This window comes from Molothrus aeneus, chromosome 2 (genome assembly GCF_037042795.1).
Source record: "Molothrus aeneus isolate 106 chromosome 2, BPBGC_Maene_1.0, whole genome shotgun sequence".
Classification (NCBI taxonomy): Eukaryota; Metazoa; Chordata; class Aves; order Passeriformes; family Icteridae; genus Molothrus; species Molothrus aeneus.
This window is the reverse complement of record NC_089647.1, coordinates 85,387,294-85,509,189: the sequence shown is the minus strand read 5'-3', so window position 1 is coordinate 85,509,189 and position 121,896 is coordinate 85,387,294. Positions and strand designations below refer to the sequence as shown.

General features: G+C 40.5%; 2 protein-coding genes across 5 annotated transcripts; one reads left to right on the top strand and one right to left on the bottom strand.

Moving 5' to 3' along the window:
* Positions 1-2,783: 2,783 nt before the first annotated feature.
* Positions 2,784-33,041, top strand: CNGA3 (cyclic nucleotide gated channel subunit alpha 3). Of its 2 annotated transcripts, XM_066545205.1 has the most exons (8): positions 2,784-2,884; positions 11,881-12,012; positions 15,526-15,642; positions 17,103-17,282; positions 22,565-22,696; positions 24,808-24,915; positions 25,800-25,906; positions 29,126-33,041. In XM_066545205.1, the coding sequence occupies exons 2-8, from the start codon at positions 11,912-11,914 to the stop codon at positions 30,532-30,534; spliced, it is 2,154 nt and encodes a 717-aa protein (XP_066401302.1). In that variant the 5' UTR covers positions 2,784-2,884; positions 11,881-11,911; the 3' UTR covers positions 30,535-33,041. The 2 variants fall into 2 exon arrangements, with proteins under 2 accessions (XP_066401302.1, XP_066401301.1); XM_066545204.1 differs by lacking the exon at positions 22,565-22,696.
* Positions 33,042-41,209: 8,168 nt separating this feature from the next.
* Positions 41,210-94,154, bottom strand: UBE3A (ubiquitin protein ligase E3A). 3 transcript variants are annotated; one of them, XM_066545201.1, is made up of 15 exons: positions 94,080-94,154; positions 90,295-90,384; positions 84,781-84,848; positions 77,207-77,353; positions 76,482-76,600; positions 73,078-73,122; positions 63,085-63,395; positions 58,733-59,988; positions 50,446-50,590; positions 46,667-46,872; positions 44,374-44,538; positions 43,834-43,989; positions 43,667-43,740; positions 43,067-43,210; positions 41,210-42,855 (listed from the first exon to the last, which is right to left on the bottom strand). In XM_066545201.1, exons 5-15 carry the CDS (start codon positions 76,499-76,501, stop codon positions 42,735-42,737), a joined length of 2,643 nt encoding a protein of 880 aa, XP_066401298.1. In that variant the 5' UTR covers positions 76,502-76,600; positions 77,207-77,353; positions 84,781-84,848; positions 90,295-90,384; positions 94,080-94,154; the 3' UTR covers positions 41,210-42,734. The 3 variants fall into 3 exon arrangements, with proteins under 3 accessions (XP_066401298.1, XP_066401299.1, XP_066401300.1); XM_066545202.1 differs by lacking the exon at positions 77,207-77,353; XM_066545203.1 differs by lacking the exons at positions 77,207-77,353; positions 90,295-90,384 and having other exon boundaries at positions 94,080-94,134.
* Positions 94,155-121,896: the final 27,742 nt, after the last annotated feature.

Below are 121,896 nucleotides of genomic sequence, written 5' to 3'. Positions count from 1 at the left end.
TTCTAACACATTCCTCTATTTATTTATTTATTTGTTAAGCCTTGCTCTTTTGTCATGCATCCTGGCAGTGCTTCACTGCAGAGCACAGTGGTCTTGGGAGAACTATCAGAGTAATGTCAGAGCTCCTCAAAAGGGAGCTGTGTAGACAAAGCCAGGTACTGTAAATAAACTCAACTCCATTGATTACCTGGGACCTATATCAGTTTACAGCAACTGAGAACTGGCAGTTTACTGCAGTGAAAGGATGCTTTCTTCACTCCTTTCTATCATTATACAGAATCATAAAATATCCTAAGCTGGAAGGGACCCACAAGGATCACTGAAGTCCAACTGTGCTGGAACTCCTGATTTTCCTTTTCTTATTAATTATAATTTCCAGTCACAAACTATCATGGAGGGTTTGCTTAATTGCATACACCGTGGTACGAAATTAATCTTTAGTTTGCATATCAAACTGAAAAATGCTTTGTTGAAATTAGGCATGGTAATTCATGGTTGCGTTTTAAAGAGGTGTCTATCTAAGACCAATAACTTTAGGCCAGTGAGATAAATCATCAGTAGTCCCTTGATGAACATAATAATTTTGATGGATGATACCTTGCAGCTGTCAGCAGGCTGAACATACCTGTTGATGGCTCTCAGGGGACTGGCTTAATGATTGTACAAATGAAGCAAGAACTAAACTTGGAAAGAAAATTTCATGGAAATTATTAATATGTTGGAAAGAAGCAACATTTTCTCCCTGAATAAGCATGTTTTAATTTATACTTAACAATTCAGAAAATGGAAAAGGAGAACAGAATTTTTTGTTTTTGTCATCTTCAATTCCTAGGCAACTGGTTTAGAGGTACTGTGAAGATGTATTACAACTTTAACACAGTCCTTTCTCCAGAATTCCCTTGCAGCAGTACTACTGAATTCACCAATAGACTTTGGACAGTGATGCCATTCTGGATGTGGACATTCATTTTTGTTGGTTCAGCCTGGTCCCCTTAATGTCCATATCTGGGACCTTCTGGAAGTCTCCATAGCTTTTTCCTGTGTTCTATTCACAGGCTTCCTTCATGTAGCAACCAGAACATAAGAGCAAGATGTACAACCTTGTCTAAGGAGGAAGCCAGGCCCTGCAAGGATCTACATGGAACACCTGGGAAGTGCAACCAGTGCTTGAGCCTTTGGAGGGACAACAGCAGCCTGGCACTGGGTGCACACCTGGCTGGTTAGCTGTGGTCCCAGTGCTTCCAAAATGCTGCCTGGAGAACTCCTGAGGAGTCAGCCCAGCAGGATAGGACATGAAAAAGGATGCTCTTCAAATGCTTTCCTTCTTCTGCTTTTCTGCCTAGGGTTTATATTCTAATCCTTAAAAACCCTGTTACTCTGAAGACTGGTGTGACAGCTATAGGAGACAAACAACTCGAGCTTCTGATGGGGTTTTAACAGTTTTAGCCATCGTCTTTTCCTCTCCTCAGTCCTTTTTGTGTGATGTGGTTCATCCTTCTTGACAAGCACGATAATAACCCGAGCACTCAGAATGCTTTTCTAATGTCCCGTTGTGTTCAGTGTAGCTCAATTGACATGCAGCAAAGTGCGGCAGCCTTTCAGTTAGGAATGACATGGCTACTGCTGACATTTCCCAGCTGATGAACATTTTATGAATCATACGCACTCTTTGTTTCCAGCTCTTCTGAACCCTGTGAAAAGCAGAAACAGATGGAGTTTGGGGGAGTGTGAAAGCCTTGAGGAAACTCCAGCACAGGAAAATGAGGGTCAGCACCCTCAAGGAGGTCAGGGAGCGAGGGCCAGAGAGCTGAAGAAGAAACCTGTTCATCGGTACGGCGAGGAGAAGCGCCTCTCACGATGGAGAGGGTGTCGGCCCCAGCAGCAGCGCTGGGAGCGGCTGTGGGGTTCCATCCGTCCTCCCGCGGTTCCCCTCGGGCAGGACCCGCAGGGACGGCGGAGCCAGAGCCCCGGGAAATGCACTCCCCGACGGCTGCCGAGAGGGAAGCGCTTCGAGCGGCAGCGGCACGTCCCCACCGCCCTCCTGAGCATCCCCGCTGCCTCCGGCCCCTCCGCCGGCGGCAGATGAGGGAGCCGCGGGCGGTGTGTGCGACGGGAGGGCGGCGGGGAGCCCGGCTCTCCGTGCCGGCCCCGAGCTCTCCTGCCTCCCGCTCCGCACGGGCTCTCCCGGCAGCACGGCCCGCGGCGGCTGAGGCGCGGCAGGGGCGGACGGCGGCAGCCGAACCCTGCCCGGCCCAGGGGCGCTGGGGCCGCGGCCCCCGCCCCGGCGGGCAGGGGTGAGGGCCCGCCCGGCACGGCTCCGCCCCGCCGGGGCACAGCGGCTGCCGCGGGCAGAGGGGCGTGTGGCCGCCCCTCACGGCCCCGCCGCTCCTCGCCGCGCCGCCCGGGGCTGCGGATCCTCGCTCCGCCGGCGGCCCCGGGCCGGCCCTGCCCAGCCCGCGCCGCGCTCCCAACTTTCCTCGGCGTGGCACGAAATGTGCCCGGGGCGCCGCCGAGCCCCTTTGACGTCTTGATCCTCTCCGAGAACTTAACAGGATCGCAAAGCCCTTCGAGCGGCTTTTCCCGGTGAGCCGGGCTTAGGCGCTCGGGCTGCGGCCGTAATCCGCCCGCGCCGCGCAGAGGGGCGGCCCGGCGGGCCCTGCCCTGCCCCGCCGCCCCCGCCGGGCCGGGCGGGCTGCGCTGCCCTGCGCGGCTCCCGGCGCGGCCGGAGCGCGTCCGGGCCGGCCAGGGACAGCGCTGCCCGCAGCGACAACGCCCCGGGGCCCCGCATCCAGGCACGCGGACCGACAGACGGACGGACGGACGGACGGACGGACGGACGGACGGAGCTGCAGAGTTCGGATGCTGCGGAGGAGAGCGTGGGCAGGTGAGTGTGAAGCAGGAGGCAGTAAGCCTTCTGTCATGCCTGTGAGAGTGGCATCCTGCACCAGACTTCAAGCTTTAGCTCAAAAGCTTGAAATGGAAACGTAAACTTTGTTTATTTATTTAATTTTAAAGAAAAGTGTTAATTTGATTAATTGATGCAGTGATTTGTGCACTTACAATTAAATTGGATTCAGGGCACAAATCTGAACAGAAGTGGGGCTGAAGGGACTTATTCCACTCCTGCTGACTGACACTTAATTTTACTAGCTTGATCCATGTGTCTCTTCACTTCTCCAATGTCTGGTGCCTGTGGTTTAAGCATGAGGCTATCAAACCCTGTATAAAAAAATGCTAGCAAATACCACAAGCAGTGAAAGAGAATAATTTTCCAGTGATTCCTGGTGCTTCCTATAAATTGACCTTGGTTCTAGAAATATGACATCTCTTGCAAAAATCCTGTACTGTAATTCAGGCCATAGTCTGTCTAAGAATGTAGAAGATGCAGTAATAATCAGTGTCTTTCTGTAGTGCAAGGTCCCCTCACTTGCCAAGAGGAAAAGCCTAAAGAAGATAAGGGAAAATGACGTGGACATTACTTTAGATCTCTGAAGAAATGATGTTGGTACCTGTTGATCTACCTGTTGGAACTATATTTTGTTTTCCAGATTTGTAGTTGCTGCATTCAAAGCAAATTGTTGTATTTAAAATCTGTAATTTTCATTTTTACTACTGAGTAAAACTACATCTGCAGTTTTAGATGTTAGAAATTTTGGAATAGCGTAACTGTGTATCTTCAGTTAGCACAGTCTTTGGTTTTTTCCCTGTGGTATTTTTCATGTTGTTTTCTTTGAGTGTGTATTTTAAAACCATCTGATTAGAAAAATACATGTTGCAAATGAAAATGGGACTGTCGGGATGTTGAATCAGCAAGGGTAATCATGGTAAACAAGTAGTGAATGACTTGAGGGAAGAATATATCAGCTTTAAAAAATTATACCTCATCCTTCCATATCAGCATGTGTCAGCTTTGCCTTCTGTGTATCCCAGCCTTTGTCATCCAATTTGCACCCAAGCTCAGTCATTTCGGTTCAGCACGTTGTCCGGCAGCCTTCTCCAGTGTTGCCATCTCTTTTCATTAGCATCTCTTAAATCCTCTTCGGTAGGATGCCTCCTTACGGCTTGTGAAACGTGACACGATTTACCTACCCCTCGTGTTTCCCTTCCCCAGGCAAAAGGCATGGCTCCGATGGTTTGCATAAAGTGGGCAGGGAGTGAATTTAAATGGGTGACATTCACACGTATGCAAACATACATATTTATTTTATACATTCAGGACTGCAAACCTGCTGTGTTCACGCTGTATTCATGCCCCTGCTATGTTCACTTTTAAGAGCTACCTTGATATATGAATGCATTGACAGGAGACATTGGCAGAACCAGTGAATTTTAGGCAGTGGCTACAGAAGCTTTGCACAGAGCTTATTTGCTGTATAGAAACATGGACACCTGTGTTAACCATAGCGGCAGCAGAAACGACATGATGAGACTTGCTTGTGCTGTCAGCTGTAATTTTAAATATTTTTTGTTTTAATTTACAATATTAAATTCAATATCCACAGCTAGTTTCTCCTGAAAAGTTTCCAATCTAAAAAATAATTTGTCTGCAGAAAACTTTAGTAAATCTTAGGAAATTGAACTATATTGCTAATAGTTCATAATTACAGAAGGAAAACTCAGTCCCAATAATTCAGTTTGTTTGAATGATTATTTTGGTACTAAAAGGTGCCAGAGACTCAGCCATCAAATAGATCAAAGGTAATCATGTGCATTTCATTGTAAAACTATAAATTATACATACATGAATAATGCAATGCTTTATGAAGTGTATGCACATCTAAAGTACCTGTGAAAGGTAGAGTATTTGAAATCCTTGGTTGGTCCTGAGGCTGCTGGGCTATGCATATAAATTATGTGCCTAAATTCTCAGGACATTTCAGTGCTCATAGACTGTAGAAAATGCAATATGATGTAGCAGAGACTAATAAATTTTGAAAATTGTTGATTTAAAAGAGGCCGTAGAATTTAAGAATTGTTGATTTAAACTGTAATGAATTCATGAGGGTAAGTTGGTACTGCTGATTGTTTTTTTCAACTCCCTGAGTTTGATCTAATAGCCTTCATACAAAGCTGATTTCCAGATGAGTGTGCCAGAGTCCAGGTTAATTTGCAAACCTCCAAATCCTTGAAGAAAGGGTTGTACCTTGTCTTCAACACATGTCGTCATTTAGAAGTTCCAGTGTCCAGTGTTTGATGTCCATTTGTTGCTGTTAGTGGTTGCATCACTGGAGCTGCAGCCTGTCACACAGAACACACACAAGATACATAATGCACAGCTGAGCCACAACTATTAGCAAGTGATATAACAAGGATCATGTAGGTGGAGGTCAAATCCCAGAATAAATCCCAAAGACTTATCAGGGTTGAACCTGAGAGGCTGTGTGAGGATTTGGAACGTGTCTTAACTAAAATGATGTTAGTGATCCTATGCAGCTTATCACTGCTTCTACAGCAATAAAATGCTGAAAGCTTCAAGAACAACAGTGTTTTAACAACTACACGAACACACAGGATGCATTATAAAATCATATGTAAAGTCATCTTTTACTTTGTGGTGGTGATACATATTTCACCTTGAAAAGCTCTTTTTTGAATTCTGCCATATTTTCTTTCTGTAGTTCTTTTACTCTAAACAAATAAGCATTAAGAATACTAAGTGGTGGTATAAATAGCTTAATCTGTCATTATTACTTGATGAACAACTACATTTACTTTGTATCAGGTGTATTAATTCTTGGTTGGTTAACAATTTTGGATTAAGTTAGGTTGGGTTGACATATTCTACCCCAAAAGGGGACTGCTAGAGTAGCCCAAACATGAACTCTCAGTGCTCTTGAGAGGGAGACTACAGTGATTTAAAGATCCTTCACAGATATTTGACAATCTGCAGATCTCACTTTGATGGCTTAGTGGATAGCTATCAACTTCCTAAATTTGTTGTAATTTGTAATATTAAAGTGTGTGCCTGTGTGATGGGTTTTTTTTTTTCCTGCTGAGAGGGTGCAAAATGGTCTGAAACCCAGGCCACAAAGCTGCTCAGAGGCCTTGACTGTGTCCAGATTGCAGTGGGTGCTGAAAACAGATACTGCTGCTGCCATAGGTGTTCTAGAGTGCTGAAAACCCATAAGAAAGCTGTTTGGAGCCCATAAGCTACTGATAGCAGGCTCTGGAAAAGGGAGGAAAATTGGTTTTTCCTTTCTTATTTTGAAGCAGACTTGAAAAGGTTTCTCATTTTTGAGGTGCAGCTGCTCAGCACAATGCCATTTGCTGCAAACAGGTGAATTGACTTGAGAAAGAGGGGAGTTGTGGCTGTTAATTGGGTGCCACTGCTTTGGGCCTGGAGTTAGAAGCCCAGTTATTCTCCATATCCCAGTTTGGTTTCAGTCATTTCACATATGTAGCTTCCTTCTTAGTGCCATGTTCCTGCTCACCTGCATTTCTGCATTCCTACTTCAGGAAATTCACTGGATGGCAGAGCTCCTAAAATTTAGATACTGCAGCCTTCGTAGCTCTACTTCTAGGTCTTTAATGATGCAGCCCTAAAGAGACAAGTAGAACTTGATATTCAAAACTAGGAAATACTTAAGTGAATCCAAAATTTTCACGTTACTTGAACTCATACTTGTAAAAACAACTGTCTGCTTTGTTAAAAATGCTCCTTTTATACCAGAGGGTGTCTTTAAAATAGTTTTACACAAAACCTCAGTTGCTATTGAATCCAAAAGGAAGAGGATAGAAGAGCCTGACAATTTACATTTCAAGTAGGGAGTGCTATCATGTATGTAATAATTACACATATGTAAATTGTTACATTTTTAGGATAATACATCTGTCTTGTTTAGCTGTAGTTTCAGTCTCGGTGATTTAGGCACTGAAAAGCAATATTCTTGAGTGTGGGATTATTAATCTCTTTTAGTCCTACCCAATAGGTAGCAAGGAAGAAAAGACTAGGTGAGAAAGCATATTAAAATTCTGCTTAGGGCATTGGTAAAGATGCCAATCTTTCACAAGTTAGGAGAGATTCAAGTTTTATTTTGCTGGGTGACTAGACTGAGGCTCAGAGGACAATGTGTCTGTCTATCTATGTTTTTGTTAAATGACTTGTAAGCTAAATACCTGTTCTAAGTGCCTAACATGGATTTACAAGACTTGTCAGCCTTTAGGTAATCAAGTTTTACCCTCAGTGTAATTATTAGCATTAAATATTCAGAGCAGAGAGTGTAGTTCCCAGGTAGGAGCTGTTATTTATAAAAGGCAGGTACCAGGGTGGGTGCAGTGCCAGGGGCTGGCAGGGGCTGTGGGGCTGATGTGAGCAGCAGCCAGGGCTGCCTGTGCTGGACACAAGTGGCTCCAGCCAGCTCCAGCTCATCCCTCCTGTGGCCAAGAGGGTGGCACTTCAGGGAAAAAGCACTTAAAGAAGAGTGGGATGCCACAAGGGCAGTGTGTTGGGGACTGAGGGGAAAAGAAAGGGTGAAAACCATCTCTGCAGAAGGCAAGGTCAGAGAAGAAGGAGCAGAGGTGGTGTTGTGGGCACTGGATCAGGATTCCCTTGCAAGTCTTGGAGGGCTCCATGATGGAGCAGACATCCACTGTGGAGGAGCCTTTGGTGGAGCCGTTCCTGAAGCAGACTGCAGCCAGTGAAGAGGAGCCTGTGCAGGAGCAGGTTCTCCTGACAAGGACTGTGGTCCATGGAGGACCCACAGTGGAGCAGGTTTGTCCTGCAGGACTGCAGCCTGTGGAGCAGTTTGTGAAGGACTGCAGCCTGCAGTAAGGACCCAGACTGGCTCAGGGGCACGGTGTGAGGAGGAAGGAGTGGCAAGGAGGAAACAGGGACTGACTGCAGCGTCCCATTCCCAGCCCCTGTGCTGCTGGGTAGGGTAGAGGAGCTGGAGGAGTTGGGAATATTGGGGTAAAGTTGAATCTGGGGAAAATGAGTGGTAGAGTGTTTTGCCTTTGTTTCCTGCCATCCAGCTCCATTTTAATTTGCACTAAATTGAGTTTTCTCCAGTTTGAGCGCATTTTCCTGTGATGACAATTGTTCTTCCAATGTCCTTTTTCTTCCTGTTTTTTCCTCTTGACCCATGGTGAGCTTTCTCCCACTGGGCTGCTGAGGAGGGGAAGTGCAATAGCAGTTGTGTGGGCATCTGGCAGCTAGCCAAGGCCAACCCACCATTCTACCTGGTTTTAAATATGAAACTGAGCTCTATTCACTTCTTAAAACTGCCTTGTGAGAACCAGTGTTTAGTGGCAGTTTTGGGACTGCAGGTCCCAGATGGTTGGAGCTGTCTCTCTGTGTCCTTGCAGAAGGTGTTTGTGGAGCCTCCTGACTCTTCAGGACTTTCCTGCTGGCTGACTCCTGTTAAGCTGCTCCTTAGTTAATTACTTGCCATATTTTGGATCCAATGTTGAAATGTCAATCTCCTCCCTAGACTATTAAAAACACTTGTTATTAGGGTTCTTAGAGGCCTGTAAGGAACAAATATTTCTTCTTCATCAAATAGTTAGTAATTTGTCAGAACTTTATGGGCTTTATGCAGTGCCAAACCACATTGCTTCAGGAGGTCTCAGCACCTGCACTGTACCCAAATTACCTCAGTGTTTATTTGTATCTGTCCTGTGTTCAGTCTCTCTCTACCACAGCTGGGCACAGGTAACACACTTTCATCCACTCTTCCTACCTCCTTCCAAAAATATATTAATGTATTTTTTTGCTTAGTAGTAGAGTTGTATTTCTGTGAAAATTTTCCCCCCTCCTTTCCTCCAGTATAGGGCAGAATAAGAGTTCAGACCCCACTGTATATTAAACATGAATTTTACTGCTGAAATGATTGTAAGGGATCTGAAATGACCTGAAATTTTGCCTACATATTTTTATTTTGTAACTTTTTAGTCTTCACCTTTTAGGGTGAGCAGGCCCCATTTTCCCTTTTCCAGGTCTTTAATCATTCTTGCCATGCTGTTATTCTGCTTTATCTTTCTGATTAGGAGAAGGACTTGGAGTGCTCCAGATAAGTCTGCACTGTTGTTTCATGGGGCATTTTGGTGGGTTTTGTGTCATTAACATGTTCCATGTGTACATTGTCAGTTGTGTCAGCAAGGCTGCCCTGCAGTGAGCACGCTGTTTCACTGAGCTGTACCTGTGTCCTAAGCTCATAAATTGGTTTGTATTGGAAGGGACCATAAGGACCACATAGTACCAACTCCTCTTCCCCCAAACCAGTTTGCTCAAAGGCTCATCCAGCCTGGCCTTGGACACTTGCAGGGGTGGGGAATATACAGCTTCTCTGGGCAGCATGGTCCCATGTTTCAACACCATCATAATGAAGAATTTCTTCCTAATATTTAATCCAAAACTACCCTTTCAGGATCCCTTTCTGAGTGCATATGGTTCATTTGGAAGCATGTAGGGCAGTAGTTTGCATGCTTTTCACCTGTATTCATGGGTTCCATTTGCCTGTGTTGTACATCATTTATCAAATTGAGAAATTGCTGTAGTTGATGTTGGTCACCCTGAGGTTCCCTGCAGTCCTTTTTTTTCTCTTGCCTATATAATTTTTTGCCATCCTGAGATCTTACTGTATCACCACTTCATCTTTCCACCAGCATCATTAACAGCAGGTTTTCCTGTGGAGCCCTGAGGAATACTGTTATTAAACTTCTGTAGTGGTGAAGGTGACTATTTAGTCCAGTTTTTGCTTTCTGTCTTCTTGTTTTTTTAATTCAATATAGTGTTTGACTTCATATGCTATTATTTTTTTTCTTTTTTTAGTGGCATAGCTTTTGAAAGCCTAAATAAGGTTTCCTGTATTCAGTGCTCCGCTGGCATACTCAAGCCTTTCAGGAGGTTTGGAGTATCTAATTCCAATATCTGTTAAAAGTGTTTAATTCCAGATTAGTAATATCCAATTTCAGCCATTTCAGTTTTAAGTGTAAAGAAGTGCTGTACTTCATGTTTTTTAACAAAACTTTTGGGAACTGATGCACAAATGCATCTGGAAATCCATGTGTCACACCTACAGCATTTGAAACATACATAGGCATTGTTCACTCATCTCCAGTTTCATAAGCAATGTGTCTTATCAGTGAGGGAATCCCTGGTTTTAGCAGCAAATTATCTACATCACCCCAAGACTTCAGAAGAGTTTCGCTATCTCGTGCTTTTATTGTTTTAACAGTTTTACTTTTTTTAACAGAGTTGCTTACTTTATAACCTCCAACAAACCAGCAAGTTTATAAACCAGGTGACCCTTGTTTTTAAGAACTGCTGTAGGTGGACATCAATCTGATTGTGAATCACCAGAACTGATAAGTGGAACTGTTAAGTGTCAGAACTAGTCAAGAGCTTCACTCAGTGCTAAATTTACTTTGAAATTACAACTTTAGAAAAAAGGTTAATGCTTTGTTACTTATGAATAATTCTTCCCACTATCAAGCTTTTAAAACTGAGTTTTGTTTTTTAACATAAATTATCTACACTTTAGAAGTTAATTCTTCTGAGTGAACATTCCAATCTGAGAGTGGGTTGAAAGAATTGAATTTTTTCATATCAATGTGTAATAAAAATGCCATTTTTTTCCGCAGTTAAACTTCAGTTAATCAGCATGAACAAGGCTCAGTTTAAGGTGAGACACAGACAGTAGCTGATTTAAATTAAGGCAAAATTAGTGATGGGGAGTACTAATAAAATTTTTGAATATGAAGTGATGCCCAAGGCTGTTTCTAGAGTAATTTCATTATTTCTGGATTTAAAAAAAACACTTTAAAATACATTAAATAATTTCTAAAGTTGTGTATTACTTTCTTTAATTGTCTGGGAATTGAGTGGAGGGTAAGTCAGGTATGTTGTTTTCAAGAAAGTGGGTGCATAATGTTCTAACCATGGGTAATAACCTGAATGATTCAGGTCACAAAGTTTCTGAAAGATCTGTGTTTCATTTGGTGTTGAAGGTCGATCTTGTGTGGTCAGTGACACAGAGGATTACAGGCGAACAATGGACACGACCTAGTGTGAGGGAATTGATTGATCCTGAGGGAATTTCATTCTAGTCATATTTCAAACAAAAAAGGTTCCTGAATGGAGTTTCTAAACATTTTTTTTTTCTTGTTGAAAAATCAAAGCTTTCACTGAAATTCTTTCAGTCCTTCATTTGTAAGACACTTGTCTTGAGTCTTAAAACTCATTTTGTTAGTAGTTGATGTGATATGAATTTGGAAAGCCATTGAAGATCAAATCTGGAAAGAAATTCAGACAAACATTTTAAAACTTGTAGGATTTGAGCTGCTAAATATCTTAACAGAGACTCTTTTGAAGCATTGTAATAAAACCCCCTAGTGTGTGTTTACTGCAGAGTTTTAATAATATAGAATTATAGCATGGCCTGCATTAAACTAAGGGCTAAATGTCATTAATTATCTGCTTGGTTAATATGGATTTTTGGAATAAAAGTCTTAATCATAAAATAGATAAAATTAGCACAGGGAAATCAATGTAAAGTGGAATAGGTTGTCCTAGCACATGTATTACCAGGCTTTTTTTAGTTGACTTTTTTACTAACTGTGTTTTAATGAGGTTTTAAATGCAATTTCACTATGGATAATAGGTATGACAGTGTATGTACTCCATAAAGCCCAGAGACTAAAAGAATATGATGTCATGTAACCCTTTTTCTTTGGTCATGATGAACTTTTACTAACACTTTTTCTTCTGTCTACTGCAAATAAATCAAGAAACACGTGTCATATGTGTGTGTAAATATCACTGACCGTCCTTCAAATGGTTGAAATTGCTTTTTGCTGTTCCACTGTTTTAATAAAGAACTCTTTTTGAGTACTGAGCACATTCCTTTTGAAGCCTTCATAATTTTTTCTTCCCCATTTCAGCTGTCATTTAGATGTTGATATGTAAAGCAAAATGGCAAAAATCAACACCCGGCACTCCTACCCTGGTGTACACAGCCTGTCTGTCAGAACTGCTGATGAAGATATCGAAAGGATTGAAAATGGCTATATCAGGTAATATTTTCCTTTCATCACAGTCAAGAGAACAGGTTGCTGCATGGTTTGTGGAACTCCTGTAGCTCTGGGAATGGCAGCTAGAATTATGGGAATATTGTGTTGTGGTATTGTTGGCCCAGTGCACTTTACAGACTTGACAACATTTGTCCAAAAGTATAGAAGAGACAGACACAAGGAGGTTGCACTAACTCATTGAAGAGAAACCTCTTTCTCAAGTCACCACATAGGTAGCACACAGGGTCTATGTTTCCAACAAAGTATGTAGGATATGGTCAAGAAAAAGATCCTTTGAGCACCATGCAGTGAGAAGCCTTGGGAACATTTGGTTTTCTTAAAGCAGCCTCTGCAAATTGCCTATTCCTGTGATAGGGAAAATCTGTAGTGTATAAAGGGTATCAGCATTTTTGTGCTGGATTTTCAGAATGTCTCACTGTACAGAGGAAATGTAATAGTTTCTTTACATTCACCTTTCTCTAGTTTTGATAGTTTTAAAGTGGCTGTTTGAAACATGCCAGGGAGCTTGCACTTACCTATTGCACAGTAGCAGTCATTCCTCTAGACTGGGCAAAGCCTGCTGGGCCTGTGGAAAGATGCCTGATAATCCATAGCATCTCCATTAAGGCTGGAAAAAGTTTTCTGCTTTTGGCTTGTTATGGCCAACCACCTCCTCTATGTGGATCTTGCCAGGCTGTCTCTTGCTGTTCAAATGCACACCCAGACTAGAGCACCCAGAATCCTGATGGACTCCTTGCATTTTGGTGATTTTTGGATTGCATATCCCTAGCAGCTGCTATGGATGCTCTGTTTGAATTGGTCCTTTATTTCTTCTTGCTTTGCTTACATGATACCTTCTGTCACATGGATGTACCTACAGTAGTGAAAATGGATCTGATTTGTTCTGCACAGTAAGGCTTGCTTGCTGTTTTTGCACTACCCCATGGTCTCCTTAGGGAGATTTAAGAGCCCTGTCCCTTTCCCTCCATTAACAGTGATGTGTTAGAAAAAGTGAAAACACAGATTGAAATGAGCCTCTTCCTTTCCTTTTTTTTAATGCTCTATTTGTAGTGGATGTCAGTGATTGGCAGCTCACAGAATGGAATTACTGGCTGGGATGTGAGAGTGGGGTTTTAAGGATTTAAATGTAGAATTAAATCCCTACGGTCATCTGCAATTTCAGAGGCAATGACTTTGACAGATAGAGGGACTGAAATATGAATTGCACTTTATCATCATGGTGTTGGTCTTGAAGAGGCATTTTTTTAAAGGAAAGTTTGATATTATCAGCATTAATTGCAGGACTTCATAGATGGGCAAGGAGATATAGTCTTGCTCTGTAAAAAAAGATCTCATATTTAAGATTTCTGGATTTTTGAAATGAGTGCTGCTAAGTATATACAATATAATACCATTTTTTTTTCTAATTCAGATTTGCTTTAGAATATGTCTGTACCAAAAGATAGAAACCATCCAGGATTTTAGGTTTCTCTATCTTACATCAAAATATGCAACTACAGATGTTGGGAAGAAAAGAACATTTGCTAGAGTAGCAGCTTTTCTTCTTTGCCTTTGCTTTCCTCCAGCTCCTATTTGCTATAGTTCAACAGAGCAATTAAACACATTACTTAGTTCTTAATAAAGTCAGTGGGTGTTAAATTTATGCTTAATGCTAAGGATGTGCTTAAGCACTTTTCTGCTGTGAAATGAGGTGTCACCAAGAAAAAGCATTCACTGCAACAGTTTACAGAAAGTTGCTACTGATCTTTAAAATGCTGTGCTCGTTTATGATGCAGTGATTCATGTGCCCATATTCTTACTCTGTAGTGTGTTATAAAGTTGGTTCATTTTGTTAAAACAAAAATCAAAAAACCCCCAAAAAATAACAAATGAATCTCCATTTTTAAAACCCAGCCTCTGTATAGAAACAGCTCAAATAGGAGAGGCAGCACATCAGCTTATAGACACGGGTTTGCTATCTAAAGTTGAAAGTAGGATTCAGCTGTGCCCTGTAGACATCTGGATTTCAGTGTCTTTATGTGAGCAGATGCCTACATTCCTGCTGTCCAGAGTGGAGTTGTGGTCAGTACTGATGGTAGCAGCACCCAGGGAACTGCTCAACTTATCCTCAAACTCAGAAACTCTTCAGGCTCCTTTGGCTCTCTTGATTATGAGAGGTATTTAGTTGCCTGAAATAGGCATCTAATGCTATTTGAGATACTACAGAGTATTTGCAGCATTTAGCTGGCACTAGTGGATGTGAGGAGAGAGCTGTGTGCTCTGGAGATGTCCAATAAAGTATTCTGAGGTGTTACAGATTGTACCAGACTCTATTCTGAAGCAGCTGAATCAAGCCCTGAGATGGCCATTGGCTATGATAGGAACTTAGATACTTCTTAGGCACTGCCATTAACAATATTAGAATTTATTGCAAAGATCACATAAAATGTATATTACTCGGTAAATGGGAATAAAATACTTAAAAGCAGCCGTGGCAGTGCAGTCTAAAACACTAACTAGTCCAGTATCCTTTTTCCAGCAGGTCTGTAGGAAATTTCTCCAGGAAATACTAAAAAAGGTGGACAAACTCTATTATTCTCTCAGCATTCAGCTCAAGAGAGTTCTGGTAATCTGTGATGAATGCCTATTCCATGAGTTTGTTCATTGTCCCTTAGAAGGATATTAACTTTGGCAACCACAGTATTCTCAGCACTGGCAACATAAACTAGGTTATAAAAGTTTTTCAATACTAAATGGTGTTTTGTTAATGGAGGAGAAGTAGAAAACAGTTAACAAGCTGAGAATCCTGGGACTGTCAGTATCTATTTTAGCTTTGCTCTTTGGGTAGAAAAAATAAAGTTTTAATTCTTTATTTGTTAGTTTCTCAGCTGTGAGTGCACATAAAATTGAGATGTTGATTATCCTTTTGTGGGCATTCACAATGCTGCTGCTCTTATGAAGATACTGCAAGTATCATTTTTGTCAGCGTTTTCCTGGCAATACAGATTAACAGACCCATGTGAGAGTTCTTGTTTCCATTACAAAGGGGGAAGAAAGTGATTCTTAATTGACGTAAAAAAGTCTTGTAAAAGTGAATACTGAAGACTGAAAAACACAGAGAAAACCAAGAAGTACTATAAAAAAATCTGGAGTGAACCCTCATAAAGTCCAGCTTCCAGTGAAGTCAATTTCAAAACTCTGTTTCTGAAAGATGAGGCTAAAATTTAATCTTTTTTCCGCCAAATGCTAATTTTTTAAGTGCTAATAAGTCGTCTTTAGTTTCTGAGCTTGCTGGAATGTATGGCAGAGCCTCCTCTGACTTCAGTTCATATTGGATGGCTCCAGAAGAATAGGAGCACAGGAGCACAGGCTTAGCAATAAGGTTGTCAAATATATGCTGTATTACTACGGAGAGAACAGTGTGCTGGACTGTTTCCTGATGCAGTGGTGGAGAGAACCAGATGGGGGAAGGTCTGCATGGAATTCCTTAAAAAAAAAAAAAATTTGTTTTTGCAGAGCCCGTTCACTGCATGAGGATGCATCTGCAGAGCTGCAGGGAGTCATTTCTGTGGAGGGAGGACATGTGCCTGAGTCCCAGGCAAGCTCCTTCACTGGCAGGGGAGCAATGGCAAGGTAACATACTAACTAATAGAATGTTAACTAACTAATAGAATTTCAAATATTAAGTTAGATTTGCTGGAAGAGACTGGTCACAATTTGGAGTCAAAGAAAGAAGTAAGTACATCCAAAGAAAATGGATGGAGTCCAGCTGAAGAATGTCTGTAAGAAGTAACAGAAGTTGCATTTGACCTTGATTCATCACTTACTTATTGCTAATAAAAGTCTTAGAATCTGAGAGAGCCTGAATAAGCCCAAAGAAATTTTTCAACTATAAAAGAATACATTATTTTTACATAACTGTATCTGAAAATACATTGAATGCTGGGGAAATGCATTGAGTTGTGAGGCCAGACGTTAAAATAAATGTGTGTTTGGTTCTGATAGCTGATGCAGTGTTTGTTCCCTATCAAATGAAACATAATGGTTGTCTCCTTTTTGTAGATGGCTCTGGAAAGGGAGGAGACAGGGAGTCTTTGTGTTTTGAGCGCAAGAATTTCTCTCAGTTTTTAGAATCCAGTTATGTTTATAATGGATTTGGAGCCCTAGTCAGCAAGATTGAAGCTGACCATTGTCTTAAGTTGTTTGTATTACTGGGACTTAAATATAAACCTGAAGTGGAGCTTCAAAACTTTATTGTGTCTGCTTTGTGTCTGAGGCAGCAGGGCTCTGCCTTCAGATACCATTGTTCCACAAAACACAGACCACAGTCACTTTAAGCACAGTGTATTTCAAAGAGCAAAGAAAAAAATTACTGTAAATCTAGGGTAATTTAAAGAGTATTGTTCACACTTCATCATTTTGGATAGTGGAGAGTAAACTTAGAATTTCCTGCTTGGTTTTCAGATAATGACACCACCAGATGTAGATTACAAAGTCTGCAAGAAGTTGAGTTTAGATGAGAAAAGATTATAGTTGTTTGTTTTGTGTAAACATAATGCACATGAATATATGAATTCATACAGAGAGCTTCCTTTTTAATCTTTGTTTTTAATTTCTTTACCCTTTTTCAGGATAGATTGAATGACATGTGTGTGTAGCTACAGTTATGTATGCTCTGAATATACAGGGAAGTTTGTGATGTAATGTAAACATGAATGCCTAGCAATATAAATATTAGGGTAACACGACATGAGTCTTGAATGGAAATTCTCAAGGATCTAAGACAACTGCATCTGATGGACTTTACTGAGTATCTCACTTTGAGATGCAAAGGCCCTCACTCAGCAAGAATATTCTACTGCTCCTGTAGTGGGGATACAGTAGAATAAGAACTGATGTGTGAGGTATTTTCCTGATCCAGTGCAGAAGGTGATCTATGAAATTGTGGCAAGTTCATACAGTTACTCCATCAAGTTTAATTTCATCACAGGTGGAGATGTGGAGAAGAATCCTGGCTGGTGTTTGTGGGTATGTTTTAAGCCACCTCATGTTTCTGTGGGGTTCGGTCCATTTTGTGTGTGTGTTCCGTGCAGGCTGTCACGGTTTGTGTTATCCGTGAGGTCATGGGCCACAAGGCGCTCACACCACGAGGACCAAAGGCCTGACTCTTTCCTGGAGCGGATCCGGGGCCCAGAGCTCGTGGAGGTGTCCACCAGGCAGAGCAACATCCGCTCCTTCCTGGGTGCCCGGGAGCGGCCCGGGGGAGCCAACAGGTAAGAAGACATGTTTGTACTTGAAGACAGCTGAGGTTATCATGTTTTCTTGGTAATTAGGATGTAAGTTGTATTTTAAGAAGAGAGTAAGGAGCTTAGCATGGGAGATGAACAGAGTATCTAATGCTGACCAGGAATCTTCTGATAACTAAAGTATTGCACTTTCAACAGATTTTCTTCCTCAAACACACTGTGACCAAGATCTTGAAGTGAAGGATTTTGATCACGCAGAGTGATTTCTCAGAACTGGAATTTTATCATACGCAACTTGATGTTGCTAAACTGCTTTCTACTGAGGAAAATGCAATTTCTATCTCAAGAATCTAGGATGTTTCTACTTTTGGCTTTTCAGGATCTTAATGTGCATTATCTGCAAGTGTTAGGAAACTCTAAAGAAGCAGTTGTGCAAAATGTGTAATTGCTTTGTTATATCTATTCAGAAGTCCATCTGATAACATTACAGAAAGCTTCTGATGCAGAAATGACAGAATCGTTCGGATGCTGACTTTGCTTATTAGCACATGCATGGTCTTTGGTATGGAAGGCAGGTTCAGTCTTAATTTTTTTCCCAGTAAAACAAAAGAGAAACCTTTATGTGTTTACAGTTCTTTGACTTGATGACTTATTATTACTCTATAAGTGTACAATACAGTGTTCTAAATTTAACTCCAGCTAAAATGGGAAAATGAAATCCCAAGACAAAAGCTGACTTTCTGTTTGGCGTTAGGCTTTGAAACAGAGACTCCTATATTTTTTGCATAATTAAAGACTGGTAGGTAAGCAAGTTAGTGTCAAAAATCTCAGTAAGCAATTCAGGTTAAAGCAAAAACCTTTGAATATCTGTGCATTACACAGGTTACTTTGATTTGGTGTAGTCCAGCACAGCCTTATTATCTTCACTTGATCTGCTTCTTAGAAACTTATCTCAAGAGCACATTTTATTGAATTAGCCAGACTGTTGCCTGATTTCTCAGGTGTCTGGATCAGTAGCATCTGCAGATGGGAAGTAATTAGAGAGAACAACATTGATCATAGGCCAACAAACCTCTGCACAAGGCTATTGGAAATTAATTTGTAGGCACCCATCCTTGCCTTCTCAGTTTTATGCTGGTGGACAGTAACTCTCAGTTGTTGGATCATGAAGGCTTACTTCTGCAGCAATGGGTAGGTATGCTCATTACTTATCCACAAGCCTTGACACTGCATCTGTGAAGAGGACTTGAAAGGATTGAAGAAAGTTTAAAATAGTAGCCCAGTGAGTACAGGACTAAAAATAGTGCGGTGCATCTTGCCATGTACTAATACGCCTAAGAACAGGCTTCAGACATCAGATGTGGTCACAAATGTGTATGCCAGGCACATGACCGAAAGGAACTGGTGCCTTGAAGCAGTTATGCAAAGGGGCTTATCACAGCAGTCAAAATTGACCTTGCTAATCTTATCAGTGCCTATGTGAGAAGCTCGTGAGTCCGTCTGTTGTGTTGGCAAACACGTGCGCGAAACACCAGCAGCCTTTACTGACACTCTTTAATGTGTTTTATTTAACTTGCTTGCAGTCACTGGCCCTTGGCCAGGTTCAATGTCAACTTCAGCAACAACACTAATGAAGAGTAAGTACTGTTAACTCCAAAGACCTTTCTACTACCAGCACCTTCTCTTTTTCCCTATCCAGCCTAGTAACATTTGTAGTATAAACTCCTTAGTTCTTGCTAAGCCTTTCCTACGAGTATAGTTTTATTATCGAGAAAGGTCCAGTTTTCTTAGTATGAAAAGCATCCTTTGTGCTCCCTGTGAACTTCTTTTTGTCTGAAGTTACCCCTTGCTCTCGAGGAGTGAATTTGACTAAGCATTTAGTTCCTACCTTCTGTTGTTCAGCTGGCTGATTTTACTGCATTACCAATTGATGCATTCGTTTTTCAGTTTTTAAATGAGATTCATGTGTAAATTTTCTAATAGTGGTTTTCCTCTTTTAACACACTGGTACCTTTTTGCAAATCAAGTGTCCCAAAAATTTCAGGTTGTCAAATGAGAAGTGGATACTGATGAGGGCACCAAAATTGATTTATATGTCCATCTTTTAAAAGTGTGTGTTTCAGTTCAGCAGGTACTATTGTCTTAGAGAGAGTGACAGGCACCATAATAAGGCTGGTATTGCCACAGAGTGTCTGACAGAAGCTGTCCTTTTGAGTTTATTTCATATAATTGACAAGCTATTTCACAGTGTTACACCAAAGAGAAATTTATTAAACAATGTGAAGAGCTCCTGTAATTTAAAATTACCCAACATCAATGTTTGTTGCTTGTCTTAGACCACAGCAATCTGAAGACATATCTGCTCTTTAGTATCCAGCAGCAGATATGTTCTCATGCATAATGATAGTAGGTTTTTTTCATTGCTTTCTAGATGAAAACAAAAAATTTAGAACTAATTAGTACATCTTTTGATTGTGTCAGAAATACTTCTAGAAAACTCTTGGATTTTTTTTCTCCAAATAATTCTATCATAGGCAAGTGTAAACCATACATTTTAAATGATGCTGCAAAACCTTTGTGCACATAGCTGAACAAGAGGTCTTCCTGATGCAACTTTTTGGTTTGGTTTGCATAGTTTTTATTTAAAAGGAAAATCTGTGTGCAGTGAACAGTGACAGAAATATGCAGGGTTTTATTTAGACTGATACAAAAGAAGTGCTATAAGCTTGGAGCCAAGCCTGCTAGATGGAGCCCAAAGGACTGCTTAGGACAGAAACACTTCTGCCTTACTCTGTTTCTGACAGTGACTCAGGTACCTTGGGCAGAACTTTCATCCTTTCACTGTTTCATTATTTTTAAATGAAGACAAGACCTGTCTGTCTACCTGTCCAACGGTCTGAAACATACTTGATTTGCAAAGTACTTGACAGATGAGAAATGCAAACATTTGAGTCATTCAAAGACTATGACAGTGTTTTTAGAAGGGCTGATGAAGTAGATTTCTAAGTCTAAAGCTGCACACAGCTTAAAAAACAGCATGGATTCTGCTGTGTTGGGGTCAAAGAGGACAGACACAAACTCTTTTATTAGTTACTGGATTTCAGTTTACTCAGTGTTACTGGTAAAGTAAAAGAAATGTGGACTTTTCATTATATTAAAGAGCTTAGTGTGCCATGTCTTGGGGAACTGTACATGATGCTTTCAAGTCTTTGATTATGGCCAACCTTTTCCACTGAGCAATTTCCAGTCAGACTGCAAGTAGATGTGAGTATGATAAATTGGGAGTTACCACAACAGAAAACAACAGAGGCAACATTAATGGAAGAAACTAATTTACAAAAGGTACCTGTAGTTGATAGATGAGTTTGTAGGAGATCTCGGGCCAGGGAAAAATAAGTGTTGGCATTAGATGCTCTGTGAAATAAAGTTTTTTCACTTTTTAAAAAATAAAACACAAACATAGGAGGGAGTTGGAATTGTCAAAATACTCCCTCCAAAGTTTACCACCACTGGGACTTTTTGGCTGATTCTCAATCTCAGCCTACTTTTCCCTTTATAACAGGATCCGCAAATGTACAAGGCAGCCCTACCCTTTGAAAATTTGCTTTCTAGTAGTTCTTCCTTTCTGGTAAGAATGCCAGGCACTTGAAGTATTGAGGATCTACATTAATGCTAACAACAGCAACTGTGCATTTCCCTTTAGGTCAGACACCATACATGGTAATCTCAAGTGAATTCCTAACATGTTTTTTAAACAGGAAGGTTTAAAAAGGTTAAAAGGTAGATTGGAAAATGAAGAGGTAAAGTTCTGGACAGTCAGTCCAGAGAAATAAATTCTCCAGAAGCAGTTCCCACTGCTGTGTAGGAATCATCTTTGGTAAATGAAAAACTCTTTCTTTGATTTGAGATGCAAGTAGAAGTAGAAGATCAGTCAAGCCAAAGGTTCTTTTCCCCTCCAGTTCTGTTCCCTTTTACTGTGTAATTTTGAAGGTGTCAGTGATTTCCCTGGATGTGGCAGAGTGTGGGATCTTGGCATTTTTTTAGCAAATGAGTCTTGGCTTTTCCAAAGTACACTGTGGTGGTGCATCACTGTGGAAAATCTAAGTGTAAGGACTGGAACAGGTGCTCATTGCTGATTGGTGAAAGCTGCTACTATCTTAAAATTGGTGGCTGTCATCTCCTTTGGAGCACTTCTTTCTCCCTGTATCAAGCACTTTCCTAGATGTGACTGCCATTCACAGCACAGACCTTTCTGTCTGAGCAATATGAGCAGGTGTGCACAGAAAGCACAAGTCCCGTAAGCAGCACTGTTACATACTCTGTCCTTGCTGTGGGGTGTTGCTCTCATTAAAATAATTTGTCCTTTCTTGACACCCATGCAAAGGGAGACTCAGAACCAGCCTTGGCAGTTCAGAGGAGAAAACAGAGCTCCCATGGGAGCAGGAATCCATGGCTTTCATTCAAACCAGACATTATGTGTGGGGAGTTCTGTGATCCACATACACTGTAGTGAGGAGCACTCTTAGGCTTTTCTCTCTGGGGGGGGACATTTTCTGCTTCAAGGACTAGAAATGTTCAAATAAAAAAGAAGGAGATCTCGGATCATGGATTTTCTGCTTGTGCAAGTGAGCACCAATCTTCACAACACATTACATGATTGATGACCAAGGCATGTAGCAAATCTAGCTTTAAGTATTGTCAGAATCTTGTGAAAGATGTTAACTTCCTGTAGGTTTGAAAAGTATTTGTGGGCCTGTCTGCCTAAGTTAACATATTTCAGAACTCTTATGTTCAGACAAACCTAAGAATGGGACAATTCACATCCAGAGGCAGTTACTTAATAGAATTTTTTCTGGTTTTATAGAACCATGAGAGGAGATTCATCCTGATTTTTTATAATTACTACAAAAGCTTCAGACAGTCACGTTGAGGTTTTAGCTGTGCAAAGAATGCTGACAGTTTGTTAAGCCATTTCACATTCTGTCATCATTTGATAGGTTTCTTTTTAAGTGCCTGGGTTCTTAAGGGTCAATCAAACTGAAAGCATTTACTTAAAATCAGCCTGGTACACTGATGTCTGAAAAGGTCAAGAAGGTGTGGGTGACTAATGCAGAGAATCAGCCAGCTGGTTACCTGATGTGATGGTGTGGTAGTGTCAAGGGTGAGAGGTCTCAGCCTGAGAACCCTTTTTTCCAGTTGGATCCCTGTCCTATTCTGTCTGGAGTTTAGAATAGTTTCCCAAACCTCCACCCTCTCCCTTAACTGCTCAGTATTGGTAATACTGCTAAGCCTTGCATTATGTTGTACAGCAAAAAGGAAGAAAAGAAAGAGGTTAAAGAGGAGAAAAAAGAGGAAAAGAAAGAGGAGAAAAAAGAGGAGAAAAAAGAGGAAAAGAAAGATGACAAAAAAGATGACAAAAAAGATGATAAAAAAAAGGAAGAGTAAGTATAAAGAATGAATGTGTGATTGTAGCACGTCTCTTACATTACAAAACATGGTATAGCATTCATTATAATGTTACAACTGTTCTGTAGACTGCAGATTCTTAGCCTGTCAAATCTTTAATACATTTTCCCCTTTGGGAAGGTTTCAATTACTCAGCAAAGTTGTATCTTAAAGATCTCTGTTTAGGTCTTTTAGAAACAGCTGCCTATATCAGTAAAAGGGAATTGAGCTACCTGTGGTCACTTTGAGCTGAAGATCACTTTTCAATTATGACAACACTTTAGGACAGCAGCCTGCTTTGCAGAGCTGCAGACTTTTCATTGTTCCAGAATTTCCATAATGATTCAGAGAAGATGAACCAAAAGTCTGGTTCATCTTACCATGTAGAAATATCTTACATGAAGAAAATGAAAGATTTGCTAATAAGTTTACTTATTTCACTGACTAGTTATTTAATTACTTAATACAGTGCAGTTCATTGCTAGTAAGAACTAAAATTTGCTTCTGTTGGTTAGGAGATGGTGTATTTCTGCAACAAAATGAGATAAGTCGAATGCTTTTGACAGAAATGGATCCTGCTCTTGCTTTGTTCCCCTAAAGATGACCCAAATATACTTCAATTTACTATTACCAGGGATTAAAAGTAACGATGATGCCAGATAAAAAAAGAATGCATTTGAGTGCATTTGACAGTTAAGGAGTATGTTACAGCAATGTATTGTAGGTTTATATGTATGTATATGGTGGCACCTGCTACATAGACATGAGGGCGTTCCAAATGGAATCTGATTGATCCCAAGATCTTTATTAATCAAAGCTTTTAATTTTTTTTCCCAATTACAAAGCCTTTGTTCTAAACACTCTCTTTTGTCTTTAATTACTGTGCAGTGAAAGTGTGAGCTTTGCAGTAGGCAAGAGTGTTTTAAGACATTTTCTCAAAGCAAATTAATGTTTTAATGTCTACAAGGTAGTATACTCTGATGTATAAGGACCATATTTCATGGTCACATTTCAGTTTTGAGGTGGTGATCAGTTTCCTAGAAGAAATGGTTCAAAACCAGTAGTGAAGATAGTAAGGTAAATAAATACATTTTAGATTAAAGCTGCTTCCTTTACTCACATTGCCTGGGTATTCAGCTGACAGCAATGGCAATGCCAGAAATACACACAGATTTGAAATAAATTATCATTATATTTTAATATATTTGCATTCTTGGAGATTAGGAAAAGTCCCACAAATACATATTCAAGCATTGCCTTGCCACATATTCTGCACACTATTATACAGTCCACAGATCACAGTTCTGCTGCTGAATTAATTTTGCAGCTGTGGACCTCAAATCCACTGATTTCCTCTGATTACAAGCCTGATTGCTCTCTGTTCCATATCAACTTTTCTCATGCTGGAGGTGGGCACTTCTGAGCATACCCTGTGCTATTAGCCATGCTGTTCTTCAAATCTTTACATTCAAATCTTTACATTCCAGGCTTGTATGCTTCCTTTAGCATCACTTCCTTGTTGTGAGGCCTAAGGGGCCAGGACTGTGAATGTTTTAAATTTGCCTTAGACAAAGACATGTTTCAGCTCTAGTCACACACACTGTATGTGCATATGCACACAGAGTTTCTTACTTGTACAGACATTTATTTGAATACATACATGTTTTACTTGTTCAAATGCATGCTTATACAGTCATTTCCATAAGAGAATTTGTTGAAAATCAATAATCAACCTGCAAAAGAAGGCTCTTTCTCTAGCCATGAAATGTAACCTTCTAATCTGAGTGATAATAAGAGATATTTAACAATTAAGGGTTTTTTTTCAGTGTGGGGCTTAATACAGAAGGCTGTGGGTTTCATCCTGGGAGATACAAATGTCTGTGTTTTTCTTTCCACTCTTACTTACTTTTTCCAAAGCTGGTTCAAACAAAAAAAGTAGAGCTTGTCAGATGGGATGCCTGGTATCTCATCTGCACTGCCTGCAGGGATACTTTCTCTTCTTGGGCAGCTGTGAGTTCATGGTGAAATGAGCAGCCTCAAGAAGAGGGAAATCCAGCAGGTTGCTTGCTTACATTTCCAGTGTAAATCTGCATGTTTTACTTTCCAGGCAGAAAAAGGAGGTCTTTGTGATAGATCCTTCAAGCAATCTGTACTACAACTGGCTGACTGTAATTGCAGCGCCTGTATTCTATAACTGGTGTATGCTAGTGTGCAGGTATGGATTTAAGTTAATAACAATTTTACATTTCAATCATTATGTTTCCTATGTAAATCACCCTCTTATCTCCCTGCAGTATCTTTTGAGTGACTTAGCTAGAAGGTTTACAGTTCATACACCCTTAGGGATGTATGATATGCCTACCACTGGGAATAGATTGCCAGTGTTTCTTCTTTTTTTTCTCCTTTTTGTCTAAAAGCAGGTGGATGTGACTTGCACTGAGTGTCCTCATGAGTGCTGGTGTGGCCTTTGTGTGCCACCTGCCGGCTGAGCTGTGTCCTGGCCACTGCATCCCAGGGCACTGCCAGGGATGAGGGCTTCCCACCACCCAGGAGAGAACAGAAACGAGGGATGTGGGCAGTGGTGGACGGGGCCTCTTAAATTCATATCATACATCTTTTGGATGCTCGAAGAGCAGGAGGATATAACTCAAGTATTTCTTTTCCATGGTAGAATGTAGAAATCAGTTTCAGTGAAAGTGATGGAGAGCTGTAGAAATGGTTTCCTTACACTGTGTAAGATGGTAGGGAGAGATGAGGATTGCTTGCCACTGAGAAAAAAATCTTTTATTTGGGAATTATCTTCATGGAGATATGTATCCTGTGAAATCTGGTGCACTTTTAATTGGAGGGGCATGTGTAATCCTCCATAAGTGGGGCATTTATGTGTTTGAGTTTTATTCCTGTCCAGAACACCTTTGAATTCTGAAAGATCCTGGTGTCTGTTTGGACATAGCTCTAGTATGCAGGTGTCTGCACATGGAGATATGCTGTAATATTTCTGGAGCATAAATGTGCACTAACATGCTGCTAGGGCATGTAATGCAAGTACTCTGCTTATGCAGTTGGCCTAATTATTTTTTAAAATTTTTGTTTATTTAGAGCCTGCTTTGATGAGCTACAAATGGACCATGTTAAAATATGGCTGTTTTTGGATTATCTCTCTGATATTATCTATGTTATTGACATGTTCGTCAGGTTCAGAACAGGTGAGTCTTTCTGGGATTTGGTTTCTAAGACTGCATGTATTTAAAGGCTGGAAACAAAATTCCCCTGTGGGGTATGACCACTGTAATAGCCTGTCAGAGTGCAACAGTGGAGGCTTTCAGAAGATGAAGTGTCTGATCAGCTTGGATTTTCTAAGGCCATACATTCCAACACTTGCTCTTCACTTGTCTCTAAATTCAGTTCTGTCAGTAATAGGCGTGCCAGATGCTGTATACGCGTGCCATAGCCACTGTAACAGGCTGTGTGGGGAACGGACAATAGGGCACTTGGGGCAGGAAACCAGCTGCACCCCACAAGTGCTATTTCCTTAACCAAGCTATGCAGCATCCTGGTCAGAAGTGGTTATTGAGTTGGTCAAGTTCAAGACCTGGCACCTGTCCCAGCCTTCTGTCTGTGCTCCTATGCCTGGAACAGGCAGTGTAGCCCCTCTGCCACCATCTGCCACCATCTGTGCTTCCTGCAGCTCTGCGAGGTCCTGGCAGTTTCCCACTGCCTGGTGATGTTACAGGGTTAACCCAGGAACCCCTGCTTAGGTCCTGCCTTCCTGGAGGAAGTGTAAACCCAGAGGATTTATGAGGGCTGTGCCATGCTATGTGTGAAGTGGTTCTCTTCAGCTTCTTGTCCTTGTTTCTGTAATCCAGCCGGCTGCGATTCCAGCCTTAAAGTGGTATCTGTTTTAAACTGAGCAAGGTCATAATATAGGCCTAAGCAATGGCATACAGTGATCCATGTCACAAGTTACTGAATAGTCCTTGATGCACTTTGGTGCTGCACTTTGGTCCATGCCAGAGAGCACCCAGTGTCTGGGGACAGCTAGGAGGACAGCAGAGGTTGGGTGTTGTTCATCGTGGTGTTTTTGGAGGGGCCTGGAAGAACTTACATGTGAATAGAAGCTGTCATGATAGCTGGTCTTGGGCCAGAAGACATCTCCTGTCTCATTCTCTTCACTGGTACAGACACAGCTTCAAAATGTCCCTTGAAAGGGTCCAAAACAACACTGATCATTTAAAAATGAGAGTAATTTTAGATCTTTCATTTTAACATCTTATCCATTTTTATCTATTTATTTATTTTAAGTTGTGCTGACAGCTTGATGTTAATTATGGCCTATGAGAAGTTGTAAACATAACTACAAGATGGGCTAAAAATGCTGTCATGTGGGAAGCACACAACCCATGGCAAGCCAAATTCTTAAACTTAGCAAGTACCTTGTTCAACAGGAAAGTCAGTTTCAGGTACCAGCCAAAATCACAAGAGTGCTGTATTTGGGGCAGGATGAGGAGGGGTGTTCATCTTCTTTATGTAGTTAAAATGTCTACTGTGCCAACTAAATTTACCTTCTGCAGTTACATTTGTTAATGTAATGGGAAAGAACAGAGCAGAAATTAGGCATGTCCAGGCAAAGCAAGTTATAAATTTCCATGGGCTGTCCTGATAATGATTATATGGCTGTTAAAGCCTGACTGCAATTTGAATTTTCAGGCCTGGCTTGCAACTGCAGAATTGCTGGAGCTGTCTCCCAAATGCTTCAGTGCAGGTGTCTGCTGTAGTTCCAGGCACTCCAAGAAAGAAGTTGCTTCTTTTAGGTGGCAAAATCTTTGTCAGCTCTCTTAACAGTTCCTCCTGGCTCTGCCTTTGCCTGCTGCCTTTTCATGTGAGTCCACAAGGTCCATCTGTGCTGGGGATGGAGGTCCTGGAAGCCTTTGGGGGAGAGTGAGACTTTCTGCTGTCTGAGGGCAGGGTCTGCCTTGGAACTGAGATCTAGGTAGCCTCATGACTACTCTGATCAGCAGCTTCTCCATGGTGCATTTCTGTCTAGCTGCAGGGCCAGTTGGACTGCATTTCACCTGTTTGGTGACTGTGCACTGTGAAACAGAAAAGATTCATGTCTCAGCAGCTGGTTGTGTTTAACATACCCTGTGTTCTAATGCTTTCAGAAGATTTTACTGTAAGACCAGTTCCATAAGGGAACAAAAAGCCAAGAGATTTTATCTCCTTTCAGGAGGAAGGTGTTTTCAAAGTTATTTTTCATAACTGTGTATCAGAAATTGATCAGTCTGGCCAGCTTTTCTGTTTAGTTGTACAACCAAAGGGCATATTTGACCAGTTTTTTAGCAGTGTTCTGGGAAGCAGCACATGCATGGCACAGGAACTACTTCCATTAGTAATTGCTGTCAGTTTGCAGATCCAAAGCCAGATACACACAAATAGATGTGGCATTTTCAGATGAACCACACATTCCAGAAATACCGTGCTGTGTAGGGCACAAAGAAATGCAGCTTGGTGTTCCTCAGCAGAGGCTTCCCTGAGAAAGCTATAGGTGCCTTGTAGATTGCTAAGGGGTTAGTAAAATGTGATAATCCAGGATAACACCAGGAATGTTTTGTTTTTTCCTGAGTGGACATTTTCTCCTGAGTGGCCCAATGGGCTGACAGTTGGATATCTCCAATTGCAGCAAGTATTTGATACCTACCAATTATATAGGCTGTTCCTTGTGGAACATTTTTAATGCCCTCAGAGGCACAAAAGAGCTGTACTCTTGTCTCTCACTGCAGTTTATATCTATTTCTAAATTTTTTAAATCTAATACTTTTCAAAGTCTTTGGAATGAAGAAATTTTGATGTGTGGAAGTCTGCTTAGCAGCTCTCTCACTAGAAACGCAAAGTGCAAACCAAGGAAAATCACGTCAGTTTTAACACTGGACATAAGAAGAAAAGCATGACTTAGGGAGGGGGGTGACTGCATTTCTTTATCTCAAGGGTATCTATATTGTTTGGAAAAGGTTTCCAACAATCTATTATGCCAACTTATTCTTGGTATTTATTTTAAAATATTCCACTCCTATTTTATATACATTCGCTTAACTTTAGTTATGACTCATGCCAATGATTCATGAAAAATTAGACACTTGAATATCCCTCTTTTTTTTGCAAAGATACTTAAAAGAAAAAGATACAGCTGTCGCAGGAAAGAGTAGAAAGCCTCAGGGAGCACTGTGGTGAAAATAGAGTCATTGTTCTTAGTCATTATATATCAGCTTTGAAACTTGATTGAAATATTTAAATATGCAATTAAATGACCTCAATATCTGTAGGCATAACAGTACAAATTTTAACATTCTTAAGGCCTGAAATGTTAAGTTACTCACTACTGTTGATGGTATTTTTACTCTAATGTAAAATCTTTTTATTCTCTGAAGGCTTCCTTGAACAAGGCTTGCTAGTTCAGGATGAGAAGAAGTTACGAGAACATTATACCAAAACTGTGCAGTTCAAACTGGATGTGCTGTCTCTTGTGCCAACAGACCTGGCATATTTCAAGCTTGGTTTGAACTACCCCGAGCTCCGGTTTAACCGCCTGCTGAGGATTGCTCGGCTCTTTGAGTTTTTTGACCGTACCGAGACCAGGACAAATTATCCAAACATGTTCCGCATTGGTAATCTGGTGTTGTACATTCTCATCATCATCCACTGGAACGCCTGCATATACTTTGCGATATCGAAGGTGATCGGGTTCGGAACCGACACCTGGGTGTATCCCAACGTGTCCGTGCCGGAGTACGCGCGCCTGTCCAGGAAGTACATTTACAGTCTGTACTGGTCGACGCTCACGCTGACGACTATCGGGGAGACACCGCCCCCGGTGAAGGATGAGGAGTATCTCTTTGTGGTCATCGACTTCCTGGTGGGCGTGCTCATCTTTGCCACCATTGTCGGGAACGTCGGCTCCATGATTTCCAACATGAATGCTTCCAGGGCAGAGTTCCAGGCCAAAGTGGATTCCATTAAACAGTACATGCAATTCCGAAAGGTGACTAAGGATTTGGAAGCCAGGGTTATTAAGTGGTTTGATTACCTGTGGACCAACAAGAAAACGGTAGATGAGAAGGAAGTTCTCAAAAATCTGCCTGACAAGTTGAAAGCTGAAATTGCCATCAACGTCCATTTGGACACGCTGAGGAAAGTGCGTATATTCCAGGATTGTGAAGCTGGACTTCTCATTGAGCTGGTGCTGAAACTGAAACCTACGGTCTTCAGTCCTGGTGACTACATTTGCAAAAAAGGAGATATTGGAAGAGAAATGTACATTATTAAAGAGGGAAAATTGGCTGTGGTGGCAGATGATGGCATAACCCAATTTGTAGTCCTAAGCGATGGCAGCTACTTTGGTGAAATCAGCATCCTAAACATCAAAGGTAGCAAATCTGGCAACAGGAGGACAGCCAACATTAGGAGTATTGGTTATTCTGATTTGTTCTGCTTGTCTAAGGATGATTTAATGGAAGCCCTCACAGAATATCCAGAAGCCAAAAAGGCTCTGGAAGAGAAAGGACGTCAAATTCTGATGAAAGACAATTTAATAGATGAGGAGGCAGCAAAAGCAGGAGCTGACCCAAAAGACTTGGAAGAAAAAATAGGACGACTTGAAGTAGCTCTGGATACGCTGCAGACTAGGTTTGCAAGGCTCATGGCAGAATACACTGCATCTCAACAAAAGGTGAAACAGAGACTTGCCAGAGTAGAAACCCGAGTAAAAAAATACGGTAGTGGCAGCTTATCAGTTGCAGAAGCAGAGGCTGAAAAACCTGAGGAGGAGAAAAAGCAGTAATGGAGTATTTATATTTCCTCATTTATTGGAGAAGGTTGAAGCACTGAAAGCCATAAATGTATGTAAATATGTGTGTGCATACATAGACATAATTATTTTTATATGAACTCAAGAGAATGGTTTTTAGCATTTTTAACTGAAGCAGTATTTTCTTGTAAATAGAACACTGTCACCTTCTTCTTGGGGGGAGATTTGGTCCAGCACTTGGTACTTTTTTGTACTGAGAGTGGGCTTCTTACAAGTCTTGCTCAGAATGTCTGTTGTGTTTGTAGGTCTTGACACATTGTCTCTTCCTGCACATCATGCGTTAAGAAGGCTTTGTACTTAAGTAGAAGAGATTAATTTTTTTCCTTTTTAAGAGCTTAAAAAATGTTCATAGGGTACCCTGCTCTAACTTGCCACTTTAGTAGCTGATTAAATGCATGGATGGATGTCTGTTTCTCAAAATTTTTGTTCTTTTGGAGTCTGTGCAAACAGTTGGATGACAGCTAAGCAGTGTCAGGTACCTGGCCATTACAGTGCACCCTGCACGTGTCTGAAACGGCCATGTGCTCGGATGCTTTAGTGTGATTCTCTCTAATGAGCTGGGCTCTGCACAAAGGACCATGCTGACAGAGTAGCCGTGCTCATTCATGTCCCTTCTGGCAGGGTCTGTGACAGCCTTTGCTGCTCTGCAACTGCTTCGCCAGGGGAGAGAGCGGGGGATGCTCCCTTCTGGTTTTTTTAGCCCAGTCCCATTAGCACTGGTAAAACCCTCACTTGGAAAGTGAGGAAAGTCCCCCTAAAGCTCACTGGTGGAAGGGTAATACAGTTTCACCAAACCTGGGAGGAGAAAAGAGGGCCCTGGTGTGTGCAGCTCCCCTATGTAGGGTGCTGAGTGAACTCCCTGGCAAGGGGGCAATCCCAAGGGACTGCCTGAGCTACTGAGAAATCCCATGGGCTGGCAGGGCAGGCTGTCACTGCCTGCCAGGTAGCTTGCTCCCACAACACGTTTTCTGCAAGGCAAGGATAACAAGCCCTGTGTTGCAAAGTCATTCTGGTCACTCAGGCCTATGTTTTCTTCCTTTTTATTTCTTCTGAGGATGTCTACTCCATCTCCCTGTGCTGTTTGCTGCCTGCTTTTCTCCAAAGTAGTTGTCACACTACCTTGTTTTTACTAGTTAGGGAGAACACAGAAGATACTAGCTTTCATTTTTTGCTGTACAGTATTTTGCTGTCATGCAACTTCCTCAATGTTACTTTCATCCTCCTGTATCTCACTGGCTTTTGGAAAGTATGGAATAGCAGAGGCTGTTCAGCATGTATGGCGTGGGATCCTCCAGTGGTATTAGGTATTTCTATGAGCAGTGCTCTGACTTTAGTTGTCCTCAGGCCTGAGTTATGACAGCATCTGGGATCAATGGCCTGTTGGAAAATTGGTGAGGAGCCCGCTGAGAAGAGGGTGGTTTAACTGGGTGACAGTGGAATGAAAAGAGACAGTTTTGCTAAACTGAGTACAACTGCTCAGAGTAAGTCCTTGTCTCCAGGCAAGCAGCTGTTCCCTTCTATTGACACTTCTGAGCCTGGTGAGGCAGACAAATCTGTCAGTGATTAAGGAATGGAGCTTTGCCAGCAACTCTGGCAAAGGGACAACTGGGTAGTAATGTCCACACATGGCTCTTGTCTAAACTCCTGTTAGTGTTAGCCTAGAAGCCAGCTATGCTTATGGATCTTCCCTAGATTGGGCTTAACCTCTATTATCAAAATATCCACTGATTCTAATAAGTAGTTTGGAAAGTAGTCAATGTCTCTTTGTGGCCAGTGGCACTCAGGAGTATTGGTTCATCAGCTGAATCTTGGCCTTATCTTCTTTAAGGGCTTGAGAGAAATGGGGGAGCTGAGAGGCTGGTTTTGGCAGGAGTGTAGTGCCCTTGGTCCCACCCAGGGGCAGGCAGGGCTGAAATGGAGCTGGGCTCACTGCAGGGTATCCCTGTGAGCACAGACAGGACTGTCACAGGCTGCTCAACTTCCACCTTGTGACAGAGCCGGGTACCACACTCGCCTTGGCTGACATTCACTGGTGTGTGACTCAAACCCACTGTATGTGGTAGGGGTTTCATGCATATTGACATGTTCTCCATCATTCTCTGTAAATACCCAACATAGCACAGCTATTCCAGCCCACTAGGTATGTATGAGTAAAACTGTTCAAAGTACTCTTTATACCAAATTTATACCTGTTTAAAAACCCTAAAAACCACAGGACTGCATCTTTACCTGGTGGATCAGAACAGCCTAATCTGTCAGTTAAATGCATGTTTGCTCTTCCCTTTCCATGCCTCTTGATCTGGTTTTCATACACCAGAAAAAGAGCATTTTGATGCTATTGGCTTCAGTCACTCTGAAACACACAGCTTCTGGCATGATGAAATCACATCCTTTGGCGTCTTTCATCTCTGTAAGATGTTTTTTCCTCTTCTTTAATGTGGCTACAGCATGTACATTAAAATATTTTGAGTAATGTTCAAGCAACTCTGTGTTTTCTCTTACCCATATCCCTCTAGATTTTAGTGTTTCAGACAGACTTTGATCACATCACCATTACATGGCCTGGAAAATTGCTAACTGGAACAGAGATCTGAAGTGACAGAAAACTGTGTGGGAATGGTGTCTCCCCTCACTACAGAACAGCTGGCACACAGCTTTGGTCCTGGGCCCAGTTTTGACACCATCCCTGTGTTTGCAGGTACCACACAGGCACAAGAGCCTGACCATTATGCCACTGCCCAAGGGCTGCCAGGTCCCATGGGACACAGAGCCTGCCGGGCTGCTGCCACCTGTCTCCTGCCTTCCCTTCCCAGCTCCAGGCAGGGTGGCACTGTCCCTCAGCAGGGACAGTGGCTTGTCTAGCAGAAATAAGTGTGTGCAGCTTTCTACTACTTGCACACAGGTCACCTACCAAAAATTGCCTGGCGCAGACTGGGCTGGGCTGGTTCTTTAACCCTGCCACAAGAGAAAACAAGGCACAGGGCAGTGCTTACAGAGCATTTGAACATAGGCCTGAATCTAGAAATACATTTAATGGCCACAGCACTCACTTCACATGGGCCTAAGCAGGTAGCCATGGGTGGCACTGCTGCTCCAAACTGCCTGTGCTGAGTGAGACACCAGATGGGCAAAGTCTGAGAGGTTTGAACAGCTGCTCCACATGCAAAAGGAGAGGAGAGGTGGTGGAGTGGCACACCATGCTCCAGCTGCTGCTCGGAGTGAGCTTTGCCAGGGGAAGGGCTTCAAGCTGTGGACCCTGTACCCTGACAGCAAATGATTTCAGCTTTGCTCCTCTCTGAAGTTTTCTCAGGGCTTTCCCCATCCTTTTACCCTCATCCCCTATTATTTTATTTTACAGTTTTTACAGCAGAAAACTGCCCTGGCAAATTCAATGAACTGGACTTCAAAAGCAGCAGTAACAGCAAAACAGGTCATGTATTTGTACAGCCAAGGATTGGGGTTTTCTTTACAGTGCAGTTCTTTCTTCAGAAACAGCCCAGGGAAAGTACAATAGTGCTTTAAAAACTCTTTTCTCCAAGGCATTGGCTTCAGAGTTTCATTCCTGCCAAATATTTATTAATGTACAATACAAGGGCTCTACTTTACATTAGAAACCAAACTGCTTGTTGTCCTTGTCCCCACAAAAGCATTGGTGCTTTCTCTGAGTTGGTCCGTGTGTTGGTGGCTTTGAAAGACACACTTGTGTCTGTATCACTGCTGGCACCAAGGATGAGACATTCACAGGCCAAACCTGGCCAGGCTGTACAGTGAGGTGAGGAGAGCTACTCTTCACCCTCAAGATTTGCAAGATGACAGCATTTGCACTTGGCTTCAAGGTCCCCCAGCTCTTCTATTAATGTTTCCAACCTGGAACAAACAGAATGAATCAAACCCTTCTCTACATAATTCATTATTTGCAAAAACATCTCATGTATCCCTGAGAGCAAAACAAATTATGCACTAAATGGATCTGGCAACTGTACAGGCAGTTAAAGCACAAGATTTCAGCTGTGGCAGCTTTCCTGAGGGAAGCCATCAATCTGGGACTCCTCTCTCCTCCCCAGTCCCATTCATAGCCCAAAGCATGAGAAGGGTGCCTGAGGGGGGAAAACCACACAAGCTCTGAGGAACAAGCTCTAGGGTGAAGATGGTCAGGCCTTTTGTTTCTGAAATTCAGATTTTGCAATCATTTCCAGCTCACGAGGGCTGAGGCTTGCTGCTGCCAGCTGCTCTTGCAGCCTCACTGCGGCAGATACAGTTCTGCTGTTCTGTGTTGGCAATCCTCCTCCTTCCACGCCCTAGGAGCAAAGGGAGGAGGAAAGGCTTGCACTCTTTAAGCAGTTATTTAAGGATGAACACAAACATTAGCTTTACTCCAGAAGCAGCAGCAGTTCTCACAGATTTCCTTCATCAGAAGCTGGGAGATCACCTGGGCTCCTGCTGGGAGAGTGCAGGTTGCAGTGCCAATGGCTCAGCTTCCATGGGCTGTTGTCCCAAGAGGCTGAGGACACTGGCCAGCTCTAACAGAGACCTCTCTTATTTGTACAGGTAAATCAGCGGTAGAGTACTAAAACCAGAAATGCAGAAATATGGAAGGAATTTACTAATGGATGCCATTCCATTTTTCTTTCCTTAGCATTTGTGGTGCCTGGTACCAGCCTTTGTGTAAGAGGGCAACTGAAGAACAATAACATGGAAAATCAGGGAAAGAAGCATGGCTGTATTCTAAAACAATGGGCAGCTTGATAAAGAGCTATTAATTTCTCAGCTTTTTAATATGTAATTTCTTTAGCTTTCTGACAAGTAAAAAACCCTACACCATTCTGTTCTTACAGCCAACAGTAACATCCCCTCATTGTCCTGGGAGGGGAACCACCTCCACGTGGTCACACCCGAGCAGCCCCTTCAGGTGAGTAGCATGGCAAGAACCCATGGGCACTACTTGCCTTTCCAGAGAAGGAGACAGAGAAGCACAAAACCCTTTTTTTTGTGTAGCCAGGTCTGATGAATCAATCCAACCATGCTGTAAACATCTACTCTTTTTAGGAGAACCAATTGCCAGTTCCTCATCAAAGTACAAATATTTCACTTGCAGAATAGTGCAGATAATTAACCCAGCTTCCTGCAGTGGGATTCCCACTGTTATCAGATTACTTGTAGATTTAGGCTGTTTTAAGCAAGTCCTTAGGCTGCTTGTTTACAGGTCGAATGCTTGGCATAAGAAACCTTCTCTTACAGCAGCAGCTTTGGGTACTATCAGTGAAGGAAATGATCCAGAGGTGTGAATTTTAAGTTCTGACTACTGAAAACCCAATGCCTCATCTCCTAGCAATAAAAGCTGCCTCTGACCAGACTTGCATCAAGGTTAGGAGAAAAGCTTATGTCTGGCAGCACAAAGCTGCAGAGCTTTTCTAGCAAAGCACCTCATGCCTTTCCAAACACATTGGTTGCCTCCACAGTTCATTTAGCCTGTCAGCCACAGCCAGGCTTGGTTCACAGATGCATGGTTCAGTCTGAGCAGTGACAGCACTAGGAAGGCTCATGGCTCAAGGCAGATTGACAAAGGAGCTGTCCCAGGCATAAACACTTTCAATTCAAGGCTTCAAGGCTGGCAGTTTCATTGCCATAACCTGACAGCACCAGCTGTGAGCGCTGGCAGCCCAAGAAGGGTAAGTGTGAGGAAGAAGAGGAGCAAGAGCAGAGCCATGCAGCACTTCTGAGAGCTGGTGGCAGTCCAAAACTGCAGCCAGCCTGGAGCAGGGGTGACAGATGTGCTGGACAAGGGAGACATCCCAAGCTGCTCAGCTTCCTGCCACCAGGGAAGGGAGGTTAGTACAGAAGGGATGCTGCAATCTGGAGCCAGAGAGAGAGAAAGCAGACAGGGTAGCCTCTGCAGAGTTTTCTAAACTGATTTACACTTAGGTGGCCAGAAGGGGCCCAAGCCAGACCAATGGGTGACAGGAATGACTCCAGAAGGGCATGTTCCCCCTCCCCAGCCACTGCCAGTGCTGGGGAGGGCAAACCTGCTGTGCAGCATAGCAGTGCTGCCTGCTCCATATAGGGTTCAGTCCTACACCGCTTCACTCTGACTTGCGCAAGGCAAAGGGAAAATTTCAGAACAAACTCAGGAGGTGCTGAGAACAATTGATGTTAGCAGCAGCCACTAGGAGACTCCAGAGGCTGCACTCATCCTCAGGACCCAAGGTTCCCAGAGGAAAGGTAAAAACCAGCAGAGTATGACTGCTGGAGGCCCCTACCTTGCAGACACTGGGAAGAAACTGCTGGAAGAGTCTGTTTTTACCACCCACAGCCCTGCAGCAGTGGCTTGGAGGCAGCAGGCAAATCATTGCCACCAACTGCCCCAAGGGTCATTGCTGGGCTGCAGCAGGACACGGTGTCCAAAAGCACTGGCTCCAGGCCAGCCCTTGCTCTGGAGAAGCCAAGAGCACAAAAGAGAAAGAAGGGACTAATCAATCCTCTGAAGGTGGCAACAGAGGGCAGGTCCCATAGAGAGAGTCCCAAACCCAGGAAACTTTTCCTAAGGCTTAAACACTGAGAAATCATCTCCTCCAAAATCAAAGCTAGCACACAAGCTGTTTGGGATGACAAAACTTCTTGTCCAAACTGCTGCAGGTCTGGAGCAGGATTGCTTCTGAAAGGCCTGAGGATGTTGTCTGGAACAACTCCTGGCACAGGAGCAATGCTCTCACCCAGGCTGGCTGCTGGCTACTACAGCTCAGGCAGAAAGCAGAGGCTGGGCTTCAGCCCTTGCACTACATAAGCCAGACAAGAATTTTGTTAGAAGGAATATCATCTTGGGGATTTTAGTTTGGGAATGAGACACTCTCCAGAGAGAGTCAAGGTGTAAAACAAACAGTGCAAGAGCAACCCTTATCAGATGCTCACAAAGAGGTCTGTGTTGTGCTTTTGAAGGAAATACCTATATTGGAGAGACCAAAATGTCATGTTTTATTTCAGGTGCCTTGCTAAAAAATTCATAGTATTCTTCATGCATAGATAACAAAAATTAAAATTCAGTGTGCATGGCACACTGATTTTTCTTTTGGAAAAACCCTTTCATCTAGAAAACATTCTTGTGCTGCATTTCCAATTTTTATTAACTCCAAGGAGTTCCTTGGAGCCCTGGGCCATTTCAGCATATATCAGTTATATTAGGAAACAAAACCCCTTCAATAGTAACATATTGGCTTACCTGATCTTTATCCCTTGCTGCTCAAAGACAGCATGCTTGAAAAGGGAAATATTAAATCAAAGGTAGCAACACATGATGTGTGGCAGCTCAGCCTGGAACAGGGAAGTTCAGCTAGTTGCCATTCCATGGCCACTTAGTTTTGAGCACTGTTACTCCCTCTGCTGTCCTATACAGGTCTGGAAGCAGAAGGGTGCAGTGGGAGGACAGTTTTAAAGGATTTTCTCTGTACATGACCCCAGTGGTACAGAAGATACACCAGAACCTTTGGTGATATTAAGAAAGGCTTCATGTCAGCTTTGCATGTAGCAGTTGAGCCACAAATCTCTGCAGTTTTTATCTTCACTTGACATTGGTCAGTCCAAGCTGTGAGCCAAGGCCACAGGAGCAGCAGGATCCCTGCATGTGCAGTTGTTTGCAGTTGAGCTGTGCTGCCTGTCCTTCAAAGGGCAGAAGTCTAACTCCAGCAATTGGCTGGCTGACTTTCACAGTCAACTCTGGTCTCAATTTTGAAGTCTCAAAACTATGCACAGACCCACCCAGCAAAATAATGTAGGAGTTCTCAATGCAATCTCATTGTCCTAAAATAGAATAATGATTCCCACCCTCCACTTGCATCTCCAATGTCTTTGTCTCTTAGACATTTCCCCACAAACAAATCCCAACACAGGATCTATATTGAGCAAGACATCCATGAACACAAGCACACGAGGCAAACTTCAGCTATTTATCAGAATCACTCTCCTGATGTATCCTTCAAATACAGCAGAACAGAACAAAACTATACTTGTATATCTGCAATTAAAACCACCTTCCCACACACTTTTTAATTGGGTTAATGAAGAAGAACAGTAAGAATCAACAGCTGAACACATCTTCAGATGGAGCACTAGAGAAAAATACTGACATTTCATGGTTTTCCAAATTAATTCATCTGGGTAAGAAATGACCTAAAGACTAGGGTCAGTATTAGCTCTTTTTTCCAAAGCAGCATTCCTTTCATGATTCAGTATAAATCTGAATTTTTAAAAATTAATTTTATTAAGTCCCCTATGGTCTTATGAATCTTATGATACTTTTATTAAACTTTCAACTATGAACAAGAACTGTATGTAACTTATCATAAACCCTTGTGACTCAGACTAAGCATAATAAACTCAGCTCTTGTTAGGAAAGGCTTGATTTTGAATAGCTTAACTTGGAAGAAATTGGAAGAATTGCTGCTCCATCTTGCAAGCTGAAATGATGGAGTTTTTCTGCATAATAAATAAAGCATAGCTCAAACATTCCACCTAATTCATAAAAACTCTTGAGGCAACCAGGAAATTCTTAATCCTCTTGTGAGAATAAAAATTTACCTGGAGGTAACTGGCTACAACAGTGCGACGGAAACACCTTAAAGCTGATGATGTGGGGATTGTCCTCTTCCAGAACATCAGCATGGAAACCTGTGTCCTGGAAACATCCAGCAGCATGGAAACCTGTGTCCAATTCCCTGCTTCACAGAGCAGAAGCCCAGGCAAGCACCTGGGCCGCTCACAGTGCAGCTCCCTGGAGGCTGAGCCCACCAGGTCCAGGACACCTGTGTGGTGTCAGATGGGACAGGAAGCTCCTGCTTCAGCAGTGAAGCCACTGTTGGATGAGAGGCATGGACTGACTACTGTAACACGGAGTTCCTTGGAGCCCTGGGCCATTTCAGCATCAGCTCTCCTCAGAATGCAGGGTTGGAGGGGGTCCCCTTGGCTGCCACCATCCTGTCTCAGGCTGCTGCCTGCCAAATGGAAGACAAGCCCAGTGAGAAGTTCACAAAACTATTCCTTAGTTAACTGAACTATGCTCACTGCTGACAGCTGTTCCTGAAATCTCTTTAGCAAGAAGCAAAAGCTTTGATCTTTTAAAAGGTGAAGCTCTGTTTATGCAGCATTATGTGCTAACATACCTCCAGAGCTAAACAAAACCATTTCTTCACTCCTAATCAAATCTGAACCAGTGCCACATTAAGATGATTCTTTTCAGGGCATTACTTCTCTTGCACCACTATCATTTTTGAAGCATGTGATGGTACAATACACAGAAGCCTGATGGCCCCTTTGCACTGAGGTTGGAAACATTCAGGCAGTCTGTTAGGGTGCAGAAGGAGATACTTGAAGAGGTATTTTTCATTTGTCAAATGAGGCAGTGCTGAGATGTCCGAAATATTTTCTTGTCAACATATCTTGAAGGCACCCTGTGGAGAGAATACCACCACACTGGCATCAGACTACTGCCTTGGAAGAGGGATCTTCTATCTCACTGAAGGGAGGTATTTCCATTACACATAAGTACATTTAAATCTCCAAGTTTTTTAGACCTAAACTTTGCTAGACACTGTGAAAGACATTCCAGGTGTGCCAGGAGCCCAAGAAAAAACCCCAAACCAAGCCCAACTTAAAATGACATTTTCACCTTCAAACAGAACACTGGCTGAAACTTCTGTAGGACAGGAATGCAGCCTGCAGCTATAAGACTTCAAGATTTATTTATTTTAAACCTTATCAACTGGTGCTGCTGAATAACTAGTGCACTTACACCAGTCCTAAGGAGATAAGGTTTCAATAGAGTGGTATTTGGGGGAGGCAGTATATATTTACATGAGAAATCAGTCAAATATTAAGTATTTATATCTTACCTGAAAATGATTCCTTGAAAAACAACTTATGCTTTTGAAGGCCAATGCCATTATGTATTATTTTAATCTTAATGCTAAAGGAAAACAGAAAGAGCATATTTACAATGTCAACAGTTAAGAGAACTTTGTATTGCTATCCAGTTATGCTGTCTGCACAGCTTTTAGACCTATATAAAAAAAACCCAACATGAATCACATACATCTGCCAGCTGGGTGCAACCACAAACCACAGCTAAATTAGTGTAAGAAGAGTTACAGGGATAGAGCTTAAGACATCAGACTGTGAACACAGTACATACCACACAGCAGTGTCATGATGTGTTCATGCTTGCAGTGAATAACCTTAAGGCACTTGGCAAATGTCCTTACCACCTACAGTAAGAGTTGCTCCAAACTTGAAGGGCTCAGCAGGCACTGTCGTAACTCTACACTGAGAGGTAGGGCATCTTGTGTTTTCCTCCTCTGGGACATACAACAAGGTGTACACAAGAGGGCAGGCCCCAAGGGCCACCTCTGAGATCAGAGGCCAGAAGACAGACAGCACCTTTCCCTCCCCAGTAAGTTTCAGTCCCATGTGTCCAGGCCATCTGGCATTGGCTTGAATTTGAGAGGGGAACATGGCTGGACCCCACATCACTACAGTTCACTTGTGGAGAGCTTTCTGTACCTGCAACCTTCAAATTATTCAGTACTACAACAACATCTAATCAAACCATTTAATATCTAATTTATCAAAGTAAGAAAGTAACTTGTTTTCTTTTTCACTGAACCATGGTGAAAAAAGGTCATTGTTTTATTCAGCATCATAGTTACATAACAGTTGTCTGTTTCTATTACTAGAAAGAATTTATTAAAATAGTCCTGAAAGACATCTTTTCTTTTTCCAATGATTTCAAAACTAAGCCTTTTAATGCCAATTCCACACAGTCACGGGTTTGATCGGTAGTAGCCAGTTATAGCAATTGTCAAGGCACAAGCTCAGCTCTGCACACCCGCTGCAGCTTGTATTGGAAAAGAGATATGCCAGTTCCATCTGCACTTCCAAATGCAGAATCCCTTCATCATATATTGCAACAGGAGAAATTAACATTAAACACAGACTAAGAAAGGTAAAGGATTTATTTCTGATATGATTTGTAGAGTTAAATTAAAAACCTACTGAATACTTTATGTAGTAGATGAACATAACCTTAGTACTTACTTTCTAACAGTTTATTTAATGGTTGGAAGTGTACAACATGAAGTAGGCCTCACGTTTAATATTGTTCAATTTTGCTTATTGTTAGATGAGATTAAAATACAGTAGCCATCCCTTTAGACTATGGTGCAACACTGATCATGTGCCTTGATAGGTAGGAAAAATGATTCATTAAATAAATGATGACATAACATGTAGGGAAGACTTTGGATTGTCTATTTTAAATGTCAACATAATAGGCAATTAAGAATAGAACTTCATTTTAAGTGCACTTCCACATGCTTTGTTTATAATATAGCAAAAACTTCCTATCTTTTTTCCAGACACTTCACGCCCTACTCTAAAGCTGTTCAGTTGAAAATGCACTTTCCCCAGTAAACTTCTTTTTTAAAAAAGTAACTAAAATTTCTACCCTTTCATATGCTAAGAAATGTTTCCTAATTAAAAACACAGTTTATTACAAGACATGTGAAGACAACATATAGTGAAATGAATTTTAATTGTTGTGCTGTGACTAAAGTAAAGTTCTCAAGGCTGCAATTTAACATTCCAAGTTCTCCCTTCCATCTTTATTGATTCTTAAGATTTTGCACAGAAACTCTTTGGGGGCTAGAACAGCAGTAATTGCATCACACTGTTTTTCAAGACTTCAAGTTTCAAAAGCAAACTCTTCAAAAAGTACAGTTCTTGATTTGATTAGATACAGGGACAAAAATATAGCACATACTTGAAGGTTACATGGTCTACAAATGATGGCAATATTTTCCTTGGGAGAGTACAGTTTGTTTTCTTGTAAATACTCAAAAAGGCTCAACTTCAAGCAGTAATAAACACAAGCAAAAGTGATTTAACCCTTAAAATAAATATTCAGGAAAACCTCTCTGTACATACAAGTGAAAGAATATGTAACACTTTCACGCTAAAAGAAAAAATAAAGATTTTGTTCATATAAGCAGCTGAAATCTGCTGTTCCAGCCCAATGTCCCCAGTAAAGAAGGGAGGCACAAACACAGGTGACTACTGTAGCTCACTATCTTATGGCCTTTTTGGACAGGGACATCATCACCATCATTTTTAAATCCCTTTTGTTATACTTATTACAGCATGCCAAATCCTTTGGCATATGTGATGGCCTTCAATAATCTTTCTTTAAGCTTTTCTTTGCTTGAGTACTCCGGAAGCAAAAGTACATTAAAGCATGTGTGAGATGTAGGTAACCTGTGGGACAAAAAATACAAGAATTCAGATCTTGGAACATGCAAAAGAAATACATCCCTATTTTACAAGTCGAAAAATAATGAATTTGAAGAAAATAAACTTTCCTTATAGATTCAACTTTCAGATTTAACTAGGTTAATAATGTAAAAGCACATAATTCACTTTCATTTATAAAAAAACAAGCAAAATGTAGAATTTATTTTTTTTTTACCTCTCTGTATCTGGGCCATTTTTGGCTATGATCATCTTTAACTTTCCAAGTCCTCCCACAGGGGCTCTGTCTGTGCCTGTTGTAAACTGTAAGAATAGTCTTTTCTGTTCATCTGTAAATGAATGGACTATTTCCCAGAATTCCCTATTAAAGAAGAAATTAAAAAGTAAATAAACTGTAAACTTTCTTTGGTATAAATAAGAATTTCAAAAGTAATTGAGCTTTGAAGGTGTAATAATTCTAATCAGTCTTAACATCAAGTTTACAAGTTGCATTCATTAACCAAAACTCTCAGAATGTATTTATCAATAAATGAGATTCAGAAATAGAAATCAGAAATATTACTAAACACTGCAGTTTAACTGTCTTTAAACATTAATTTGGCTGTGTCCTGCAGCTATTTTATTATTCCTATTTCCTAAGGAATTGTACTGATTCAACAATGCTTATACCATCTCCTTCTCTCTAATGACAATACTTCAGAAAAGTGAAATTACACACAAGACATTTGCATCTCCAGTACTACAAAAATACTAAATTTTACAGTATTAAATCATTATGAAGAAACAAGCAAATGAAGAAAAGATTAGAAAGAATTACCTAATAATAAGAGAGTCTCTTGTATAGCCACCATCATATTCTGTAGTTTCTTCTAGTGCTTGAAAATCTAAATTCTGTAAGAAGATGATATTTTTAAAGATGACCACTAATTATATACTCAGTATCATATAAAGCTCCACTCTCTAGTGTATATTCAAAATTCTTACCCTACTTCCACAAATAAGTAATTCAATTTCCTCTGGTCTAAATAAATATTTCAAAGGAGATTCATTGGTCACCATGTGGAATCCTCTCCGAAAGGCCTTGAACTGCTTCTCTACTGATTTATTGAGTATATAGTCAGCATACAGATTGACAAATTCCTGCAAGGAAATAAACCCCAAAAAACCTTAATGTTTCAACACATGCCACTTGAAGTACCTCCCAAAAAAACAAGACCCCAAAATACCTATAACTCTGTAATTCTATGCAAATTATCTGAGCTCAGTTTTTATTCAGCAACACAAAAGAACAAGTCTCAAGTACTACTCAAACAGGTCAAACATCTCCCCCAGTAGCTATGTATCCATGTATCAATGCTTTCTTTAACAGAAACCATTTCTGTTCACAACCACACTGTGCTATGGGAATTTTAAAAGCCTTTTAAACTTAAAAATTATAAGTGAGATCACCTTTGTAGGGTTCTACATTATTCTACACACAGTATATCAAAGAACTCCAGATGCTGTTTAAAAAGCTGCATGTACCTTTCTGTTTTCATTTGTAATAGGAATTTTATCACCGTTTTCCTTTAAATCATGCATCATTGGATTGCCAAAGAGATCCGTGTGAGATATTTGAAACGTTATCATCATATCATCTTCCACACTTCCTTCATACTCCAGTAAGTCTCTCAAACTCTGATACAGAACCTAACAGAATAAGAAATACATGTCTGTCAAAAATAAGCTTTGATAAATTCCACTGAATAATACACGAAGACGTGAAACCATCCGGCTCAAAAAAAGGTTGCTATATTCTATGACACAAGTCACCTAAAAATCTCTCCAAACAATTACTTCTTAAGTTCAGTATCTGTAAAGAGAAACAACAGAAGATATTAAGGTAAAAAAGATAAAAAAGAAACATGGTAATCAGTGATAACTCCCTTAAAAGAGCCTTTTAGTACCTATCAATCTTCTAAAATGCAATGGTCAAATCTGCAGTTTAAGAGCCTCTAATAACATCTCAAGTCTTTTGAATCTGTCTTTACTTTAGGCATCCAGAATATGTTACACGAATAAGGGGAACATTTACGAGTTAAAAATCAAAGAAACCCCAGTATTTTATATGAGATAAAATTCAGAGAGCAGGCTTTTATCTTCCATTTCTTATTTAAAGCTGAAACCAACTAGGATGTAATCCAAAAACAACACAGATGGGGCAGTTTTAACATAAGAATACATTTACGAACCAAAAAAATCACAGGTTTGATCAGAATTTACCAAGTGGAATCTGAAATTACCTGTAAGAGTTTGCTCTGTGTAAAGGAGCAACCAGGTTTCCTCCCTGCTATGCCTTAGGAAAAGCCCAAGACTCTCTTGGAAACCAAAGCCTATGCAGCAAAGGAACAATTATTTGGCTGCAATAGAGGCAGAGGGGCTAAAGAATACAAAGCAAAGGTGGAAGTGACAACTGTGTGCAACTGTATTTTTATAGTGAAGTAGAAAAATAAATTTCCCCCCAATGTTTAAACTAAAACATGAAAGTTAACATGTAAGCCTCAACCTCTCACTATCTGTGTGTTTTTGATTCTTCCACAGAACCTTTAAAAAGGACCTTGCACTGAAAAATCACTGGACTTGGAACCATTGGTGGTGATGGCTGGTGAACATCCTATTCTCCATGCTCTACAGCATTAGAAAAAGCACGGGGAGAAATTCACTATTGTGAATTTCATTTTAGGTTTGAGAAGTTCTGAAGTTTAAGTCATATGAGAATACAAAGAGTTAAAAAAGGATTATTTTAAAAGAAATCACCATAAGTATTAGAGGAGAAACATAAGAACAGGGGAGAAAAATTAGGAAAAGCACTGACTGCCCTGTTCCATAGAAATACATTCACTTTGTTTTGGTCACAAAAAGTTTTGAGTACGTAATAAAAGTTAGAGGAAACTCAGGGCACTATTTCTCAACATTATACAGAGAAACTGGTCAAATCTGGTGTGCTGTTGTATGTAGCTATCCAAAGCAGACCAAATAACACATTTCTTGATTAAAGACACCTCACTTTCAAACATGAAAGCCAAGTTCTTTTTAGACACTATCATTTTACTAATCTTTTTTGAAAAGATGAAGATTTTGTATAACTGCTTATAAAAGGGAAGCATCCCACGGTTTGAAACCAAATGAAGCTTGCTAACAACTCCTACCAGCACCATGAGGAGAAGCCACTGGTGATCTCTGATTGCAGGTGGAGCAGAGCCAAGACATCCTGCACACACACCTGTGTGCTCTATCTAAAAAAGCACAGGCACAGCTCAGTGCTGGGAATGGGTGTGTGAAAATGGACACTGATCACTGGATATTCATTAACTGTAGGGATATTCATAAACTGCCTCATCTATTTCTTGCTTTAGACAAAAACCAGTAAGAACATCATACTTTTGCATATTTATTCTTACTTGCACTTTTTTTGGGTAGAAATTTACTTCTACAAATAGCTATAAACAGCCCAATTTTACTAGTCTCTTTGGGAAGAGACATGCTTGCTTATGCTTAATAATTCTTAGTAACATTTGGGAGTTTATGTAGCAAGAAAACCCCAAACTTTATTGATACTGAGCCCTATTCATTGATGTTACAATTTTGCCTCCTCCAAACCAAATGTAGCAATAAGTTTTCTTGCTTATGAATTTGTTTTAACAAATACAGACTCGTAATGCAAGTCACTGTTTATTTCACTTTCATTTGTGACAGTGATCCTATGTTTAACTGAAATATAGATTAAATTATTGCATAGAAAATGCACTATTTAACTTGAAGAACATAAGGAACTTACAGGATGAGAGTCTGCCAGATCACGGAAAGTTCCTTTTTTGCCCATTAGCTTCCTGTAGACAACCATGGGGAAATGTACATCCAGTATACAGTTGTTGTAAATAGCCAGTCCCAGTACTATGCCAATCAGGGTAAACTGACCCTCAGTTTCAAAAGAGGACGGATTAAACCAAAACAGTTTTGTAGACTCATCATATGTGAACATCCCTGTTAAAAAAAAAAAAAAAGAACAATTATGGTTACAATTCAATAAAAATGGCACATAAAACATACCATTATAAACCCATTTGCACTAGCCTTTAAGCAATATTTAACTTAACATTATACTGAATTGAATGGCAAAGAGAAACTATTTAGGGTAACTGGAGCTGCTCAAAATACTGTTACATGACCACTAAAAGCCCGCAAGAGACCTGTGATACAGTATCTGCAACACTCACTGGAGCAGCATGTACACAAGCTTTCATCCCCTCCTCTAGCGAGGAACCAGCAGCACACTGATAACAGTGACTGTGACTTTGATTAGTACAGCAGTACAAGAAAAGAACACAGTTAAAGACATGTGGATGAAACAATCCCAAAGGACTCTAATTACTAAGAAGTGACAACCTTTCCTCAAAGGCCAGTTCCAGCAAAGGAACAGGACTAGATGCAGTCCTACTACTTAATTAGAAGCTAGGATGATGGAGCAGGGATTGACCATCACCTATGATTTTAGAGTTAGATGCCCAAGAGATTTGTTTGCTTGTTTCAAGGACCATTGTTACTGCAGCTATTAAACACAACTTGAGAGGAAAATGGACCTTGGCCTCAAAGAAGGTCTGCAAATTTAACAGCTTGTGACTGTCTAAAGAGAGTGGTTTTGCTTCTCTCATTCACTTCACTATTTCAGGAGACCAATTTCCTGCCCAGCTCATGAGCTGAGCACTGAAGACTTCAACAAACAGTTGAACTGGCACATGCCAAAAGCTGCAGGGAAAAAATGTGAAGACAAGAGACAGGCAGAGTGTCTTACCCTTTTGGCTGTAGCAAGACACAAGATAGCTCTTGTTTATGAAACTGGAGTGCACAGGCTATAAATTATTTATATAAATATTGTTTATATATAAATAACACCCACAATAAAATCCATCCATAGCTTATCTGGCTAGATACTGAAACAAAATAAATGCAAGCCCCATAGACTTAAGGTGAGAGAGAAACCACCCTGGACAGGCACAGTCCCAATAACCTGTTGCTTGTACAGCTGTCACAGTTTTCCAGCAGAGCCTAAGAAAAACTGCCCCAGGCTCCTTACTCTTAACACACCATGTCAGATCCATGTGAAGAATATCAACTACATTTGCCACAAGGATTTATCTTGTCAGCTCTTAAAAGATACTCTTGTTTACAACCTATGCAGATGTACAAACTGATTACAAAGCCACATGAACACAAAATTACACTGAAGACTGAAATTATCTTCAGCCAAGAGATAAAGACTCTTTCCTCATTCCATGTAAAGCAATAAGCTGCAAGCTCATTCAGACTCTGGGTATTCCCCAGAATGGATTATGTATCTCAATAAGTGATATGGCCTGGGTCAGCCATTAGGGGAGCACACAAATAGCAGACTGACCCATTAGATAAGGCAACTGGAAATCAGAAATGGATGAGCAACTCAGGCATATATAGGCCAAACATTATATAGAATCCTGTATGCCATTTTCTGAACCAACTGAAGTAACTTCTGGATTACTGGTACATAAAGCAATGAGTTGAACTTTTTGGAATATGATGGAAAAGTTAAACTGTCAAAACCAACAACTCCAGCAAATGTCTAATAATGAACCATCAACAATTTACTCAGATCTGGAAACACTTTAAGGTGCAATACAGTATTTTACTCCCTTACCAAAATTAACACTACAGTACAGTAAAATCATAATGAAACACCAGAAGAAACTGGAATCTGCAAGAAAGCGAAAACAATTGCCCTTGAAGTTATAGGAAGTTATCACTTATTCCTTTACCATGGAATATCTTTACCAGTATTCTTCTGAGTTATTACCTCCTTTGAGTAAAATTTTAAGGTAGTTTAATATCAAAATACTAAAAAGTCAAAGAAACTATAATAACAATATACATCTCTCCAAATATACCTATTGAAGACAGACATTTTAAATTCCACTTAAAGGATCTCCTCTGTTTTCTCAGGTAAAGAAAGCATTTATAAATCAACAAGTCACTCATGGTATATCTGGTGCATACATGAACTGCTATACTGCAATGCATATGTATACATATATATATACACACACAGTGAATGCAAGCTACATTTTCTGCTTTTACACATTTATGCCTAAAGCCACTAAAAAGCTTTTCCTCCCCTAGAATTACTATGAATACAAAATATGTGCATACTTTTTTACATTTTTAATACAGAAGTGAAACTTAACACATGCATACATTTCTAATATATTACCTACCTTTAAATGCAAGGAGTATATACACACTGCTTGGATCTTAGCTTAAGCAAACTTTAGCACTACTAAATAAAGAGTATTTCAATACACCCACACAACTTCTGTTTAGATAAACTCAAGTTGAAAATGTATTTATTTTGCGTTGAAAATAAAATTTCATCAATCAAAGTACTAAAAGTTCTTTATTTTGCCATACTTCAAAGTAAACTAATTCAGGTTACAAATCTCTCTAAGTTAATAGCATTTTTCAGAGTGAGTAAGACTTGTCTATGATTCTGCACCACTTGTTATAAGAACTGGCTTGCATATGGTGAAGAGCAAGTGCCAAGGTTCAGATTTTTGCTACTAATTCTGGGTACTTGATACTGATACCTCCTTTCTAACCCAGTCAAAATAGATTTCTGTGTATTTTCATCAATTTTCTAAGCTACAAAACCAAGAACAGCAGCTTTATCTTTTAAAATAGTCCAGTGAAACCACGTTAATAGTCGTGAGCTGTTAGGCTTCTTCAATGAAACCCATTACAGGAAATACAATGTAACACCACATTTCACATAAAATGCAGAATTAGTATAGGAACCTGGCAGGTCTCATTTCTATTTTAACATGAAGTATTCTTATAATTTTATAACATTTTTGTCTTTTCAGAGTAGCAGACAAGTCACACACTAAAAGAAGCATGTCCTTGCATAAATGATTGGTGCAGGGAGCAAGGGAAAAAATAATATAATGGAAGTATGACTGCCGAAACACAAATGTAAAATTTCGGCTGTAATATATAAAATTTCTCTTGGTTCTTTAACTACAATAGAATTTGACACTGCTTGACACTTTGGATCTGCAGAACTGAGACTATCAGATTTATTAAGCTGGAGGAAGTGAAGGAAGTAACTCAAAAACTCCCACAGTCTGACTCTTGCTTTACTGCAGAAGCGCTTCCTCTTTGGTTTGATTACTAATTCTAGAAGCTAATTACAAAGCAAAGTGAGGAGAAATGTGAGAGAACAAACAAAGGAACCCAGCAAAGAAACCCTGTACTACTGATTTGTATCCAAACAAGTCATTATGGTTCCCATTAACTATACACAGTTACTCCTTCCATCATTCCTCGTTTAGGAGGATGACTGCTGCCAACACAGTGAGCCTCAATGTCTGGCAAATACTCTGCTGACCATCAATGAACCTGGAGAGCTTCAGAGAGAAGCAGCAGTGGATATAAAAAGCATCAACATAGAACAATCCAGTTTGGAAGATCATCCAGGCCGACCTTTTGTGAGAAAAATCTGTTACACCAGAAAATTATTAGAACACATACCGATATCTGGATTGAAGATTTCTTCCACAACCAGTTGAAAAAATTCTTTGGAAACACCTCCTTCATCTACCCCTTGCTCTCCTTCAAATTCAACATACAATTGCTTCTTCAAGTCTGCAGGATTTTCCATGGCAATCATCTCTAGCTATAGAGTGAAGAGACAGAAAAATTTAATTAGTAAATCTGTTTACTAGAATAGTTTAGTAACAAATAACGAAACCAAAAGTACTCGCCAAATTTAAGAAGAAAGTGACCACACATCACAACAGTAAAATAAGAGAAATCAATAGTAACCCTAAACCACCCTAAACATGTTTTACAATCTAGGGATAAACAGCAAGAAACTTACCACAGAACTGATCTGTCAGCCCATTAAAGCTCACTGGCTGTTAGCATTCTCTATTTCTATTCTTTTAAGCAGTTATTTAAAACAAGTTATCATTGTGTTGCACACAATTCACAGAAAAAGGAAGAAAACAAGATGTATTACTGGGATAATTAAATTCATCTGACAATGAAAATTCTGCAATATGATCTACATGTTTGACAATAAATGGCTTTGTGAAGGGATTACACAGATATGTTTTCAGAGGGGGAGACAGAAAACAAGCCTTTGATGAGTACTTGCATCTCTCAAACAAAGAGCTGGGGAAAAAAAACTAAGAACAAAAAAGACACTAGTATTACAGTCAAATCAACTCCCTCTTCTTGAGCCTAATGAACTCTCAGAACTCTCTTGCTCTTATTTCTTCAGTGCCTTTAAACAGATCTACTGCACTGCTGCTGTGAAAGTGAAAATTCAGTTAAGACCAAATCGAAAGTCTGACATTTTACAAGGGTTTCAAGTCTATATAAAGGCCATTAGAGGCCACAGAATCACAAAATAGTTTGGGTTGGAAGGGACCTGGAAAGATCATTAGTTCCAACCCTTCTGCCATGGGCTGGGACACATTCCAGTAAACCAGCTTGCTCAAAGCCCCATCTAGCATGGCCATAAATAGTTCCAGGGATGGGACATTGCCAGCTTTCCTGGGCAACCTGCTGCAGTGCCTCTCCACCTTCACAGCAAAGAATTTATTCTGAATATCTAGTCTAAACCTCTCCTCTATCATATGAGGTCATTTGCCATTGTTCCATTGTTACATGCCTTTGTAAAACTTCCTCTCCAGTTCTCAGCAGCCCCCTTTAGGTGCTGGAAGTTTCTATATGGTCTCCCAGGAGCCTTCTCTTTGGCTGAGCAACCCCAACTCTCCCAGCCTATCTTTACAGGAGAGGTGCTCCAGCCCTCTGATCATTTTTGCATCCCTCTTCTGGACTCAACCCAACAGGTCCACATCCTTATGCTGGGGACCCAGAGCTGGATGCAGCACTCCAGGGGGAGTCTCACAAGGGTAGAGTAGAAGGGAACAGTCATGTCCCTTGACCTGCTGGCCATGCTGCTTTTGATGCAGCCCAGGGTATGGTTGGACTTCTATGCTGTGAGTGCACATTGCCAGGTCCTTCACTTGCTTACATCAAAAATGTATCCTCTCTATAAATCAGAAGTTAAGCAAGGATATTTTGCAGCTGGTAAGAAATATGCTACTTAAAAGCATAACCACACTGGTTACACATATGCAGCACAATTAGCCTAAACATACCTATGTGGTAAAGAAAACTCAACAGCAGTAAATTAAGGCACAGATGGACCTGTATACTCCTCTACCAAAACCATATTACTTGTGAGATTTGCCTCCGATGGGGGCTACTGCAAATTGTACTTATCAGCAGGTGCCCTTAACATGCTAAACCTTACTTTTTATTTCACTCCCCTACCTTATCCACACATGTCAATGCTCATTACAGCCCAGAATCTTACTACAGAAGTGTAAAGTAAAAAAGGAACGGAACAGAGAAGGTAAAGGCAGCAGCAATGACACTATGGACTCACAAAATCACACCACCAGCAAGACACACTTTCTCCTGCTAACTGCCAAGTCAGCCAGACATGATCCAAGCAGCACAGCAAGGCAGGATGCTACAGAGTGAGGGGGGTTATCATAATGGGCTTGAAGACTTTGAAACACCCCATGCAAAAGGAGTATGTGGAGAAAAAATTCCACTACCTGGTACTGACAACTAAATTTGGAAAGAGAGGGAGTGTAACTTCAGAGCATATAAATCTCAGTTAATAAACCACAAAGGCAAGCTATGAAGACCCCAATAATGACAGCAAGTGAGATTAATCTGTATTTCAATGAGCAAACTACAACATTTTCAGAAAATGTACCACCTAAGCCATTTGTACAAAAAATTCTTTTCCTAAGACAGCAATGGAGCTTAATCCATGTTCCAAGTAAAACTTGCAACTTTTGAAAAACAGAGAACTAGCATTTATTTTAAAACTGTAAATACAGGTTAAATGTTCAAGCTGGACAGACAGAAATTCTCTTATTTAGATCCCTTCCACTTACAACCAACAGCAATAAAGCTGTGGTTTTTTCCTCCCCAGTCATGACTTTGTTGGCTTTGTAGTCTTTACCACGAGTAATTTAATATATTGCATGATTTATGAATTTTCATGAGTTCTGAGAAAGCATATGCTGTCTCTGCATTTCTTCTGGGACAGCAAAACTATGTTATAGTGTGAAGGCTCTATGGTGTAATGGAAATGCACTAAGGAAGGTTCATATTTATATAAGTTCATATTTATACATATAGAGCAGTTAAAGAAATTTCAAAGTTATTTTTTGGCTGACAAAAACAGCCTATAAAAAGAGGAAGCAAACAGTCTTAGTTGAGCAATGCTGGCTAGGCAGATTAGAACAGTGCACTGGATGTCTGCAAGGGAGTCAGATAAAGGATTATCAAAAATCCAGTATTTTGAGCAAAGCCTGATGCTCCTTGAAGTAGATTCTGTAAGCAGGAGAATGCTGCTAAGCTGCTCAACTCAAAGTTTTAGGTTTAGCTGCTCCTTTGAGTATCTGTGTCAACACTGATGCTTCACAATAAAAACTGAATGCAGTGGGCAACAGCAGCAAACACAACTGTAAGGAGGCACTGAATTTAAGCAGAACACTGCAGTGTTTCTATAGCAGGAAAGTATGAACTTCAGTTATTGCTCTCTGGTTCTTAGGTTTTTTGGGGCCTTTCTTTCACAGTTATCTCAAACTTGTCAACATAGATGCTGCTAGGGAAACACAATCCATCTGTGTGAATTACTGAAGTTTTAGAAGTTGTTTTCTGTCATGATGGTTTCACTGGCCATGTCATTGAAATAATCATTACGTTTTCCAGGGACTTCCTAAAATTCCTAAAAATGTCTAAAGCAGCAGAAGAATGTATGAACTGAAAAGTTGAAAGCTGAGAGATGATGTCATAAAGAGTATCTCTATTTTGTTTGCTGAAACACACCAATGTTCCACAACTTAAGACATTGGTTGATTTTACTTTGTTTACAGAATAACACTGCCTTCCTGAAAGACAGGAATGTTCAGTGAATGACAGAAATATGACAACATTTAAAAGCTTAATGTAACACCAGCATTTGGCAACCTGCTTAAAACTGATAGCAACTGAACTAATTTCTATTCAGTTAAAAATGATCACAAACCACCTTAAGTTCTATCGTAACATAAAGGTTCTCTTTAAGTTAGAAACAGGAATGCTTGCCACACTAGACAGAAAAATGACAAAACAAAGCAAATTTAAGCTTGAAAGTACCAGTGACACATCATGACATAAGTCGGTCAACACACTTTTCTAAAAACTGGCATGGAAAGTAATAGTTACAGTGACAAAGCAGCCTTTGCTCCAGCTGTTTTTTTTTTTTACAATTCATGCATTTGGAGCCTGCACACATCAACAGTCACATGCTCTGCACCCAACCAGTGCATACCAGGGCTGACATTTTCACCTGAACACGCAAACTTCAACGTGGTCTCAAACAATGTCAAATCTCCTGAAGTACTTTGCTGCTAAGACAGGAGAGAATCTACCTACTGGGTTCAGGTGTCACAGAAGAGTTTTGGTCATCAAAACACTCAGCAGAGATATTTTCAAGCAGGAGAGGGTTGCTGCCCACTAGCTGTCTGCATTCCATGTGCAATTTGTCAAAGTGAGTTTCTAATTTGCAAGCCAAGTACAAGCCTGATTCTGCTGAAGGAATCCATCACGTTTTCACTTGCACAAGTTGTGTGTCATAACTCACAGCCTTTAAATTACTGCTACCTGAGAAGAATGCCACATTTAACCTGGGCTATGGGGGTGGGGGAAGAGTAAACTCTGAAGAAGGGGATGAAAGAAATAATAGTTCTTGGGGAATGAAAAGGCAGAAGAGAGGATTTATGGAGGTATTTTCTTTCATGACTACCACACTCACACAAGGTGACTCAGCAGTGCAGCTTACCTATTAAATCTGCTAGACAGTAAAAAGCATGCTAACTACCTTCAGGAAGTGCAAACTGAGCTACCAAGTCCCAAATACCAAACTTCCTTAAAAAAAGTGGGGACTGAAGTGTTACAAATTCTAAAATTCCACCCCTGTCCCCAGGTGACTTTTCAGACTAACATACATACAAGTAAGTATACAATAAGTATATACTACAAAGAAAGAGGTTTCATTAAATCATTTCCAATAAAAAAGAAAAAACAAGTTTCTGAGGCAAGTTTCATATATGCAAAGAAATTGAACAAGAAATTTGTAAATAAAATTTTTCCTTAGATGTATGTGTTTTAGGGAACTAAGATTCTCTCAATAAGCAACTTTAAACAAGATAATGCCTTCAAGGTATTTAAAAAGTATTGCTTCAAATTCTTAGTAGAAGGAAAAAAGTCCTATGCTGTTACCAGTAACAAAAAAAAATCACTTACTAGTGTTCATATTTGCCTTACTGAAATCCAAGAAGTGAGAATATACTGAATTATAAAAGCTAAAATATTAAGTATTGATAGGAGAAAAACAGCTTGGTAATGACTTTATCAGCTCAACTGATCAGCAGAAAGACAGTATTTAGTGTGTTTGCAAGAAATTGCAAAGGCTGATCAAAGTATTTGTTTGAAAAATATTCAACATCAAAAAGGAAAATATGATTAAAACTATCTCAACCTCATTTCCATCAATATTCTTTGAAATGCTTTTATCAGGAAGTTATCAGTTATTCTATAGATACTCAAAAAAGTCTTCACTGACTTTTCTGTCAAGACACAGGTCTAGCGACATAAATAATAGTTACAATTAAAAAAAGTCTGTAAATATTCAAACCTTTGAAGTTCAAAAAATATGAAATTTGAGGGTAAATATGTTGGTACTCGTAATTAATTACCTGTATGTTAAGCATGTTCAGAAACATTTTGTCACTGAACAGATATAAGAACATTCACTAATGAATATTATTATCTTTGAAAGATCTTTCTGGAATTTTTCAGTGAGACTCTTCCTAAGTTCAATACTGTACACCCAAACCAGCAGCCATCCCTGATGCAAAGTATTCAGTGCAGCTTTCACTTAGATTTGATGCTGTCAGTACTGCTACAGAAGCTTATAGTACCCATCTTCGATTCCCATCAGAGACAGAGCAAACTGTTTTAAGGCTTAGGACATAAGACTGAAGAGCCTCCTCCAGAGCTATTTCAGACCAATTAGGAAGTAACTGTGAAAATTACTAAAATCACTTCTGAACCAATTGCAAAGACTGCCAGTAACAACAGCATGCAATTCTTGAACAGATTGGCACTTTCTGACAAAAGACAACAGTGTAGAGCAGTATCTCCCCTGGAATAACTTCCCAGCTACCAGCACAATTGCAGCTTAGAGATTTCCTGAGGTGTTTGTGTGGCTCACACCAAAATGCCCATAATGTCCATTAGCTTTTGATGGATCTTTCTTTCATGAAGAGTTACAGGTCCTGGGCAAAGACACCCACCCTCTTGAGATACACAGCGGGGAAAACAAAATGCCATTTTGCTTATGTTAAGCCTGATTCCTGATAATAAAACTAGGGGCTACCAGTTGTAAAAACCAGTATTTCTCATTCAACTTCTTCATTCACTTTTTATGTTCTCTCCATCATTGTTTTTACCCTTAAGAGGACTTCACATTTTCTTTGAAGAGACTCCGAGCTTTCCAAAATGTATTTCTACTGCATGTTTTCTGATATTAAAATGAGAAGAAACAAATGAAAGAGAATAGGCACACTGTGGCAAACAGCGACATTAGAGCATTCCATTCACTAACACTTCTGGGGGAATATTTAAAATACCTTCACTGAGCAATGATACTTTGTATCATCAGTTAAAACATATCACTAGTTAAAAGGTGGATTCTGTACCCACTCCATACAATACAATAAAATTTTCCCTACTTCCACATCATCCCTCAACAGCTACCTTGTAACATCTCTTTGAAACAGCACATACTCCCTTCCTCCACTTTGGATGGCACCTCTGTGTTCATCTCCATTTTACTGAATATAACCCATTTTCCACTTCTGAGAAATGCCTGGCCTGCACTTGGCCTTTTTGGCTACCACTATAGTTTAGTTCAGACTACCTAAATTTAGAACAATTTTATCTTTTCACTTTATTTTCTGTCCCCAAATAAACAGTTTAAAATCCTTACTTTCTTTGTGGCTCTTACAGTCAGGTCACCATGATTTAGCATGCTCTGACAGTTTAAATTAACAGCCATAGGAGAATCCATGGCAACTGCCCAGGCATGTAACTCAGGCTGCTAGGCTGAGCAAGGGCTGCTTCAAGTGCATCATACTTTAGATTAGTATGTTTGAACTTAATCGAATTTAAATTTCCTAAACTTCCTAGAGGCCAAGAATGTGGCCCCGCTGTAATTTGATGTTGCCCACAAGCTTTTTAACCTAAACATTTTTTTTTTGTCCTCAAAGATTTCAACTTCTACTTCTAGCACTATGTAAAAGAATGCCTTTTCTCGTATTTGTGAATTTTCCTTCTTACTACTGGATAAAGAGGAAGGCTTGCTTTTGCTCTGCTGAAATTGACATTTAAAAGAACATCCTAAAACTAGCTTTTATGCTGTTTTACCTCTTCATTTCCTAAAGAGAAAGAATTATCCCTCCCTTTTTTCCAGTATTTATGTGCCCAAAGCTGAACATTCAAGGAATAAACTCCATTACAGTAATATGACGAAATGTAACTGGACACAACTGTAAGTCTGATAGGCAGTGAAATTACAAAGACTATTCTTAAATAAAAACAACTGGTACACAGTATTTTTGTATTTATTTGCCTAATATAAAGTTGAGTTTACAGGCAGAAGCCACTTCTGCACTGCAATTTCATTTTTTCTTTTGGTTCTGAAGACAAATGTTTTCCCTGACAAATCATAATATCAGCAATTCCCACGAAGCAGCTAACTCAGCTGGAAATTCCTAGGCATACAGAAAAATCAAGGTAGGAGGTCATTTAGGGTTTTCACAATTGACTTTCACTGGCAGTTACACTCATCCAATTTAAGTGCAAGTAACAGCTGGGTTGAGAGGCAAAATGAGGTAATTTCCCCAAACCCTCTCTAAACACTTCTCTAGGCCTTCAATAACAACTTTTAAAGCCATCAGTAAATTTAAAAAATTGCAAACCTTGTGCTTTATTATAAGAACACAGGAAAATGAGTTTTTGAAAAGTACCAGCTTTAACAAAAAAAAAAGTGTCCTAAAATAAAGAACATATTAAGGCTTCTATACAGACCTATTCACTGTAAAGTATGTATCCTGTATGATTCCCCTCTTCCAAAAATGCATATACAAATGGCATTAAGTTTTAATTAAACAAGTCAGCAGATTCAGAAATAGGCTGCTCTCACACTTCTTTGGTATTAAGAGGTCTGTCTGCCTCTGTCAGTTGTATCAGTATTTGCACCAAATTAAAATAATGCTTAATTTCTAGAAATTTTTAAGCCCGCAAGAAGAGTACACAACTAAAATGTTTTCATTCTAACTTCCATCTGAAAATCCCTACCATCAGAAGAAGATCCAGGACAGTGCAAAGGACAAAGAAACTGAAGTTGGTAACTCTCTCACCATCAAGATCTGTGCAGGATCTAATAATAGGGAATAAGAGCTATTTGATACTTTATGACACCTAAATCTGCAGAAGTAGTTCTGCTGAACATAGAAATCTTCAACATCATGCTTAGAATTCAAACAATAAAGCTATCTGAGATTCTTCTGGAGGAAATCTAGTATATGTGCACTCACACAGAGTCCTTTTCAGTGACTCCAAGCCCATGTAGTTTGCACGAGTCAGAGCCAAGAAACCCTCGTTGCTGCTGACTTACCCGGACGAGCGCGTCATCGATGATGTGATCACGCCGCACTTTCAGCCGCAGGTAGGGGTTGAGCTGCTGCCCCTGAACCAAGCTGTAGAGCACAGTTATGCGTCTTTCACTGTACATCCGGATCCTATTGTCATAATACAATCCCAGGTTCTTGGTAACAGCATTCAATATGAAGGGACAGGTCATAAATGAGAATTTATTCTCTGTTTCTACTTTGAAGAAAGTGTAGTCTTTGTCCATTTCTAGAACATCATTCAGTGGTTCATTAATAAATTCTTCAAAAGGGATAAGTGGTTTTCTGCAATCTATAGTTTTAACACCAAGTTCTGTTTCCAGTGGGTCTACTCGAGGACCTTTTTTATTTCTTCTTTCCTCACCCAACAGCTCTTGAAGAGTTAGTTCACTTGATTCTGGGATGGGTTCTTCATCTTCCTCTTCGTTATGATCTGTATCCACATCCCCTCCTACTACATTTGCATAGTAAACCATTTTCAAGCACTTTGAAGCAGCAACAACAGCATCATCATCATTCACTAGGTTACGACTATTGAACTCGTTGCTTATGACTTTGTAAGTAATAAGCTGCTGAAATGTTTCCATCATTCTCCGAATTTGATCTGCTCTGTACTTAGACCACAATCTGACCAGTTTTGCTTGAGCCGCAAGGGGCAGTTTGCTCATTGCTTTGCAAAACAATGGTAGAGCCATTTCCAGATACTCTGGGCTATGAAGATTGCCATTCTCCATAACGATAATAAACAAATTCAGATAGTTAGGATCCCGAGAGTACACATTATGGTAAGTCAAGTCACATTCCACATTAGGTGACAAGTACACAAGTGCATTTAAAAAGGCAGTTTCTATTTTTTCATTAGAAAGTAACCTATCATAGACCCGTCTGACTGCTTCAATATCTACAGACACTTCATCTGGGCCTAGTTTTTGGAGGTTATTATCTCCCTGTGTGCTATCACCTATTCTTGATGATGAAGATGATGATGCACCAGAATCCTCTTCCATAGCAGCAGCCGAACAGGCAGCTTTTTCCTTTTCATCTTCATCTTTGTCTTCATCCTTTCCTTGAAGAGACTTGAGCTCCTCCTTGGTGTGCTGCTTGGTTTTTCGGAAACTCTGTACCAGTGCTTCAGCACTAGAAAACACTCTCCCAATCACACGGATTAAAGGGGAATAATCCTCTTTTTCTCGACATAGTTCAAGAATTTCATATATCTTGTCTTCTGTTAGGAAGGTCACATCTATAAAAAGATAAAGATATTAGTTTTACTAATATAAAAATTAAAAAGATAATATACTTCTGGTTTGCCCTAAGAAAGCTGTGTGTCATATCATCACTAAAACTGCAAAAACAGTGTCAGTGCTGAATAAAGTCAAGACAGATACTTTCTAATTTCATTAGCATGAAAAATCATTACTTCATTCACTGACTTAGTAAAATATTTTATTCATGGATGTCAATCAGAGAATGTGTACAATAGTGAAACTGTTTTGCAGCCAATTAACTACATTAGGTAGTTAACAGTACTGTATTGTCTAAACAAGTGCAATCAGTAAGAGGTTTAAACTTTAAAAGCCTTAATGAATAAGGCTGCAACAATACAGCCTTCTGGTAAATCTGCATAGTTAATGTGTAAGTCATTAAACTAAACAAACTAGACTGTATCAACCTCTTTTTTTCAAAGCAGACCCTGAAGAAAAGACTCAATCACTTGTTTTGTTGTATGTTAATGGGAATATAAGATTTCTTATTTCTCTTTTTAATGCTTTCTGCAACTGTTTTTAGACTAAATTGATGCCTGAAAACCCTCCCGAACCCCTCAATATATGCTCTGAAATTTATGCTGCCTTCTAATTACACATACAGCATGGCATGTAGATTATATCTTTCTACATTAGGCCTCACTAAGATAAGCAACTTGGGTATACTAATCAACATGTTATTCAGAGGAACAAGATGGTTTACACACATCATCTGCTCCAAATACCTGTCTGTTCTCCCTCTCCCCAAACTCCTGATACAAAATAAGTCATTCGAAGAGTCCATTTGTTATTTGAAATCTTCCTTTCTCTTTAGAAAAAAGAAAGAAAACATTATTTATAGCCTTCTATGTTAGTTCTCAAACAGAACCCACAGATGCTTTCACATCAGGTGATGATTTACAGCAGAATTACTGTAAACATGATAAGACCATAAAAAATATTCTAGTTTAAGCAGATTCTTCTGAACTGACACATAATTTAGAACCAAAACAGAATCAGTTTAATAGCATCTCTAGAGAAAACATCTCAAAATTGTATTCACCAACCATGCTAGAACTACCTACCTCTGCAGAAAGAAGTGTATCATTTTAATAACAAGGTTTAATAAAGGTGTTGTATCACCTACACTGATACTCATTCCAAGAAGTCATTAAATTAAAAAGACAAACTAGATGATGCAAAGACAGACAACCTACTGACTTTCACAGAACTTCAAGCCACTCTCAGAGCACATGTAACACAGGAAAGGTTAGGCTTATGTCTTAAGCTTAGAGTGACTTCTAATCTGAAGACACTGACAAATCTCAAAACATCTGTCCTGTTAAAAAAACAGCTCTACTGAAAACATTTTGAAAGGACTTCACAACATCTATTTTTATCCACTGCAGTGCATGCTCAGGAAGCAAAACTTGTCTTAAAAGAAGTCTTAATTTTCTTGTGTTAAGACAAATTTACCTGCTGATACAGATGATATTCCATGACATGGCTCCTCAAAATGAGGACCAGAGTCTCAAGTTCATTGACTCTGGACCATAGACATTATTCATGGCATAAAAATTATCAGCACACACTGACAATTCAACAATATCATAAATTTCAGATTTCCATACTTCAACAGGAATTTCCTCATTCACTCTTTTAAAGGTTTTAGTATTTCAGGAACTCCAGAAAAATAATTTAATTATTTCTGAAGCATATTTCTTTCAATTTATTAAGAACTTTTAATCCTATGTCAAGCATAAAAGCAAGCTACACATTCTTTTCCTCGGCTTTGCTAAACTTTGCTGCAGATTTTCCAGTAACTGTTGGAGCAGACCTTAAAAAAATTCAGAGTGCTAGATTCCTTAGACATCACCCAATTCCAAAGGTAACTGAGCCTCAGATGAGCTTTAAGAATGCATTAAAAGCCCTCTGTCTATACAGCTACAAAGGAATGTCAATACTTGGGATGCTCCAAGAGAGGAAGTCTGAGTCACTGCTGTAGCCAACAGACTGTCTCTGGAGGTAGGTTCAGAAGACTCTTAGGTACCTGCCTTGGGGAGAGGGGATGGTTAGATAGAATAAAGAAAATTCTGTATCTGAAAATCTCCATTAATAATACAAAAAAAATCAAGAGGAAAAACACAAAACAGACTTAATGTGCCTCTTGCTCATGTAATGCTACAGTTCCTTCCCTTTCCCCTTCCTAGTGTTTGCCTCTCTGCTTATTCAGATCATAAGTAATTTGGGTACAAATTTATCCTTGCATCAGATAAAGAAGAAACTGGTGCTGGAATATCTTGGGTTGCTTATAACACAGTATTATGTTTTATTGCTAATTCTGTAGGGTTTTTTAAATCTTTGCTGTAGATTAGAAAAAAAAGTCACCTTCTTTAGCTAAAATAAATGAATCTGGACTTGTGTTTATATCACTTTTTGCCACAACACTTAAAGGTGGTCTGCTCAAAGGTTAATGGCTTTGAAAACCATTTGGCCAGGTTTGTGGACGTGTTTGCATCACGGGTTAAGGTGACAACTAACATTATTCTATTAGTATGTATTTACTATTACAGATTGCTTGAAAAGCTAAACAGAAGTTAGAAAACATATGCACAGAACAGTATTTCATTTTACACTGGCTTAACAATAACTGTGCTCAAACATTTTTTAGCTTGGTGAATGTATTGCCTATCACTTATGGTATTATTTATTTCATCTGTTAAGTTTCTCAACATAGGATCTGAAATTAGTTAAAGTATAACTTTGATAATTTATTAACTGCAGAATAACTATGAAACTAGCAAAACTAAAAGAGTCATACAACAGCACTTACAACTTTTCCATATTTGCAAAAAATCACTGTTCTTGTAAGACAACAAATGCATGTTTATTTTAACAGAGATGTGGTCAAGATCTAGATTTGGAATCAGTGTTCAGCCTTAATCCATGCATTTTTCTGAATCCATAGGAAAATACTCAATTGTCTAATACTCTATTTTACTAAAGTCAGCAGAACACCACCAGAATGAATTCTGTTGGCTTGTACTTGTGCATATGAAATGTGTTTTATTTCATGAAAATTGTAAACATCTTACCTTTAAAGTCATCTCTCGGGCCTTGCATTTCCTTCTTGTTCATTTTTCTGTCAGTGCAGGAATTGTTATGGGCACCTTTGGAATTGTTTTCTAGGTAAGCTGAGCTCGTTCCTTTCTTGGAGGGATGAGGATCACAGAGTTTTGCATTAATCTTATAAAGCTCGAGGGCCTTAATGGCTGCTGCATTGTTATCCATACGGAGAAAAGTTGGACAGGAAGCACAAAATTCATTCGTGCAGGCTTCATTTCCACAGCCCTCGGTTAACTGGTGGTAGTAGCGCTCTATTAGATGCTTTGCAGCTGCTCGCTTCCTGTAGCAAACATTCAAACAGTAAGTACAAGGATTAGTGGAGCTTTCACATACAAAGCTCATTCAATAGCATCAGCAAGGCAGAGATTAGTCAGGCACTGAAACACAAGATTTCTGTCAGAGAGAACACATCCGAAGATTTTTTTAAATGCAGGATTCTCATCTTGATAAATGCAAATATATTTAACACACAATTTAATTTTTGGGTTCTATGTAAGTAAAAGATAAATCCTGTTTATGCAGTTTTCAGCTTTACATGGTAGTGCTACAGTGGAGACAGTCTTGTACAGTTCTGAACAATCTCAACTGTCACTAAAAAAGAGAGCAATTTGGATGCAAAACAAGGCAGCAACTGAAACAAAACTGAAAGTTGTACAGGTGTTGAATCTAATATATAGTACTGAGGCATGGCTGCCACTGACAGATGAAAGAGGCATGAAACACAAACAATTCAGACATTTATTTAGCAATACTATCAATACTATACTATTTTACCCATTTGATCAAGATTCCAGATGACTAAATTATCATATTTAGTCTATTTAAATCTGAACAAAAAATATTCCTTGATTAATTAAACTGATGCTAAAAACACAATTAGAGATAACCTCAAGGCTGGATATATTTATCCTCAGCTTAAATAAATTATATGGTTGTCCAAATAAAATAAAAAAACAATCCCAAAAAGTGCTATCTGCCAAATCGTTCTGTTTCTCCTGCCATTATAGTATCAAGTACGTATTCTGAAAAATCACAGCTGTATTGCTGTACAAGTCTAGTGCTCAGTACTATATATATGCACAAAAGAAAATGTAACTGCCTTATTAATAAGGCCACAGACTTCTACAGAAACATGCAAATAGTAAAGAAATCACTGGAAAGCTGCAGGTAACCAGGACAGAAGCAGCTGCATGCAGCACCAAGAGCACCATGTTTGACCACATTTCAGAAAGAAACCCCCAAACCTTGACTGCATTTAAAATAATAAGTTTTTAATGAAAACTACCAACTATGAAAGATTTCAAACATTCTGACTAGGCTTAACATAAAGGCTTTTTATGGAACTTCAGTGATACAGTACTACTAAAATTAGAGCAGCAGAGAAATTGTGACATTAACTTAAAATTGCCTTTCCTGATGTCGATGTATGCACAGATTCTGCTTAGAACAAGTACTTCAGAACTGAAGTGCTAGACCCACTGGCACTACTCAGCACTTGCTGCACCTTGCTGTTAATAATGGCTGGTTAAATAGCAGTTTCAATGCAGTTGCTTCAAAAGGGAAAATGTTCTCAGAGTGACTACTGATTACTCAGCAGTAAGACCTCTGCTTTTTTCTCTTCACCCTTCAAGATCTCATAATCCCAGAGAAGAAAATACATCTTACAAGGAAAACAATTACTTTGATGCCTACCTGAGCTTTCATTCCCTGAAATGTTTTCGTTCCAGGGAACAGAAAACAAACAAAAAACCAACTGAGGTGAAAGGTTTCCGTGGCACTTTGATATGGATGTGGAAAGAAAAAGCAGCATGAGCAATATCATTAAAACCATTACTGTGTAACAGGGAATAGCTATACTCTAATCTAAGGGAAGTGTTCTGGTCTAACATTTTTATATCTAGACTTACAAAAATCTGCCTCTCTCCATGTACATCTAAAAATAAGTGGGTTTTTTTTAATCTTGTCTTTCATACTTCAGCCATTAGTATAGAGGCTTTAAGAAAAACCATCCAAATCCCCTCAAAGCAACAGTGTTTTAGTACAACTTGGAACAGTAAATTATTTCAGAGACAACTATTTCTGAATGCAAAATTTCGTGCTTTGATCATTCCTGACCTTCAATCATTCCAGACCTCCAGATTTAGAGAGTGAAATACTGTAATTTGCAAGCAGGTTAAGTATTTATATATGAAAAAGCTGAATTTTTACACCCGAGCTGTGGCCACCAACATGCACACCTTTCCAGCTCACACATGTAGTTTGAATAAAGTTATATGAGTGTATAAACACTGATACATTAACAACACATTTTATCATGTTAAACAACACTTCACTTTAACCAGGTTATATCTGAGATGCCAGTAAATAAAGCTAAGCTTAGACTTGTCTCTAATAGTTAACATCTGAAGGACTCAATGTTTTTTTTTTGCTTTTAGTTTTTAGCTACTGATTACTTCTCAAACTTTGGCATGCCTACAATAAGTCTGTTTGTACAAACACTTTTATTTTAACTTGTGGCTGGCAACTCACTGACTCAAGTTCTCTGAAACTCTATTAGAGACAGAAGGTTGTATTTTTAATTTTTCTTTTTTAAATCAAGTATGGAAGCAAACAATATGGTGTACAACAGTACAGAATACAGCAGTATTAGAATTTTATAGAATATCCTTAGTTGGAAGTGACCCACAAGGATCATCAAAGTTCAGTTTCTGGCCCTGCACAGCACCATCACTAAGAATCACACCATGTACCTAACAAACACTTCTTGATCTTAGGCCTGGCACTGTGACCACTTCCTTGGGGAGCCTGTTCCAGTGCCCAGCCACCCTCTGAGTGAAAAACTTTTTCCTAATATCCAACCTAAATCTTCCCTGACACAGTTTCATGCCATTCCCTCAGGTCCTGTCACCACAGAGAAGAGATCAGTGTCTGCCTCCTGCTTCCGCTCACCAGGAAGCTGCAGACCATGATGAGGTCTCCCCTCAGTGTCCCTCTCCAGGCTGAACAGCCCAAGGGGACTCAGCCACTCCTCATATGGCTTCTCCTCAAGGTGCTTCATCTTTGTAGCCATCCTTCAGATGCTCTTTAACAGCTTTGTATCTTCCTCATATTGCAATACCCAAAACTGCACACAATATTCAAGGTGAGGTTGCTGCAGAGCAGAGTGGGACAATCCCCTCCCATGCCCAGCTGGCCATGCTGTGCCTGATGCTCCCCAGGGCATGGCTGGCCATCCTGGCTGCCAGGGCACTGCTGGCTCATGTTCAACTTGCCACTGACCAGGGCCCCCAGGAGGCCTTTCTGTGATGCAGGTCCCAGGAGCACTTGTATTTGTTGAACTTCATGTGATTAGTGATTGCAACCCTCTAATTTGATGAGGTCTCTCTGCACAACCTGGCTGCCTTCCAGGGAGTCAACAGCACCTCCCAATTTAGTATCACTGGCAAACCTACTCTGTATACCTTGGAGACATGCCTCCAAGTCATCGATGAAGATGTTGAGGAGGGGCAAGGATGGAGCTCTGTGGAACTCCACTAGTGACAGCTCACCAGTCTGATGTCACCCCATTTACTGAAACCCTGTGTGCCTGACCTGTGAGCCAGTTGCTCACCCCTCACATGATGTATTTATCCAGCTGTGTTCTGGACATTGTATCCAGAAGGATACTGTAAAAAGACAGTATTGAAAGTTTTATGGAAATCCAAAAAGATAATATCAACTGGCTTCCCTTGCTCAACCAGATGGGTCACCTTATCATAAAAAGAAATTAGGTTTGACATGAACCAGCAGTGGCTATGACTGATGTCTGTGGTTTTCTTCAGGTGTTTTTCAGTAACTCCCAGAATAATCTTCTCCATAATTTTACCAGGCACTGATGTGAGAGTGACAGTCCTGTAGTTTGGAGGGTCATTCTTCCTGCCCTCCTTGAATATTGGGCCAACATTGGCCAGTCTCCAGTTGACTGAGAGGTCTCCAGATTGCCAAGATCATTGAAAAATCCTTGAGAAAGGCCTTGTGATGACATCAGCCATCTCTGAGTGTTCTTGTAAGAATTCCTTAAGTCCCCATAAACTGGATCCTCCCCCTCTCCCTGGCAGCTATTCCACAGACTTTTCACATTACCCCAGACAAATGATTTAGGTAAATAAATAAAATAAATTTCAGTGAGGATACAGACCTCAGAAGGTAGAAGGGAATTTACCAATCCTTCCACAAGAGCTACCCTTACTGAGGTTCATCAACAAAAAGCCTTACAGAAAATGCAGTTCTGAGTAAGTCAGTGTGAGATTTTCACACATTCCATACCACATTCCCACTGGCGTACTTCAGGTATTAGTATCACTGTCCATTGCCAAAAGACCACATTTCTTATTTCTACATTATTCAGCAAAAGAACTTGTAGCATACTCTTTGTATTGTCCACAAGCAAAAACTTGATCTCTTTCTACATTCCCCTGCTCATTTAGTAAGCTGAAAACTGAAGTTCTTGGCTTGAGGCATTAAAACGGGTTCATCAAGCAATGTAACATAAAACCACTCTCTATTCTTAGCTCATGCTACACCCGTGAAGAGCACAGCTCTCTTCAAGTTCCTATAAAGGGATCTGGTCAAGTGCAGCTGGTCCCTTAGAAAACTCAAGGCCTGGTTCACTGCTGCCCATGAGCACACACAGTTACTACTGTAGCTCAGGCTGTAGTGACTGACCTGCATAGACATTTCCAAATACCCATTGTTGTTGCATATCCAACTATGAAACTGCACTGGTGTGGCTGAAGTTGTAAACATTTCACAGGCATATTCTTATGACTGAAAGATAACTTCCCACTCAGTGGGCCTTGTATAACCTCCCCAAGCAAGGCTTCAGTGAGGAGGAGAGGCACCTAAAATAGACACTCAACTTCCTTCTTTAAAGTCCAACAATTTCACAAGCACACTTTTCTGTTTAAAATGAAATTAGCATTTATTAGTTTGTAGTAGTTACAGAAAAAGAATTGCTTTTAGGCTTTCCATGTGTTCTTTAGCTAATAAAAAGCCAGATAGTAAGTACTTTGCATTTGTAATTTCAATGGTGCCAAAATTGTAGAGTATCATGAGAAACATGTAAAACCAAGACAAAGGTGAACTGGGCTGCATTTTCTGCAGTAATTGTAGTAATTTTTTAATGTCTAAAACCTGCAAAAAACAGGGATTGAGTGTACTGGTTCAAAAGTTCCTATGAAACAATGTAATTTGCATTTCTCAAATACCTTAAACTAAATACTGGAGAAATACCATGGAATGGAATCTCTTGCCATTGAGAAAATTAGAAGTTTAAACATTAAAGGAATTTTTGAAAGATCTGAAGCATGTAATAATTTAAAATTCACCTACAAAGCACTTACATTCAAGTTTACATTTATATTCAAAATGCGCCTGAAGTTTAAAATATCTGCATAACTGCATCATTTTTGCTTGTAAGTTTACCTAAATTTCAGAAATACAAATGGATGTTTCATACTTGTCTGGAAATAGCAGCATGAAATAACACGCTTCTGAATGGTTTTTGCTTAGGATACAATAACTACTATATTATTGTTACAAATAAATCTCTCATTGGACAGGAGTGCTGGAGGGCAGGAAGGGATCTGGACAGGATGGATTGATGGGCCAACAGCATGAAGTTTAACAGGGTGAAGTGTCAGGTCCTGCACTTGGGCTACAACAACCCTGTGCAGTGCTACAGGCTGGAGCACTGTGGCTGGAAAGCTGCCCAGTGGAAAAGGACCTGGGGGTGCTGGTCCACAGCAGCTGAACATGACCCAGTGTGTGCCCATGTGGCCAAGAAGGCCAATGTGACCCACACACCTGGCCTGTGTCAGCAATGATGTGGCCAGCAGGATGAGGCTGTGATCTCCCTGTTCTTGGACCCTGAATCCCATCTCCAGTTTTGGGCCACTCACTGCAAGGGAGTAATTGAGGTGCTGGAGTGGGTCCAGAATAGGGCAATGGAGCTAATGAAGAGTCTGGAGCACAAGTCTTAGGAAGACCAGCTGAGGAAGCTAGGGGTGTTTAGCCTGGACAAAAGGGAGGGTGAAAAGTGACCTAATCACTCTCTAGAACCACTTGAAAGGAGGCTGTAGCCAGGTGAGGGCTGGTCTCTTTTCCCAGGCAACCAGTGACAGGACAAGAGGAAAACGGCATCAAGCTGTACCAGGGGAAGTTCAGGTTGGACATCAGAAAAAGTTTCTTCACTGAAAGGGCTGTCAAGCTTTGGAATGGGCAGGTCACAGAGGTAGTGCAGTCACCATCCCTGCCTGGAATTCTTCAAGAAACACCTGGACATGGAATGTAATGCAATGGTCTAGTTGATAAGGTGGTCATTGGTCAAGGGCTGGACTCTGTGACCTTGAAGTTCTTTTTCAGTCTTGATGATTCTATGATTGCTCCAAGACAGCTAATTTCATTAAATGGAAATCTACTACAGCCTGTTTTACAATGGCTATTAGGAACTTAGAAGTGCCAAAATGTTCATAAGCAATTTTCTTAATAGAAAAAAATAAAAGCATTAATATGCATAGAAACCCAGGAAACAGTTTTTTTAGTACTAATAGCAAAGCAATTTCAATAGATGCGTTTGTAGAATAAAGAGACACATCTGCAGCAGTTATACTACACTTTGGAAAGAAGATGACCAGCATGTCAAAAACTGTTAAAGAAGGTGTTGTAGATGGTCATCTTTGTAAAGTTAAATATTGCTTTGTGCAAGTTTCAGCTTCAAACCCTGCATGCTGATTTTCCTGTTTCTGTTTAGTTAGAGTAAGAAGAGCAGTGCTAGAAAAGACAGGCTTCCAGTAATAGCACTGCCCACACAGAGCCTTTAGAAGAGCCCTGCACACCAAACTGCCAAAGAGTCCACCCACAGCTGGAGCCCAGCCCTTGGTTCCAGCAGTGCTGTAACACCTTTTGCCTGCCTCAGCCTCTGGCCTCACAGCAAATGTGGATCTGGCAAACGTGCCTGTGCATGGAGCTCACATTTTCCAAACCCCATTCTTTCCAGTGTGGTGGACCCCAATAGCAGGGGTGGATTGTGAGCTCTGCATGGACCATACTGGTTTAACCCAAGGGACCTTCCTTCCCACTGTGTGTTCTAGATCCAGCATGCTTCTGGGAATATCATGTGCTGACAAAAGCATGGCATTTCCTCAGAAAGGGCACCCCTGAGAACAGAAGGTCTGTCCTGGCTATATGGAGCAATGCAGGAAGACAGGAAAAGGGAGCAAAGAACACAGCATCTATCTCGCAATCTTGTCTCAGAAAAATTGTCTTGCTACAGTCATATTAAAAAACAGAGCAGGGTTTCAAAATTGCAAAGAATCCCATCCTCAAAAGCAGAGAGAAGGAAAGATGAATGCACAGAAAGCTGTATGAAGACAGTCATATCTTTGCCTTGATAAAAAACGTTTAAAAAAAACAGAGAGTGAAAATACATGAACATAAAAGAAGTTACTGTTAAACAATCAAATTATGTGATTTAGTGCTAAAGAGGTTTTAAGAAAGATATATGAATCGAAAGGGAAAGTCAATGGAGATGTGTGACAGGAGCAGTCAGAAAATGCTGACCTTAACAATTCTAAGATAAAAGACTTGTAAATTTGAGTCAGCACCAAGATGTTAATCACATGGAGACCCAGAATTTGAAAAGCCTGGGATAAGCAAGACTTACATATGGAAGATTTTGCTGTGTAAGAATCTGAATATTTTCTTTAAATTTCTTTTCATGCAAACATGTGAAACATATATGACTATGCTCTTGGTATGAAGCTTTGTAATTCAAAACATGGAAATAAATAAAGCAATTATATCAGCCAGCCAGAGCAAAACCAACCATTCATTGTGCAAACAAAAATCCACTTGCTTTAGTCCCTGCATTTACTAATGAATTTCAGGCATGTAAATAACACAGTAACTATTTTTAGCAACACAGCAGGCTTGCAGGTCACAACTCTACCACTCAACCTGCCATTCCATCTTATGTGGCAAGAGCAGCTATGCAGAAGGATTGCAAACATTCTCTCTAACAGGTGTAGTCCATATCACATTGTGATACAGTTCAAAAAACATTTAGTTTTGCAAATACACTGTATAACTACTCATCAAATATGTGAATTCCTACAGCTTGACTGGCTCATATTTATTTTAGACATGGCTAAAATTTATGAAGTCAGGGCCACACTGATCACTGGTGTACATAAAAAAGAAAAAGTATTTAGCTGTAACACAGGAAAGCTTACTTCTGTAAATTTTTATTTATGTTCGGTTCTAAGGAAGATAATTCACACACACACACAAGAATTGTCAAACTTCTAAAAGGAAAAAAACTTTACTGCCTTTTCCTTCTGATTTATGCTAGGTTGTTAAAGTCTTTGTTTCACACCAGTCTAGGTGAGTGCTGCTGATACATCTTTGCTTAAAATGCATAAAAACCATTACTCTAACTGGTAATATCCAGAGTGGACTATAGCCAGCCTGCAGCCTTATTTCCTCTGTTTGGCTAGGACAGGGAAACTAAAGGACACAACTTAACTTGCTGCAGGAACAATAAACCACAATGCAGCATGGGCCACTACTGGAGCAGGAGTAAGAGATTATGGCAGGGCTTTTATTTACCCTGTGACCTCTAACACAGCAACACACAGAGTCCACACACCAACAGGCAGAGTCACCTTTCAGGTCAGGCTCCCTGCAACCTTCACTGCATTCCTAAGAAAGCAGCTGGACAGCACTTCTGTAGCAGATGGTATGAGTGAGGGAAAAAAAATCTGAGGTACCAGAAGAATTGCTTCTCCTAGTGCAACAAAAGGCTTCACTGCAGTGAATTGTTCAGAAAAGCCTTCACTGTTTCCTCCTCCTCATTTTTTAGGGGGGGCTCACTGCAGTTTTGCTCCTCCTTAAGTTGGGCAGCTACAGCTGAGAAGTCCTTGAGCAATTCACACGATGTCACTAGGCTGCAAAACATCCTGAAAATGGCATCCAGCTCACAGCATGTACAACGCTAGACCGCTTGGGGGGAAGGCGTGAAGGAGACAGTTTAAGGTCAGAGAAGAAGTTCATGGCAGAAGAGAAATGAACCTGGATCTTTTGAAGCCTCAGACAGCACACCAACTACTGGGCTACATTCCCTCTATTATTTTGGAACCTGTGCTGTTATCCAGAAGAGCAGTTTGTGGTTTCCCTGTTTGAGTTCTATGACAGGACAGTTTGAATAGCTAGAAAAGAATTTTGTTTGCTAACTCACAGAAGAATGAAGTCTCAAAAAACTTTTTTTGTTTTTAAATAGTCCTCTAAATTCCAGCAACTCCTTTGAATTTTGAATTTAAATGAACGTTTCAGTCTACCACAATCTTGATTTTAGTTCATCCTGGCTTCTAACCTAATGAAGACAGACAAAAATGTTCAGACCTGTCACCAAGATGTTCTGTGGTTTAGCGAAAGAGAGCTAGTTTTCTGTTTCTAGAAGTAACTGGCATATAAATTCACCAAATTAAGTCACAATTTCTTTTTCTTAGTTCAACAATCCATCTACCACAAGAGATACCAGCAGGTATTGGGCCTTAATACTGAAGTGTCTTCAAAGCCATGCAAGATGTTAGTGAACAGCAGGTAGCAATTATATCTCTTCTGTGAAGTCTGAATATAGGCTGTAAGATTTCTGACACTGTATTATGCTACCATCTACTGGTTCACGTTAAATTAAACCTCTGAACTTTCCCTTAAACTCATGCACCCTCCAAACAAAACAAAAAAAAAATCAGTTTCTACAGAGGCTTAAAATTGCAAAATATTAATTTGAAATTTGCTAAGGTAATTTCACAGTTCTACTCAGCTTTTGTCTTCTTTTTATTAAGCAGATGCAAGAGTGACTGTTATACATGTTCAGAACATTTTTATCAAGATAAACCAAACTCATCCAGTCATTTACTTACATTCGGCTAGTTTCAATGTTCTCAGAGTGTGGTTCTCCTGGTGATCTGCAAAACCAGAGAGAAAAACTTAAGCACTGCTTGTTCTTTTAAGTCATTACAATATGAAGTTATGAAAGATGGAATGCGATGAGTGTATTATTGCCACTAAAAGCATCAACTTTTTGATACTTGCAGATTTAACTTCTCAAACTCTAGAATTCAGTTTATCACATAAAACATGATAGTATAATTAAGCTAAATTTCCCTAAGCAGGGGAGCACTTGTTCCCCGTGCTTACGTAACAGGAGCCATTAGGGGAGAGATCTGCTGGCAGTACTTCTGCATTCTGGCTGCACAGTGCTCCAGGGTTCTGGGCTAATTCTTCATAACCACTTCTGTAACCAAACGTGTACTCAAAGATTATCAGCGATCAACTGCAACCAACAAATTCTCTACAGAGCTGGACTCTAAGAAGTAGCAGCTCAGAAACAGGGTCCAAAAGGATATCAAAACAAATCTCTTATCTCTCTCCACCTGAATTCACGGAGCTAATCTCACAGATTTCTATTGTCTTCAGTCCAGCCAAGAGATCAGACAGCAAAATTCAGAATTAAGTGTTATTGCCTAGTACAAGCAGCACCTGTGTTTAGCTTGGCAACCCCACTGACTTAATTTACAGACTAATTCAGTTAGCTCCATACTAACTTAAAGTAGACTAAATTATAGTTATTTAGCTCCTCCTTATTCCCATCTTCCTTAAGACAGCACTGATTCAACTGTTAATTTTTTTCAGACAGCATTTTTTTTTCTCTCTTTGAGGCAGAACTTCCCCCTAGCCAGTGAGTTTGTAGCCAGACAAGCCAGAAGACAAGGCAGTACAAATGCAGCAATTTTGTTTCCCATCATCTTAGGATGCCTTGAAATCAGACCTTTGCTCGGGAACAACCTTTGGTACAGTTGACCAGTACTGCCATGCTGGAAATACTGTGCAAGGAGTGGAAACAAAGCACAGCCATTACAGTAAAACTCTGCAGCTTAGATGAACAAAAATGTCTTTCATGACAGCTCTCTAAAAACAGAAGTGAGCTAAAATCTGCAAACAGAACTAACTTTTTAGGTTTCACCAGAGTCTGCTGAGAGACTTCAGTTAGGACAGCTAAGCAGACTTTCCCACAGCTTTACAGGAAAAAAAAAATCAATATTTATAAGAATGCAATTTCTAAATTTCTCTATTTATTATAAAACTATGTATAACATTCTAAATGCTATTGGAAATCTCCACATGTAGCCTGATACATTCCTTTTTTCCTGCTTCATTGTGCTATTTTACTGGATGGTCTCTCCTATTAAAGTTTGGACTGCTCTCCAAATGCTCTACTAAAATTTTAGTTACTTTTCTGAAATATCAGATCTTAACAACTTTTTGGATTCTACTAAACAGACCCAGTGCCTAGAAGGTATTTCTGGCAGACAACTTATAATTTCCAGGTTAGCTGGATACTGTGTGGTGACAGATGATGCAGAACACAGGAGATTATTTGTTTGTATTTCACTAACTTATAAAATTTAACAGACACTAGGGACAGAATTCTGAACTTCCTATCCAACTAACATTACACTCATGCTTAAAATGTAAATACTCTTTAACTGGAAAATAACATAAAAACTGCCCAATCTCAAAATTTGGCCTCTGTTTATTACCTCCAAATTACATTTCCCTTACTCATTAAATTGTCAGGACTGACAAGGCAGTTGCTGACAAAAATACTGCTCAGCAGCAAAACAAATAAGAATTTCCTTTTAACTCTGGTGACCAAAGCAAGCCTCTAAATGCTTAGTGAAAAGAATCTCAATTTTTTTTCCCACTCATTCACCCGAGCATTTAAGTGTTAGAAGCTGGAATAGAAGAAAGACACATGTTTATAGTCATACTGGTTAGCTCCTCTATTTACTTCCAAGACTTTAGAGAATGGTAGCAAAATGTCTGGACATTTAAGGCTTTTGCTTTCTTAATTCCAGTATTGGGACATACAACACATTGAAGATTTGGGAAAGAGTAGTGCTTTTAATTGCTTCGAAAATACAAAGGAAATAGTGGTGTTAAAAAAAAACCATCAAGAATATCTAAAGCCTTTCAGCCTTTAAAATAAACAGCAGCATGAAGAATTACAGAAAAAGAGCAGACTGGCATCTAAACTCTGCATATAAAAAAAGCAGCCTGGTAATCTGCGTACAGACATGAAAACAGCTAGCAGTATATCCAAAATCTTTTCCTATCCTCACTATTTATGAGAATATTATTAGGGCTGTAAAGAGACAATACAGTTCAGTATATGTTACTCAAAAAAAAAGGTTGTGTCTATAAGATAAACAATATAAGAAAAAAATACCATCTAGCTGGGTCAAAAAAGGTTTAGTCCTCTAAGGTAAGTGGTTCTGCAGAACACAGGATGAAAATTCCTTCAGCTTATTGTTTTCTAAAACATGAACAGACCTACTATAACTATGATTTGCAGAACTATTAATGGACATATTAATTCGATTTTAAAAGGTTTCAAATGACAACATAAGCACCTAATAAAATGAGGTTTCAATACTAAGCAAAATGAAATGGAAGATCAATCTAATTACAGGAATTGTACTTGTTTGCTGAGAAGCTATTTATTTTGCAATACCCAATTGTTTACAAACAAGATACCTTGTTATTTCCTGTGAGCAGGCAACAGTATTGAAAAACAACTATATAGTACGGCAAGACGTCCTTTCATCATGCTTAAAATCTGAAACAAGAGTTCTGTTCAGAGAAAATCTCAGAGCAAATGCTCTTAAAAATTTCAGCTTTCAGTTAGATTGTAGACACTGATCACAAGACAACAACTAATCTGAATACTGCAGTATGAGCTCACAAATTCAAATGGTGGCTCATTTCCAATAACACAGGGAGCAACTCCTCCATTCTACAAGCCACTCCTTTTACTTCCAGTGTACCTCTCTAGATGAGAAAAGTAATGGTATGCAAGCTTACACACACTTTAACATCATCAAGCCATCTGGAGAAATACTTCAAAACAAAAACTGAACACATGCTTGGATAAGTATGCTAAACAGTTTATACAGAAATTCAGTACGACAGCAAAATCAAAACCAGGGACTTTTAAATGATAGCATTGTTCTTAAGAGGGATATCATGGAGCACCACAGCGTTTGCTTGTATTTTAAAAAGCAGGCAAGGGCAAACTGAGCCAGCGTTGAAATCACTGTCAGCAAGAGTGTAACTCAACTCTGCCGGCTGACTTATCTAAAACAAACAATGTAACTTAATATTATTTATAAAACCAACTTCAGGTCATACAAATTAAATACCTTAAAATAAACATTATAGTAGAAAAACTCCTGAGAAACAACCTGATATGCTTTATGCTTACCTTTTACAAGCTGTGGCCATTCGGTGACATCAGGGTGATCACAATTTTGAGTCACTGATCAAAACCGAGTTGTTGCACCAGTCCTGTATCACGCTGAGCTAAGCATAAGCTTAACAATTCTAAATAAGTAAAAATAATGTAGTTAAAAGTTCTTAAAAATTATTTTCAGACAATTCTCTAAATAAAAAAAATAATAAAAAGAAGAAAAATATTGATGCTAAGCATTGTTTTATCAGCGAGATTACAACTTACTTACATTCATTTTTTGTATGGCATTTTAACTTCTAGAGTAACTCGCTACAGTACAATCAACTGATAACCTTGAAAATTCAGCAATTTATTTTTAGTCTAAAAAACCAAAAGCCATACCCATCTCTTGGACCAGTGCAAAACACCCAGTGTCAAGACAATAAGGATTCAAGGATCTGGAAGTGTGTGCATAAATATGAACTGTAATTTGTAACTACAATAAAATTCTGGTAGAAATGTTGCTGCTACAACTTGATTAACATTGTTTCTTAGCAAGCAAGGCTCTGTTCCCAGGGGAGCAACAAAGTAACCTGAACTTTGTTGTGTGCCTCTCCCCAAAAAAAAGTAAGCTATAAATAAGTAAAAGTTTCAGAGGAGCAACCTTTGCTATCTGTGGCAAATCTTTTAGCTTCTTTGCTCCATTTTTATCATGTGTCCTCTCTCCTCTCCCTTAAATTTTCAAAAGTATATTTTACCTGTCAATTGTTTCCCGTGATCTGGCTCCACTGGTATAAATGGAAGGGTTGGTCCTTTACTTTGTCACGCAGGTGGCAGCCAATGATCACTCAGCAATACTCGTGCCCAGAGCGCCCTGGGACCACCCCAGCTGATTACTTCCATGGCTGAAAAGGAACCAGTTAGTCTCTTACCTACTGCTATTATCTACTCTAAACTAAAGTTAACGGAAAAAATATTTCCAAACATAATCCTCAACACTCAATTCATCCCATTCTCTCTCCCCCCCAAGCTCCTAAGTGCACTGGAGAAAGTCAGAAAAGAAAAAAGGTCTCTGAAGGAGAATCAGATGACAAACAGCATTCGCTTTCTGCTAATATAAAGTTTTGATAAAAATTGCAATGTTAATATTGTATTTAGTAAATAAAAAGTCCTCTTACTTTCTCTTTAAAGTAGTAGCTATGAAGACAGACCTCTGTATAGTATCCTGAGAAATTTATTCCTGTGGTAACCCAGATGAAACCCCACATTTGCAGGTTGCCATGCAGCAAAAGCCTCACACAGAATGAAGGTGCACAAAGCTATTGATGGCACAACTGCAGCTCTCTGCAACACCTGCAGACATAACAATCTGGTGCAAATACTAAGAGAGCACATCAGACAGCTTGAAATATTTAGTAAAAAACATTTATTTCTTTACTGCACCTTCTTTTGTGCTTCCGTCCAATGTATTACAAGAGTATTACAGCAAGATCTTAGCAAGGCTCATGATTTTCTAAAATTTGTCAGAAAAGCTGCCCAGTTTTGCCAATCTACTACAATTTGCAATTCTGCCACAAACTCTGTCCAGAACAAAATTTGTCTTAGTTTCAGAATGATGCTTATTAGTTTTATCATTCATTGAGATAGGTAAAGTGCCATCTGTTGATTTTAACATCAGCAATATTTAAGTGTTCTCATTGTAACACAAGTGCAGTTGACACAAGGAAAGTAAAAACAAAATAGGCTACCAAAAATCTCCAAAACAAAACTGAGGTTCTCCAGTACTTATGTTTCATGGGTGTAAATTGTCAAAGTTTAACTGAGTCAATTCCAGGAACACAGAACAATGATTACAAGTCAGTTGGAAAGGTTCCTCATCTGTCAACATTACAGAGCAGGGTAAAGACTTTCCATTTAATGCTTGTGACCATCAGCTGTACAGAAAGGCAACAACCCAAGATGCTGATGCAAAACTAAGAAGCTGTAAAACACTACTCTGCTTATGACATTCTGATTAAGATCTGAAAACTTCCACTTTTAGGCAAGCCTTAGTTTTGAGGAAACAGATGCTTATTCTAACTAACACTGCTTCTAGCACTTTGCCCAAGTAACTTTTAGTACACTGGTCAGAGGACAGTGGTATAATCACTAAAGCCTCATTGGTTGGGAAAGCTGCATTCTGACTACTCTAAGTATCAGCTCACATTCTGGAGTGTGCCTGACCAACGACTCCCTACCTAGACTTGGTCCTATACCACCCAGACTATTGACAACAATGTATTACAGTAGTCTTCCATTCAAATGGAAGCATGGTGGAACACCAGGCTGCCATACACCTTAGTAAAACAAAGTTTTCCTGAGGCTGTTTCATATGGGAGAAGTCATGAACGTGACTGGCAACAGTGAAGGAGCACATGAAGTGCTGGTGCTGGATTCAAACACCACTAGATTTTGGAATGTTAAAAAATATACTTTAAGTTGGCAGCTCCACAGTCATAGTCAAGACAAGCTTATGCCAAGGCCTGATCCAGATCCAACTCTGTTAGTCTCATTTACTACATCGCCAAACATAGTATCTAACAGCAGTTCTGTGATGGGAGGCAGGGTCTGAACCGCAGCAAATCTCATGGAGCTGAAGTAAACTCATCTAAGTTTTGTTGTGAAACTTGTACCTACAAACTGAATTTGTCATGGGTCAGAGCTCTGAGTCAGGTAGTTTCAGCATTTCTGATTTGTTGCACAATACCTTAAACCTAGACTTACTGAATTGTGGTCTAAAATTCTCATGCTCCTTTTCAGCAGTCTAGATGCAAAAAACCTTAATGAATCATTTTTCTCTTTTATCTCCTTCTCATCCTACCTTTCCCACCTATCCTTGCCTTCACTCCTGTGGGACAGAATATGATTGGCAAGGATTCCCTAGCATTGATGAAAGAATTAATTTTTCTAAAACCTTACTCATTCATGCATCAGCAGAGTAGTGTCTGCTGGCAAAGAGACCAGCACGCTGGAACACAAAGTGGGTGGTGAAGGAGACTGCCATCAAAGATTTATTCTGAATGTATTTCAAAGGGCATTTTGACTGCTTGATACAAACAAGGCCACAAAACCTCCAACCTGGTTAGGAGAGTCAAAAGACGCTACTTGATTAGGAAAGGAAAACTACACTGATGAATACACTAAGATCCTGGAAAATGGTATTATGAGTTGTGAATTGGACTAAATCAATGGCTTTTCTCTCACAGGAATTTCTCTACAAAAAACCTCCTCTGTTTGTAACTTACCTTACAGAAGATAGAAACAGCAGCCCCAGAGCAGATATTTATTCATATTACTCAAACAAATTTCTCTGGTCCTAACTGTTATGATCAGCATGGCTTACAGCTCAGGCTTTTACAGAAACACTGAGCAGCTGAAGATATGAAAGGAAGTTTGTGCCGATGGAGTATGCCCAAAAAACCCAAGATGGCTGTCAGGCTCTCTGGGGACTAATGACTATTTACTAGAAGTAGAATCAACTAAGGCTGCAACTACACCTATTACAGATAGCAAGACATAAAGATATATCTTCAAACCATGCATCTGAAGAACTTTGTGACTTCAACTAGCCCTCATCAAAAAGGAACGGGATAAATAATGTTTATGCAGTGATTTGGAACAACATCTATTTCTCCAAGATGGCACAGGTGAATATTTTCTTAAAAGAATGTTCCTATCAACTCAAGGAGTTAAACAATGAGTGAAAGAACAAGATGTCAGAAAGCAAGTTCAGAAGCATCAAAAGGGGCTAAAAGCAACTTTCTTGCATAGTTTGATGAAAGATATCGGCACATTTCCATAAACCTTGAAAGTCTACAAGCATGAGGCAAGAGCAGGTTCCCAACTTCAACGTACAGAACCTAAAGCCACACCCTGAAGATTATAAGTACTTATTTTTCAGCAACCAAAAAAAAAGGCAAACAACTTCCAGGTTGGAATAATTTTTTTGAACATTGTTACCTACATGGTTTCCCTAAACCTGCTACTATCCTTGGGTTATTTGATGGTCACCTTCTGAGAGAGCAATGCAATCTGGCTGGCAGTTGACACACAGTATCTGAGGCCTAGGAAGATCCCCTAGAGGATGAACACTTTCCATTTTTAAACTGTAACTTCTGATTGCCTTATTGAAAGAGTGGCACTTGTAAGAATTTAAGTTTCCATTACAAAGGAATTTTAACTATCTACCCAAGTAATCTTTGATCCAAATTCAATATTCTCTTTTAATCTATGATGAAAATAGGGGTAATCCACTGTACAATGAAGTACCACGATCTACGAGTATCAGAATTTTAGTTGCTTAATATAACCATCTCTCTCAAGAATATACCACTAAAGACAGCTTTTCAAAGTCTTCTGAAGAGTCCTTATGAATGCTCCAAGAATTAATTTTATATATTTCCAGAATGACTTTGAGTACCACAACGAAACAATCATTTATACAGTAAGAAACTGACACCTAATAGAAGAGTGGGCCTTTTATAATATGCAGAAAAGAAAAAGAAAAAAGTAATGCAATAGGCATGTTTGAGCCTATATTTCTTCATAAAGTTGGAAGTACAAATTACTTTTCTTGCCTGTATGCTGCTTCCAATGCACAAAACATAAAAAGATAAGTTTTCTTCATCTAATTAGTAGGCAAAATTATTACTGATTCTATAGTAAAATAAAACAGCCACTAATACACCCTGATCATATAAATCCTAATGGGGCCAAAAAAAAATCCCAACCAAACACTAATAAGGCCTCTATATGATTTCTTTTTCCCACTGCCTGGTAAGCCAAGCAATTCAACTAGTAACAACAAATGCAAAATCGCATGAGTTAGAAAACCAAAAGAATTGGGTTTTATCCTGGAAAATGCCAACCTAAAGTGACTAAAGCAGTCACAACTGATGTACAAATGTACACATGCTCCCATGTATTACAAAAAGAATGACAGATATGGCTCATGAAGGGTCCCTGGCACAAAGCACTTCACACATCTTCCAAACTTAAACCCAGTTCTCCAATTATTCAGTACTCTTCAAAAGTGTTCCAGAAGTAGTAGAAAAGAGCCACAAAAACATCATGTAGATAGAAGAAAATGCCTTGTGATTAAACAATGAAAAGAGTTCAAAGTTAATTAAGCCTATCAATACAGATACTGGAAGAAACTAAGTCTTCTCATAGCGCAAAAAGAATACACAAAGATCTTTGAACTGAAAGAATGCATATAAAATCCTCATTAATAGAAACTGAAGACCCACAAATTCAATTAGAGCAGGAACACAAGTATGAGAACAATTAACACTTGAATAAATTATTTGGGATGGGAATCTGAATTTGTTACTATCTTCAAATAAAGTTAGTGCTACTCTGGAATTTAGAGTTCAATAAAATCACAAGTTACTGAGTTTCATAAAGGCAGAATTTTGTCTATCTCAATACAAAGAGATCAAACAGATTTATAAAAGCTCCATCTTATAATATCTGTATACTTACTTTGCCTTGATTTCAATACTCCCCATGTACTGGTTTTGGAATAGAGTTAATTTTCTTTATAGCTAGTAGCTAGTGTGGGGCTGTGTTTTGGATTTGTGTAAACACGGGGTTGTCTTTGTTATTTCTGTTTGTGTTACAGCTTTCATAGAGTCAGGGCCTTTTCTGCTCCTCACCTCACCAGGGAGGAGGCTCAGGGTGCACAGGGAGTGAGGAGGGTTCACAGCTGGGACAGCTGACCCCAGCTGACCATAGAGACATTTCATATTATAAAGCATCATGCTCAGTGTATAAAGCTGAAGAAGGGAAAAGGGGAAGAAGGAAAAAGGGGGAATGTTCAGAGTTATGGCATTTGTCTTCCCAAGTCACTGCTACCTATGCTGGAGCCCTGCTTTTCTGGAGAGGACAGAACATGTGCCTGTCCATGAGAAGTGGTGAATGAATTCCTTGTTTCGCTTTGCTTCGTGCACAGCTTTTGCTTTACCTATTAAATTATCTTTATCTCAACCCACGAGTTTTCTCACTTTTACTCCTCCAATTCTCTTCCACATCCCACTGTGTGGGTAGGTGAGAGAGTAGCTGTTTGGTGTTTAGTTGCCAGCTGGGGTTAAACTATGATATCCATAAATCACAGAGTAACAGAAAAATACCTAATGTTTGCTCCCATTCCCTCCCCTCAGGCCAACAGCTAGAGGCCTGCATGTTATTCCCATTTTCTAAAGCTGCTCCTGCAACTTTGCACTCTAGATTTTGCCTTCAATATCTGGTTTTGTTTTAATATTTCAGTGAGATCATATACGTATTTTATTCACCTTTCTAAAAGCAGGAAAGATCCAAAATTATCTTTAGCTTCTGTGCTTTACACTTAGACCACAGCTGATTTTTTTCTTTCCATTACACACACACCCCTTTGATTTTTTTTTTCCAGCAGAACCATTTGTTTCTATTTCAGTTACATTATACCTGTTACTTCAGACTCCCTCCAAAATGATACACAGCCATGAACAAAAAGCCCTTTTTACACCAGCAGGTGAAATCCAATCACCTATTTAAATGTCTTTTACTAATTCTTTTATTGACTACTCATCATGTTAAGTTATTTTGCAGGTAAATTTTACAGCTTCACTTCAGCTTTACTACTTAAACTTTTATTCCATCTGTCCTTTTGCTTATCCCTTATTTTGATTTCCTTTGCCATCCATCTTTCATGCTGCCTTCCAGGTAAAGCATCTTTCTGTTCACCAAGTTGTTCAGCACGTTTGTTTAAATATAATTGATATTAAAACTGAGGAACCATGCAGTTCTGTAGTACGACATTCAGCTTTTCTGATGTTCCATTAGTATTTATCACTCACAATTTGTGGGGATTAGAGGGCAATTCTTCATCAATTTATGAAGCACATACCACTACAAAGACTCTATGCGTACATACAGTGGCAAGCAGCTAAACATCCAGAAGAAAAGCAGCCAGCAGGCATAATGGCAATAAAGAAATAATGGCTTAGGTTTGAAGAAGAGCCATCATACACAGAACTGGTATTGACACTGGAGAGCAAGAAGCAGGTGGGTGGTCCCAGTGGTGCTGTGGGTGCAAAAATGAATATACACTACCTGCCAGATGCCTGCTAGAGTAAAGGACCAATCTATACAATTCTCTCAGGAACATCTGGATTGTGACAATGTAACATTGTAGCTTTTTGAGAGACTTACAATTTTTAATTAGTACATACTACAGCTAAAGTTTCAGCTTAGATTTAACAGTTTTATTAGAGCCTGTCTATAGCTTCCTACGAAACAGAACTTAAAAAGACATCAAACAACTGTTCTGCAAATTTGAGATTTCTAAACTTTAAATATATTTCTAAGTTAATTATCTTGAAAAGAAAAACCCAGACATAAACCCATGGCACAGAAAACTCGGATCAGCTTCCCCACAATTTAAGTGGTTAAAAGAGAAAATACAGACATGGCTTAGGAACTGCTATTGAAATAACTACATACAATATGTATATGCATTAACAGACCTATTTAATATGGCAAAAAATTTAACTTAATTGTTGTTTTTCTCAATGTAGTGGTGCTAAAAGTTTCAAAAATTCTCAATGTACCAAGTTGCAGAACTACAGAACCTAAAAAGACACTACAAAGTAGCGCAGTAATACCAGGTATTACTAGAGAACTACACCAAACTTCAGTTAGGAAATGGCAATTAAAATAACTACAAGCTCAAGTCCCAGTCCTGCCACATTACATGTACATACTTTTAAGCTGGCTGGACATTTAAGAGCCTAGACAAAAAAGAGATACCATGCGCCATGGGTTTATGTTAACACTGCTAAAAAAGATTGTATTTCTGTATTTCCCAGCATTCCTATTTGTAAACTTGACTTACACTGATGATTGCATAAATTTTCTGCAAGTTCTAAACTTATTTTTCAAGTCATAGCCTCACTATAAATATGTTCAGTAGCAAATTAAAAAAAACATACAGCTTTCAGAAACACATCAGTTCTTATCCAATCCATGGAGAAATAAATGGATGGTAGCAGCATGATAAGCTTGTTAAATCAAAAGGGAATTCACCAGTGTTATATCATCAGTATTTATTTTCCCCAAGAAAAATCAAAGAAGTCAGTTTCTAAAGAATTATGATTAAGTAATAAATATAATAGTTAAAAAGGGAAAATTTAATGTGTGCTTCTTCCTGAATTAATTTTCAACCTTTTTTTTTAAATCTCAGTGAAGAAAAGTGTAATTATTTGTTATAACAATTATTAGCATACAAACAATGTAAGTGGAAACATAAACATACCATATCTTTCCAGAGCTGCAGAATCTTGTTCTTTCAAATTCTAAAATGGACTTCTACAGTTCTTGTACCTATAATGCAAAACATTACAATTCAGTTCTTGCACTATGCTTCACACTAATCTGAAGCTCCATACAACTTCAAGACAATACATTCAAAAGTGCCTATTTGATTAGTCACAAATCTGCAACTAAAGGAAACACAGAATCATAGAATATGTCTAGTCAGGAGGGACCTACAAGGATCATCATATCAAACTCTCCACTTCTCACAGGACTACCTGAACCAAAACCATATAAAAATAAATCACACCTCTCATAGAAAAGCACAACAGAAAATAATTATTATGTTAGATAAGCTACAAAAGTGTGAAGTTCATACACACAGTGTTCCCTATTTTTCCCCTGTAGTGATGCAATAGAGTTTTACAATTCCATTCATCCAGTTCATTATAAATACCAATTTCCTTTCTCCTTCCCGCCCCTTATTTTGTCTTTTTTTTTTTCTTTTCTTTAAGAACTGGCATTTATAATAAGAAAAAAAAAAATAAACACTCAGGAGAAGTCACAGATAGAACCAAATCTTTGTTCTGGGTGCATAAAACTGCTGGAGTTCAGTATGCTTTTCTATAAATTCATTTTCAGAGAAGTCATATTTAACAAAGGACTAAAACATATTTGAAATATTTTCAACAAACACCTAAAAGCACAACCAGTCTCAAGGGAAAAGGTGACAGAAACAGACACATATGCATATAACTAAAGAAGGATAGGGGTCATGGATTCCCCATCGCTGAAGTTATTCAAAACCAAGCTGGATGGGGCTCTCAGTAACCTGCTCTAGTGAAAGGGGCCCCTGCCCATGGATGAGGCTTGTAGTTAGATTTTTTCTTTAAGGTTCCCTACCAACCCAAACCATTCCCTGATTCCATGAAATCTACTAACTACTTTCCAAAAAAGTTAGTAATTTGGCACAGAATATCACACTTTCAGCACTCTGAAGGATTTAATACATAATTTCTTGGCTTAAAACTCTATTAAGAACAAACAATTTCAATGCAGCTGATTTAGGCTGATCTCCAATATAGATCAGGGTTCCCACACAGGAAATCTCAATCTGGTTACCTTAATTACATTTTATTTTAGAAGATGCCAAACCAGCAAGAAATCATTTGGTGTCAGGGGCCAAATTCTTTATCAGGGAACTGTAATGGGGTGATCCTGGACCAGTTTTGCCACTAAAGCTCCAAGCACTAACAATGTGAGCAAACTCTTTTGTATCTTAAAAAAATCAGTTATACAGGGCAGCCTACAAGTTTTGTGAAAAAGAACTGCTATTTAAACAAGCAATTCTACTAATTATGTAGCTTTCTGTACAGTTAGGATTACTGTGTTAACGATATGCAACTGTGTCAATAAAACTTTGCTACCATTCAGAAAAAAACAGAAGAAAAATTCATCTAAACAACATGAGACAGTAACTGATGATTTTCCTATTTGTAAGCAGCACTTCCACTCCATATCCACAGCAGAAATCCCAAATACCTTATATTCTACCAAAGAATAATTCTTCATTCACTGTGGTGCCATTAGACAAACTCAGTTAGAAGTATTCTGACAAATGCAACCAATATTTTCACACCTTGTGTTGCAGGACTTCCAGATTCGATGTATGCATTTGTTCCTCTACAGACATAGAGCAGTGTCATCTGTATAAAATTCTCTCATTCTCCTCTAAGATACAGAAGCACAAATTTTCAGTATGCACAGAGTAGGAGGAGAGCACCAAGTACAGCTTGAAAAAGTATTGCAAATACATCTACCAGGGTTCTTATGATTATTGCCCAGCAACAGAGACAAAAAAAAAGGTTCCCAAAAGAACTGAAGCTATGGAATAAGGTAGGACTGTACAACTGATAGAGGAAACAAGACCACAAAGGAGGAGATGTAGACAGGTTATTTGCATAATAATACACAGAACAGAAGAGCAAATCCAACAACACAAAACTGAAGTTCCTGAACTTCCAGTTCTTCTCCTTCAGTTTCTCCCCAACAGCTACCACTAAGGCAGAACAGAGTTCAGCAGTCTACTAAGTCTAAAGTCTACATTCAAAGGCAACATGACAACACGAAAGGAAATACGGCTAATAAGGCTCTGTAATGCTTGTCTAAAAGGAATGAAAATTATTTCATGAAGTCAGATGTACTTCAACATTCACCTTCAGTATAATTAATTAGCACTAAGCCACATCTGCCTAAAAAAATGCAAATGACAATATGACTTAAAGCTTGGCCAACCATATTGCTTCCACTCCACATTAAAAAAATCTCAATCCATCATGTGACCAGAGCCAAAAAAGCTGCTTGTTTACAACTATGCCATGCATTTTCAATAAAGAGACTTCAAGGCACACTGAATTATATTAACACAGACAGTAAAGCACTGAATTAACCACAATGTCACATACGGAATTACAAAATATTCAAGAAATTAATTATAAAATACAAAAAATATTTTGCAACTCTCATGTCTGGCCCAGTAAAAAATATCATGACATCATCTCTATCAGGTGCTTAGATTATGTTTTATGTTTACATCCTTCTTTCAATCAGATATTCAGGTTATAGGAATCATGCAAATGGAGTATTTTTCTCATGGAAAGGACTCAATCTTTACAAGCAAGAAATACCAGTGTTTCACAGAAGTGTTACACTCTCTCAGGAGCTCCCTTGTCCTTGAAATCTGATGGGATTCAGCAGGTTGTGTGGACTCTTTAAGTATGTATTTCTATTGGCTACAATAAGCAATTTTTGCTACACCAGCTGAAACACAAGGTGTTGCTACTCAGTCAGTGTACATTAGTATACCTTGGACTTTCTAAAAATAAACCTGGGTGTACACATAGTAAAACACAATATTCATCACCAAGACTTTGGACATGAGATTTCACTATGAAATAATAAGCAATCACTATCTGAGTATAGCTACACAAATAAGAAAAATGAAAGATTGTATTGGAAACAGAAATTCTGAGGTAGTGACAGACCTCTTCAGTATTATCTAGCTTTGCAGAAGTTTTTGATTCCTTTTAAGAAAAAGGCAAGTACCACATTGTAAAACGAAAATATTTAAAGTATTAGTTAGCTCAAACATACAACTAACCATAAAGCAAAAGCAAAACTCTTCTACAACTATGATAGCCATTCTTGAAGTATTTTGACCTACGTCCCATTTGAGAAGTTGTGCTCCTTTGAGAGCCACTCCACCACCCTGTAGCAGCCCAAGCCAGCTGAACTGCAGCTGCTGCAGCCTGGGTCCCAGGGAGCATACCAGAGCAGGAGTACACAAGCAGTGCCAGAGCCTGGCTGCCTGGACAAGCCTGGCATCTCAGTGCCCTGCAAGCTTGGCAACACAAGAGAGATCGCTCTTGTGCCTCCCCTGCACAAAGCTCCGAAGGGTAAGGGAGAGGGTGTCTGTCATCCAGATCTCCTCATTTTATCGATTTCTTAGGTGTAATGATTATCAAGGAAGTATTAAGAAGTCCTAAAAGAGTCTGCCAAAGGAAGCTATGAGCATGGTCTTCTCTATGGAGAGATGAACTAGCTTCACACCTAGAACTTTAGCTTGGTCAGAAGTCCTATCACAGTCCTCAAACAACACTAGAAAGAAACACAAACTATGTGGACTAATCATTGCTAGACCATTATGCAACAGCCACCAAACCCAAACAGATGTTCTGTAACTTTTTTGCTTGTGATCCTACTGATCCATAGGCCACCAAGATCAAATTTCCTTTGTGTTTCAAACCACTCTTTAGTTTTTGATACTTAAATTTTGTATTTAGTTGTTTAGGTCACAGCTTTGACATTCTGTCACATAAGGAAGGAACACAAAGGCACATGGAGGACAGGAAGATTTGAGACAGCCAGCATGGCTTCACTAAGGGCAAGTCGAGCTGGACTAACCTAATGGGTTACTATGAAAGAGTGACTGCATCAATGGACAAGGAAACAGCTACTGATGTCATCTATTTGAACTTCTGAGGCTTTTGCACAGCACCCACAGCACAGCACCCTTCATCCTAAGTTGGAGAGATAATAGATGGACTCTTTGGTGGATGAGGAATTGGTTGGATGGCTGCATACAGAGGGTAGTGGTCAATGGCTTAATGTTCAGATGGACATCAATGACGTGTCCCTCAGGGGTCCACCCAGTTCATCAATGACAGACAGTGGGACCTAATGTACCCTCAGGAAATCTGCAAACAATACTAAGTTGTGTGGTGTGGCTGATATGTCTGAGGAATGGAATGCCATCCAGAGGGACCTGGACCTGAAAAGCAGGCTCATGAGAACCTCACCCAATAAGTCCAGGTGCAAAGTCCTGAACCTGGGCTGGCAACATCTGATATCAATACAGGCCAGGGGATAAGGGAATTGGCAGCAGAATTAATTACAGAAGAACTTGGAGATCCTGGCTGTTGGAAGGCCAGCCTTGTCCCAGCAATGTGTCCAGAATGTATCCTTGCAGTCCAGAATGTATATCCTTGGCTGCATCAAGAGCAGCATGGCCAGCAGGCCAAGGGAGACTAATCTGCCCTTCTACTCCTCTGAGACCCCACCTGCAGTGGTGCATCCAGCTCTGGAGTCCTCAGCACACAACAGGCATGGACCTGTTGGAGAAAGTCCAGAGGAGGGCCACAAAAATTATCAGAGGGCTGGAGCAGCTCTCCTATGAAAAAAGGCTGAAAGAGTTAGCATTGTTCACCCTGGAGAAGAGAAGGATCTGGAGAGACCCATTTGTTTTTGTTTAGTACTGAAGAGGAACTTACATGACAGAGAAGGACAAACTTTTTACAAGGGCCTGCTATGACAGGATAAGAGGTAATGGCTTTTAACTAAAAGAGAGTAGATTAAGATGATATCAGAAAGTAATTTTTTACAGTGAGGGTGGTAAAGCACTGGAACAGATTTCCCAGGGATAGGAGATGCCCCATCCCTGGAAATATACACAGTTAAGCTGGACGGGGTTCTGAGCAACCTGATCTATTTGAAAATGTCCCTGCTTATTGCAGAGGAATTTGGACTAGATGACATTTAAAGGTCCCTTCCAACCCAAAATATTCCAAGTCTGTGGGAAAAAAAAAGTCATGCACTCCTATCAAGCAGTCAATGGTACAAGAGTTAAAAGTTGTCCTATATCCACCATCAGTGTAATCCACCTCTGAGTGACAGTGCCACTTCCGTCATGCTACATAAGATAAATGTGATTCTCAGAAGCAAGTTATGTTAGTACACAGAGCATGTTTTTAAAGTTATTTGAATGGATGCAAACAGCAATGTTTTTCAATGAAAAGTACTGGGACAGCTACATACTGTGAATGCCCTTTTCAAGCCACCAGATCAGAAAAAAAAAAAGTTCTGCTTCACTAACTAGAAGTTTCTCTAAAAAACCCATATATACTTCTGTCCTAAGGAAATTCAAGTAGCTTCAAAAGAAGCAGATCACCCCTCTTACCTAAGACAGTGAAGTGAGGGTCCAGAAGGAAGCCACCCATTTAGCTCCACTCAGCAGAACAACTGCAGCTTCTCCTAATTCTTCACCACTCTGTAAAACATGGGTAAAGAACCATGCAGGATGGTAACGGAAAGAGTATCGGTAAAGACTGACTTCCACCCCCTTCCTCCATTCAGCAGTTTGCATAATACAGGGAAGCAGGCTCAACCTATTAAAGTAAGTAAGAAGTAGTTAATGCTTCCTTTAAGAGATTCATTCATAAGAGTATTTGTTAGACAGAACTATAATAATATTTGATTCATAATGTAGTTTTGCACCCAGCACGTTATTTTGTCAATAAGCTCTATCCCTCCTAACCACAGGAAGGTGCAGCTATTCAAAAATAGCAATTTAAAATGCTATTTAGTCAGATGTTACATTGCCAAACCTGAATCTCAACATTATTTGATTTTCACATTCTTCCTATGAGGTTATTTTCCTGAAGAAATGTGTCACCAGCTGCTGTAGTTACTGAAGTGTTGCTTCATTGCAAAATGTTACCTTTAGACTGTATTTGCTGACTTTCTGCTAACCGACCAGGTATGTTGCACACATTACTATTCTTGTGAACCAGCTTTTTTTCAAACTTTAATTCATGGGCAACACAGCTTTATGAGGCCATCAGGCACTGCCTGCTAATACAAGAAGTTACAGCAGTAAATGTTAAGGTCAAAATATTTAAGGTGACAAAATTCACTTCAAACACGAGATTTGTTGTCTCTAGGAACCAACTATTTAGCACAGCTTACAGAACTTCTGGGAGGGGGTACGTTTTTTATTTTTGAAAGTAAACAACATAGTCTAGATTTTTTTCATTACAGAACCTGATAGCAAATGTATTACTCCCCTCCTTCCAGGTACAAATCAGAATTTGATTAGTGACAGAAAACCTTTTGACACTGCTTCTCTAAAAAATTCGCAGCTACCTTAAATACACTGGATATTTCAGAAAACTTGTAAAACACACCTCCTTTGTTTAAAAATCAATAGATATTCATTAATTAAAGTGAAGACTTGGCCCACACTACCAGAAAGGAAGATTGATGCTGGAAATGAGATCTATGCCTAGATACTTTATGAATTATATTCCTTTTTCCCTCAATTGCATGTTCTACTTTTAAGAATTAGTGGCTTTCATCTTCAGGTGCATGAGTACACTGGTGCGGGGAGGAAGAAAGAAATTTCTTGCATTTAAAAGAAGATGAATTATCTCTGGACATTCACTAAGTAAACTAAAACTAAAAGTAACAGAGGGGGGGAAAAAAAATCATTCCTGCGCAGCAAAAATTAGGATGATGCATATTTACAAAAACATAAAAACTGATTAAATTCCATGGTAAGTGTCATATTATGCACTATGCTAATTACTGTTTATAGAAAATGTTCTATGTTTAAACATATTTACAATTAAACACATTTATAACTTAAAACTCAACTCTGGTTAAGCAGAACCTGTGAATTCTGAGAACTAGTGAAGAATCTGTCAACAAAGGACATAATCATAGTGAAAAAACCATGATTTTATATTGTGTGTGCTGGGTCCTGGTGGTACACATGACATTCTATGCTTTCAAAGGAGAAGTTAAATTATATGCAAAAGAACCAGGTTTATTTTCTCAAGTGGATTAAAACAACTGGGGACAATTTCCAGGTGCTCTAACAGGGACTCCAACAGGCTGAGAACAACTCAAGACGTGTTCAACATATACGCACAGTTTTCAATTCCATTCATAAAAGAATCATCCTTCCCATGTTTTTAAACAACAGCAGCAATTACAAAAAAGGAAAAGACCAGAAGTCTTGTTTGTTATTTAAAAAAAAGAAAAACCTACACAACTTCAGAGCTCTGAAGAGGACTTGGACTGAAAAATTTAGGCTTTAAAACACTGCTGTTCAAGCCTGACTTTTTTACCAAGTCACAGAAACATATGATGAAATAACCCAAACAAATTAAATACTCATTTTGGTACCTAGCTTGGGGCTTTTGTTTCTATATTCTTGGGAGATGCTCAGGACACTCCAACGAGGAGAAATAGTAAACACCTCTGATAAAAAAAATTAACTTCTTAATTCCAGCAGGAAAGATGCTACATTAAATAGCAAACACTTAATATGAAATGGAAGGTATTTGTAAAAGAGAGATGAAGCATCTGTAACATTGTACAGAAATAATTTCAATTAAAAGTATCAGCTCTGTAAATGTAACTAGTGGACTAGGCTTTCTTTCACTACTTTTCTGTACTGAGTTGACAGAATGATACTGCACTACAAACTGCATCTGTTTTAAAAGACAAACACGTGTGATAGTTTTCCCCACACATCCATATCAACTTAGTGATACACATTTCATACTTTCAATTCAACACACTCAATTAAACTGAGTTTTGCCGTATTTTCAAATTTCTAAAAAGTACCTTCAACTGTTTTCACAATGAAAGGGGACAGCTATTCAGAGCCAACATCTAAACCAAGCAGTTTGTGAGAACTGTAAGCCCATTTTCCAACAATTTTCATTCTTATCAAGTAGTACACCTCTCTATCGCCAACATTTCCCTCTCCCCCCACCATAAGTGCCTAACAACACAGTACAACTCAAGAGTGTGGCTTCTCCTTAGCAGATAATCTCTCCAACTGGATGCTATTTGCATGAATTAGGAACTTAATCTTATCTTTTAGACCTCTCCCTTTCAAACCAGTCAGCTAGTCAAAAAAAAAAAAAAAGAAAAAGAGAAAGAAGATAAATTGACAATACAATCACGCAGGTTCTACTTTGTTAAGAAATCAAAGCTAAAATCGGGTACAATTTTCCACTGAGAAACTTTCTGCTAGACATGCAAGAAGCATGGTAAAACCGCTCTGAGAAGCCGATTTCTCAGAGGGCTTCAGGTTTGCAGATTCTTACTGAAGCAGGTATGTTCCACACTGACAGAAGGACCTGAAGTGATGTGTAAAACACATGCTTAGTCCCAGAATTAGACCAACACATTACACAGAAGAAAACATAAACAAGTATTTCCATTAATTGCAGAAAAAAGAAAAGGAATAACTATAAGCCTATAAATGACAGGTTCTTGTCACTTAAAGGAGAATTGTGAAACATGTTTTGTTTCTTAAGCAGTAGTAACTGCTGAATGACCACACCACATCAGCTTAGACATCTGATTTACAAATCAGCGGTAAAGCGTAACATCCCTTAACAGAAATACTGTAGGTATGTTTAAAAACTGAAGCCCAAAAAGTCCTGCAGTCAGGAGCGACAGATCATATGCATCAACAAGGCAGCCTGCTCACAGGTTCAGATCCCACTCTTCAGACTGGACAGGGTAACACGAGCAAAGTGATCAGACACACTTTGTCAAGCAGGCCTTGGCCACTAGTTAAGAGACCCTCGCAGCACTTCCCATTCCCACTGCGACAGCACCGAGCCGTCCCATGCCCACGGCAGCCCCGAAGAGTAGGCACCGAACCGGGAAACTGAGGCAGGGGGAGGCTGGGTTCACCCAAGGTCGCCCAGGGAGCCGGGTCTCCCAGGGGGGGCAGGAGAGGCTCGGAGCCGCCCGCCCGGCCGGCCTTCCCGGGCGGCCCCGCACCCATGCGTCTCACGGCGCGGAAGGCGAGGACCCCAGGGGCTGCCGCCTTCCCCTCCCCGGCGCGGGGGAGCTGGCAGGGCCGCCTCCCTCCCCTCCAGGGCCGGCGTGAGCCGGGCGCCATCCCCGCTCCCAGCCCTGCGCAGCGCTCACACCGACCTGGGCGCCTCGGCTGCTGCTCCCGGGCGCTCCCGCCGCCGCTGCCGCCCGGGCTCATGCGGGGGCCGCGCCGCACTCGGGGCTGGGCCGCGGGCGAGAAGAAGGCGCCGCTGCTGCTGCTGCCGGTGCGGCCGGAGCCGCGGCCTGGCGGGGCGGGGAAGGCGAGGCGGGCGGACGGACGGGCCGGGCCGGGAGGGCGCGTCTCCTCCTCCTGCTCCTGTGTCGGCCGGGCCGCGCTCAGCGCGAGCCCCGCTCCTCCATCTTGGGACAACGCGGATGTCGGCGCGGCGCAGGCTCGGGGCGCGCGGGGGGGCGCGCGGGGGGGCGCGCGGGAAGGAGGGAGGGAGAGAAGGAGGGAGGACCGGCCGTGTCCCGGCGTGCAGTGCGGGCGGGGGCGAGGCGAGGCGGCGGCGCGCTACCCGCCGCGGGCAACCATAGAGAGCTGCCGGACCGCGCCTTCCGGCCGTGTGCACTCGCGGCGGCGCCCGGCGGAAGAACGGAGCGGTGGCGGCGCCTGCGCGCCCGCGTGCGCGAGGCGGGGGCCGCCATGTTGGAAGAGGGCAGCGCGGGGCCGCGGGGTGGGGGCGCCGGCAAGGCGGGCGCGCGGGGCAGGGCGGGGCTCGGGGCTGCGCGTGCGCAGGGTGCGGGGCGTGCGGCGCGGGTGGGCCGGTGTGAGGGAGCAGGGGAGTGCGCGTCGGGTACGGCTGGGTACACGCTTATACGTACACGTACATACACATATACACACACACGCGCGTACATATACGTGTACACAAGCATCTACAAATATATACACGCACTGACCCACACACAAACACACAGAGGTGCCCAGGGAGGCCGGGGGCAGTCCAGGGACTGCCATTGCTGCCGTGGGCAAGGAGAGTGGCCGCCCCCAGCTCTGAGTCCCTGGGCAGGTCCTCACCGAGCCCCACCGGAGTCCAGCCTGTCCGGCAGGCCCATGGCAGCCCGCCCAGGGTTTATCGGGTTTAATCTGGGCAGGGAGCCGGGGCCGGCTGGCAGAAGGGAGCAGTGGAAGGGGAGCGGCCGATGGGTGACCTCTGGAGGGGAGCCCATGCTGGAGCCATGAGTCAGCCCAGGCTCGAGAGGACAGGCGGTGCCAGGCCTGGCCGACCCTGCCGTGTGTGGCCCCTCCCAGGCAGGGGAGGAGAGGACGGGGAGCCCGAGAGCTGGGTGACCCATAGGTCCCAGCCTGCCGCGCTGGGCAGAGAGCCAGCGCGGTGTAAATTTAGGTCATCAAATGCCTGGTGTTATTCAAACCTAGCAGCCTGGGGGGCACAGAGGGCAGAGCTGACTGGTGGGGCAGGACTGTGACCCGGGGATGGAGCCCGAAGGATGGGCAAGACACCCTCTGGTCCTGCGCAGCCCTGCCTGACACCTGGCTCTCCCCTCTGCCCCGTGCATAATTTTTCCCTGTCCTCTTCGGTCGTTCTGTTCCTTCCCCTACCTACACCCAGGCCTATGCGTTGCAAGTACACTTTTTGCGTGATGTTAAAAGCACGAGTAAAAGTTGTGTTTTGGCCGGTGAATGTTAAAAGCAGTTTGATTAAATAATTTTAAAACTGGGCAATGCATGCAAAATTTTACTTTTTTTGGACATTGACTTTTAAAAGCATTAAATATATGGAGCTACAAGCATAGAAGGGGGGAAGGAGTAAGTAGAAAAGAAAAGGAAAATACATCAGACTCTTTTCTACATTATCCCTTAATAAAGGCAATTAAATAGAGGTGCTTCTATCCTCTATGCTTTTTTTTGTTTTGTTTTGAAAAGCATAAACGAGAAATTTGAGTGGTTCTCAAATGTTAGAATAAGCTGTTAAAACCATAAACAAAAATTCTCAAAAATATGATACTAAAGCCAAGTTCTGGGCTAGGAAATAGGTGTTTAAGAGGACATGTCTTCTTGGGCACAATTTTGCAAGACCTCCTTATTGTGTTTGTTGCAGGGTAATAGCTGGTAAGACCAGTGGACTCAAATGACATTATTACAAACCAGTGCAGAGAGTCCTGGTGCTTGCAGAGGACATGATGGGCAGGTGTATAATTGAAATATTAAGACTGAATGAAGTATTCTTATACTTCAGAATGGTCTGAAAGCAGGGTAGATTGCTGTGTTCAGATGGGCATTGGTAACCATCTAAAAATAATCACTGGTGTGAACACAGCCTTCTGCATCTGGAGGCTCTCTCCCACATAGTAGCAAAACCTGCCAACTTTCATGTATTAAAATTTCAGATTCAGGCCAAAGTTTATTGTGCCATGATTTTTCCTGTTATCTCAGAAGCAGTAACATTGAAAAATCTGCATCTGGAAAATGCACTGTCTTGCTCCTTTTCCCTTGCTCTGTTGCAGAGCCCACATGTCCAGTCCTTACCTCCTGCTTAACTGTAAGGATGCTATGGGGCAGCATGTCACAAGCTGAGTCCAAGTAAACTTCTGCTCACTTTTTATCTACAGAACCTTCTCTTCTCAACTCAGGTTGGTCAGGCATTATTTGCTTTTGGTATATGCATGCTGGCTGTTCCCAGGTGGGAAGTTCTTGATCTTACTGTGTTTGGAAATAATCTCCCAGACTTTCAGGTGAAGCTGCTCAGCTGTATCCTCCTTGTTCTCCATACCTCAGATCTCCTTGGCTGCAGCCCTTGGGGACCTCTCACAGACACTGTGATTATTGAGATGGCAGAAGGTGGCCTCACAGTGACATTGGCCAGCTCTGTTTGTGTCATCACTTGCCGTCTGATCCCATGAGCTTACATATATCCAGTTTACCTAAGCAGTGTCTAACTTCATGCTCCTCATCCAAGAACAGCATTTTTCTCCCTCAAGCTTTGCTGCTCTCCATAAGGATCTGGGAGCTCCAAGACTACACCTTGCCAGCAGTGATGGCACTGATGTACTCTTTTCTGTATACCTTGCTGCTGGTCTTTGTCCCATTTAGGAGCAGTGCCACAATTTCCTTAGTCCTCTTTTTGCTGCTGAGGTACCTACTGATGCTCTTACATGTCCTTCACATCCCTCACCTATTTCAACTCCAGTTTAACTCCGGCCTTCACAATTTTATCCCTGCATCCTGAGGTGATAGTCCTAATGACCTTCCTGGAATTTATGGCAGTTGATCATTGCATGGGAGCTGTCTCCATAACTTTTATCAGGACATTGGGTCATCTTCTTCTTTCCTTATAGCCGAAAAGACCAGTGTCCAAGATAGGACACAATTTATATGATGATGGTGTTCTTAAACCCTCAGTGTTTCCAAATAGTAGCTGACACTTGTTTGGGTTCTTTGGCTGTTGGAGACCATCAATTGCATTTTTTTCCATGGATTGCAATACTGAGATCTTGTCCCATGTTAGTAATGAGCTGTTCATAACCCATCTCTGCTCTGAGGTAATATAGTGTAGATGTGTCACATGTTTTCTTCCGAAGAGAACAATGCAACTATGAGGAAGGGGCAGATGATAACAGATGGAGGAAATGTGCAGGATGGAACGAGCTGCTGTGGATGCTGGTGGTTATTTATTGTACTGGCTAGATGCAGAGGTAGGGGGAGGAGACTTTTCTGAATAGGATGCAGGTGTGGAAAGACTCACCTTCTGTTTTGAGATGTGGGACAAATCACACTGGCAGTGGACAGGTGAAAAATGATACATTAAGGAATATATCCCAAACTAATTGCAGTATAGCAGTGTTGCACGGATGACTAAGCTGAATGATGGATTTCATTTTGATTCTGCTGGGGACAAGTTGCCATTTTGGGGGAAATACTAGATAATGTTTAGGTTTTGTAGCATGTGTTTGGGGCTTCTTTTTTTACTTTGAGGTAGTGTGATTAGCAGTAGACTAATTGTGGCCATTGATGTACCTAAGTTGCCTGCGTTACAATGGGGATGATTGTACTTTCCTGCCTCATTTAAGTGTGTTACATATTCTGAAGTGATGAGATACTAGGGTCCAGAAATGCTTTTGCTGCCATGAGTGCTTTCAGCTACTTTACATTGGTATAGCCAGCTGCTGGAAAGCAACTGGATCTGCCCAGTTGAGCAGGCACCGAATTTGTAGAAATGTGACTGGGACTCCCAGCAGAAAGGCCATCACTCCCTCCCTGCTTCCTTGCTAATCCCTGCAACTCTAGGGCCTGGGTATGGACTGCAGCTGAAGAGAACAAATGGTTTGACTGCCTTTTGCAGTGATCTTTTCACAGAGCAGGCTCTGGTGAGATGCTTCAATTACATTATTGAAGTAATGCTTGGTAAAAAAGTAAAAATCAACTATTAGGCTAATTACTTGGTCATGTAGTGGAAGTCCTGCAGAAAATCTAGTTTTAACATCTGAATATTTGGAAACAAACAGGTTTTTTTTTAACTGCTGAAGGAAACAAATACAACTTGTCTCATAGGTTGTATGGAATAGGCAATGGTTCCCAGCAGGAGGAAAAAGGCTTTAAAAATAGAATCCCAAGCCTCATCCACAATTTACTTATGATGCTGGAGAAATGCCATTGTGAACCAAGTTTACTGCATATTAATTTTAGTAATGTTTATATCTCACTTCAGAACTTTGTAGCAAATAATTTCCTGTCTTTGTAAACACACACAGAGTGCTGTGTGTGTTCTGTTCTCATTTAATTTGAAAACCCCAATATAAATGGTTTGATAATACTTTTTTTTGGCATTAATTTCAAATAGTTATGTGATTGAAAATTAGATAGTGAAGCTCTGTAAGTGTAAGCCCTCAGGAGATAGGTGTGCGCTGAAGCATACAGAGACTCTGTGAGTCAAGCCAAATGCTTCAGCATCCCTTTGTGGATAAAAAGATACGGGATGGGAAAAGGTCATCAGTGATGGAATGAAATACTGAAGTTTTGAGTTAGGGCTTAGTCTGGGCAACTAGAAGATTCAAGAAATCCCCTTTATGCAGACATTTCTGAAGGGCTATGCATACTTCTGATTCCTGAAAAGCATACTTGTTCTCCCTTTTCTCCACACAAATAGATGATTTGGTTAGGCTGTGGTGTGAAGGATCATGTCATCTTGAAGTGGCTCCCATTTCTGAAGACTTATCTCAGTCGAGTGAAGTTGTTTCAGTTCCGCCCTGTAAGCTGAGGGAGGTTGCACAATTCATTTGCCGAAATAAGCTTGTCAGGGAGAGTCTTGTTTCCCTGAATGCTTTGCCCAGCCCAGTGGCCTCTGGAAGGAAATAGGGTGGAAAGGAGAAGCAGCTCACATTCACCTCTTCTTCTCCAAGTCCAATGTATCATCTTTCTGCAGGCCTTGCACTTAGGTTCTCCAGTCTTCTTGTAGATGGAGCAGAATACAAGCAATTTCAGTTCTTTCTCGGGGTGAGAGGTTTGTGGTTTGCTGCAGGTTTTCATTAAATTTCTGTTGGTCACCCGCGCACATGAACTGGAAATGCTCCTTTTTTGACCATTCTGCAGTTTTTGGTGGGGTTTTTTTACCTTTTAACTCGCTGCTGTGCTGTATTACATATTTTTCTGCATTCACAGTCTGGCCCTGGCTCCTGACATATCTGTTTTCCGAAAGAAGTCTTGAGCAGTTGTAGCTGTGAAAGATGCTTAGGAGCAATGCTTTTGTTTCCTGAGAGATTTTGTGGGGACACCTTGGTATGCTTTGCAGCACTCAACACAGCTGAAGCTGCCTTGCATTACATAGCTGTGCAGGTTTGGGCTAGCCATTGTTTTGGTTGTAGAAGAGGATCCTGACTGACAGCTGGTTTTCTGACCACATGCCTACTTTTTTTTTCCAAGATATATATAGAAGTCTGATTTGCTGAGCAGAGCAAAATGGCTTTGTGCAATTAATGTGACGTGCTTAATAATGCTTGGAAGGATGCAGGCAACTCCATTTATAAACCTGCCATGGCTAAAAAAAAAAATATAAAAATTTCACAAGTAATCCCAGTGCAAATACATGTTTTTCTAAAAAAGGGACCACGTGGTGCCTAGTTGTAATGTTGCTTTTGAGACAAAACACTCTCTTTTTCCAAGAGAACTTGTGTCATGCCAGAAACTCATTTTATCCTTGGATTATTCTACACAGTGACAAATTCAATTTATGACTTTTTTTTTCTTCTTTGGAATTTTAATGTCATCATTACTTTCCTATTTAAACAGCTCATTCCTTGAATACTGAGTATGGTTTGGTTATTAGTACTGCAGTGGCACCTTGGTGAAATCAAGCTCTCCATATTTTTTCTAGTCTATTAATGATTTTTAAAAGGTCATAATGACATAATTGAAAAGCTGAAGGCTCGGGTAACTAGCATCAATATTCAGCTTTCTCCACCCAGTATTTTATAAGCTTCTTTACTATTACTGTTGTCTGGGGAGGTTTTAATTTGAAAAGGGCATTCACAGGGGGTGTCTGCATGAAGATGCAACCTTATTTAGCTTGAGAAGAAATAGCATCAGCTACAGCTCAAGCATCTCTTGTCTTAGGTGCAAGAGGATGTTAGAAGACAAGCCTATCTCCCCTCCTTTCTTCAGCAGCAGTACTCATTTTACTGTAGATGTTGCCACTGCAGATCACACCAGCTACAGCCACACACCAGGTTCAACCTCCTGTAGCTACAAGGACCTACCCTGCAGTATGACCTTACTCTAAAGGTAGAATGTACAACTCACAGCATTTCTTCAACCATGTATAAACATCAGATGCTTCGCTGGCTGCCCCTTTCAGAAAAGAGTGATGGGGAAGAAGATGGAGAGCTGAAGCTGTTTCATGTGCCTTTTCTCAGTGAATTGCCTGGGTTTAGTATCAGGTGGAAGTTTAATTCCTGTCTTGCTGCCTGTCTTACTTCCAAGGAACATCAGAGGAGGAGGAAGAAGGACAAGGGTCTAGGAGGCATTGATCATTGAAGAGTGTAGCTGGAGAGAAGAGGGTGAAAATGTTAATTTATTATCAAAGAGGGTATGAACTGTGTTTGAACCCAGAGGTTAAAAGCAGTATAATTTGTTTGTGTCCTGAGGCAACCACTATCCCCAGTGCTGAGCTCTCCATAGAAGCGTAGGATTGATACAGATAAAGTTTTATGCTTGGGATCCTACTAGAGTGTGTTGGAGGCTGAATCTGACCCATGTGAACTTGGCATGTGACCCTGTCACACCTCTTAACCCCGGAACTGGAACTTATTCTAGACTGGTAATACCCATATTGCAGAAGAGATCACCCAGGCTATTTTGTACCCAACAAAAGCATTCAATATGTGTTTGATCTGGCAGAGCATTGAACTTCTATCCCATTCATATTGATCCAACTACTGCCCAAACATAGGTCTATGGTAAGGGGTCTTGTTTGCATTTGTTCTTTTGCTTTCAGTTTTGCTTTCTTAATTTTGAATTTTGTAAGATTAGAAAATAAATCTTTCTGTGTGGCATACTAAAGAAATATAGCTATTTTCACTGAGAAGGTAAAATCCTATATGACAGAGGAAAATTGGCTTGAAATATGCATGAGTTTTTCCTCGAATAAGCACTGAAATGTTTTGCCCTTGGGATGGACACAAACCTTGGAGTTTTACCAAGGTGCTTCAGAGATCCCTGCTCCCACTGCTTTTCTCTTTCAATTATGATGACTGGAGCTGTCTGGATGCAGGACTCATTTGAACTAAAAATAAATATCTTTTAAAACAGGATCCTCATTCTCTGGTCTCTCAGAAAAGTATGTTATGCTGATTTTTTAGGCTGGTTTTAAATCTGTGTAAACTGTGAAATGCTGATTTTATTTTATTTACATGGAAAAGACCAAGGTTGTGAGTAAATTATTGTGTGCTAAAGATCTGATAGGCTTTTTAGTACTAGTTCTTTCCTAACCTTCCGTAGTCATTTATTGCAGGTACTTAAAAATAAAACTAGCTACTTCACTTTGTTTGGAGACATTGAAGAAGAAATACAGAGCTTTTTATGCACAAGGGAATCAGATTCAAACAGATACAATGAATGTTAATTGTGACTTCTTGTCATGTTTTCCTTTGTAAGCCTAAAAGTTCCTTGACAGCCTTGCAATTGTGAAAAGAAATATTTTTAAAAGCCACAGAGCAGATGTGATTCTGTGCCCTGAAAGGCTGAACTGACACCACTTTGCAGAAGGGAGCAATGGGGAGCAATGGGGAAGTGCTTCTATGATTCTTCACAAGTAACATCTGATTTAAGAAGTATCCCTCACCATTCCAGAGAGGATATTGAAAATTAATATAATCTCATGTTTTTAAATTGATCAAAATTGATGTCATTTCAGACTTAAAGGCATAGTAAAGCTGGATGAGCCCTCACAAGGCAAGGTAGGGTAAAACACTTAAACAATGTAGGTCCTGTAACAGTGGACATCACAGCTTGGTCTGCTGGGTTGCAGCTCCTTTCATTTGTTGTATGAACAAGAATGGAAGTTTGTCTGTTATTTAGGGCTTCTTACCTGTACTGAGCATAAAGGAGATGAAAATGAAAAGTTAATTTTCAACTGGTTTTCTGTTGGACCCAGAGTACTTAGAATTGCATCTTTGAAACTCAGTCACAAACTCCTGTGTTGAAATGGAAAATTTTCCTTCAAAGCACAGATTACCCTCTCCAGCTTGGAGTGAACAGCTGAAAATTGCTGAAGAATCTGTCCCTTGGAATAAATGGACATGTGACAAGATGCATTGTGTAGGATGGGAAGGTTTTCTTTTATTAAAATATCCACACTGAACTGATGTTACTAAGATTTGCATGTTACATTCCAGAACGAATATCCTTTAGATTCCAATTTTGGTTAATTCCATGCTTACAAATGCTGTTAAGCTCTTCACTCTTAAACTAAATTAATGAGCCCCTAAATGTAGTAAGTAGCACCCCACTACTTTTTTTTTTCCTTATCCATAAAGATACTCCTACTGAACTCAAAAGCAAGATTTGCATGAGAAAGTCTTTCCCTGAGAGTGGATACTGCAGCTTGATTTCCCTGTCAAAGCTGCAGATTTTTCAAAAGCTTGTTTGTAGGATCCTCAGCTAAGAGTTATATTTATTAATAATTTATGAACTGGAATCAAAGTTGTAGAGTTATTTCTAATACTATAATGCTTGTAATGCTGGAAATATTTTCATGAAAAAAATTTTCATACAGCATGTCATATGCTTCATAACTAATTAAGATATAACTAACTATCATGTCTAAGTAATCTTTCTTTTTTTTCCCCTTTTTTATTTTTATTGTCTTTCAGAAAAATTATGCCAAATCTGTGAACTGAAAATAGATAAAAATAATATCAAAATTAGTGTAAAAACACTCAGGGTTGGTTAGACATGACCTCTGAAGTTTAACACTAAGTGAAGTTCTGATCCACAGTTTTATTGTGATCAAATGGGATACATTATAATCCAATATAATGTTGCAGTGTGACACCATTTCCTGTTTCACCTATCCCAACCCCCCAGGTGTGCCAACCTCTCCTTTCCTCTCCCCCTTTGCCCTCCTGCTAAGACCTGCCCTCCTGCTAAGACCTGTCCATCAATCTTAACATTCCAGCAGGGTCGTGGTGTGGTTGGCAGAAGTTCAAAAGATGCCCCTCAGGTCTGGGCTCATTGGCCTGTCCAAGTGTCTTTATCCCTTGAGCCCTCCCCTCCTCCCACCTGGTTGGGGGCTCACCTGTCCCTTCCCCTCCCCCTGTCCCCGGGCTTAAAAGGAGACGGGGCCATGCGGTCGGGATTCTGTTGGGAGCTGTTACGACATTCAGAGGTCTATCATCCTGGAATAAAACTCTGGATTAAAACTCCATGATAGAATCCTCTCCTGTTTCTCTTCACCATCGCCTGAACCTTTTCCACCAGAGGTGAACTGAGTTTCTACTATGCCTGGATTTGTTCTGAGTGCCCAGCTGCAGCATCCAGCCAGCCAAAGGTATCTCTGGGGTGAAACACCACAGCTGCCACCTTTGGCCCAGCAGCAAGGGTCAGATGAGCCCAGGCATGTCCCACCCGGAAATATTGGGATTACTATTCCATAATATAATACATGGGATACATCAAATATGGGATACATAAGGAACAATGGCTTTCTTTGTTATATTGAACTTTCCTTATGTACTGGTTTTATCTGGGGTAGAGTTAATTTTCTTCACAGTGGCTGATACGGGGCCATGTTTTCAATTTGTGCTAAATACAGAGTTGTTAATATAGAGATGTTTTTGGTTTTGGGGAGCAGAGCTTACACAGAGCCAAGGTCTTTTCTGCTTTTCCTACTGCCAGGCTGGTTTGAAGGCTGCAAGTCCATGGAAAATTTAGGAAAGACATAGCTGTGACAGATGACCCAAACTGACCAAAGGCATATTCCACACAATACAACATCCTTCCTTGTATGTAAAGTGGGGGGAAAAAGAAGGAACAGAAAGATATTTGGATTGATGGCATATGCCTTCCCAAGTCACCATTGTGCATGATGGGCCCCTGCTGTCCTGGAGATGGCTGAACACCTGCCTGCCTGTGGGAAGCAGTGAACTAATTTCTCCTTTTGTTTTGCTTTCATGCATGGCTTTTGCTTTCCCTATTAAACTGTCTTTATCTCAGCCTGTGAGGTTTCTGGCTTTTACACTTCTGATTCTCTCCCTGGTCCTGCTGGTGGGGGAGTGAGCAAATAGCTGTGTAGGGTTTGGCTGCTGGCTGGGGCTAAACCATGACACCTTAGAAGAAGAAAAGACCTGTCATGCTGTCCCCCAGAGGACATCGTGAGATGTCATCAGAGACACAGAGGGCACGTGTGCCTTATCTTCCTTGCACAGACACACGTTTATGGTGAGTGAGAACTGGAGAGGCCACCTCTCAGACTGACACCCATTAACAATTCCTCTGTGCTCATATTTCAGTTTCCACTCCCTTAAATTATAAATAAATAAATATAAATCTAGCACAAGAGAAGACGTCTTTTCATGGTGTTTATATTACAGACTACATGTAAGTCTTGTGAATGATGAAATATTTGAACTGCAAGGTCTTTTATATTACATTTATATCAAAAAAATCTTTCCTGCCCTACTTGAGCAAATAATTCTCTTGTGTACAGAGATCATGACTTGTCTCATTTTCAAATGTCTTTTGCTGGCAGTGGTTGGTCTATAAAGTATTTTGTTTTCCCTAGCTTTTCTGTTTTTATGTATCTGAGGAGGGGGGCACTGATGCAGGAAAAAAGAAGGAAAATGTATGATAAAGGCTAACATTCAAAAAGGTTGCTTTGGAATATTAAAACATAGCTGTATTGGGATATCATGCATCTATGGGAAAGAAAATTTTTATTTTTATCCTGATGCTTATTTTTAATTTATTTTTTTTAACAAAGGGTCTGAATGAATATACTGTTGAAGTGAAATGAGAAAAACTGGAATAAATTGCTAAATGTTTATATGGAGACATTGTCAATCTAAATGAGTATTCATAAGAAATGACCTGACTGATAAGACTCTTAAATCATGTAGATTCTACATCAGTGGTTATCACTATCTAGTCTGCTGTTTTTCAATTGTTTTTTTTCACCATTTGGGGTTGACTTGGTATTTGAAAAGATGTGTGATATTGTTAGCTTTGTGGCTGTGAAAATGTTTTCAGTCAATGCAGCACAGATAAAAGGGCAGCAGGGAAAGCATCAGGGAGGGATGTCTTTGCTCTGCAGGTACTGACAGAAGTTGATTATTGAAAGAGAGTTGTTCCCTGGACATTTGTGCCAGGTTCTGGTAGCTGAAAATAGTGGTGATTGCTGTAGGGTTGTCTATGAAGAACTAAATTTTATCTGCAGATAAAGCAATTATAAAGGTACTGTATGTACTGCTATCACAATACTGTTTTTTACTCACTTGGGAAAATAATGTGAGTGCTTTGGATAGCCTCTGTTGATCTGTAAGCATCAGGGTCCTCAAGCTGATGAATTACTAGGCTGAAAATGCCTTGTACTGGATTTGGACCAGGGAACTGGATTTGGAAGCCAGTGGAGTTAATGCAGCATTGGAGTCGTGTGGCCCCAGGGGACAAACCTGGATGTGCAGCTTCCTGAGATCTGAGTTAAGCACACAGTAACAGCACTTGGGGAACTGTAGCAAAGTCCACACCTCCAAGAGGGGCTTCTAATACCTCAGCCAAATGGACAGGAAGAAACATCCCTAACTACTGCTGCTAGCAATTGTATTGCAACAGTATGGGATCCAAGCAGGAGATTTTACATTTGGGGTTCAGATTCCTGAGGGAGTGCAAAATGGCCCCCTCACATTTTCTGTACTGGGTAACAGATGAGTCATCCTCTCTGCAGAGTTTTGCACTGACTAAGGAGGGAATTTTTCAGTACTGACCTAATAACTTTCTCATTGGTGTTATGCAGAACAGAAGTGGGCCAAAGCTAACCTTTTAGTGCAGGTTTTTAAGTAAATGGTGCAAGTAACACCTCATGTGTGAAACTTGCAGGAAGTCCCAGGGTGTCTAGGTGGATGTCTGAGACACACTGAGGGGGTGTCACAGAAAAGGAGTTTCCTTCTCAGCTCTTCTGGCTTTTGTTCTCAAAGATTTATTACAGGTTTTGTCAGGATAAACCAAGTGGCTTTTCCCAACTGCATCCTGTAGGTCTGTGGTGCCCAAACTGAATGGCCTTTAACATTAGTCTTTAAATCTTTTAATGTAGTGATTAAACATGACAGGGATTAAGTCCCTGCCCAATAGAAGCTCACCTGGCTACGTTGTGTGTTAGATGCAAAGCACAAAGCCAAATGCTCTTAAGCACCCAAGCATAAGACAGTTTGGAAATGCAGCAAGATCCATCATGTCTTGTGATTAGGAAGCATTTCTTCTTTATTGAAGATAGAGTGGAACAAAAAAGGTGGCAAAAAGAAAGCCTTTCAGAGCAAAATAAATAGACTGTGAACAAAGGTTGGAACAAAAATGGAAAGGCTTTATCCTAAGTGTTTTTAAAATATATATGTACAGTGTGGTTTAGATATATTTATGAGGTACCTACTGTAATGGAAAAAGAACTTACTTAAAATTTCATAATTTCCTCAAGTATCCAGGCAAGAAACTAAATTACTCATTTAAAGCAAATTAAATAGAGTTTGACACACAAACCATTAACTAATAAAAACATTCTTCTGGTTGCCAAGTCACTTAAAAATCTCTCAGGAAATGTCAGAAAGGAAGTATATGTGTGAGCCATAGAGCCTTTAATTGTGCCAATGCATTTTATATTTATTCTTGCAGGCTTTTTGCCTCAGTTTTTTTTTTTATTTTCTCCTCATTGTTTTCTGTGGATTTTGTGGTTAACACACAGTTCATGTGTGATTTAAACCCTGTTCTGGAGACAAAGTCCTTTGTTTCCTTATTGGCCTTTTTCTATGATGCTAATTACTATAGCAACTGAGTGCTTCCCATGGCTTTATTTTCATAACACCTCAAAATGTTGATGGGGCAGCATTACTGTACTTTACAGATTAACAACAGAAAGTTTGAGGTAAAAAAATGAAGTAAGTTTACTCATTTATAGTGGAAAAGTGCCATTTCAAGAAAATTAAATTGTCCATTGATAAGTTTGGTTTTAGCCAGAAAATACTCTGGGAAGTGTGATGATTATTTTTTTCCTCCAGAAGAATAAAATCAAAATATTTTCCTTCCATGTGCTTGAATTTCACAGGAGCACATTTGTGTTGCACTGGCTCCAAGTATTTCATTTGAAATCTCTTCTCCTAAAACAAAGTGAACACGGACAGTGGAGCGGAGTCCTTGGCAGATTATGCCTCCTAATGCAGAGTCTGTACAATGGTTACATGATGCTATGTGATGCAGTAGATGGAAACACGATTGTAAGCCTGGGTATCTAAAAAGCAAAGAAAACATGTAGATTGATCAAACTATTGATTTGTGTGGACATGCTAACAGCCAGGACAAAAATGTCAATTTCCCCGTGGAACAATTTCCCTGTGGTAGGTATGCAATGAAGTCGGTGGTAGAGAGCAGCTGCCAGCTGCCCGTTGTGGGTCGCCTGGGGGCTTTTGGGAGATCTGGGATGCTTTGTCAGAAACTTTCATTGGCATTTCTGGACAGAAAATTAAAAAAAAGGAGACCCTCAATGCCTCTCAGCTCCCAAAGCTTTTCCTTTAATCTTTCTACTTTTTCTTTGCATGCTGCTTTGCACCTCTTGCTCTCTTCTGATGCCACATGCTCGCCTTTCTCTGCGTCTCTGGTTCTCCCCAGCCTTCTGTTCTTCTTGTACCATGTTTTATTTATGCATCACTCTTCCTACTAACATCAGCCCATGCTTTGCCCTTTCATGCTTTCACTACCCAGCCAGTCCCAGTTTTCCAGTTCCACTCCTCTGAATTTATTTTCCTCATTGTCTTGACAGCATCCAAACCTGTGTTCCCTATTTTGTCCTCCTGATAATTTTTGCTTTTTCCTGCCCAGTTGCTGGTCCTCATCTGCCCCCTGCCTCCCCCAAAACTCTGCAGACTGATGATCCCCATCCACTCCAGGTCTGAATTCAGGTGTCTTTTACATGGTGCTTGGATGGAATATTGCCATTCAGTTTCAGCCACTGCTCACTCTGTAGTGTCCTGGAGTCATGGAAGTGCAGCTCCAGGCTCAGGGGAGCAGATGGAGCATGTAACAACACTATCAGTCACATTGAGGAGCCTTTTCTGAGGCCAGAGGGGCTGTGGACATCAGAAAGGCTGCTGGTGGACAAGCAAGATGTGTAAAACAGGATCCTTTGGCAGGTCTGGGGAGGCTGTGGGGGGCAGAGGGTAGTGGGGAGGGGGCATAGGTGGCAGGCAGGCCTGAGGTGGAGCCTCCCCCATTCCTCCAAGGTGGCCTTTTGGACAGCCTTGTTATTGCCAGCTCCTCTCAGGGCTTGCTTTTCCCTTGCTCTCTGAGGCAGCAAGAGTTAACATAAAGGGAGGCAGCTGGACATGGCTGAAGCCCTTGACAGGCCTGCCGGATCCATTCCTGCCTCCCTGACTCTGTCTGACCAGCACCCTCCACACACAGGGCTGCCTCCTCTCTCAGCCAGGAGGACAGCATGAGGTGGGTGCTCTTTTGACTCTGCTCTTTTTTTGAGAGCCATGGTGGCATGATCCAGCTAGGATTTTGTGAGGAAGAACAGAAGATACTCTGACCCTTCACAAAATCCCGTTGCATGAACTGCTGCTAGAGGGAAGCTGCCCCCACAATGGGGAGAGATTTTTCAACATTGGAGATTATTTGCAGCAAGGTGTGCAGGGATGGTCAGAGCAGTTTTGCAGTTTAGCTGCTGCCTAACCCCAAATTTGAGATGGTTCAAGGAGGGCTGAAGAAATGGGGAAATAGTGCATAAACTGAGGACAAAGAATACTGAAATTGAAAAATAACACAAGGTAAGACATCATCAACGTGGCAAAGAATCCACAGATTCCACAGAATCCACAGTGGTCTGTACTTACTGCTGGACTTATCTGTACCTTACTTCTGAAAACTGTTCATCTGTATGGGCAGCACAGCTAAGTTAAGTTTAAGGAAACAAAGACTTTGCCCAAAGGTATTCTCTGTCCCAGCAAATGAACAGAAAATATAAAACATATGGGGCAATCTGATTTTTAACAATGCTTAAAAAAAAAAAGGAAAACACTTTCACTGTGTATTTTAGAATTTCAAGGACAGCAAAAAATCACTGGCATGATTAAGCTGTATCTGGAGAGCTGATGCAATCTTTATCAGTAGGGAGTTATTTAACAAATCTGGGCAGAGTTCCTGCTGGTGGCAGACATCTTTGCAGTGTAATAGGCAATATATGGATGTTTTAGGGTCCCTGCTCTGGGTTCCTCTTTTAGAGCCTGTCAGTTCTGCTTGCTGACAGACTTTGGAGCTGGGCTGTCTTATCAATCACAGACATTTGGTCCAATGTGCCTTGGACCCCTGGAAAGTACAGGTAGAAATGATAGAGGCCTTTCTGATAGCTTAAATTGGGGTATTTTGCTATCATTTGTATTTCTTTTGAGCTGAGAGGCTCACAAAAGAGGATTTAGGTACCCTTGCATTGAGTTTCACAGGCAGAATAATCACGAGCATTGACAGTAAAAGTGCCTGCATTACACCCTTTGTGGAGAGAAGCAGGAGGTGAGGACAGCATTGTGCCTTGAACATTGCCACAATGGGGGTCACTGTGGTAAGCAGAGGTCCCAGGAAGCTGTTTAGCTGTTTCAGCTAAAATAAACCACTGTAGCTTCCCTCTCACAGCAGACCAGAGATTTAGGCATTTTTGCACTCAGTTTAGGATCCTCCCAAAGCTCTTGCAGCCTCTTCTGAACTCCTGCACACACATAATCCCCAGCTACTGCTAAGTGTCCAGGCAGCCCAAAAATACTTTATGTCTGTATACTTTCAAATATCATTGTTGCTGAGGGGAAATCCCTGCTGTTTCCTCCTCATCTGTCCCTTTGCTTCTCTCCCCCATGCCAGTGAGGATTAGGCTTGACTGCAGCTGACTTTGCTGTCTCATTTCCTGCAATGGGGTGCCAAGCGTTCCACAGTGATACAGCAGTTTTTCCTCTGTTCCCTCCATCTCCCCTGGCTGCCCCACTCATCCAAAGCCACAGGGCTGATGATTTTGCCTGGTTCAGGGATGTCACAAGACTCTGAACTTTTGCTGGGGGCTGGCTTGCTACAGTGGGTCTGAAAAGTGCAGCAAGGTGAAGGAGCAAGTGAGGGCCCACAGGATTTTCATGATTTTCACTTTACCAGGAATGAACCAATTCAGAGTTTACTAATATTTTGCATTGGTAAAACAACACAACCTCTTTTTAATTTTTTTTTATGTGGGAGGAAGGAAACCATTATGAAAAAGTAGTAAGTTGTATATCCATGCATGAATGTGTGCACACATTCTTGTTTGGATTCAGAAGTGGAATTGATAGAACGAACACTGAAAAAATGCATGAACATTTTTTTAATTTCTGTCAGACTTTTTCATAAGCCTAAAGCATTGTCACAGGACTTGACTGCTTGCTGATTTTCAAAAGTTCAATGAATCTCACTGTGATCTCTCTGAAATTACTGTGAGTTTTAATAAGTACAAGTTATTAAGACAATGAATAAAACCTAAAAGACCTAGTTTTCCTCTTGATTTTGAAATATGGTGATTTATTATTATTGTTGTCATTCTTGCTGCCAGTCTGGGGTGTAGAGGCTAAATTTCAATATCTTTGAAGACACTTCTGGAAAACAAATGAGAAAAAAATCTGCATCAGCATGGATGGCTCACATTCTGCTTTACTTGGTACATTATAATTTTCCCTCTTCTTCTTTTCCTTCTGATTGTCATAAGTAGTTTTTAATTTCTCCAAATCACTCTGTAAATTTACATTCTGGCTTAGCTGGCCTTTTATTTCTATTTTAGAAAAGTCAAATTGAGTTGGCTTGGCAAAGTAAATTACTTTTCTTCAGATGAGAGGGGTTTCACTCAAGTGTTGGTTGACAAGATGCACAGTTCCCTAACTGCCAAGCTGGATTTATTGACAGAGATGCAAAGTTGTCCAGCTGTAGTTATTGCTACTTGTAAAGGCTTGAGGAGGAAGGAAAGTTGTTCCTTTTCCCTCCCTGCCCTATGTGACCTGTACATCCAAGGCCAGGTCCAAGTCTTTGGGTGCAGTGCCTGCAGGGCTACCCTCAGGATGAGCAGCAGCAGAAGGGATCTTTCCTCTGCTTTTTGTTTCAGGTTTCATACACATGCTCAATCTCTGCCACAATCACTTTGGTCTTCACTGGGTTGAGTTTTTAGCTCAAGCTGCCCATCTCAACTGGTCTTCAGTATACCTAGGAAAGCACATTATCAGCTTACAGGGAGAGGGTTGCAGAACCAGGTGATATAAGAGCACCTGATGCCAATGAAGAGGCTGAAGATATCAGACTTACTAAGTTTTTTTGTTTTCTATTTATATTTTACCCTGCTGTTGTCTTCAGAGGAGTTTGAGCTGTAGATGATTGTGTAGACAAGGTTGTCTTTTCTGTCTCATTGATGTTCATCATCTGTTTCAAAAGTTTTATACATTCTAAGCTGCTTAAAGTCTTCTGGCTTTACTTTTTTTCTCCCCCCACTGAAATCCTTGTACCTATCTCTGACTTGAGAAGTCTTATGCAGACTGAGAACCTGATTGTGAAAGGTCTGTGAATAAGTATTTCTACTGGTTAATATTCTGGCCTGATGCTGGAGAGAAAAATATTTCTGTCTGTATTAAAATGCTAACCATTCTAAGTACTGATTCAAAGCTTTTATTGATTATGGCAAAACCTCATCATTTTTCTGATCATTATCTGTGTACTGGAACAGTCCCTCTATACAAAAATTAAAAATCAAAGAGCAGATCAGATGGATGGTGTTCTCAGTCATATTTCTTTCTGTCAGTGTGTGTCTAGGGACTGAAGGAAAGAGGTGTCTGAGTTTTCCCAGGCTGTTCTTGGCTGGTTTTCCCTGCTGCTCTGCCTGGCTCTCCCCTCTGGCTGAGAGTGGAGGATGAACTCTCATGCAGAAATGGGGAAAATCTCAGAGTGAGTGCACGGCCCTCAAAAAAAGCAGCATGTCCTTTATAGAAGAAATAATTTCTAGTAAGTAATGTTCTATTCCCGTCTTTAAGGGAAAGGAATACTATTTGCAAATAACTGATTTTGTATGTCATGGAATTTCAAGTCACTAAGCAAAAAGAAACACATATAATGCATGAATAGAGGTGTCAAGGGAATCTTTTCATCTGGACTTTTGGAAAACGCTACCCATTAGTTGTGTAAAAGCTTATGTTATCCTCACCTCTTCAAGCAGGGTGGCTGCATAATTCACCATGCTACCTGGGGAGGATGCTGCATTAGAAGATCACGTGAGAGAAGTGAAGTAAATATAGCACAACAATAAAAACCATGGAGCAGAACTGATGCTTGAAACAGCCATCCACATTCACAAAGTAGTAGCAGTTGCATTTCAGAACCTCTGCTGCTTGTGAAGAGACAGAACATCTCTGAAAACATGCTGAAACAAGGAAGAGGGTAGCACATTTCTGAAATTCTGAGTATTGTGTATGTGTTACACCATCTCTTTCTGCTCACAAATCTTTGTTTGTAGACCAGGTGTTTGGCCCATCCTGAGTTCCTGAACAGGCAGCAGAGAGAGAGGGACTCCTGGCTGGAGTCTCCAAAAGTAGTGAAACATCCCTGTTTGTTCATGTAATGCCTGAGAGCAGCACAGTGGGCCTAACTGAAAATTTTAACACAGAGCTGAAAAAAGTGGAATACGGCAGCTATGCCAAAATTGGTCCTATTTCTCTATATCATATCTTCAAAAAAAGCCAAAAACCATTTACTTTTAGCCAAGTCACTAAGAAAAAAAAAATGAAATTAATGTGTCTGTTCTTACAGTGTGTTTCAATGATTGCAAAACCACAGGAAAGCTGTCAATTAATTGAGTATGAGTTAGTGTGTGTGAGTGCCAGGGGTGAAAGTGAGACCAGTTAGCAAAACACAGGGTATCTTTGTTCCTCTTTAGAGCAAAGACACCATCTCCAGTCTTCACTTGACACAGCAGCTTGTGTCAGTTTATTAATCTCTCTTTGTCCTAGGGTGACTTTATGATGCCGGCATCCCAAATTGTGTGTTCTGTTTATGCTGGATGTTAAGTTCTGCACCTTTAAAAGCGGTTCCTAGAGCAAGGGGGTGTTATAGATGGATAATGAGATGATTGGCTCTCGCAATTAAGGGATGACCATTGTGTGAATATTAAGAAAAGCTTTAGTGATGTACAGTTATGTTATTTAGTTTAGATGTCCTCTGTTTCCCCCTATTTCCCTTCCCCCCCCCTCCTCTGTATTGTGACCATCAGACAGCCGGGGTTGCCTAGGACAGGTAAAAGAAGGCTGCACATTCCATTCCCAGCTGCCCTTTGCATAGGGCAGTTGGGAATGGAAAAGCTTGGTGCTTAGGGGGTGCAGCATGGCAACACCTGAACTCCAGTGAATTTACAAGAAAGCAGTCTCCACTGATAAATGGCAAAGAAGAGCTGACTGACAGACTTTGGGAGGGGCCAGGGTTGGCTGATGCAACTCCCAGGGGTAGAAAAGACAGAACATCCATCTCGAAGATGAACCGGCCACATGATATCCACAAGGGCAATTCCCAGCGCTGCAAATTTTTCCTTATGTAGTCCTTTTGTTGTTTTTTTTTTGTCAAGGTTTAATAAACCTTTTTAAATTTTCAAAGTGAGCAGCTGTTTCTCACAGGGGGAGAAGAAGCATGCAGTTTGTTTGCAGAAACTGCACTTGGCTCCCCCGCTTTCCTTCTCATGGACTGTGGTGTCTGCAGCACAGACAGTGGGACAGAGCTCTCCTTTGCTCTTAGTCAGTTTTTTTCCTAGTTAGCTGAGGCCAGAAGGCCTTTGGAAGTGTTCTGCTATTGTTCAGTCGGGAACACCAGGACTATGGTCCGGGGGCCCCCAGCCTGCACTGTGGCTGGGACACCCGACCCAAACCCCGGAAAGAAAGACCCGAGCCCTGGAAAATGGAGTGAAACGAGCCACAGCCCATGAAAAGGATTCTGTCACTGAATTTACTGTCTTTTCAGAAAAAGGAAAAATTCCATTATTTAATGTTATTCTTTTTTTTTTTCCCTGTTTGTGAGTACTTTGCTCGTTAAATAAACAGTTTTGTCCACTTCTCTCAAAAAATGTTTGTATCTCCCAAACCAATGAGGAAAAGGGCATCTTTAAGTTTGCTTTCCAGAGGAACCCCATTCAGAAGTTTGCTCCCAAATTTGCCCTAAACCAGGACACTCCTGAAGAGCATTTTGCCCAGAGTTTGTCTCTGTTTTCCCCTGATGGTTTCCAAGTGGGAGCATTATTCTCTCAAAGTCTGGATGTTTGAGAACTGAGCTGAACTGTGGGTCTGGTTTTAATTTTTGCACTCCTGCAAGCTCTGTCTCTTTTTGTCTCCCTGTGGCCACATTTAGTCTCTTCCAGATTTTTCCTGTTTGCTGGTACAGTAGAACAGGACCTGTTGCTCCATAATCAGCCTTCATCTGTTAAAGCATCCTCTCTGGACAGTGGAAAGTGCCAGGTTTGTCACTGAAAAGGTCTGAGAAATTCTAGAGCATGATAGTTAAATAGAACTTCCTTGGAGGGGAAAAATTTTGGTCTTGCCCGCCTTCAAAGATCACTTTATGTCCTGCAGCCTACACTGGAAGATAGTCTCCATTAAAATCAAATCTCATTTTTACTTTTAGCACTTGACATATTCTTTTCTTTTTTTTTTTCCCATTGAAATGTCCATTCCTTTTTAATTTCTAAAAATTAACTCCTGGTATCAGTTGTCTCTGGTGGAGAGGAATAGCATCAGACAGTTGCTGTGGGAAAGGATTGTTCTTCATCCTATGTCTTTCATTTTCAGCAGATGCCCTTCTGCTCCTTTTTGATGGGAAATGATGAGCAGAACCCAGTTTTTTTGTAATTCTGAACACCTTTATCTCTTTCCTTCTCTGAAGTGAACAGGTTGGATTTTATTATTCATCTAGAAGCTTTTCATGCCTCTAATTTTTTTCATTGTCATTTCTAAACTAATTTCATGTCTCTTTTGTCCTTCTCAAGGTGTCCACAACTAATAATGATGTGCTCAGCTTGGGTAATAGAAAGTATTTTCAGTATTGCTTCTCTGTTCCATTCTTTTCCCTTCCTAACTGTTCCATTTTTTAGCACTACGAGACATCTCTGACAAAATGCCAGTGACACCCAAGCGTTTTTCTTACTCTTCACAGTTAAATTTAGAAGGCAGAAGATGTAGTTTATATTCTTCCTCTCAAAAAGCACCATCTTCTGTTTGAAAATGCTGCATTCATCTGTGATGGCATCTTGCTTTATTGGTATTTCACCCAAGTTCCTCTTTGATTTACTTAATTTTTTTTGCTTTCCACCATCTTCACTCCCATTTCTTTGCTCATTTTCAAACTTTCTCAGCAAAAAATCTTTTGCGCTTAGCTGCCCAAGAGTGTTTTGTATCCACATTTTATTCCTCTCTGTTCCCAAAGCCTGAGTTTGTAACAAGATAACTTGAGTGATCTTCTACATTTAGTATTGTACATATTTAAAATACTTTTAATCCAGGTCAGATCAAGGCATGGTTTATTAGCAGGTCTAAAAAAGCTTGGCTTGTCTATTCTGTACTTACAGCAAAACCACTTCATCAGCTAGGATAAATCACTCAAGTTCACTCAGAAGCACAGGTGCCCATCAGCTCATCAGTCAAACAGGCTGCAGAAGGCCATGGGGCAGCAAACAGTAATAACTAATGGCAAATTAATTATTTGCTTTTTGTTTTTCTCCCTGAGACATACTGACCTACAAACAAGGAGAACAATGTAGCTGGTATTTCATGATTACATCGGCCATCAAAGAGGCATATTGGCAGGTCAGAAAAGAAGATGACAAATTTTCTTTTTAAATAAAAATGCTTACTTGGGAATTGATAAATATTTTCTCATTACTGTAAAATAGTCTTGGTTCAAAAAATATAATTATTTATTTAAAAAAATAATTTAATAAACCTGCCCACAAATGCCTGTTTCTTTCTCAATTGCCATTTTCTGACTTGGGGACTGTTTCCAGGGCAACATAACAAACACTGAAGGAAGTGCATGAGAGAATTCCCTCTTCTATTTTAGGTGAGAGTTATGTCCCTCCATTATTGCTAAGGAAATGAGGAGTATTTTGCATTGAAAAGTACTTATCATGCATTTCTGCCTGAAGTACACAGAGCCTGTGCAGTCTGTTTTGTACCTGATATTTGCCAAGAGATGGAGCTGCAGAGTAAGGTACCTCCCAAGCCTGACCCTGTAAATCAGGAGAGATATAATAAAACCCTTGGCAGCAAAAACCTGTAGCCTCTCATACTGATGCCTGTTACTCTTCCCCAAGTGGCAGTGAGGCTTGTGTTGGGCACTTAGCCAACTCTGTTCAATCTAGTCCAATTTATTTCATTAAGCTGTGGCTCAGAAAAGCCAAGAAACAAGCTATTATTAATCTTGCTGGATATCCTGGCCCTTGCTCAGATAATGTTGTAGAAAATGCTCAGCAGCCCCACAGTTGAGCAGTAACAGGATGAAAACAGCTGCTCTTTTGGACTTGCCTTAAAACCTCTGTTCCCTGCAAACACTCCAGTGAAATCTTGGTTGTGCTGTATTGTTGTTGCTCAGCCGAATATTTTCTGGGGCTACCTTCACAATTGAGGCATTATGCAAAACCTGTTTCAGTATCTAGGCACCTGCAGTGTGAGACAGAAGACAGCAAAAGGATTCCCAAACTGCCAGAGAGCTGAGTTTGTCAATCTATGAAGTGTCCCTCCACATATGGATTTACAGGCTTAGCCCTGGGAAGCTGTAAACCTGTGTTAGCACTGAGCAAAGCCAAGTATTTTTGGAGCAGAGCTCGGGTTCAACGCTGGGTTAATGCAGTGATCTGGCATGACTGAGCCAGCTGCCATCCATGCCGTGCTCCTGTCCTTCCTGTCCCAGCACTCTGGCCTGTCCAGGTTTGTCTGTACCTGCCCATAATATCCCAGGATTGCCTGGAGCTTCTTCGGGATTAGGTACAGCATGGAGAGCCTTCTGAACTAATCAGGCTCCCACCCCTCTCCAAGCCCCAGGGGATTCTCAGAGTAGACATTCCTGCAAACCAAGTCACTCCAGTTTCTGGGTCTCCCCAACATCTGCCACATCAGCTCTCACAGGAAAATAAAAGAGGTGTGAAAGGCAAGGATTGACTTACCCAAGTACCCTCTTGTACCCATGAGCAGTCAGGGCATTTCTTTGTTTTCAAATCTGTGTTCTTCTTCATTTGCTTAATTCAAAATCCTCGTGCCTACTGTTTCTTTTGGTGAGAACCAGCAGATAAACATGGGATAAATTCTGCCTCTGTTGCACTCCCAGGTGAGGGAAGAAGGGAGAGAGGGAGGTGGGCAAAGAGAAGTCAGTCTACCTCTGCCTGTGGATTGCAGTGCAAACTTTGGGGCTGTGCCAACCAGTTTTGATCCCTTCTTCTAACAAAGATTTCATAGCTTTCATCCTTTGTGTTATGCAAATAAGACAGAGACTCAAAATCAATTAGAAGAAAAGCCACTTGTATATTTGCTAAACAGGGTTGAGAATAGTTTTTTTCCTCCCTGTTTTTTCATGGGAAAAGGCTGATCTGGGTTATAAGCATAACTCCAGCAGGAAAATCGTGGCTGGGAATACTGATCAGACTGAGGGGCTAAAATACTTTTTGGGATAAGGATTCGGCAGCCTGTGTCTAGTTGGTGTTTCCCTTTGGGTATCCAAGACAGCTCTTTGCTTGCTATTTTCTGTTCTTTTCCCTAATTTTGGGCTATGATTGGCCCCAGCTGTCAGATATTCAGAAAATATTGCATGGTATCCCCAAAGTTGCTTTGGAGTTTTAAACTGCACGGAGTTGGTGAAATATCTTCTAATCTGATTTCCCAGGGAAAAGTCTGTTTGTCAATCAGTCTGCTGTTTTATAGTAAGGTAGGGAAGAAAATCCAAAAATAGTACAGGAGAGAAATGGACTATTGGTCATACTTTTAAGTGAGGTGTGTCTGGTCAAAATATGTGTATGTTTCAGGCATGTGTAGATCCAAGATAGCATAACACACACTGTGCCTTGCTGTAGTGTCAAAAGAGAGAAGATTTTGAGTTGTGGGGAAAAAAAAATCTACCTGACTTCAGATGCTAACTTTTTCAAATACCTGTGGGGTTTTAATGTGGAAAATAAATTATGGGCATTTTTAAAACCAAAAGAATCCCTTTAGACTTAAGGTCTTCTGATACAATGACTTCCAGGTCCATACACTTCACTGGAGCAGTGTTGGAGAGATGCCAGTATATTTATGTACATGTATCAGCTGGTTACAATACAGCTTGTTGGGGGCTTTTGCTCTGAAAGACCTGAGGCAATTTGGTCCTGTCTCCTGTGCATATTTATCTTGGTTTTCAGGGAGTAGTTTCATGCACTGGAGAGCAGACAAACCACATGCATGGAGCTGAGCTGTGTTTGAAAAAAGCAATTGAGAGCAATATTTTTGCACTGCACAGGTAGTTGATATTTTAAATGATGTAATTGCATGCACATGCTTTGTTTATTAAAGATAAAGCATCTCTTTTAAAGTGCTATAATTAAATAACCACCTCTTGTTGGAGCAGCTCTATTTTCTACATTGTAAAACCACATTCCTCCAGCACAGAATTTGTGCCAGCATTCAGCTGCCTTCTGAGGCTGTGAGGACATTGCTCTGCTCTGCCTTAGCCAGGAGCTGGTTGTGCCTGGTGCTCACAGCCTGCCAGCCTTCAACAGAAGATGTAGACCTTGGTGATTACTTCTGGAGTTAATTCTTGAGACCAGACAAAACCTTTAAACACTATTTAAACAATAGCTTTTTTTCAGTCTCTAGCTGAAGTTCTATGATGCTAGATAATTTGAGAGTGTGTCATGTAAAGCAGACATCTCTTGGACATTCCAGTTTTACTCCTCTGGTAAGCCATGGTGTTGTAGTGACTCAGATTTTAGGACTTTTAAAAGTCATGGATACCAAGGACTATTTGAGCCTCTGCTTCTTCCTGTGCTTACCTGTTTGTAGAGCAATGATTCAGTGTCAGTTATAATGGGATCATAATGGGATGAGTATACTCCACATTATTTTAAAACTAACTTATATGTGTATTGTTGGTTGATATCATACATAAGATTGAAGAGTGGGAAAAGGAAAACATCACCTTTGGGCTTTTTAGATGAAAATACTGATGAAGGAGCTTGGAGTACCTGGACAACAGATGTCATTGGTCCATGCGCTTCCCTTTAGCCAGATAGGTGTTTGGTTTGGCTTTTTGGGCATTCCTTTGGGTCAACATGGATAACATTTTCTAGGGTGATGTTGAAGAGTAGTTTGGCCTTAGAGAGACTTGGGATGAATGTAACAGTTTTTGGAAAATTTGTGTCCAGCTTTGTTATTCTCACGTGTTGGAATGAGCAGCTTCAAAGACCAGCAGGGATTGCTTTTTTTTCTCAGACCTTTTACTTAACCTCACTGCTATTTGGTTCCAGACTTATCACAGTATATGGGTCCCACAGAGTTCTCTTTATTTATGAGGATGGGTGGGCTGTGCAACATATCTCCCAGTGTTACCAGTGCCAGGTAGTGGAAAAGAGAGGTAAAGCCCTTTTACTTTTGGAGCTCTCAGTCCTGGTGCTTTTCACAAGCAGCACATTCAACCTTTCTTCTTTGCTGGTGGCTCAAGCTGTTCCCTCTGAGCCTCCTGCACTGTACTGATACAGGAACAGGCTGACAGATTTTACGTCAAGAGCAGTGTCACAGCACTTCGTCCTAACAATTTAGGGTGGTCAGTTCAGGGTATCTGGAAAGCTTTCTGTGCTGCTTCCCTTACCTCCCTGGACCTTCAAATTCAAACCTATTTTTCTTCCCACAGAGATGTCAGATAATTTCCTTTCCTGTTGCATTCCCTTCTGGAGCACTCTCTCCACTGGAACATACAGTTCTGTGGATAGGTATAGGCAATGCCTGGCTATTTTTGATATATACTTTAACAATGCCAAGTGCTTGAAATTCCTGGACCATTAAACTGTTGGAAAGCATAGTTCCAGAGGAAATCTGCTTAGTTTCCCACCAGCTCACAAGCTCAGACTTCTGGCCAATGGTCCAGAGGCAGCCCTGCCTTTCTTTGGATTTGTATACCTTATAAAGTCAAAAATGTGTCTGAGGCTCCCTAGCAGGAATTGTATCAGGGGACTCTGCAGGTTGTGACCATTAACTGGACATCTGAGCTACATCTGTGGTTCATAAGGGTCAGGGCAGGTGTTTGAGTACTGCTCTGTGGTTCCCACACTGCTTGGCTGGGTTATCCTGGCTGCTGCCATGGTTTTGTGGTATTGATTTCCAGCTGCAGATACTGGGCACCGTGAGGAGAGGAGCACATGCCAAGGACCCTTCCTGCCAAGCACTCTGAACACGGTCACCCTAATTTTGGGAGGAGAGGAGTTTGCCACACACAGGGGAGAGCTGAGTTCTGCCTTTTGTCCTCAGTGTCAGGTCACAGCCCATTTTACTAGTCCAGACAAACCAGTGGGTGGCTGCTGGGAGATGAATTGTGCCCTGGCTACTCCAGGGCAGGATGCTCCCCCAGCAGTATGAAAGGCTGTGTAAAACAGTCCTGTTCAGATGGCTTGAGGCTGGCTGCCTCTAGGGCAGGCTGGGGGCAGCCCATGGCACAGCTGGGCATCATGTGCTGCCCTCTGCCACTGTGACTGTTGTTGCTGCTGCTATTGCTGTCATTGATATTGTGAGGATGATGGACTGTGACTTTCTGGGCTTCCTACCTTCAGAAGGTTCTTCTCTAACCTACCACAGCAACACTTGAATGTCAGGAAATTGGAGGTGCAAGATTCATGCCTTTGAGCTGGGGTATAAAAGCCTCCAGGAGCACATGGAGGTGAAGGATGGGCTGGGGTCATGCTGGATGGGGTTGATGGGCAGACCCAAAGCTGGTGTCACCACTTTCACACTGCCCGGTGGGACCTGCTCCTGGAGCCTGCTGTCACCCAAAGCTGAGGGCAAAAGCCACTCATCCAGAGCATAAGATCATCCAAGGCCAGGGCTTAACAAGGAACTTTGTGTTATTTGAGAACAGACATACCATAATAGTTTGAATTAGTAATTATGAAGCCCCAGCTGTGTGACTTCTTATGGGCTGCCACCCAGGGGTGCATCACTGTGCTGTCTGTCC

What these genes read in the sequence shown, in the direction of transcription:
- CNGA3 (XM_066545205.1), top strand. Translation starts at nt 11,912, where the DNA reads ATGGCAAAAATCAACACCCGGCACTCCTACCCTGGTGTACACAGCCTG. An exon ending in GGCAGGGGAGCAATGGCAAG is followed by an intron (nt 15,643 to 17,102) that starts GTAACATACTAA and finishes TGTTCCGTGCAG; the next exon opens with GCTGTCACGGTTTGTGTTAT. An exon ending in GTTCGTCAGGTTCAGAACAG is followed by an intron (nt 25,907 to 29,125) that starts GTGAGTCTTTCT and finishes TATTCTCTGAAG; the next exon opens with GCTTCCTTGAACAAGGCTTG.
- UBE3A (XM_066545201.1), bottom strand. Translation starts at nt 76,501, where the DNA reads ATGGCCACAGCTTGTAAAAG. An exon ending in AACATTGAAACTAGCCGAAT is followed by an intron (nt 63,396 to 73,077) that starts GTAAGTAAATGA and finishes TGTTTGCTACAG; the next exon opens with GAAGCGAGCAGCTGCAAAGC. An exon ending in AATCTTCAATCCAGATATCG is followed by an intron (nt 46,873 to 50,445) that starts GTATGTGTTCTA and finishes TTTTTTTAACAG; the next exon opens with GGATGTTCACATATGATGAG.